We start from the raw sequence: 143,519 nt of genomic DNA, 5'->3' as shown, positions 1-143,519 counted from the left end.
GTGTTACTCCAGGGACATCTGCAGGTTCGTTTTTATTTTAGCCATTAACTAAATGGAGGAAAAGTATAAAGTAAGTTTGTGTACATATTCAACTTTCTGTTATTCAAGAAATGACCCGTTACCTTTTTAACTTCTGATTATCAAGGGAAAGAGAAACAATGGTTTTGTTTTCATATCAACATTACAGTAATTTGTTGTCCTATGAGAATGTAGTGGAAATAGCGGTGGGTAGTCGCCGAGACGCGAAGCTATGCGCTATTCGCTGAGCCTGAGGAGAATAATTGTTTTAGTATATACTTGGCGGGGACTGAACAAGACACATGTTGCTGTCGCGCTGTTTGCTTGGTCGCGCGAAACGAGGTATCGCTTCTAAGAGTTGGTTTTCGTATCTTTTTGAAGATTTTGCTCGCTCTGAACATTGAGGGAACCAATCCATTCTGTTTTTCCACACAATACCACGAAATACACAACCTCCAATGGAAACAATATACGAATTTTGGCCAACATTATTATGTAGACTAATTTAGTCCCGTTTGAGACGTCGTTTTCACGAATTTGGTCGTAGAAATTATTTCTTTCGCTTTGGATCCTCAACAGACGATAAGGTATAATCACTAAAATACTCCTTTTGGTTGTGGTACATTATACAGGCCTAAACTAGGGGTAACTTGTCGTTTTCCTTCGTATAAAGTGACGATGTGCTGCTTTTGTTTGTCGCAAATACAATCTTAGCAAACTTTGGATTTGTCGCGCGCGTTGCAAAATCCTTTCGGCGGGGAATTGTCAAAACACAGGGAGTTTGGAGCCGGTTTTCAGTAAAGGAAATAAATCTAATAATTTTATTTTAAAAAAGGCCGGTTTAATGTGGGGGTCGATAATTTCGCGTGCTAAAAGCAAGTTTTTTTTATGGTAATTATTCATTATTCCGAGGTACCGAACCAATCAGAGTGCGCGTTCTTATGGAGTTCCCGCCAAGTATATACTAATTGTAATTATCTTATTTTTGTGTGTGCCTTTTTCTACCTAAGAATACGTTATAACTAGAATATGAAACAAAGAACAGTGGGAGTTGGGTAGAGTAGAATATAAATGGAAAGAAACCATTAATACCATAAAAGCCTCGCCATCCTATTTCAAATAAGGCCCCCCTCTCTCTCTATCATCCCTTGCCTCTGGTTTCTCAAAGAAGCATAACAAGGTATGACATAACAATTTTTCAAGTAGTTCTTTGGGCCTATTCGCACTTGGCAAAAGTTTGTTTGTTTTGGCAAAAAATGGCTTCGAATATGTGCGAATGCGTTTGTCCGACCAGGGCAATTTTTGTCGTAGCCGAACAATCTTCGAAGGCGCCGCTGGCCTGCTGTGGGGCTCGCCAGGACTAGGCCAAATGTCAAATCTGAAAGGTTTTTCAATTAACACCCAAGGAAAGCATTGTAATCAAACGTCAAACTCTGCAACTCGGCTTTTTCGCGTGAGAAATCCGAGTCTAATTTTGAGTGACGTTTGGGTCGCGTTCGGCTTTTTCTTTGACCTCTAGTCCGAATGTGATTTACAAGCCAATCGATCGGCCAGGACAAAATTTGGCTAGCTGTTAGCCGGCCAGACAAACTTTGTCCTCCTAGTGTGATGAGGCCCTTAGTTGGTCCACATGTAAAAAGGGACCACATGCCACTGTATCAATAATATCTGATACTTTTGAAAGAACCAAAAATGCATAGAATCGAAAATGGTGAGGAGAGCCTTCCACTTTTCGAGACAAAAATAATGATGGTCATGCAAATATCGTTGTTTTTAACAGGTGGGGTACCAGACTTTATGGATGCTGTGCAACAACCAGTCAGGCCAAAAATAGAGGAGGAATTGAAAGGAAAGTCAGTGTAGATGACCTGAATGAGGCTCACATGGAGGTTTCGAACTTGAGAAATAGAAATTGTTGAGTGCCCAGGCCTTGATAAAACAGAAAATCATGATGGAGATTAAAAAGCAGAATGAAATGTATTTATAACATGCATAAAGATGTGGAGTAGTAACCCCTTTGTTTACGTAGTCCGGCTCATCATATCGGTTGGGCCCTGAATCTGCACATGTGTGCGATCTACGCAGCCTACGGCACATGAAAACCCGGCAATTTTGAATGGCCCTTGCTTCACCTGATTTTTCTTGTCTACTTACGTGGGAAACGTGCATTGATAACATCGTGAATTCTTGATGTCAAAGCGAGCGTTACTCTACGAACAACTCGGCTAACGGTTGACTTGTCGAACTTCCGGGGCACTGACACTTGCATTGTGGCAGACAACGGGTGGTTTCCGTCCGTGTTTGGCGAAATGTGACGCCTACACTAAATAGACAATGAACTCGATCGCCACTCGGCCAAAACGATATCTTTGACGGAGTCTGGCATCAGTGTATTCATTAAGAGGATCGACCTCCCTTCTCAAGCGCCTTGCTCCCCTCCCTACGTGGAAATTGTCCACATTTTGGTTAAGTAAAAACAGATGACGGGACGCCATTTTTTTATCTTCATATTTATTCGGTGGATAAGAAAATCCTCTTTTTATTATCTGAGACTGTTTCTTCCCTTACATTTCCGAGTAGAGAAGGCTAACCTATTTTTCTTTCGTAAATTAAAAAATATCGAGTTGGCGAGACGGCAAACTATATCTTAAAGCGTTTTTGGCTAAGTTCGTTTGTTCCCCTTGGGTTATTTTTCTCACGAGTGAAACGTTAGAGGAAAATACCCCTGGGTTTCCGAGGATGATATAATTCTCTGCTTTCGTGGTTTCTGTTTGATTGTGGGTAGCATTGCATTACAAACAGTATTTTGTGGCAAGCTGTCTCAGAATAAACTTGTTGTATTTGATTTTCCCGCCAAAAGAGAAAACGACGATTCCGATGCATAACGCGGCCAAGAAAAAGGTATGTTTTTCATAGCTCTGTGGGATAATCAAATTTCAATTAAATTCCATTTTTTTTTCAGAATTTGGGACCTTATCTATGCGTCATTTTGCTTTATTGCTATAAGTAAAAGTTCATAAACTGTTTGAAATGGTTGATAATAATGATAATAATAATAATAATAATGATAATGATAATGATAATGATAATGATAATGATAATGATAATGATAATGATAATGATAATGATAATAATAATAATAATAATTGATTTTTATAGCGCCACTTCTACTATAAATCCATTGGCGCTTTATAATATAAAAATTAAGGTAACAATATTTTATATAAAGTATTTAAAACTTAGTAACTTAGACTAAACTAACTAACTAATTAGCAAACTAACTAACTAACTAACTAACTAACTAACTAACTAACTAACTAACTACTAATTAGCTAGCCTAGACTAACTAACTAACTCATAGCATCTCAAAATACACTTGATATAAGAAATATAGTAAAAACAGCGAACAATTGAAAATATATTAATATATAATGCTAGAAATGATAGGTTCTTTAAAACATGTTAAAAAGCATTTCTGAAAAAGATGGGTTTTAACCATTGTCTTGAATTCATTTAAACTGTCGCAATTTCTTATGTTCAGAGGTAAGGAATTCCAGAGCCTAGGCGCAGTGTGTGAGAATGATTTATAGCCATAAGTTTTAAGATTGCACCTAGGCTCTACCAGTAAGGCTTTTTTCTCAGAGCGCAGACTTCTTCGTGGAAAATAAGGTGTAAGCAATTCATTTAAATAGGAAGGAGCTAGGCCATTTAAAGATTTGAAAGTTTAAAGAAGCATTTTGAAATTTATTCTTTCGGGATAGGCAGCCAATGGAGCTCCTGTAAGATAGGGGTTATATGGTCAAATTTACGTACACCAGTGAGAATGCGTGCTGCAGAGTTTTGGACAGATTGGAGTTTACGGACAGATTGGAGTTTACGGACATGTTCTTAATTCAGGCCTGAAAGAAGCGAGTTACAATAGTCCAGCCTAGACGTGACAAATGCATGGAGAAGTATCTCGCAGTGTTTAAATGAGATGTGTTTTCTTATTTTTGCAATATTGCTTAGATGAAAAAAAAAGCTGATTTGCATATGTTCTTTTGTCCATTGACATTTCGCTGTCAAACCATGTTCCAATGTTTTTTTGCGGAATCAGAAATCTCAACATAATCAGACCCATCATTGATGTAACTCAGATTAGGTTTTGGGCGATGACGAGCATGAAGTACGAGAAGTTCCATCTTATCACCATTAAGAAAAAACTTATTGGCTGTCATCCATCTATTTATGTCATCGATACATGATTCAACTAAGTGTCGCGACAGAGCAGGTTCTTTATCAGATAGAGGATTGAACGACATGTAGATTTGCGTGTCGTCAGGATAAAAATGGAAGTTTAGTCCATGTTTCCTGATTATGTCTGCAAGAGGTACAGTGTACATCGAATATAGCAATGGACCTAAAACTGATCCCTGAGGTTCACCACAGACAAGCTTCTTGCTTTCTGATCTTTTATTTCCGATTTTCACGAACTGAGATCTGTCAGACAGATATGACCTCAACCAGGAGAGCGCCAAACCTTTAATTTTAAAGCGATTTTTAAGTCTTTCAATCAGCAAATCATGATCCACTGTATCGAATGCTGCTGATAAGTCCAGCAATACAAGAATGACACTTTGCCTATCATCAATGGCTCTCGGAATGTCATTTTGTATGCGCGTAAGGGCTGTCTCAGTACTATGCCCTTTTCTGTAGGCCGGCTGATAGATCTCATGCAAACCCCGCAATCAAGATGTTGGTTTAGTCTAATGGCAACAACTTTTTCCATTGCCTTCGACACAAATGGAAGGTTGGAGATGGGTCAAAAATGATTTTGTACCTCATGGTCCAAATTGTCCTTCTCAAGAATGGGATCAAGTACAGCTTCCTTTAAAGATAGTGGTACAACCGCCTTAGAAAAAGAAAGGTTGATTATATTTGTAATAAGAGGAAGAATATCTCCTTGGCAATCCCTTAAAATGGAACCAGGCAGGGGATCTAAGCTGCACGACTTGGGTATCATATTGCTTACCAAGGAAAAAAGTTCATGCACTGCAGTTGGAGAAAACTCACGAAGTTCAGGGATAGCATAGTTGCTTTGTGTTTGTTCAAAATTTAGAATTTGTTCATTGTTATAGGTTACTGTTGTTGGAAAACCTTCCCTTATTACTTGTACCTTGTTCGTGAAAAAAATTATGAATGTGTCTGCCAATACCCTTTTACAGGTATGAGATGGAAGTTTTTTGGCAGTATTGAGACTTAGCAATTTTTGAATTGTTGAAAATTGTTAATAGATGCTGGCAAGACTAAAATGAATGGGTTTAAGGGTATTGGGACATTTCTCGTTACTTGGTGATTCGGTTGTAAGGCGCGCAAGCGATCATCCGGGAACTTCACACTTTCAGGCGGGAAAATCAATTCATAGATCCGACGCGCGCCCGAATATCCAATCAGAAAGCAGCAAATAGAAGCCAGTGAAGTGCAACCCAAATGTCCCACAAAAGTCCCACAAATTGTACAACATGTCGGATGAGGAGTGCGAATCCTGAACTCGGGTTTATCTATAATATTGACGTTTATAGGGGTTTTCCTGCGACCTACATGATATAAATTTATTTGTTGTCCAAGCTTGGTGAAAATCTTGTAGAGAAGCATAGAAATAGATAACTACAAGTTTGGTTGTTGAATGGAAACGACACGAATCTAGCTCGAAATAAGTACGAAAACTTGGAAATGATAAGATAAAAGCGGTGCTCTCTTTGGTAGGTACTATGCGTTTATGTGCTTTCAAAGCTATTTTTGCCAACTTGCAGTGATTTAAGTGCGGGGAAAAGTAGAAGAGAATGCCGAATTCGCTCTTTACGCCTGACTTTTATGGGCAAACGTCAAGATTTACAGCAATAATACAAACGAGAGTCTCATTCTTATATTTAATTGAAGTTAACTACGATAATATCGAACACACGTTTAATAGTAGGACTTACACTGTTCTTGTATATATGTGGTTTGTTTGCTTTTTGTTTTTCGTTTCTTCGCAGAAATTTTACGTGTTTTTCTGCAATTTTAGTCCCAACTCTACACTAAAAGTGGCCGGTCAAAGAAAACAGGACTATCACTTTCTACGCTGACCGGAAGTTGCTTATTTTGCTTGTCCAGATTCGCAGAAAAATATCTGAAACCAATCTTTTTGCCGTCGATTGCCGACTTTTTGTGGGACATTTGTGGGACCACATGGCTGTTATTGCATCATCTCTTTCCTAATTGGCTATTTGTGCGCGCATGATTGACATGTCAGATCTATGAATTGGCGGGAAAACAATTTACTCGTGCGCGACATTTTTATCTCCTAAAACAAACGCCCGAAACTGGCGAGAAAAACGTAATAAACAACAAATAACGTATAATAAAAAAGCATAATTTTTCAACAAGGGCACTTTCTTAGCGACTCGAAGTGCCGATTTGAGCAAGAAAAGAGTTGTTTCAACACTGTTAAAAAGCGATTTTTTGGTATCAAAATTCTATCACATCATTCGCATCCGTAGATAATTCTACTTCCTGTTTGCGTTTCTAACTCTATGATCTTTGCGAAGAACAGACGCTCCGCGATTTTTTTAGGCAGAGAATATTCACCTAGTTGCCCTCTAATATAGATTTAGGCACTGCCTAAAAGCGGAGCCAGCATTGAACACCTTCTGTGTTGACTGATTGAGGTATTTTTTGGGGATCTAGGATCCTGCTCCTTACTCTGATTTATTTATTGTACCAACCAAATGGATCCAGACCTTATTCAATAATTTAAATTATACAGTACATCAAAGTTAACAAACACAATTCCTGGTGTGAATATGGCTGTCAAAGTTGTCAAGAGTCTAATGGTAAATTCTTATGTCCCATCATAGAAGTTTATATTTTTTTTAATCAAAACAATACTCCGAAAAGCTTTGCCCTTGTGCAGAATAGGTCATGGATGTAACAGCATTCCACAGATTTGAAATAATATATTTAGACTGTTTAGATGCCATACTGTAATTTTTATGTATTGATTTAGTGGCGATTCTCTCCTTCATTGGACCGAAAATATATCTCCTTTCATGCATTACATATTGGTGCACCCACCATTACCATATAATGGCCTTGTTGTTGGTGGCCTAATCCAAAATGAATGCAATGAAGAAAAAACAGATTGATTTTGGAAGCAAATCCTAAAAAAAAAAACATCTAAGGCATCACTGACAGTGCTAAAATGCTAACTTCTAATTTCAAACCAAACCCTTTCAGTGATCTATGTTAAGGGTAGAGAGGAAGGAAAGAATATCAATTGACTAAAAAATAGTCGATGGGGGAGGAGATATAAAGGGAATTGACTCAATTTGAAAGGTTTGTTGAAAAAAAATATAACAGTAATGAAAATAATTTGATTGAGCATTTCTTGACATTTCTCCTTATCTTAACCCTTTCATCACCACAGGCCTCTAAAGAGGCCATGTCTATTCTATCCAAGCTATGTGAACAGAATTCTATTATTGAAAAAGAACAAGGTTGTTGCTAGTGTTATACAATTTAAATATCTTGCCCTAAAAAACCCTTCCCTTAATAAAAGTTTCATTAATGTACATTTGTAAAGCTACATTATGACAAGCTTTGTCCTTGCGAAGAACAAGTAATGGATGAAACAGGATTTCAAAGATAGAATATAGTGTCAGACACAATTTTAATAAGATGCAATACTGAAGTTTTAATGTACCATTTTAAGTGGTGATTTTCCATCCCCATGGGAATCAATATCTACAAATATACATCCAGTAATGCATTATATTTTGGTGTTTTTTTAGAAACCCTGGATCCAACCATTCCAATAAAATAAATCTAAACCTTTAAAATAAATGTAATGAAAAAGGAAAGGAAATCCTAAAAAGAAGATATAAGTGAAAGTACTAAATGAAAATTTCTAATTTAAAAATCAAATCTGTTTATTAATTTATTTTTGGTGTAGAGGGGAAATAGCAAAGAGCATCAATTGCATAAAAATAGTCAACAGGGAGAAGGAAAGGAAGAAATATGACTCTTCTTTAAATGTTTGAAAAGAAAATATAATAACAATAATGTGATAATTTTATTCAGTACTTTCCTAAAATATCCCCTTTCCCATTATCTTTAGGTTGAGAGAAAACTGTTTTCGTTACAGATTTATTATTTAAAAAGCGAAATTATGTTTTTAGTTTTATATAATATAAGTATCTTGTTCTAAAAAAACCTATTGAGTGTGTACTGCTGAATCACATAGTCTAGTCATTTAAGCCCCCTCCCTTATGGTCCTGGGGAAGTCAGGGGTTAATGTGGGGTTTTAGATTACTTTTTAACCAGAATATATCAAGAGGGGTGGCGGTATTGACTGTTTTTGACTCTTAACTTGGAAACAGGCTTTTATAAAAGTCTAATCCCCCACCCTTTCCTTGGACCATGTGTGTGGGGGTATCAAATGACTAGTGAATAAGAACTCCCTACTGTCTTTCAGACATGTCTTTCAAGACATGGTTTTAAATTCTCATGTCTTCCAGTCTTTAGCATTCATCTTGGCCCTCAGGTAGTCCCTGGTTCATAAAAGAGTAACATTTCTTTCAAAACAATCTTTTCATCAAGACATTTATAATCTGAATAATTTCCACAAATATTTGAAAAAATAATAATAAACACATGAGATGTAAGATGCAGACAATAACAATACATATTGGCAACAGGGGTTGAATTTTGTTTTGTTTTTATCATCGGTGAGGAAAATTTCTCTTGTAAGTTGAAAAAGTTGCTGTATCTTCTAAGGATATGTATCTTCTTAGGACTAAGAGCACAGGATATAAAGACAAGAACGGTCTTCTTTACCAGTATATGACAAATGCAACACGATATTGGTTAGCCTTTATGAAATATTTCAACAGAATCAACAATAAAAATAGAACAAAGAATGTCAAAACAAAAGGTGTTATGCTCATTCTCAAAGCAAACAAAAAGGACAACAAAAATCCCAATAACTGTCATATCCTCAATAGACAAAAGAAATCGTCGTCTGAAACTCACCTTGCATTTTGTCGCTTTCTTGTGGTTTTGTTCGCTTTTTAATGTGGACTATTACTTACTTAAATTTACTAGCAAAAACCAGACATATCCTTACATAAATTTTGGCGTGAATGAATGTTAGTAGATCTCCTCTAGTTGACTTTATCCTTAAGTCACAAAATTTGAGGCAAAAAGAAATAATCAACGCATGACAAGAACTTTTCCCTTGCTTGTGCTTGAAGACTTGCGGCTAAATGCAGGAATCGATCCAGTTTCTGATTGGTCAAGAGAACAATAGTCTTCCGACGGTATGCCGATACCCACCGAGCGGTCATCGGACAAACATCGTTAAAGTTGTTGTTTGTTTGATGATACTTTACTCTTCTATTTTGCGTTTTGTGGCACGAGCAAAGATGTTAGACATTTGAAAATACCTTTTTTTACCATCCTCGAAGGATCTTTTGTCCATTGTCTCTTCACTTTGAGGTTGGAAAAAAGAAGCTGAGTATCAAGACTTTTGTGCACACGAGGTGAGTTCGATAATTAACAGATTTAAGGTATCACAATATTTGAACACGTTGCTTATATCATATAAGTTAATAGGATTGTTAGCTGTTATAAAAGATCAGTTCCCAACCTGCATAGTAGAGAACCTATGAGTGTAAGTGGCGAATAGCTCCATTTCATCGATCAAGATCGATTTCTGTATTACTGAAAAAGATCCATTCCTTTTTATCGCCCCCCAAAATTGAGTAAGGTTGTATTTTATATGTTTCTATCTTAACTTTAAGTAGTATTTTGATAGTTATATTTCTTTTTTCAAAATGATAAGGTTTCAACGGTAAAACAGTAAGGTCAATTTTTTTGGATACCGGATCGATTTCTGCAGGGAAGATCCACAGACCACAGCACTAAACACTAATATCGTACTACTCATGTATTTGTATCCATTCAAGACATGCAAACCTCTCAGCTTTGGCCAGGCATTTAATTTCAAGCAAAAACTTGTTAAAATAATGTCTCAATTATATGGCAGTCTTCATTTTAATTACCCATTGTCCCCTACACCAGTCTGTACAGGACGTAGCATCAGCCTACAGTAGGATAATTGGTATTGAAGATATGTATCCATCAAGGTGATAGCAACTACTCTTCAACCAAATAGTAGCTTGGGTTTTTAGACAATTTCAGTGCGAACAAGGATTAATAGCAGAATTGTCACCCCGTAACAATTCTCAAATCAAACAACCAAACACTTAGAAATATTATAAACAGGATTATACAGAACAATATTCAAATAAAACTTGTAAATTCATGCTCGATGAAGTTCAACCTAATTTCCTTCAATTTTATGAGGTTGCCATTGCCTATGCATGCTGGGACCCTAGTAATAAAGTATTGGATAGACTGCTATACAAGTTCCTGCTTTTTCGATGCAGACTCTAGGCAGTCCTTGCTGCCTTGATAGTGATGACATTCTCATTGGCGTTTCCCCTACCAAACACTGTTGTTTTCGCCTTCGCAAGATCTATGCAAATAAAGCTCAAATATGTGATTTTATTTTTGTCGATGGGAGGCAAGTGGGAAGAGCTTGATTACACAAAACGTATATTTTTACAATATGTAGTTGAATTGCCAGCGACTGTTTTCTGCAATGTAAATCAGAGAAAAAAACGCACATAATTTTTGCTATTACCTATTTCGAAACTGCCAGTCGGCAGGTCTGCTGATTTAACATCACTCTGTTTATCTTCAGGAAAAACCTAAGCAAAACGTAATATAAATTGAAATATACTTTGCAAAAAATTGGAATAGTGTCGAATAGCATAGTGTGAATTATATCTTACTTACAGATGTCTCTTTTTCATAGAGAAGTATGTACGCCCTACTGGCTCGCACTTGGGCAAGGCGGACCAGCTGGACCTGTAACACACAAAGCGGATTGAAGAAATACTAATACTGCAAAAAGTGAGATTAAGTGCCATATTTAGATACTAGTTTAGATACTAGTTCGGTTTTCCTTCCAACTTAGCTATACGAAGCCATCCATGTACATTGTCAAAATGTCATGTTGGGTACAATTTTTGCTTATAAGTGAGAGTGGCATGTTGTAATTATTCCTCTTAAATTGAAGCTATTGTGAGATTTTTTATTCTTTCAGAATAATATTTTCAACTAAATACCCATATATATTATACATACAATTGCATCGTCTAGTCTGAACCACTGTCTATCTTTCAAACAGTAGGTGACATAGTGGCCATTCATACAAGTCTACCGCTGTGGACAGGCACTGCCTTCAGAGCATACAAGCTCTTCTATAAAATAAACAAACTTTAGGACTCTTGTCAAGTTACAAATATTCCGAAAATCTGAGACAACTTCGGAAAGGAGGGAGAGGGGGTTAAGGGAAGGGCAAAAGAAAATTGAAAAAATGAACCATGTCTTTTTGTGTGTAGATATTGTGCCAAGATGTTAGAATAAAAGCTGCAAATATATTATGTGGTGTGAAGTTCTGTCTATATGGATAGTGGATGAGTGGGGAGGGGACACCTATCCAAGATTTACTTTTTTTATTTAATTAAGTCATTTGTATAAGAGGGTTTCTAATTAGAGACCACCCCAAATTTCCTTTTTTGCCGCTCCATTACCAGATTACCTGGACAAGCTAGATACCCATCTTAACTAAACAAAATAGGAAAATCTAATTTTTAGGTCTCAGGTTTGACGACGCCTTGACTGTGGTAGTACATATTTTTTTTTTCTGAAATTTTATTATTTTAAGTAGTGTAACTTATAGTTTTGTTGGTAAGAGGATTCTGAAAGAAAGAGAAGATGTGTTGCACGCCTTGAAACAGTTAGAAAACTATTAATAGTTTTCAGCCACCCATCCACGTGACACTTGGATCACGGTCCAGTGTGTTGAGCAAACCAACAACGACAACCGTAACTTTAATTTAGGTGAGTCCTGAAACATGTATCTCCAAATTGTGACACAATTTAGGCAGCAACTACAGGCAGAACATCTCAAGTTTTCGGTTTAAACTTTGTTTTTTATTCTTGTGACATATGGTTTTCGTATAGCGTTACATGTTCAGAGGTCAATATTTTGTAATATGTCGAACTTTTTACACAGAAAACTTAAAACAAAATCTCCCATAGAACCAAACTCTTCGCAAAATCACACATCTCTCAAGAAATTGCGCCTAAATACAAAATGTAGAGCTATATATACGTGTGACATCAATGGTACCCGTTAACTAAGAATGAGTGAATCGCGCTATTACTATAAGCTTATACTATGGTGATTGTCTTACCTTTGCACATTTGGTGTCTTGCTGTTATATCATTTATAAAACATTTCGAAGAAAACAGGAACTGGACAACACTGTTAATGTAACAAGTGTTGCCTAGATTTTTCAATCCCCGTATCATTCTATCCGATTTCTTTGGTTTATACTGAAGAGAGGTTTTTTGACAGTAAATTTGAAAGTGGCGCGAATCTCAAGAACAACAATACTATCTCCACTCCCCTCACTTACGAAAAGTCCTGCTACCCCTCCCCCGTGAAAAGCAAACACGCAGACACTAATCTACGTAATAACACTTTTAATACCAGAAATCAAATACAACTGCTTAAATAACTGACAATGGAGCGTAGAATAGTTGAAAATCGAGAAGTATAAGTAAATCATTTACCTTTTACCACAACGATTCAGAGTTCAAAGTCACTTAATAAGCTTAGTGCAAAATATCGCCTCTTTTGTAGTAGAAATTTCTCTATTTCCTTCCTCACATCAAGCTATCAATTCTGGTGATCGAATGCTAAAGAAAATAGAGGATTTGCGGTCTAAAAAGTGAATAAAAAGACCAAACACAGACAACACTTGTGCCGCGTTTTCAATAAGACTGCAGAACTGCATATCGGCTTCGGTCTCACTTCGGTCCGCGCGAAAGAATGCCATTGTTCTCTCGACCAATCAGGAATTGGATCGATTCCTGCATTTAGCCGCAAGTGTGCTTGAAGTTTAGCCGCCATTACGGGGCCGAGTGAGGCCTGGGAGTCGCGCGGCTGACTGACTGGCTGGCTGGCTGGCGAGTGACACCACAGGGTACCCGCGCAATGACCACAAAACCAAGTCGCATAGTTATACCATATTTCTATACCTATGGAGCTCCGCGCTGGCTCCGCTATAAATCTACGTATCGATTTCCCGATATATTGAAAATTAAAGAAATTATACAAATAAGAGGGGGAAAATAAAAATTGTGTGAAAATTTTATTATTTGGAAGAATCGAAACGCATACGTAACTTTGTAGGCACACTCCCGAATAATGTTATATAGCTACATTTATTATTGCAGATGCTTCAACAGCTAAGATTATAGAATTTGTCTGTTGTGACGTCATGTGATGACGTCATCGCCTGATTACGTCATCAAAATTTAAAGATTCATACACAATGATACCATGCCTAAATTCATTCCATTTCACAAATGTTTGGGGAATTTATAAAGTCTTGAAGTTTGCCTAGCAACGGCCCACAGAGAAATGTCCCAACACCCTTAAAGTATGCGTATGCGAATACTATGAGGGTAAATGGCGTTCATGAATGAGATTAAATGGGGTCATTGTAAATGGGGATAGATGAAATTAAATGAGGATGGATGGGGATAAATGAGGAGGGATAAGGGTGAATGAGGATAGCTGGGGATGAATGTGGATGAACGAGGGTAAATGGCGATGAATGAGGATGTATAGGGTGAATGAGGATTGTTGGGAATGAATGAGGATAGATGAGGGTTAGTGGGGATGGGTTTTTAGGTGAACGAGTATTTTTAAGTGAATGGGATGACTTGGGTAAATGTAGATGGTAAGGATTCGGTGGGGATGAGTGAATGTGAATGAGGAGTGAGGATGGATGAGGGTGAATGAGGATTGATTAGGGTGTATGAGGATGGATGAGGGTGAGGAAGGATGAATGAGGATGGATTAGGGTGGATGGGGGTGAATGGGGATTGACGAGGGTGAATGAGGATGGATGAGGGTGGATGAAGATGGATGAGGGTGGATTGGGGTAAATGAGGGTGGATTAGGATGGATGAGAATGGATTAATATTGATAAATGTGAAGAAGGTTGGATTAGGGTGGATGAGGATGGATTAGGGTGACTGAGGATGGATTAAGGTTAATGAGGATGGATTAGGATGGGTGAGGGTGGATTAGGGTTGATGGGGATGGATTAGGATGGATAAGGGCGAAAAAGGTTAGATTAGGGTGAATGATGATGGATTAGGGTGGATTAGGATGGATAAGGGTGGATGCGGGCGAATGAGGATGGATGAGGGTGAAAGAGGATGGATTAGGGTGCATGAGGGTGAATGGAGATGGATTAGGGTGGATGAGGATGGATGAGAATGAATGAGGATGGATGTGGGTGGACGTGGGTGGATTAGGGTGGATGAGGATGGATAAGAATGGATAAGGGTGAAGAAGGTTGGATTAGGGTGGGTGAGGATGGATTAGGGTGAATGAGGATTGACTAGGGTGGAAGAGGGTGAATGAGGATGGATGAGGATGAATGAGGATGGATGAGGGCGGATGAGGATGGATTAGGATGGATGAGGGTGAATGAGAATGGATTAGGGTGAATGAGGATGAATGAGGATGGATTAAGGTGGATGAGGATGGAAGAGGATGAATGAGGATGGATAAGGGTGGATGAGGGTGGATAAAGATAGATGAGGGTGGATGCGGGCGAATGAGGATAAATTAGGGTGCATGAGGGTGAATGGAGATGGGTTAGGATGGATGAGAATGAATGAGGGTGGATGAGGATGGATTAGAATAGATAAGGGTAAGAAGGTTGGATTAGGGTGGATGAGGATGGATTAGGGTGCATGAGGGTGAATGAGGGTGAAAAAAAGATTGATGAGGGTGAATGCGGTTGGATGAGGGTAAGTGGGGGGTGGGTTTTTGGTTGAATGAGTATTTTTAAGTGAATATGGATGACTTGGGTAAATGTAGATGGTGTAGATTCGTTGGGGATGAGTGAGGGTGAATGAGGAGTGAGGGTGAATGAGGAGTGAGGATGAATGAGGATGAATATGGATGGATGAGGGTGAGTGAGGATTTATTAGGGTGTATGAGGATGAATGAGGGTGGATGAGGGTAAATGAGGATGGCTGGGGATGAATGTGGATGAACGAGGGTAAATGGCGATGAATGAGGATGTATAGGGTGAATGAGGGTTGTTGGGAATGAATGAGGATATATGAGGGTTAGTGTGGATGGGTTTTTGGGTGAACGAGTATTTTTAAGTGAATGGGATGACTTGGGTAAATGTAGATGGTAAGGATTCGGTAGGGATGAGTGAATGTGAATGAGGAGTGAGGATGGATGAGGGTGAATGAGGATTGATTAGGGTGTATGAGGATGGATGAGGGTGAGGAAGGATGAATGAGGATGGATTAGGGTGGATGGGGGTGAATGGGGATTGATGAGGGTGGATGAGGGTGGATTGGGGTAAATGAGGGTGGATTAGGATGGATGAGGATGGATTAATATTGATAAATGTGAAGAAGGTTGGATTAGGGTGGACGATGATGGATTAGGGTGACTGAGGATGGATTAGGGTTAATGAGGATGGATTAGGATGGGTGAGGGTGGATGCGGGCGAATGAAGATGGATGAGGGTGAAAGAGGATGGATTAGGGTGCATGAGGGTGAATGGAGATGGATTAGGGTGGATGAGGATGGATGAGAATGAATGAGGATGGATGTGGGTGGACGTGGGTGGATTAGGGTGGATGAGGATGGATAAGAATGAATAAGGGTGAAGAAGGTTGGATTAGGGTGGGGTGAGGATGGATTAGGGTGAATGAGGATTGACTAGGGTGGATGAGGGTGAATGAGGATGGATGAGGATGAATGAGGATGGATGAGGGCGGATGAGGATGGATGAGGGCGGATGAGGATGGATGAGGATGGATTAGGATGGATGAGGGTGAATGAGGATGGATTAGGGTGAATGAGGATGAATGAGGGTGGATTAGGGTGGATGAGGATGGAAGAGGATGGATAAGGGTGGATAAAGATAGATGAGGGTGGATGCGGGCGAATGAGGATAAATTAGGGTGCATGAGGGTGAATGGAGATGGGTTAGGATGGATGAGAATGAATGAGGGTGGATGAGGATGGATTAGGATAGATAAGGGTAAGAAGGTTGGATTAGGGTGGATAAGGATGGATTAGGGTGAATGAGGATGGATTAGGGTGGTTGAGGAAGAATGAAAATGGATGAGGGTGAAAAAGGATTGATGAGGGTGTAAGAGGATGGATTAGGGTGCATGAGGGTGAATGAGGATGGATGAGGGTGAAAAAAAATTGATGAGGGTGAATGCGGTTGGATGAGGGTAAGTGGGGGCGGGTTTTTGGTTGAATGAGTATTTTTAAGTGAATAAGGATGACTTGGGTAAATGTAGATGGTGTAGATTCGTTGGGGATGAGTGAGGGTGAATGAGGAGTGAGGATGAATGAGGATGAATATGGATGGATGAGGGTGAGTGAGGATTTATTAGGGTGTATGAGGATGGATGAGGGTGAAGATAGATGGATGAGGGTGGATTAGGATGAATGAGGATGGATTAGGGTGGATGAGGCTGGATTAGAGTGGATAAGGATGGATTAGGGTGAATGAGTATGGATTGTAGGGTGAATGAGGGTGGATTAGGATGAATGAGAGTGAATGAGGATGGATGAGGGTGGATGAGGATGGATGAGGGTGAATGAGGATGGATAAGGGTGAATGAATTTGGATGAGGGTGAATGAGGTTGGATGAGGATGGATTAGGATGGATAAGAGTGAATGAGGATGGTTGAGGGTGGATGAGGATGGATGAGGGTGAATGAGGATGGATAAGGGTGAATGAATTTGGATGAGGGTGAATGAGGATGGATGAGGGTGAATGAGGATGGATGAGGGTGAATGGAGGATGGATAAGGGTGAATGAGGATGGATGAGGGTGAATGAGGATGGGTGAGGGTGGATGAGGATGGATAAGGGTGAATGAGGATGGATGAGGATGGATAAGGGTGAATGAAGTTGGATGAGGGTGAATGAGGATGGATGAGGATGAATGAGGGTGAATGAGGATGGATGAGGATGAATGAGGGTGAATGAGGATGGATGAGGGTGAATGAGGATGTATAAGGGTGAACGAAGTTGGATGAGGATGGATTAGGATGGATGAGGGTGAATGAGGGTGGATGAGGATGGATAAGGGTGAATGAAGTTGGATGAGGATGGATTAGGATGGATGAGGGTGGATTAGGGTGAATGAGGATGGGTGAGGTTAAGTGGGAATTGACAAGAATACATGGAAATAGATGAAATTAAATGGGGATGAGTTAGGGTGAATATGGAAGGATGAGGGCCAGTTACCAAATATTTGCATTTTATTAAAAGCGCTTTTTTAATAAACATACGTTTTTTTTCTCAAAAACAGTCCTTTTTGTAACAATGATCTGGCTTGAAAATAAGCATTAAATTCAATCTCGATATTCATTCAATTTAATTCCGTTTAATACTCTCAATTTCATCTTGATGTGTATTCAATAAGTGAAAACATTATATGTTCATTCCTACCCAAGCCCTAAGTACCTGACACACACCAAAGGACCAGGATAATAGATAGGACCATAGATAGATGGGTTGGATTTTCTGTGGTCGATTCAATGTGGCGATTGTGCATGCTCTCACATTTGATCATCTGAATACTGCTTGTGTGAACAATCAGGACATTGGGTAGGAAGGGCTCGTTCATAGAGAAACCGAAAACTTTTTGCAGGAGATTTTAGGTTATGTTATCGTTATTAATTACGGCTTGTTTGTGGTGATATAATTTATTTCTACTATCTGGCACTTAGTGTTAAGGGTTATTTACAAATTTGCGAATGCTTTAAGTTAAATAGAAACGTCAATGCTCAAATTACTTTTTTTATAGTTTTATAGTGTCTAATTAGTTTAGGGATGAAAGTTGATGCGGGTGGTGGTGAAAAAAAATCGGACAGAAAAAAGCCAGTAAAAATGCTTGCATCCGAACCAGAGGCAAGAAATACAAGCCAACGAGTGCAGCTGCATAGGAGAAAGTGGTAATAATATCTCCTTGAGTTTATTCTATTTTACAAAAATGATTCTATTTATCAGTTTTTAGTGTTTTTCGAAGCTCATCTTTCTCGATTTCAGCATTCAAATCTTTAGACGCGATTATATCACCCAATAACGGCTTGAGTCTCGCTTGATCGTGAACGACGAAAGGCGGAAACGACATGGATTTCGAATGATGTCGTATCCCGACGTCGTTTCTTGTGGCCTTTCGACTTGGATTCATTATACCAAGCTTTGGTGCAGAAGGAAGAGAAAGATCGTAAGTCGATTGTCTGTGAGCGACTGGCGCTAGTTTGACGTTGAACTTTGGCGATACTGATTTTCGCTGCGCGTCGCTTATTACTCGCTGACTAAAGCTCTTCACATATTCCATGCAAATGGTTTTCTGTAGAGAATCGTTCATATCATCAAACGACACATTCCCCACATTGCTAATTGGTATCCGAATCATTCTCATGGTTTCTTCCTCTGGATCTCTTGATGGGTTATTTTTAACAGATTCGGGAATTTTTGCATTCTTACACATTTTTTCTCCCTTGATTTCAAAATCTTCGTCGATACGAACTACAACACTGTTCTTTGGCCTCCAGACCTTTTTCTTTTTCTTGCCATCTTCCATTCGTGACATTACTAACTTCTTAGCAAAGTCCCCCTGGATGTTTTTAGAAACCAAAGGAGGCAATAAATCAATATTTTTACTTTGTTCCTCCAAGTTCTTACCGGTACAAGTGAAGTCCAGGTGATTTGCCTCAGGAGTCTGTTGACAATTCTCCAGGACGACTCCTTGGTCACGACAATGAGTCCCTTGCGCCATCACTGGTTTCCTTATTTGTCAAATAAATTTATCCCAATAGCAGTCCAAGTCAGATGGACAAGATGACCTAAATTGTCACCGGGCTACTTTTGAGAACCATTCAATCCGATGTTGCTAAGCAGTACATATAACTTGAATACAACTTCATATCATACCCAGAGTTTGTAATCTCAAGTGTATATATCTCCTTGTTGTGTCGCTTTTTGTACAAATTTGTACAAAGTTTTGTGTATTTTTTGTGCAGGGTTTGCAGCAGATCTCAGCCACTACTAAACTAATAATAAGTTGTAATTATCGTTTAGAAGAGCGCTAAAATCCTATCATTATTGAGTCAAATGTGATTGGTGTTTCGGCTCACTGAACAGGTGCTTCCATTCATTGTTATCGTCATCTCAAAACTCTCTTTCCCTAACAAGGGACTCTCATCATCGAAACAAATAGTCAGAACATGCTGTCTTTCATCTCATTCTCCGGTTATATCCGAGTTGATTTTAGAAGCCAATCCACTTCATCTTGTTTGCTCTTTATATCTGTCGTGAATAGGGCATCTCAAGTTCCAAGATGCTATGAATAAGCATAGAAAACACTGGCGTTTTGATGGTCTCTGAGCACAGAAAATGCCCCTGCTAAGTCGATTATTATTGCAATGGATATTTTTTCATGCTGGCCAGTCTGAAAAAAACAAGATTAATTATTGATAGACCCCTGTAGCGGAGCTAATTCTCTCGCAGGAGTTGGTCATGAGTCATAGCACTCATATTCTAACATTGTGGTCTGATTTGTTATAACTCTCCCCTATCATGGCATGGCAAAACATTCCGTGGTGGAAAGGGGGGGAGGATTTGATGCTATGTAGACGAAATGCTATGCATCATCCGTTGCGCATCTAGTTTGCGCATAGGGTTTTAGTTTCCCGTGGACCACGCATAGTAGGGAATTTAAGCAATACACGACGTCGACGGCCGAAGAAAAATGGTCCAAAAATGCATTCATTCCTATCAAACGTATTCGCCAAGAACCTTATTTGTAATGCAGTCGATTGACAAAAGGTTGTCGTCAACCGGCTTCGCGACTACGCGACAAGCCCGCATGTAAGCATGGGTAAAAAACACTGAAGCGCCTGGCTGCATATATTAGCGAACACTATGAGTCTGCCACATACGTCCCCGTGTACTCACGGGAACGTCTATTTTTTTGCGCGTTTTGCTCTTGCAACTCTTGGCCAACACGATGGATTTGCAAATATTAACATTATTTTTGTCCTGGTAAGAAACCAAGAAAGAACGACACTAAACACTTTTATAATATAAAGATTTACAAACGATGGATAGAAGGACAAACGGTGGGATTGAAAGAAGAAGGTAAGAAAGACTCGTAAAAGAAACATTTTGTCAGAGCTATAAAAATTCCTTATTGTATTGACATTTTTTAGCGAAAAAAATCTTACTCTTCTAAAAATTAAGTAACTTAATCATCAGATGAAGGGATGATGAAGGGATGCTTTATTAAGTATACCTCTCCACTAATTTAGCTGGGTTTAGCCCATAAAAAAGGATAGGAAATCCTCAGGGGCGGATCCAGAAGTTTAAAAAAGGGGGGGCGGACTTATTGTTCTTTCGTATATTTTCTTATATTTCTTGTTATTTTTAAGGCAAATGTCTGAAAAAAGAGGGCCGCCCCCCCCCTAGATCCGCCGCTGGTGGGGTACGTCCCCAAATAACGTCTCCCTTGATAATCACATGTGTCTTTTTTTGTTTATTTTTTTTTTATTAGCTTCGCCACAAAGGCAGGGTAACAGCATGGCCATTTACTGTGGATCAAAGTAATTATCTTTTCCCGTAACAAGAGGACGATTTCACATCTAGAGATAATAAGTAGCAATTCGGGTTTGTTTAATGTTTTAGTTTTAAGGAAACGATATTTTGTTTCTTTTTAAACTTTCTTTAATTTGAACTCGCCAACTGCTAAATAACACCTTAGTAATAAGCTGAATTTGTTGGGTGTTGTGCTGTTTGAATTAACTTACATATATTATTATATAAGATTTGTTTCCTCATTCACCATCTATCATGAGAGGGCTCCATGATAAATTGAAGATAAAAACAGAAGTGATTAATTCATTCAATGAAACCCTACTCAAAACTAGAATTTTATTTTATTCGAATTATTTTCTTTGACTCTAGAAAAAGGTTCATACTGGGTACTGTGGTCCTCTTTTTTGAAAACTTATAAGAGTGATTATTGGATAGGATGACCCCCTAAGTAATAGCAGAATTGAAAGAGCCTCTGAACACCCTTGAAGGGATATAGAAATTGGTAAAATTTTGTTTAAAAGATTGGAGAATCATCCTTATCTACATTTATAGAAGTCCTCCATCCCCCTTCGGGGTTTTGCCGTAAATGCTGTTTTTCAAAATTTTTCAGGTGAATCTCACTTACAAGAAAAACTCCATAAGCAAGCTACCAGCTTAGAGGAATAATGCTATGGCAGGATATATATAAATGCATTTGCATTATGCAGCTCAGTGAAAATTAACACAACCTGATTAACAAAAAACTAGTTTGTTTTTATTAACCCATTGACTCCTGGCTATTTTTTAGCTGAATTTACAAAACAGACTGAAAACAAATAACTCCCCCTATTTTGAGTCTCTACAGTCGTCAAAGTCAAATAGCGCTACGGGGATTTAGTTTGTCCATGGTTCTCTAAAAGTAGGGTATGGACCATCCAGACAAGTGCACATTTAAAAGACTATCAGCACAAAAAGCACAGAAGAGAGGCCAATATTTGCAATTTCTACTTAAAACGCTTAAACATTCACCTGGCAAATCCAATAAAATACATAGTGAAATCTTCTTATATGCTTATATATAGAATGTATAGTGTTTCAATGTATAGAGTTTTAAAATCTGAAGAGATTTAAAAATATATATTTTTTTGCTGTATTTTTTTCAATTTTCCTGAAAACATCGTCCCTTTACACCCACTGGAAGCCTTTCCTCATAAACAACAACATCAACAACAAAAATATATACAACCTATTTTAAAATATGTTTTGCAATCAAAAAAATGGGAATGGTCAAATTTCGACTGAATGTTGGAAAATGTGAATAACAAGATTACTTGCCATCCTTATTCGTGCAAATAATTATACCCATAAGCAGTGATTGGTCTTGCTGCCATTCGCTATTTGCATTGACAAAGATTATTGAAATAAGTGTTTGGGTCCAATTGAATGCATGCTGGCTCCGCTTTTAGGCGGTGATTAATTCTATATATTACTTATACTATACGATACATCACATACACTAGCTAGAACTTCCCAAAGTCGTTAAAGAAATAAAAGAAACTTTGCTTTAGGTACAAGCAAGCTTCTTCAAGGATTGGATCACGCCTAAGAAATAAGGACGATATCCCGTTGGAGGCGATCTTGTTATGAATCTCCTATAACAGTTTGAACATCTCGAAATAACAAGATTATCGTTATATTTGCGTCTTCCCTCGCGATGATTGTCACAGAGGCGCGTAGGGGTTTCCTGGAAAAACGCGACCCGACGATCCTGGGGGTTTGCTGGAAAAACACGACCCGAAGATCCTGAGGGTTTTCTGCCAAAAAAAAACGACCCGACGATTCTTAGGGGTTTTCTGGAAAAACACGACGCGAGGATCCTCAGGGTTTCCCGAAAAGGCACGACCCGAGGATCCTGAGGGTTTCCTGGAAAAACACGACCCGACGATCCTGAGGGTTTCCTGGAAGAACACGACGCGAGGATCCTGAGGGTTTCCTGGAAATACACGACGCGAGGATCCTGAGGGTTTCCTGGAAAAACACGACGCGAGGATCCTGAGGGTTTCCTGGAAAAACACGACGCGTGGATCCTGAGGGTTTCCTAGAAAAACACGACGCGAGGATCCTGAGGGTTTCCTGGAAAAACACGATGCGAGGATCCTGAGGGTTTCCTGGAAAAACACGACGCGAGGATCCTGAGGGTTTCCTGGAAAAAACACGACGCGAGGATCCTGAGGGTTTCCTAGGAAACAACCAAGGATCCTGAGGGTTTTTGAAAATGAATATTCTGAACAATTTCTCCTTAACCTAAATAAGCATTGTCTACCCAGCTACGAAAAGTTGTTTCAAACTGACAACCAAACCAATATTCCTTATTAATCAGAAAATAATGCCGTTCTGAGCTTGTAACTTTAGCAAAAAGTGCGCAATTTAAACACATTCGCCGGACGAAACTACAGTAGAACCTCGATATAACTATATGGCAAGAGATCGAAAAAGTACATGTTATCGGCTATCCTGGTTCCTTTTTAAAATATAAAATGTTTTATACATGTTTTAGCATAAAGGGCGCATTTCAAGTTAAAGCTGCACATATCCGCCGGACTACTTAGCATAAAAAAAACCCTCAAATTAGTTATAACAATAACATAAATCCCCATGACGATTCCGAATCGTTAAACCCTATGTTTACGCTAATGCTTTACTCCATATGCTAATGTGTCCTAAAACAGGCTTTACATTAGCACAACGTGCTCGCTCGCGCTTATCGGGCTTCTTCTATCACAGCATCACAACTAAATACTAAAACGGCAAAGTGGGAAACGAAGTGATCTTTTAGTAAAACATGGAAGAGTCCAGAGGAAGGGATTTCGAGGAAGGATCGGATTTCTCGCCTCGAATCGCTACTCGTGCAACGCCGAGTAATCTCCCTATAGTAGATAATGAGGGCAATATTGAGATGCAAAATCTAGGGCCTGAAGTCGAAGTCGTAGACGAAAGAGAGAAATGGGGGAACAAGATCGACTTTCTCCTGTCGTGTATTGGGTTTGCAGTGGGACTCGGGAATGTGTGGAGGTTTCCTTATCTTGCCTATACTAATGGAGGAGGTAAGACTGCTCTGTTTTGCGTTTTGCTGTTGTTGTCAGTAGACCGACGCGGGATGCAATACAACGTATACCTCTGACAAATCTTGCCTGCTTGCCCCAATTTTTGTTTTGTTTCTTGGGCATATCTTTTGCAACGGTAATTATTTGTAGCAATGTTAGAGTGGGCGATGACCCTTTCTTGACCTATAAATGTGTTTTCGTTTCTTGTACTTATATTTTGTAACGTTAATTGCAAAAGTAGCATTAGTAAGGTCGCCGAACATCAGAAATCAGTGAAAAATTTCCCCATGTTTTGGCTTTACCTACTCAAAGTTTGATAAACCGATGCATGTACCGTGCGTACTTTGTATACGCAGATTTTTAAAAGCCTATAATAGACCTTGACATCATGTTTATCTACCTCATTTTCCCCTTTAGGGAATTTGGTAAAAGTTAACAGATAGAGCTTTAAATGAGTGGGTAATAGAGAATGACGGATATCAATGAAATAATTGTATTGCTACTTTGCTATTTTCTAGCCAAATTTCATTTATTACGGAGAATTGGATTTTAAATAACTACTATGCAATTGCTGAATTACGTAGTATTAGGGACTTGAGAGGTCGCATTTATTTGAAAATTTTGACCCAAACTGACAGAACGTTTACTACAGTACATTCTCCTTGATGCTTCTTTATTTCAAGGCTTTTAAACAACGATTCAATCTTCATATATGCCAGGTCACTTCAAAAACGTCGATATTCATATCGCACAAAGTCCATGTTTGTTTTGCACTTGATTTGGTACTTAGCATAATAAACGAATTGTCAAGAGTCGGGATTCTTAAAAGATTATAACATAACCGGACAACTGTCGTGTACTCGAGTTCAATTAAACGCAAACATGAGAGAGTTTGGGCAGATTTTTTACCTTATTTCATTTATCCAAGGGTAATTTTTTTACGAGAAGATCGGAAGTAGAATAAAACCTACACAACGACACGAGTTTTTAACGCGATTCGTTATATTTCTAGCTACGTGCAAATAAAGACTTGTTTGTTCTTTTGTTTGTTCAGCCGTGTTCCTGATCCCCTATTTCATCATGTTGGCTGTGAATGGAATACCGCTGTTCTACATGGAGCTCGCTGTAGGGCAGTACCTAAGCCTCGGTACCGTGGGGGCATGGACAGCCTTGTGCCCCATGTCACGTGGTAAGTAACCATAGCAACTGATTCAATATCTCGGACAGCCTTGTGTCCCATGTTACATGGTAAGTAACCATAGTGACGTAGCAAGTGCCTTGATGTCTTGGACATCCTAGTGTCTTTCGTCACGGGGTAAGTAACAGTAGCAACTACCTTGCATCTGAAGGAATAAAAGCGATATCCTCCAAAACGATTCATTAATCGATATCCAATATCTCCTATACAAGAAGAAACGCCATTACCAAAATAATCATTTTCACACGATTCCCGTTTTTTTTTTAATATAGCAGTCTGTAAGACACCTTGCTGACCGGGGAGAAACGTATTGCGGGCGCGTGGCGCGAAAACCAAACTTGTCAGCGCGCGCGCGCAGTCTGCATCTTCATTCACGAAAATGAGCGCTTCTCCTGGTGAAAGGACAAGCTCTGCCGGGTAAGAAAGCGATGCCAGTTGACATCGAGACAGAGAAAGCGACTCAACAACGCTTACGCAAACTATTATAGACTAGGTTCTTAAACGCGAATTTTTAATGTATTTGACTGTAAAGGTTATATCTACATTTTAAAGTGCCCCTAGCATCAAATTCCAGTAACTTGTTTTTAATATTTACTTATCCTGAGATGAAGAATAGGTAAAGAGTTTTCATATGATATCAGAAAAAAATCTCGAAATTTGACCACTGTCAAAGATACAAGCGTTTAAAAACAGCTCTTCCTTTTCACAAGTTGACCCCATAAAACGAGCCCGCGCGCAGTGAGAACAGCGGGTTCTTGCATCAAGCAAAAATGTGCAAGAAATTTTCTAAATAAACACTTTTTAGGGGATGTTAGCAATTAAAAATTATTCGAACAACCCTTGTAGTGAAAGAAAAGGAAAACGAAAAAGAAAATAAAGAGAACGAAAAACAAAAAAAAATTGTAAAACATGCGGGTAAGACTCGAACTGCGGATCGAGATATTCGAATACAGTTCCGCTACCCGTTGGGCCATCGAGGCAAACGGGAAACTTCCATGAAAAAAATAAGGTATTTATCTCGTACAATTGATTCGAGGCCTTATAACGATTCAATCCAATTAGAACCGCGTCCCTGTTTTGTTACCCAAAAACTTACAAAAACTAATGTTTTTCGTAAGCAGATTTTTCCTTAGAAATAAGGGGAACTGCCGTAATTAAAAAACACACACAATTTTACACCTATCTCGGAAACATTTTATTTATAATTATACAGATGATCATATTGAATAAGAAAAATAATGATATTACTTTGGTAACAGGGTAAAACAAGGCCCTAAAATAATAGAAAATGCGCCCTTCAGGATTCCTGAACCAACGAGGAACGCCTGGCGCTTTCGAAAAGTGGTCACTTTTCGCTCGAAAGTGCGATATTATTTACATTTGAAAGCCGGCAAAACCCCACGAAAACCCGTCGTATGGCAATAAAATTTGGTATGGTTTGTTTTTAAGTCCTAAACTACTGATATATTGGTATGAACCCGGAAATTAAGAGTTTGTTGCTACGGGCACTTTAAGCCAGCTACCAAGAGGAAAAGCACTTTATTTCCACGTCCAATAAAGTTGCAAGGTAAAGACGCCGCATGTTGTCAAAGTCGTTTTTCTCAACTCGCGCAATACTCCTTATATGGCGACCCTTTCGCAGACAGGTATATTCAGAGGGCTGTAAATCGGGTATTTGGGACAAAATTATTTTTTTGGTAATAGCGATTCTTCGAAATATTAGATATCAATGAATGAACCGTTTTGGAGAATATCTCTTTTATTCCTTCAGATGCACTTTAACTCCAAAGAACGACTGAACGAAGCTCCCACGCTTCGCTCTGTCATTGTCGCCCTGTAGTGAAGCTTGGAGCCCCTGGTACACCCAGGTAGTCGCCCTGTAGCGCAGCTTGGATCACCTGGTACACCCAGGTAGTCGCCCTGTAGCGCAGCTTGGATCACCTGGTACACCCAGGTAGTCGCCTTGTAGCGCAGTTTGGATCACCTGGTACACCCAGGTAGTCGCCCTGTAGTGCAGCTTGGATCACCTGGTACACCCAGGTAGTCGCCCTGTAGCGCAGCTTGGATCACCTGGTACACCCAGGTAGTCGCCCTGTAGCGCAGCTTGGATCCCCTGGTACACCCAGGTAGTCGCCCTGTAGCGAAGCTTGGATCACCTGGTACACCAAGGTAGTCGCCCTGTAGCGCAGCTTGGATCACCTGGTACACCCAGGTAGTCGCCCTGTAGCGCAGCTTGGATCACCTGGTACACCCAGGTAGTCGCCCTGTAGCGCAGCTTGGATCCCCTGGTACACCCAGGTAGTCGCCCTGTAGCGAAGCTTGGATCACCTGGTACACCCAGGTAGTCGCCCTGTAGCGCAGCTTGGGTCACCTGGTACACCCAGGTAGTCGCCCTGTAGTGAAGCTTGGATCACCTGGTACACCCAGGTAGTCGCCCTGTAGCGCAGCTTGGATCACCTGGTACACCCAGGTAGTCGCCCTGTAGCGCAGCTTGGAGCCCCTGGTACACCCAGGTAGTCGCCCTGTAGTGAAGCTTGGAGCCCCTGGTACACCCAGGTAGTCGCCCTCTAGCGAAGCTTGGATCACCTGGTACACCCAGGTAGTCGCCCTGTAGCGCAGCTTGGATCACCTGGTACACCCAGGTAGTCGCCCTGTAGCGCAGCTTGGATCACCTGGTACACCCAGGTAGTCGCCCTGTAGCGCAGCTTGGATCACCTGGTACACCCAGGTAGTCGCCCTGTAGTGAAGCTTGGAGCCCCTGGTACACCCAGGTAGTCGCCCTGTAGCGCAGCTTGGATCCCCTGGTACACCCAGGTAGTCGCCCTGTAGTGAAGCTTGGAGCCCCTGTTACACCCAGGTAGTCGCCCTGTAGCGCAGCTTGGATCACCTGGTACACCCAGGTAGTCGCCCTGTAGTGAAGCTTGGATCACCTGGTACACCCAGGTAGTCGCCCTGTAGCGCAGCTTGGATCACCTGGTACACCCAGGTAGTCGCCCTGTAGTGAAGCTTGGATCACCTGGTACACCCAGGTAGTCGCCCTGTAGCGCAGCTTGGATCACCTGGTACACCCAGGTAGTCGCCCTGTAGCGCAGCTTGGATCACCTGGCACACCCAGGTAGTCGCCCTGTAGCGCAGCTTGGAGCCCCTGGTACACCCAGGTAGTCGCCCTGTAGTGAAGCTTGGATCACCTGGTATACCCAGGTAGTCGCCCTGTAGTGAAGCTTGGATCACCTGGTATACCCAGGTAGTCGCCCTGTAGTGAAGCTTGGATCACCTGGTACACCCAGGTAGTCGCCCTGTAGCGCAGCTTGGATCACCTGGTACACCCAGGTAGTCGCCCTGTAGCGCAGCTTGGATCACCTGGTACACCCAGGTAGTCGCCCTGTAGTGAAGCTTGGATCACCTGGTACACCCAGGTAGTCGCACTGTAGCGCAGCTTGGAGCCCCTGCTACACCCAGGTAGTCGCCCTGTAGTGAAACTTGGATCACCTGGTACACCCAGGAAGTCGCCCTGTAGCGCAGCTTGGATCACCTGGTACACCCAGGTAGTCGCCCTGTAGCGCAGCTTGGATCACCTGGTACACCCAGGTAGTTGCCCTTTAGCGCAGCTTGGATCACCTGGCACACCCAGGTAGTCGCCCTGTAGCGCAGCTTGGAGCCCCTGGTACACCCAGGTAGTCGCCCTGTAGTGAAGCTTGGAGCCCCTGGTACACCCAGGTAGTCGCCCTGTAGTGCAGCTTGGAGCCCCTGGTACACCCAGGTAGTCGCCCTGTAGCGCAGCTTGGATCACCTGGTACACCCAGGTAGTTGCCCTGTAGTGAAGCTTGGATCACCTGGTATACCCAGGTAGTCGCCCTGTAGTGAAGCTTGGAGCCCCTGTTACACCCAGGTAGTCTGAAGACTATTTTTTCCCCTGAAATCTTATGTTGCAATTACTTGTGTCCTACAGGAATTGGTTTTGCAATGATCATGATCTCGTTTCTGGTGGGCATCTACTATAACATCATCATCGCCTGGGTTGTGCTCTTCCTGTTTCAATCATTCCGCGCTGACGTCCCTTGGAAGACGTGTGACAACCAATGGAATACGCGGTTTTGCAAGTAAGTAGATTATGATCTTATAAAAGCCTACATAAACTTTTAATTAAAATAGACTGAAAACAAATAACATTAGACAAGATTTTTACAGGTGCCTTAAGATCGAGGGATCTGGGGAGATGACCTAAATCAAGGAAGCTTATTACCATTACCCTTTCTTTCCTTCTTATCTCAAGATAAGCAACAACTAGCTGAGAAAGTAGACTTTTTGTGCTAGAAGGGTTTTCAATTGACAACCCTGGATCTACGTCACCACAAGGCGCCCAAAAGTGGCGGCCATGATTTCTTTACTAAAATCAACGTATTTTCAGAACAAAGCGATTTGGCGCGAACAACACCATAAACTGCACAGCCCTAGGTCTTAGTGACGGATGTTCACCTGACTGGAAGTCACCGTCAGAAGAGTTTTTCAAGTGAGTCGTGGTATTTCTACCAGTCTGTGTGTTTAGTATTTACAATGCGCGTCGTTTGTTTGGTGAAGTCTGTACAGTGTGCGCCGTCTGTTTGGTGAAGTCTGTACAGTGTGCGCCGTCTGTTTGGTGAAGTCTGTACAGTGCACGCTATCTGTCTGGTGAAGTCTGTACAGTGCACGCTATCTGTGTGGTGAAGTCTGTACAATGCGCGCTGTCGGTCTGGTGAAGTCTGTACAGTGTGTGCTGTCTGTCTGGTGATGTCTGTACAATGCGCGCTGTCGGTCTGGTGAAGTTTGTACAATGCACGCTGTCTGTCTGGTGAAGTCTTTACAGTGTACACTTTCTGTCTGGTGTAGTCTGCACAATGCGCGCTGTCGGTCTGGTGAAGTCTGTACAGTGGCGGCTGTCTGTCTGGTGAAGTCTGTACAGTGCGCGCTGTCTGTCTGGTGATGTCTGTACAATGCGCGCTGTCTGTCTGGTGATGTCTGTACAGTGCGCACTGACTGCCTGCTAAAGGCTGCAAGTATCTTTTTAGTCTGTCTTTTAGTCTGTCCTAGATTTCACTTTCTTACGTTCTCCTCAGCAACAAGATCCTCAGGATCAGCGACAGTATCACGGAGCTCGGCTCAGTGGGCTGGGAGGTGGCCTTGTGTCTACTGCTCGCCTGGATTATGGTTTACCTGTGTCTTGTCAAGGGAGTCAAATCATCCGGCAAGGTGCGTGCTTCACCAGAAGTAGAAGAAAAACAGTAAATAGCGCCGTATAGATAGCATAGTAGATAGAACATAATTTAAACGGCTTGTTTAATTATCACTGATACGACCGAGACCAGTACTTTAGGTTGGGATATAATGTATGTAACAGCTTTTACTAGTTTTACGGTACGGAATGTACAACAGGGCATGGAGGTGTTGTTAGTAATCCTTTGTCCCCTCTTTTGTCACTGCCAGAGGGTTTTTGTATCTCCTTACCAACCATCCAATCCATGTGCCTTGGTACGAATACCCCTTCCCCACCCCACCCATCACCCCCTCTCCTTGCCACACATGTGCCTTGGTACGAATACCCCATGCTTCCCCACCCTTCTCCACCCATCACCCCCTCTCCTTGCCACACATGTGCCATGGTACGAATACCCCACGCTTCCCCACCCTTCTCCACCCATTACCACCTCTCCTTACCACACATGTGCCATGGTACGAATACCCCACGCTTCCCCACCCTTCTCCACCCATTACCAACTCTCCTTGCCACACATGTGCCATGGTACGAATACCCCACGCTTCCCCACCCTTCTCCACCCATTACCACCTCTCCTTGCCACACATGTGCCATGGTAAGAATATACCCACACTTCCCCACCCTTCTCCACCCATTACCAACTCTCCTTGCCACACATGTGCCATGGTACGAATATACCCACCCTTCCCCACCCATTAACAGTTCTCCTTGCCACGCATGAGCCATGATACAAATACCCCAACCCTTCCCCATCCCACCCCACCCCACCTATTACTCCCTCTTATTTCCACACGTGCCTTGGTACGAAAATATGATGCTTACCAATACATTCTTGTTGCAGGTTGTGTATTTCACCGCCATCTTTCCCTACGTCGTGCTCGTCATCCTGTTTTTCAGGGGGGTCACGCTTGATGGTGCGGGGGATGGGGTGTTGTTCTACATCAACCCATCGTTTGAGAAACTAGGTAACCCGGAGGTAAGTTTGTTTAGATACCACTTCCTCAAATCCGCAATTCAAAAGACCTCTAAATGTTGATTTTTTCGTCATCTCGTCTCTTGTGATGAAGGATTTGAAAGGATACACAGATCTTATAATCTATGGTTGTGGATTGCGTTATGTCATCACCTTTTGTCTTGTAGGCCTGGGTGAGATCTAGTAGATATTATACTCTATGTTTATTATGGATTGCGTTATGTCATCCCCGCTCTTGTCTTGTAAGTCTGGGTGAGGTCTAGTAGATGTTATACTCTATGTTTATTATGGATTCTGTTATGTCATCCACGCTCTTGTCTTGTAGGTCTGGGTTTGGTTTAGTAGATCTTATACTCTATGTTTATTATGGATTGTGTTATGTCATCCACGCTCTTGTCTTGTAGGTCTGGGTGAGGTTTAGTAGATCTTATACTCTATGTTTATTATGGATTGTGTTATGTTATCCCCGCTCTTGTTTTGTAGGTCTGGGTGAGGTTTAGTAGATCTTATACTCTATGTTTACTATGGAATGTGTTATGTTATCCCCGCTCTTGTCTTGTAGGTCTGGGTGAGGTTTAGTAGATCTCATACTCTATGTTTACTATGGAATGTGTTATGTTATCCCCGCTCTTGTCTTGTAGGTCTGGGTGAGGTTTAGTAGATCTCATACTCTATGTTTACTATGGAATGTGTTATGTTATCCCCGCTCTTGTCTTGTAGGTCTGGGTGAGGGCGGCCACTCAGATCTTCTACTCACTTGGTGTCGGCTTTGGATCACTCATCACGTTTGGAAGCTACAACTCATTTCACAACAACTGTGAAAGGTACGTCTATCCAAGTTATGTAAATGAAGAATGCAGCCTTGGAAGCAGTTTTGTTGGGTTGCGAAAACTTTAAGCACTTTGAATGCAGCTCGTGTGATTATTTTGTTACTGCCGAAAAAAAACATGCACTTTTTAGTAGTGAACTGAATCCACTTCCATAACTGTGAAATCCAATCGTACAATTAAAACGGCTCAATTATATCTAAACGTGAAGTCTATAGATAATGATATTTTTTTAATGATGGAGATATTCCGTAGTATCCCGCGTGAATGCATTTAACACCTTGTATTATATTTTCTATAGCAACTGAAGAGCCCTGTTTTAATTGCTTTGAATGGATTGATTGGATTTAACAGTGACTCAATAGGGCGGGGGTATTTCGCTGCGAAATGCACATCTCTATCACATCTTTTTTGTTGGAGGGGGGGGGGGGGCACTCATGATTCGTCACACCGTCACACCTAATTCATAACCGTCATTTGACATGCCTAGTAAGGAAGTACAAGTGTGCACGTCTGTCCTCATTCTGCTCCTCATTTTATTGTGACCAGAGGGTGCTTGATGGTATTGTTTTGTAGGGATGCGATCATCGTGTGTCTTATCAACTGTGGGACGAGTTTCTTTGCGGGTTTTGTTATCTTCAGTGTTATGGGATTTATGGCGTTTAACCTAGGGACTACAGTTGACAACGTCGCTGACAGTGGTGAGTAATCAGACACTTATAAATCTACAGTTATATAACTAATAGCACTTATAAACCTACAGTTAAAACCCTGTTAACTCAAATACTCAAGAGAGACTTCCTGTGAGAAGAGAAACACTTCTTGCGTTGGCGTTGAGCTCAAATTATCAGATTAGGTTTGACCTTAAAACAACTTGAACTTCACAACTACAACTTACCTTTTACCCTCCTGGACAATAAAAAGTAAAATAGCGGGGAGCTCGAGTTACCTGAGTTCGAGTTATCGGTGTTTCACTACTAAAAACTGCGCGAGAGACGAAAAATAAAAAGGAATGATGCCACATTGTGGACACTCCCCAAACTCGAACACTCAAGGGAAGTGAAAAACAGTTCTAGTAATGGAGGTTTCACTGTCACATTTAAGGGAAGTACGAGTTATTTGAGTTCTAGTTTTAGGGATTCCCCTGTCTTACTCTAGATCGCCTGATTTTCCCAGGTCCAGGTCTAGCATTCGTCGCGTACCCTGAGGCCATCTCTCAGATGCCCGTGTCGACGTTCTGGGCCATCTTGTTTTTCTTCATGTTACTTACGCTAGGACTTGACAGTCAGGTAAATCTCGTCATATCTCAAATTTGAGCAAAAACAGGTTTATTTAAAGAATAAAAGACTTTTTGTTTAAGTTCTGATTTTTGATAAAAAGTCTAGTGCAATGCAATCAAATGAAAGTAACCATGGATTTTAATTAGTTTCCGCCAAATGCAGAAAAAAATGCATCGTAGGTCGTAAAATAAACGAGAAATGTTCAATAATGCAAGAGGCGAATCCATTTTCCACGTCAATAATGAACAGTTTTTTTTGTGAGCTTCATTTCAAAACAGCACAGCTAGAGTGCGATGACATCAGGTACAGTCTAACGTAGCTGTAATTCTTTCTCTCAGTTCGCCATGGTGCAGTGTGTGTTAACAGTCTAACGTAGCTGTAATTCTTTCTCTCAGTTCGCCATGGTGCAGTGTGTGTTGAAAGTCTAACGTAGCTGTAATTCTCCCTTCAGTTCGCCATGGTGGAGTTTGTGTTAACAGTATAACGTAGCTGTAATTCTTTCCGTCAGTTCGCCATGGTGGAGTGTGTGTTCACAGTCTAATGTAGCTGTAATTCTTCCCCTCAGTTCGCCGTGGTGGAGTGTGTGTTCACAGTCTAACGTAGCTGTAATTCTCCCTTCAGTTCGACATGGTGGAGTGTGTGTTGACAGTCTAACGTAGCTGTAATTCTTCCCCTCAGTTCGCCATGGTGGAGTGTGTGTTCACAGTCTAACGTAGCTGTAATTCTCCCTTCAGTTCGACATGGTGGAGTGTGTGTTCACAGTCTAACGTAGCTGTAATTCTTCCCCTCAGTTCGCCATGGTGGAGTGTGTGTTCACAGTCTAACGTAGCTGTAATTCTCCCTTCAGTTCGCCATGGTGGAGTGTGTGTTCACAGTCTAACGTAGCTGTAATTCTTCCCCTCAGTTCGCCATGGTGGAGTGTGTGGTGACAGTCTAACGTAGCTGTAATTCTTCCCCTCAGTTCGACATGGTGGAGTGTGTGTTCACAGTCTAACGTAGCTGTAATTCTTCCCCTCAGTTCGCCATGGTGGAGTGTGTGTTGACAGTCTAACATAGCTGTAATTCTTCCCCTCAGTTCGCCATGGTGGAGTGTGTGTTCACAGTCTAACATAGCTGTAATTCTCCCTTCAGTTCGCCATGGTGGAGTGTGTGTTGACAGTCTAACGTAGCTGTAATTCTCCCCCTCAGTTCGCCATGGTGTAGTGTGTGTTCACAGTCTAACGTAGCTGTAATTCTCCCTTCAGTTCGACATGGTGGAGTGTGTGTTTACAGTCTAACGTAGCTGTAATTCTTCCCCTTAGTTCGCCATGGTGGAGTGTGTGTTCACAGTCTAACGTAGCTGTAATTCTTCCCCTCAGTTTGCCATGGTGGAGTGTGTGTTAACAGTCTAACGTAGCTGTAATTCTCCCCCTCAGTTCGCCATGGTGGAGTGTGTGTTGACAGTCTAACATAGCTGTAATTCTTCCCCTCAGTTCGCCATGGTGGAGTGTGTGTTCACAGTCTAACATAGCTGTAATTCTTCCCCTCAGTTCGCCATGGTGGAGTGTGTGTTGACAGTCTAACATAGCTGTAATTCTTCCCCTCAGTTTGCCATGGTGGAGTGTGTGTTAACAGTCTAACGTAGCTGTAATTCTTCCCCTCAGTTCGCCATGGTGGAGTGTGTGTTGACAGTCTAACATAGCTGTAATTCTTCCCCTCAGTTCGCCATGGTGGAGTGTGTGTTCACAGTCTAACATAGCTGTAATTCTTCCCCTCAGTTCGCCATGGTGGAGTGTGTGTTCACAGTCTAACGTAGCTGTAATTCTCCCTTCAGTTCGCCATGGTGGAGTGTGTGGTGACAGTCTAACGTAGCTGTAATTCTCCCCCTCAGTTCGCCATGGTGTAGTGTGTGTTCACAGTCTAACGTAGCTGTAATTCTCCCTTCAGTTCGACATGGTGGAGTGTGTGTTTACAGTCTAACGTAGCTGTAATTCTTCCCCTTAGTTCGCCATGGTGGAGTGTGTGTTCACAGTCTAACGTAGCTGTAATTCTTCCCCTCAGTTTGCCATGGTGGAGTGTGTGTTAACAGTCTAACGTAGCTGTAATTCTCCCCCTCAGTTCGCCATGGTGTAGTGTGTGTTGACAGTCTAACGTAGCTGTAATTCTTCCCCTTAGTTCGCCATGGTGGAGTGTGTGTTCACAGTCTAACGTAGCTGTAATTCTTCCCTTCAGTTCGCCATGGTGGAGTGTGTGTTCACAGTCTAACGTAGCTGTAATTCTCCCTTCAGTTCGCCATGGTGTAGTGTGTGTTGACAGTCTAACGTAGCTGTAATTCTTCCCCTCAGTTCGCCATGGTGGAGTGTGTGTTCACAGTCTAACGTAGCTGTAATTCTCCCTTCAGTTCGCCATGGTGGAGTGTGTGTTGACAGTCTAACGTAGCTGTAATTCTCCCTTCAGTTTGCCATGGTGTAGTGTGTGATGACAGTCTAACGTAGCTGTAATTCTTCCCCTCAGTTCGCCATGGTGGAGTGTGTGTTCACAGTCTAACGTAGCTGTAATTCTTCCCCTCAGTTCGCCATGGTGGAGTGTGTGTTCACAGTCTAACGTAGCTGTAATTCTTCCCCTCAGTTCGCCATGGTGGAGTGTGTGTTCACAGTCTAACGTAGCTGTAATTCTTCCCCTCAGTTCGCCATGGTGTAGCGTGTGGTGACAGTCTAACGTAGCTGTAATTCTTCCCCTCAGTTCGCCATGGTGGAGTGTGTGTTCACAGTCTAACGTAGCTGTAATTCTTCCCCTCAGTTCGCCATGGTGGAGTGTGTGTTCACAGTCTAACGTAGCTGTAATTCTCCCTTCAGTTCGCCATGGTGGAGTGTGTGTTCACAGTCTAACGTAGCTGTAATTCTTCCCCTCAGTTCGCCATGGTGGAGTGTGTGTTCACAGTCTAACGTAGCTGTAATTCTTCCCCTCAGTTCGCCATGGTGGAGTGTGTGTTCACAGTCTAACGTAGCTGTAATTCTCCCTTCAGTTCGCCATGGTGGAGTGTGTGTTCACAGTCTAACGTAGCTGTAATTCTTCCCTTCAGTTCGCCATGGTGGAGTGTGTGTTCACAGTCTAACGTAGCTGTAATTCTCCCTTCAGTTCGCCATGGTGTAGTGTGTGTTGACAGTCTAACGTAGCTGCAATTCTTCCCCTCAGTTCGCCATGGTGGAGTGTGTGTTCACAGTCTAACGTAGCTGTAATTCTCCCTTCAGTTCGCCATGGTGGAGTGTGTGTTGACAGTCTAACGTAGCTGTAATTCTCCCTTCAGTTCGCCATGGTGTAGTGTGTGATGACAGTCTAACGTAGCTGTAATTCTTCCCCTCAGTTCGCCATGGTGGAGTGTGTGTTAACAGTCTAACGTAGCTGTAATTCTTCCCCTCAGTTCGCCATGGTGGAGTGTGTGTTCACAGTCTAACGTAGCTGTAATTCTTCCCCTCAGTTCGCCATGGTGGAGTGTGTGTTCACAGTCTAACGTAGCTGTAATTCTTCCCCTCAGTTCGCCATGGTGTAGCGTGTGGTGACAGTCTAACGTAGCTGTAATTCTTCCCCTCAGTTCGCCATGGTGGAGTGTGTGTTCACAGTCTAACGTAGCTGTAATTCTTCCCCTCAGTTCGCCATGGTGGAGTGTGTGTTCACAGTCTAACGTAGCTGTAATTCTCCCTTCAGTTCGCCATGGTGGAGTGTGTGTTCACAGTCTAACGTAGCTGTAATTCTTCCACTCAGTTCGCCATGGTGGAGTGTGTGTTCACAGTCTAACGTAGCTGTAATTCTTCCCCTCAGTTCGCCATGGTGGAGTGTGTGTTCACAGTCTAACGTAGCTGTAATTCTCCCTTCAGTTCGACATGGTGGAGTGTGTGTTCACAGTCTAACGTAGCTGTAATTCTTCCCATCAGTTCGCTATGGTGGAGTGTGTGTTCACAGTCTAACGTAGCTGTAATTCTTCCCCTCAGTTCGCCATGGTGGAGTGTGTGTTCACAGTCTAACGTAGCTGTAATTCTCCCTTCAGTTCGCCATGGTGGAGTGTGTGTTCACAGTCTAACGTAGCTGTAATTCTTCCCCTCAGTTCGCCATGGTGTAGTGTGTGTTCACAGTCTAACGTAGCTGTAATTCTCCCCCTCAGTTCGCCATGGTGGAGTGTGTGTTCACAGTCTAACGTAGCTGTAATTCTTCCCCTCAGTTCGCCATGGTGGAGTGTGTGGTGATAGTCTAACGTAGCTGTAATGCTCCCCCTCAGTTCGCCATGGTGTAGCGTGTGTTCACAGTCTAACGTAGCTGTAATTCTTCCCCTCAGTTCGCCATGGTGGAGTGTGTGTTCACAGTCTAACGTAGCTGTAATTCTTCCCCTCAGTTCGCCATGGTGGAGTGTGTGGTGACAGTCTAACGTAGCTGTAATTCTTCCCCTCAGTTCGCCATGGTGGAGTGTGTGGTGACAGTCTAACGTAGCTGTAATTCTTCCCCTCAGTTCGCCATGGTGGAGTGTGTGTTCACAGTCTAACGTAGCTGTAATTCTTCCCCTCAGTTCTCCATGGTGGAGTGTGTGATGACAGTCTAACGTAGCTGTAATTCTCCCTTCAGTTCGCCATGGTGGAGTGTGTGTTGACAGTCTAACGTAGCTGTAATTCTCCCTTCAGTTCGACATGGTGGAGTGTGTGTTCACAGTCTAACGTAGCTGTAATTCTTCCCCTTAGTTCGCCATGGTGGAGTGTGTGTTCACAGTCTAACGTAGCTGTAATTCTTCCCCTCAGTTTGCCATGGTGGAGTGTGTGTTAACAGTCTAACGTAGCTGTAATTCTCCCCCTCAGTTCGCCATGGTGTAGTGTGTGTTGACAGTCTAACGTAGCTGTAATTCTCCCCCTCAGTTCGCCATGGTGTAGTGTGTGTTCACAGTCTAACGTAGCTGTAATTCTTCCCCTTAGTTCGCCATGGTGGAGTGTGTGTTCACAGTCTAACGTAGCTGTAATTCTTCCCTTCAGTTCGCCATGGTGGAGTGTGTGTTCACAGTCTAACGTAGCTGTAATTCTCCCTTCAGTTCGCCATGGTGTAGTGTGTGTTGACAGTCTAACGTAGCTGTAATTCTTCCCCTCAGTTCGCCATGGTGGAGTGTGTGTTCACAGTCTAACGTAGCTGTAATTCTCCCTTCAGTTCGCCATGGTGGAGTGTGTGTTGACAGTCTAACGTAGCTGTAATTCTCCCTTCAGTTCGCCATGGTGGAGTGTGTGATGACAGTCTAACGTAGCTGTAATTCTTCCCCTCAGTTCGCCATGGTGGAGTGTGTGTTCACAGTCTAACGTAGCTGTAATTCTTCCCCTCAGTTCGCCATGGTGGAGTGTGTGTTCACAGTCTAACGTAGCTGTAATTCTTCCCCTCAGTTCGCCATGGTGGAGTGTGTGTTGACAGTCTAACGTAGCTGTAATTCTCCCCTCAGTTCGCCATGGTGGAGTGTGTGTTGACAGTCTAACGTAGCTGTAATTCTCCCCCTCAGTTCGCCATGGTGGAGTGTGTATTGACAGTCTAACGTAGCTGTAATTCTTTCCCTCAGTTCGCCATGGTGGAGTGTGTGTTCACAGTCTAACGTAGCTGTAATTCTTCCCCTCAGTTCGCCATGGTGGAGTGTGTGTTGACAGTCTAACGTAGCTGTAATTCTCCCCTCAGTTCGCCATGGTGGAGTGTGTGTTAACAGTCTAACGTAGCTGTAATTCTTCCCCTCAGTTCGCCATGGTGGAGTGTGTGTTCAAAGTCTAACGTAGCTGTAATTCTCCCCTCAGTTCGCCATGGTGGAGTGTGTGTTCACAGTCTAACGTAGCTGTAATTCTCCCCTCAGTTCGCCATGGTGGAGTGTGTGTTGACAGTCTAACGTAACTGTAATTCTCCCTTCAGTTCGCCATGGTGGAGTGTGTGGTGACAGTCTAACGTAGCTGTAATTCTTCCCTCAGTTCGCCATGGTGGAGTGTGTGTTGACAGTCTAACGTAGCTGTAATTCTCCCCTTCAGTTCGCCATGGTGGAGTGTGTGTTAACAGTCTAACGTAGCTGTAATTCTCCCCTCAGTTCGCCATGGTGGAGTGTGTGTTGACAGTCTAACGTAGCTGTAATTCTCCCCCTCAGTTCGCCATGGTGGAGTGTGTATTGACAGTCTAACGTAGCTGTAATTCTTTCCCTCAGTTCGCCATGGTGGAGTGTGTGTTCACAGTCTAACGTAGCTGTAATTCTTCCCCTCAGTTCGCCATGGTGGAGTGTGTGTTGACAGTCTAACGTAGCTGTAATTCTCCCCTCAGTTCGCCATGGTGGAGTGTGTGTTAACAGTCTAACGTAGCTGTAATTCTTCCCCTCAGTTCGCCATGGTGGAGTGTGTGTTCACAGTCTAACGTAGCTGTAATTCTCCCCTCAGTTCGCCATGGTGGAGTGTGTGTTCACAGTCTAACGTAGCTGTAATTCTCCCCTCAGTTCGCCATGGTGGAGTGTGTGTTGACAGTCTAACGTAACTGTAATTCTCCCTTCAGTTCGCCATGGTGGAGTGTGTGGTGACAGTCTAACGTAGCTGTAATTCTCCCTTCAGTTCGCCATGGTGTAGTGTGTGTTGACAGTCTAACGTAGCTGTAATTCTCCCCTTCAGTTCGCCATGGTGTAGTGTGTGTTCACAGTCTAACGTAGCTGTAATTCTCCCCTCAGTTCGCCATGGTGGAGTGTGTGTTGACAGTCTAACGTAGCTGTAATTCTCCCCTCAGTTCGCCATGGTGGAGTGTGTGTTAACAGTCTAACGTAGCTGTAATTCTTCCCCTCAGTTCGCCATGGTGGAGTGTGTGTTCACAGTCTAACGTAGCTGTAATTCTCCCCTCAGTTCGCCATGGTGGAGTGTGTGTTCACAGTCTAACGTAGCTGTAATTCTCCCCTCAGTTCGCCATGGTGGAGTGTGTGTTCACAGTCTAACGTAGCTGTAATTCTCCCTTCAGTTCGCCATGGTGGAGTGTGTGTTGACAGTCTAACGTAGCTGTAATTCTCCCTTCAGTTCGCCATGGTGTAGTGTGTGATGACAGTCTAACGTAGCTGTAATTCTTCCCCTCAGTTCGCCATGGTGGAGTGTGTGTTAACAGTCTAACGTAGCTGTAATTCTTCTCCTCAGTTCGCCATGGTGGAGTGTGTGTTCACAGTCTAACGTAGCTGTAATTCTTCCCCTCAGTTCGCCATGGTGGAGTGTGTGTTCACAGTCTAACGTAGCTGTAATTCTTCCCCTCAGTTCGCCATGGTGTAGCGTGTGGTGACAGTCTAACGTAGCTGTAATTCTTCCCCTCAGTTCGCCATGGTGGAGTGTGTGTTCACAGTCTAACGTAGCTGTAATTCTTCCCCTCAGTTCGCCATGGTGGAGTGTGTGGTGACAGTCTAACGTAGCTGTAATTCTTCCCTCAGTTCGCCATGGTGGAGTGTGTGTTGACAGTCTAACGTAGCTGTAATTCTCCCCTTCAGTTCGCCATGGTGGAGTGTGTGTTAACAGTCTAACGTAGCTGTAATTCTCCCCTCAGTTCGCCATGGTGGAGTGTGTGTTGACAGTCTAACGTAGCTGTAATTCTCCCCCTCAGTTCGCCATGGTGGAGTGTGTATTGACAGTCTAACGTAGCTGTAATTCTTCCCCTCAGTTCGCCATGGTGGAGTGTGTGTTCACAGTCTAACGTAGCTGTAATTCTTCCCCTCAGTTCGCCATGGTGGAGTGTGTGTTGACAGTCTAACGTAGCTGTAATTCTCCCCTCAGTTCGCCATGGTGGAGTGTGTGTTAACAGTCTAACGTAGCTGTAATTCTTCCCCTCAGTTCGCCATGGTGGAGTGTGTGTTCACAGTCTAACGTAGCTGTAATTCTCCCCTCAGTTCGCCATGGTGGAGTGTGTGTTCACAGTCTAACGTAGCTGTAATTCTCCCCTCAGTTCGCCATGGTGGAGTGTGTGTTGACAGTCTAACGTAACTGTAATTCTCCCTTCAGTTCGCCATGGTGGAGTGTGTGGTGACAGTCTAACGTAGCTGTAATTCTCCCTTCAGTTCGCCATGGTGTAGTGTGTGTTGACAGTCTAACGTAGCTGTAATTCTCCCCTTCAGTTCGCCATGGTGTAGTGTGTGTTCACAGTCTAACGTAGCTGTAATTCTCCCCTCAGTTCGCCATGGTGGAGTGTGTGTTGACAGTCTAACGTAGCTGTAATTCTCCCCTCAGTTCGCCATGGTGGAGTGTGTGTTAACAGTCTAACGTAGCTGTAATTCTTCCCCTCAGTTCGCCATGGTGGAGTGTGTGTTCACAGTCTAACGTAGCTGTAATTCTCCCCTCAGTTCGCCATGGTGGAGTGTGTGTTCACAGTCTAACGTAGCTGTAATTCTCCCCTCAGTTCGCCATGGTGGAGTGTGTGTTCACAGTCTAACGTAGCTGTAATTCTCCCTTCAGTTCGCCATGGTGGAGTGTGTGTTGACAGTCTAACGTAGCTGTAATTCTCCCTTCAGTTCGCCATGGTGTAGTGTGTGATGACAGTCTAACGTAGCTGTAATTCTTCCCCTCAGTTCGCCATGGTGGAGTGTGTGTTAACAGTCTAACGTAGCTGTAATTCTTCCCCTCAGTTCGCCATGGTGGAGTGTGTGTTCACAGTCTAACGTAGCTGTAATTCTTCCCCTCAGTTCGCCATGGTGGAGTGTGTGTTCACAGTCTAACGTAGCTGTAATTCTTCCCCTCAGTTCGCCATGGTGTAGCGTGTGGTGACAGTCTAACGTAGCTGTAATTCTTCCCCTCAGTTCGCCATGGTGGAGTGTGTGTTCACAGTCTAACGTAGCTGTAATTCTTCCCCTCAGTTCGCCATGGTGGAGTGTGTGTTCACAGTCTAACGTAGCTGTAATTCTCCCTTCAGTTCGCCATGGTGGAGTGTGTGTTCACAGTCTAACGTAGCTGTAATTCTTCCCCTCAGTTCGCCATGGTGGAGTGTGTGTTCACAGTCTAACGTAGCTGTAATTCTTCCCCTCAGTTCGCCATGGTGGAGTGTGTGTTCACAGTCTAACGTAGCTGTAATTCTCCCTTCAGTTCGACATGGTGGAGTGTGTGTTCACAGTCTAACGTAGCTGTAATTCTTCCCCTCAGTTCGCTATGGTGGAGTGTGTGTTCACAGTCTAACGTAGCTGTAATTCTTCCCCTCAGTTCGCCATGGTGGAGTGTGTGTTCACAGTCTAACGTAGCTGTAATTCTCCCTTCAGTTCGCCATGGTGGAGTGTGTGTTCACAGTCTAACGTAGCTGTAATTCTTCCCCTCAGTTCGCCATGGTGTAGTGTGTGTTCACAGTCTAACGTAGCTGTAATTCTCCCCCTCAGTTCGCCATGGTGGAGTGTGTGTTCACAGTCTAACGTAGCTGTAATTCTTCCCCTCAGTTCGCCATGGTGGAGTGTGTGGTGATAGTCTAACGTAGCTGTAATGCTCCCCCTCAGTTCGCCATGGTGTAGCGTGTGTTCACAGTCTAACGTAGCTGTAATTCTTCCCCTCAGTTCGCCATGGTGGAGTGTGTGTTCACAGTCTAACGTAGCTGTAATTCTTCCCCTCAGTTCGCCATGGTGGAGTGTGTGGTGACAGTCTAACGTAGCTGTAATTCTTCCCCTAAGTTCGCCATGGTGGAGTGTGTGGTGACAGTCTAACGTAGCTGTAATTCTTCCCCTCAGTTCGCCATGGTGGAGTGTGTGTTCACAGTCTAACGTAGCTGTAATTCTTCCCCTCAGTTCTCCATGGTGGAGTGTGTGATGACAGTCTAACGTAGCTGTAATTCTCCCTTCAGTTCGCCATGGTGGAGTGTGTGTTGACAGTCTAACGTAGCTGTAATTCTCCCTTCAGTTCGACATGGTGGAGTGTGTGTTCACAGTCTAACGTAGCTGTAATTCTTCCCCTTAGTTCGCCATGGTGGAGTGTGTGTTCACAGTCTAACGTAGCTGTAATTCTTCCCCTCAGTTTGCCATGGTGGAGTGTGTGTTAACAGTCTAACGTAGCTGTAATTCTCCCCCTCAGTTCGCCATGGTGTAGTGTGTGTTGACAGTCTAACGTAGCTGTAATTCTCCCCCTCAGTTCGCCATGGTGTAGTGTGTGTTCACAGTCTAACGTAGCTGTAATTCTTCCCCTTAGTTCGCCATGGTGGAGTGTGTGTTCACAGTCTAACGTAGCTGTAATTCTTCCCTTCAGTTCGCCATGGTGGAGTGTGTGTTCACAGTCTAACGTAGCTGTAATTCTCCCTTCAGTTCGCCATGGTGTAGTGTGTGTTGACAGTCTAACGTAGCTGTAATTCTTCCCCTCAGTTCGCCATGGTGGAGTGTGTGTTCACAGTCTAACGTAGCTGTAATTCTCCCTTCAGTTCGCCATGGTGGAGTGTGTGTTGACAGTCTAACGTAGCTGTAATTCTCCCTTCAGTTCGCCATGGTGGAGTGTGTGATGACAGTCTAACGTAGCTGTAATTCTTCCCCTCAGTTCGCCATGGTGGAGTGTGTGTTCACAGTCTAACGTAGCTGTAATTCTTCCCCTCAGTTCGCCATGGTGGAGTGTGTGTTCACAGTCTAACGTAGCTGTAATTCTTCCCCTCAGTTCGCCATGGTGGAGTGTGTGTTGACAGTCTAACGTAGCTGTAATTCTCCCCTCAGTTCGCCATGGTGGAGTGTGTGTTGACAGTCTAACGTAGCTGTAATTCTCCCCCTCAGTTCGCCATGGTGGAGTGTGTATTGACAGTCTAACGTAGCTGTAATTCTTTCCCTCAGTTCGCCATGGTGGAGTGTGTGTTCACAGTCTAACGTAGCTGTAATTCTTCCCCTCAGTTCGCCATGGTGGAGTGTGTGTTGACAGTCTAACGTAGCTGTAATTCTCCCCTCAGTTCGCCATGGTGGAGTGTGTGTTAACAGTCTAACGTAGCTGTAATTCTTCCCCTCAGTTCGCCATGGTGGAGTGTGTGTTCAAAGTCTAACGTAGCTGTAATTCTCCCCTCAGTTCGCCATGGTGGAGTGTGTGTTCACAGTCTAACGTAGCTGTAATTCTCCCCTCAGTTCGCCATGGTGGAGTGTGTGTTGACAGTCTAACGTAACTGTAATTCTCCCTTCAGTTCGCCATGGTGGAGTGTGTGGTGACAGTCTAACGTAGCTGTAATTCTTCCCTCAGTTCGCCATGGTGGAGTGTGTGTTGACAGTCTAACGTAGCTGTAATTCTCCCCTTCAGTTCGCCATGGTGGAGTGTGTGTTAACAGTCTAACGTAGCTGTAATTCTCCCCTCAGTTCGCCATGGTGGAGTGTGTGTTGACAGTCTAACGTAGCTGTAATTCTCCCCCTCAGTTCGCCATGGTGGAGTGTGTATTGACAGTCTAACGTAGCTGTAATTCTTTCCCTCAGTTCGCCATGGTGGAGTGTGTGTTCACAGTCTAACGTAGCTGTAATTCTTCCCCTCAGTTCGCCATGGTGGAGTGTGTGTTGACAGTCTAACGTAGCTGTAATTCTCCCCTCAGTTCGCCATGGTGGAGTGTGTGTTAACAGTCTAACGTAGCTGTAATTCTTCCCCTCAGTTCGCCATGGTGGAGTGTGTGTTCACAGTCTAACGTAGCTGTAATTCTCCCCTCAGTTCGCCATGGTGGAGTGTGTGTTCACAGTCTAACGTAGCTGTAATTCTCCCCTCAGTTCGCCATGGTGGAGTGTGTGTTGACAGTCTAACGTAACTGTAATTCTCCCTTCAGTTCGCCATGGTGGAGTGTGTGGTGACAGTCTAACGTAGCTGTAATTCTCCCTTCAGTTCGCCATGGTGTAGTGTGTGTTGACAGTCTAACGTAGCTGTAATTCTCCCCTTCAGTTCGCCATGGTGTAGTGTGTGTTCACAGTCTAACGTAGCTGTAATTCTCCCCTCAGTTCGCCATGGTGGAGTGTGTGTTGACAGTCTAACGTAGCTGTAATTCTCCCCTCAGTTCGCCATGGTGGAGTGTGTGTTAACAGTCTAACGTAGCTGTAATTCTTCCCCTCAGTTCGCCATGGTGGAGTGTGTGTTCACAGTCTAACGTAGCTGTAATTCTCCCCTCAGTTCGCCATGGTGGAGTGTGTGTTCACAGTCTAACGTAGCTGTAATTCTCCCCTCAGTTCGCCATGGTGGAGTGTGTGTTGACAGTCTAACGTAGCTGTAATTCTCCCTTCAGTTCGCCATGGTGGAGTGTGTGGTGACAGTCTAACGTAGCTGTAATTCTCCCTTCAGTTCGCCATGGTGTAGTGTGTGTTGACAGTCTAACGTAGCTGTAATTCTCCCCTTCAGTTCGCCATGGTGTAGTGTGTGTTCACAGTCTAACGTAGCTGTAATTCTCCCCTCAGTTCGCCATGGTGGAGTGTGTGTTGACAGTCTAACGTAGCTGTAATTCTCCCCCTCAGTTCGCCATGGTGGAGTGTGTGGTGACAGTCTAACGTAGCTGTAATTCTCCCCCTCAGTTCGCCATGGTGGAGTGTGTGGTGACAGTCTAACGTAGCTGTAATTCTCCCCCTCAGTTCGCCATGGTGGAGTGTGTGTTCACAGTCTAACGTAGCTGTAATTCTCCCCTCAGTTCGCCATGGTGCAGTGTGTGTTGAAAGTCTAACGTAGCTGTAATTCTTCCTCTCAGTTCGCCATGGTGCAGTGTGTGTTAACAGTCTAACGTAGCTGTAATTCTCCCCTCAGTTCGCCATGGTGGAGTGTGTGTTGACAGTCTAACGTAGCTGTAATTCTCCCCCTCAGTTCGCCATGGTGGAGTGTGTGGTGACAGTCTAACGTAGCTGTAATTCTCCCCTCAGTTCGCCATGGTGGAGTGTGTGTTGACAGTCTAACGTAGCTGTAATTCTCCTCTCAGTTCGCCATAGTGGAGTGTGTGTTCACAGTCTAACGTAGCTGTAATTCTCCCCCTCAGTTCGCCATGGTGGAGTGTGTGTTGACAGTCTAACGTAGCTGTAATTCTCCCCTCAGTTCGCCATGGTGAAGTGTGTGTTAACAGTCTAACGTAGCTGTAATTCTCCTCTCAGTTCGCCATGGTGGAGTGTGTGTTGACAGTCTTACGTAGCTGTAATTCTTCCCCTCAGTTCGCCATGGTGGAGTGTGTGTTGACAGTCTAACGTAGCTGTAATTCTCCCTTCAGTTCACCATGGTGGAGTGTGTATTGACAGTCTAACGTAGCTGTAATTCTCCTCTCAGTTCGCCATGGTGGAGTGTGTGTTCACAGTCTAACGTAGCTGTAATTCTCCTCTCAGTTCGCCATGGTGGAGTGTGTGTTGACAGTCTAACGTAGCTGTAATTCTTCCCCTCAGTTCGCCATGGTGGAGTGTGTGTTCACAGTCTAACATAGCTGTAATTCTCCCCTCAGTTCGCCATGGTGGAGTGTGTGTTGACAGTCTAACGTAGCTGTAATTCTCCCTTCAGTTTGCCATGGTGAAGTGTGTGTTCACAGTCTAACATAGCTGTAATTCTCCCTTCAGTTCGCCATGGTGGAGTGTGTGTTGACAGTCTAACGTAGCTGTAATTCTCCCCTCAGTTCGCCATGGTGGAGTGTGTGTTGACAGTCTAACGTAGCTGTAATTCTCCCCTCAGTTCGCCATGGTGGAGTGTGTGTTGACAGTCTAACGTAGCTGTAATTCTTCCCTTCAGTTCGCCATGGTGTAGTGTGTATTGACAGTCTAACGTAGCTGTAATTCTTCCTCTCAGTTCGCCATGGTGGAGTGTGTGTTAACAGTCTAACGTAGCTGTAATTCTTCCCCTCAGTTCGCCATGGTGCAGTGTGTGTTGAAAGTCTAACGTAGCTGTAATTCTTCCTCTCAGTTCGCCATAGTGGAGTGTGTGATGACAGTCTAACGTAGCTGTAATTCTCCCTTCAGTTCGCCATGGTGGAGTGTGTGTTCACAGTCTAACGTAGCTGTAATTCTCCCCTCAGTTCGCCATGGTGGAGTGTGTGTTGACAGTCTAACGTAGCTGCAATTCTCCCCTCAGTTCGACATGGTGGAGTGTGTGTTCACAGTCTAACGTAGCTGCAATTCTCCCCTCAGTTCGCCATGGTGGAGTGTGTGTTGACAGTCTAACGTAGCTGTAATTCTCCCCTCAGTTCTCCATGGTGTAGTGTGTGTTGACAGTCTAACGTAGCTGTAATTCTCCCCCTCAGTTCGCCATGGTGTAGTGTGTATTGACAGTTTAACGTAGCTGTAATTCTCCCCTCAGTTCGCCATGGTGTAGTGTGTGTTGACAGTCTAACGTAGCTGTAATTCTCCCCTCAGTTCGCCATGGTGGAGTGTGTGTTGACAGTCTAACGTAGCTGTAATTCTCCCCTCAGTTCGCCATGGTGGAGTGTGTGTTCACAGTCTAACGTAGCTGTAATTCTTCTCCTCAGTTCGCCATAATGGAGTGTGTGTTCACAGTCTAACGTAGCTGTAATTCTTTCCCTCAGTTCGCCATGGTGGAGTGTGTGTTGACAGTCTAACGTAGCTGTAATTCTCCCCCTCAGTTCGCCATGGTGGAGTGTGTGTTCACAGTCTAACGTAGCTGTAATTCTCCCCCTCAGTTCGCCATGGTGGAGTGTGTGTTGACAGTCTAACGTAGCTGTAATTCTTTCTCTCAGTTCGCCATGGTGGAGTGTGTATTGACAGTCTAACGTAGCTGTAATTCTCCCCCTCAGTTCGCCATGGTGGAGTGTGTGTTGACAGTCTAACGTAGCTGTAATTCTCCCCCTCAGTTCGCCATGGTGGAGTGTGTGTTCACAGTCTAACGTAGCTGTAATTCTCCCCTCAGTTCGCCATGGTGGAGTGTGTGTTCACAGTCTAACGTAGCTGTAATTCTCCCCTCAGTTCGCCATGGTGGAGTGTGTGTTGACAGTCTAACGTAGCTGTAATTCTCCCCCTCAGTTCGCCATGGTGGAGTGTGTGTTCACAGTCTAACGTAGCTGTAATTCTTCTCCTCAGTTCGCCATGGTGGAGTGTGTGTTCACAGTCTAACGTAGCTGTAATTCTTTCCCTCAGTTCGCCATGGTGGAGTGTGTGTTGACAGTCTAACGTAGCTGTAATTCTCCCCTCAGTTCGCCATGGTGGAGTGTGTATTGACAGTCTAACGTAGCTGTAATTCTCCCCTCAGTTCGCCATGGTGGAGTGTGTGTTGACAGTCTAACGTAGCTGTAATTCTTCTCCTCAGTTCGCCATGGTGGAGTGTGTGTTCACAGTCTAACGTAGCTGTAATTCTTTCCCTCAGTTCGCCATGGTGTAGTGTGTGTTGACAGTCTAACGTAGCTGTAATTCTTCTCCTCAGTTCGCCATGGTGGAGTGTGTGTTCACAGTCTAACGTAGCTGTAATTCTTTCCCTCAGTTCGCCATGGTGTAGTGTGTGTTGACAGTCTAACGTAGCTGTAATTCTCCCCCTCAGTTCGCCATGGTGGAGTGTGTGTTGACAGTCTAACGTAGCTGTAATTCTCCCCCTCAGTTCGCCATGGTGGAGTGTGTGTTCACAGTCTAACGTAGCTGTAATTCTCCCCTCAGTTCGCCATGGTGGAGTGTGTGTTCACAGTCTAACGTAGCTGTAATTCTCCCCTCAGTTCGCCATGGTGGAGTGTGTGTTGACAGTCTAACGTAGCTGTAATTCTCCCCCTCAGTTCGCCATGGTGGAGTGTGTGTTCACAGTCTAACGTAGCTGTAATTCTTCTCCTCAGTTCGCCATGGTGGAGTGTGTGTTCACAGTCTAACGTAGCTGTAATTCTTTCCCTCAGTTCGCCATGGTGGAGTGTGTGTTGACAGTCTAACGTAGCTGTAATTCTCCCCTCAGTTCGCCATGGTGGAGTGTGTATTGACAGTCTAACGTAGCTGTAATTCTCCCCTCAGTTCGCCATGGTGGAGTGTGTGTTGACAGTCTAACGTAGCTGTAATTCTTCTCCTCAGTTCGCCATGGTGGAGTGTGTGTTCACAGTCTAACGTAGCTGTAATTCTTTCCCTCAGTTCGCCATGGTGTAGTGTGTGTTGACAGTCTAACGTAGCTGTAATTCTTCTCCTCAGTTCGCCATGGTGGAGTGTGTGTTCACAGTCTAACGTAGCTGTAATTCTTTCCCTCAGTTCGCCATGGTGTAGTGTGTGTTGACAGTCTAACGTAGCTGTAATTCTCCCCTCAGTTCGCCATGGTGGAGTGTGTGTTGACAGTCTAACGTAGCTGTAATTCTTCTCCTCAGTTCGCCATGGTGGAGTGTGTGTTCACAGTCTAACGTAGCTGTAATTCTTTCCCTCAGTTCGCCATGGTGGAGTGTGTGTTGACAGTCTAACGTAGCTGTAATTCTTCTCCTCAGTTCGCCATGGTGGAGTGTGTGTTCACAGTCTAACGTAGCTGTAATTCTCTCCTCAGTTCGCCATGGTGGAGTGTGTGTTGACAGTTTAACGTAGCTGTAATTCTCCCCTCAGTTCGCCATGGTGTAGTGTGTGTTGACAGTCTAACGTAGCTGTAATTCTTCTCCTCAGTTCGCCATGGTGGAGTGTGTGTTCACAGTCTAACGTAGCTGTAATTCTTTCCCTCAGTTCGCCATGGTGTAGTGTGTGTTGACAGTCTAACGTAGCTGTAATTCTTCGCCTCAGTTCGCCATGGTGGAGTGTGTGTTCACAGTCTAACGTAGCTGTAATTCTTTCCCTCAGTTCGCCATGGTGGAGTGTGTGTTGACAGTCTAACGTAGCTGTAATTCTCCCCCTCAGTTCGCCATAGTGTAGTGGGTGTTGACAGTCTAACGTAGCTGTAATTCTTCTCCTCAGTTCGCCATGGTGGAGTGTGTGTTCACAGTCTAACGTAGCTGTAATTCTCCCCTCAGTTCGCCATGGTGGAGTGTGTATTGACAGTCTAACGTAGCTGTAATTCTCCCCTCAGTTCGCCATGGTGGAGTGTGTGTTGACAGTCTAACGTAGCTGTAATTCTTTCCCTCAGTTCGCCATGGTGGAGTGTGTGTTCACAGTCTAACGTAGCTGTAATTCTCCCCTCAGTTCGCCATAGTGTAGTGTGTGTTCACAGTCTAACGTAGCTGTAATTCTCCCTTCAGTTCGCCATGGTGGAGTGTGTGTTGACAGTCTAACGTAGCTGTAATTCTCCCCTCAGTTCGCCATGGTGGAGTGTGTGTTGACAGTCTAACGTAGCTGTAATTCTCCCCTCAGTTCGCCATGGTGGAGTGTGTGTTCACAGTCTAACGTAGCTGTAATTCTCCCCTCAGTTCGCCATAGTGTAGTGTGTGTTCACAGTCTAACGTAGCTGTAATTCTCCCTTCAGTTCGCCATGGTGGAGTGTGTGTTCACAGTCTAACGTAGCTGTAATTCTCCCCTCAGTTCGCCATGGTGGAGTGTGTGTTCACAGTCTAACGTAGCTGTAATTCTCCCCTCAGTTCGCCATGGTGGAGTGTGTGTTGACAGTCTAACGTAACTGTAATTCTCCCTTCAGTTCGCCATGGTGGAGTGTGTGGTGACAGTCTAACGTAGCTGTAATTCTCCCTTCAGTTCGCCATGGTGGAGTGTGTGTTGACAGTCTAACGTAGCTGTAATCCTCCCCCTCAGTTCGCCATGGTGGAGTGTGTGTTGACAGTCTAACGTAGCTGTAATTCTCCCCTCAGTTCGCCATGGTGGAGTGTGTATTGACAGTCTAACGTAGCTGTAATTCTCCCTTCAGTTCGCCATGGTGGAGTGTGTGTTGACAGTCTAACGTAGCTGTAGTTCTTCTCCTCAGTTCGCCATGGTGGAGTGTGTGTTGATAGTCTAACGTAGCTGTAATTCTCCCCCTCAGTTCGCCATGGTGGAGTGTGTGTTCACAGTCTAACGTAGCTGTAATTCTCCCCCTCAGTTCGCCATGGTGGAGTGTGTGTTGATAGTCTAACGTAACTGTAATTCTCCCCTCAGTTCGCCATGGTGGAGTGTGTGTTGACAGTCTAACGTAACTGTAATTCTCCCCTCAGTTCGCCATGGTGGAGTGTGTGTTGACAGTCTAACGTAGCTGTAATTCTTCCCCTCAGTTCGCCATGGTGGAGTGTGTGTTGACAGTCTAACGTAGCTGTAATTCTCCCCCTCAGTTCGCCATGGTGAAGTGTGTGTTCACAGTCTAACGTAGCTGTAATTCGCCCCCTCAGTTCGCCATGGTGGAGTGTGTGTTGATAGTCTAACGTAGCTGTAATTCTTCCCCTCAGTTCGCCATGGTGTGGTGTGTGTTCACAGTCTAACGTAGCTGTAATTCTCCCCCTCAGTTCGCCATGGTGGAGTGTGTGTTGACAGTCTAACGTAGCTGTAATTCTTCCCCTCAGTTCGCCATGGTGGAGTGTGTGTTGACAGTCTAACGTAGCTGTAATTCTCCCCTCAGTTCGCCATGGTGGAGTGTGTATTGACAGTCTAACGTAGCTGTAATTCTCCCCTCAGTTCGCCATGGTGGAGTGTGTGGTGACAGTCTAACGTAGCTGTAATTCTCCCCTCAGTTCGCCATAGTGGAGTGTGTGTTGACAGTCTAACGTAGCTGTAATTCTTCCCCTCAGTTCGCCATGGTGGAGTGTGTGTTAACAGTATAACGTAGCTGTAATTCTCCCTTCAGTTCGCCATGGTGGAGTGTGTATTGACAGTCTAACGTAGCTGTAATTCTCCCCTCAGTTCGCCATGGTGGAGTGTGTATTGACAGTATAACGTAGCTGTAATTCTTCTCCTCAGTTCGCCATGGTGGAGTGTGTATTGACAGTCTAACGTAGCTGTAATTCTCCCTTCAGTTCGCCATGGTGGAGTGTGTATTGACAGTATAACGTAGCTATAATTCTCCCCTCAGTTCGCCATGGTGGAGTGTGTGTTGACAGTCTAACGTAGCTGTAATTCTCCCCTCAGTTCGCCATGGTGGAGTGTGTATTGACAGTCTAACGTAGCTGTAATTCTTCCCCTCAGTTCGCCATGGTGGAGTGTGTATTGACAGTCTAACGTAGCTGTAATTCTCCCTTCAGTTCGCCATGGTGGAGTGTGTATTGACAGTCTAACGTAGCTGTAATTCTCCCCTCAGTTCGCCATGGTGGAGTGTGTATTGACAGTATAACGTAGCTGTAATTCTTCTCCTCAGTTCGCCATGGTGGAGTGTGTATTGACAGTCTAACGTAGCTGTAATTCTCCCTTCAGTTCGCCATGGTGGAGTGTGTATTGACAGTCTAACGTAGCTGTAATTCTTCTCCTCAGTTCGCCATGGTGAAGTGTGTGTTGACAGTATAACGTAGCTGTAATTCTCCCCTCAGTTCGCCATGGTGGAGTGTGTATTGACAGTATAACGTAGCTGTAATTCTTCTCCTCAGTTCGCCATGGTGAAGTGTGTGTTGACAGTATAACGTAGCTGTAATTCTCCCTTCAGTTCGCCATGGTGGAGTGTGTATTGACAGTATAACGTAGCTGTAATTCTCCCCTCAGTTCGCCATGGTGGAGTGTGTGTTGACAGTCTAACGTAGCTGTAATTCTCCCCTCAGTTCGCCATGGTGGAGTGTGTATTGACAGTCTAACGTAGCTGTAATTCTTCCCCTCAGTTCGCCATGGTGGAGTGTGTGTTGACAGTCTAACGTAGCTGTAATTCTTCTCCTCAGTTCGCCATGGTGGAGTGTGTATTGACAGTCTAACGTAGCTGTAATTCTCCCTTCAGTTCGCCATGGTGGAGTGTGTATTGACAGTCTAACGTAGCTGTAATTCTCCACTCAGTTCGCCATGGTGGAGTGTGTATTGACAGTATAACGTAGCTGTAATTCTTCTCCTCAGTTCGCCATGGTGGAGTGTGTATTGACAGTCTAACGTAGCTGTAATTCTCCCTTCAGTTCGCCATGGTGGAGTGTGTATTGACAGTCTAACGTAGCTGTAATTCTTCTCCTCAGTTCGCCATGGTGGAGTGTGTATTGACAGTCTAACGTAGCTGTAATTCTCCCTTCAGTTCGCCATGGTGGAGTGTGTGTTGACAGTCTAACGTAGCTGTAATTCTCCCCTCACTTCGCCATGGTGGAGTGTGTATTGACAGTATAACGTAGCTGTAATTCTTCTCCTCAGTTCGCCATGGTGAAGTGTGTGTTGACAGTATAACGTAGCTGTAATTCTTCTCCTCAGTTCGCCATGGTGGAGTGTGTATTGACAGTCTAACGTAGCTGTAATTCTCCCTTCAGTTCGCCATGGTGCAGTGTGTGTTGAAAGTCTAACGTAGCTGTAATTCTTCCCCTCAGTTCGCCATGGTGGAGTGTGTATTGACAGTCTAACGTAGCTGTAATTCTCCCCTCAGTTCGCCATGGTGGAGTGTGTGTTGACAGTCTAACGTAGCTGTAATTCTCCCCCTCAGTTCGCCATGGTGAAGTGTGTGTTGACAGTATAACGTAGCTGTAATTCTTCTCCTCAGTTCGCCATGGTGGAGTGTGTATTGACAGTCTAACGTAGCTGTAATTCTCCCTTCAGTTCGCCATGGTGGAGTGTGTATTGACAGTCTAACGTAGCTGTAATTCTTCCCCTCAGTTCGCCATGGTGGAATGTGTGGTGACAGTCTAACGTAGCTGTAATTCTCCCCCTCAGTTCGCCATGGTGGAGTGTGTATTGACAGTCTAACGTAGCTGTAATTCTCCCTTCAGTTCGCCATGGTGGAGTGTGTGTTGACAGTCTAACGTAGCTGTAATTCTTCCTCTCAGTTCGCCATGGTGGAGTGTGTGTTGACAGTCTAACGTAGCTGTAATTCTCCCTTCAGTTCGCCATGGTGGAGTGTGTGTTGAGAGTCTAACGTAGCTGTAATTCTCCCCCTCAGTTCGCCATGGTGGAGTGTGTGTTAACAGTCTAACGTAGCTGTAATTCTCCCTTCAGTTCGCCATGGTGGTGTGTGTGTTGAGAGTCTAACGTAGCTGTAATTCTTCCCCTCAGTTCGCCATGGTGGAGTGTGTGTTGAGAGTCTAACGTAGCTGTAATTCTCCCCCTCAGTTCGCCATGGTGGAGTGTGTGGTGACAGTCTAACGTAGCTGTAATTCTTCCCCTCAGTTCGCCATGGTGGAGTGTGTGTTGAGAGTCTAATGTAGCTGTAATTCTCCCCCTCAGTTCGCCATGGTGGAGTGTGTGTTAACAGTCTAACGTAGCTGTAATTCTTCTCCTCAGTTCGCCATGGTGGAGTGTGTGTTGAGAGTCTAATGTAGCTGTAATTCTCCCCCTCAGTTCGCCATGGTGGAGTGTGTGTTAACAGTCTAACGTTGCTGTAATTCTTCCCCTCAGTTCGCCATGGTGGAGTGTGTGGTGACAGTCTAACGTAGCTGTAATTCTTCTCCTCAGTTCGCCATGGTGGAGTGTGTGGTAACAGGACTGTCGGATGAGTACCCCAAGTATCTTCGCAAGTACAAATTGGTCTTTCTCATCCTGCTCTGCGTCTTTGAGTTGCTACTGGCGATACCCATGTGTGCCGAGGTAAGATCTCAGGTTATTACGTTGGCTGGTTACGTCGGGTTGGGTGGTTACGTTGAGTGGTTGGTTGGGTGGCTGACGCCGCCTCCATCACCTGAGCATCGAACTTGTTTAACTTGTTTTGGGGCGGCATGTACGTGTCTAGCTTGTTTTACTTGTTTTGGTATGGCTTGTACGTGTCTAACTTGTTTGACTTGTTTCGGAACGGCATGCGTGCGTCTAACTTGTTTGACTTGTTTTACGGCGGTATGTACGTGTCTGACTTGTTTGACTTGTTTTACGGCGGTATGTACGTGTCTGACTTGTTTTACGGCGGTATGTACGCATCTGACTTGTTTGACTTGTTTTAGGGCGGAATGTACGTGTCTAACTTGTTTGACTTGTTTTAGGGCGGTATGTATGTGTTTAACTTATTTGACTACCAAGCTGGAGGAATTTCCCTACTCTTCGTGGGATTCTGTGAAGCCCTGGTAATAGGTTGGGGAGTAGGTGAGTTTCTATCCAACATTTAGCCAATCTAAAGACTGTCTCTTTTGCCCGCTATCCCACACTTAGCCAATCTAATGACTGTCTCTTTTGCCCGCTATCCCACATTTAGCCAACCTAAAGACTGTCTCATTTGCCCGCTATCCCACATTTGGCCCACCTAAAGTCTCTCTTTTCTTGTGTTTTCTGGCAAGCTATCTGAATGGCAAAGTTGTACATCTTCCCACTTTTTTATTACTTCATCAATAGACAGAGCACCCATCGTCTCTTACCTTGAATTATATTTTGCGCCCCAATTCCCATGTATTTACGAGTTTTATTCTGTTCTCGATAGGCACCGAGAGGCTAAGTAGAATGATCGAAACGATGACGGGCAAGCGACCCAGTTTCTTTTTTCTTCTTTGCTGGAAATTCATCTCACCTATTTTCACCATGGTAAATAAAGTATTAGTAACCACCTTCACCATTGTACTCCTGGTATTGGTAACTACCTTCGCCATGGTACTCCTGGTATTGGTAACTACCTTCGCCATGGTACTCCTGGTATTAGTAACTACCTTCACCATGGTACTCCTGGTATTAGTAACTACCTTCACCATGGTACTCCTGGTATTAGTAACTACCTTCACTATGGTACTCCTGGTATTAGTAGCTACCTTCACCATGGTACTCCTGGTATTTGTAACCATCTTCACCATGGTACTCCTGGTATTAGTAACTACCTTCACCATGGTACTCCTGGTATTAGTAACCATCTTCACCATGGTACTGCTGGTATTAGTAACTACCTTCACCATGGTACTCCTGGTATTAGTAACCATCTTCACCATGGTAAATCCTGGTATTAGTAACCATCTTCACCATGGTAAATAAAGTATTAGTAACCATCTTCACTATGGTAAATGAAGTATTAGTAACCATCTTCACCATGGTGAATGAAGTATTAGTAACCATCTTCACCATGGTACTCCTGGTATTAGTAACTTCCTTCACCATGGTACTCCTGGTATTAGTAACCATCTTCACCATGGTACTCCTGGTATTAGTAACCATCTTCACCATGGTACTCCTGGTATTAGTAATCATCTTCACCATGGTACTCCTGGTATTAGTAACCATCTTCACCATGATGGTACTCCTGGTATTAGTAACCATCTTTACCATGGTACTCCTGGTATTAGTAACCATCTTCACCATGGTACTCCTGGTATTAGTAACCGTCTTCTCCATGGTACTCCTGGTATTAGTAACTACCTTCACCATGGTACTCCTGGTATTAGTAACTACCTTCACCATGGTACTCCTGGTATTAGTAACCATCTTCACCATGGTACTCCTGGTATTAGTAACCACCTTCACCATGGTACTCCTGGTATTAGTAACTACCTTCACCATGGTACTCCTGGTACTAGTAACCATCTTCACCATGGTACTCCTGGTATTAGTAACCATCTTCACCATGGTACTCCTGATATTAGTAACCATCTTCACCATGGTACTCCTGGTATTAGTTACCATCTTCACCATGGTACTCCTGGTATTAGTAACCGTCTTCTCCATGGTACTCCTGGTATTAGTAACTACCTTCACCATGGTACTCCTGGTATTAGTAACTACCTTCTCCATGGTACTCCTGGTATTAGTAACCATCTTCACCATGGTACTCCTGGTATTAGTAACCACCTTCACCATGGTACTCCTGGTATTAGTAACTACCTTCACCATGGTAGTCCTGGTACTAGTAACCATCTTCACCATGGTACTCCTGGTATTAGTAACTACCTTCACCATGGTGAATGAAGTATTAGTGCCATGATACATGAAATATTAGTACCCTTCTTTAGCATTTTGAATAAAATAAAAAGAAATCATCACCATCATCATTATTATTGTTATTATTATTGCTATTACTTACGAAAAATACTATTACTTTAATTATTTCTGTTATCACCAACATCTTTGTTACTATTGAACATTTTATACACTCAACTCTGATCAGCTAAGAGCGCTGGCTTAATTTTAAGAACCAAGCAATCTGAGGGTAATTTTCAGCTGATAGTCAGATGAATATTAATGCTACGAGCAAGTGCATCATGTATTCTCGTCCTTCGATCCCCCCTAACTTTAACTTGTCTCGACATTGATTATTGTGGATGTTACACAAACCTCATAAATTCACAAACCTCAGAATTCTTATTATCACACGGTATCATTGTCACACAAACCTCATGCAATAATTCTTATTATCACACGGTATCATTGTCACACAAACCTCATGCAATAATTCTTATTATCACACGGTATCATTGTCACACAAACCTCATGCAATAATTCTTATTATCACACGGTATCATTGTCACACAAACCTCATGCAATAATTCTTATTATCACACGGTATCATTGTCACACAAACCTCATGCAATACTTACCTACTTGTTACAGGCTATCATTGTCGCTCAGCTTGCTCTATGGAGTGGTATCAGTTATAACAAGAAACCTTACCCTGACTGGGCCGAGGCAATTGGCTGGCTAATGGCGCTTTCGTCCATGCTTTTAATTCCTCTATTCGCCATCATCGAGACTTGTAAAGCCAAAGGATACACCTGGCGTGATGTAAGTATTCCTGTATTTGCCATCATCGAGACTTGTAAGGCCGAGGGATTCAAGGGGGGGTGGTCCAAAAAGAGGTGGAATACTTATCTGGGGGGACCGGTTGGGGGTTGGTTACTAGAGGGGAGAGGGGTACCTGGGTTTGCTATACCGCTAAGAATAAATACAGTTTAAACAATCAGACATCTAATGCCTGGTTAAGTTGTTAAATGTTAAAATAAAATATCCGCTCACAAAAGTGGAAGAGGCAAGCACCATTTGCCCCTTCCCCTTCGCTGCCTTTAGCATATTCTTTCTTGATCACTCCCTCACATCCTTGAAGGCCGTTCTTTATTAAATGTCATATCCCAAATGCAAATAAATAAACACGAAACGACTGACTTAGATCATTGGGAAGTATCTTATTGTCTCTGTCTATCAGGGTGTTTCTGTTTATGTTGTTGATGATGTTGTTCAAGGCTTCTATGTCTATGTGTCACCTTAAACGTACAATATCACTTATTGTAGAAAATCCGTAGCGCCCTCAGCCCCGACATTGAAGTATTCCGAGAAGTAGAAGCCAGAGAGAAAGTGACAAAACTCAGCAAACCCATAGTCTAAAGTACCCTGAAGAGTGAACCACAGACTGAAGCATGTGCTAGTGAAACTCGATTTCATGAATTTTATGTACATAAACTTTTTGTACATATGTATTTCTCATGTTTTACCTGAATGGAAAATTGATGCAAAAGAATTTGTTCATTTTATAGCTTTTTAAAGTTATTTTATTTGCCGTATTAAAAAAAAATACGCAAACGGTCTTATAGAAACAACGTTGAACGTTTAAAATGTAAATACTTTTACCGTTTAAATAAATAAAGTTTGCTCGATATATCTTTTTGTTGGTCAATTGTGTGCAGTGGACGCAAAGCTGCGTTTCAAATGTAGTCGTTCTTCTATTAATAAACCACCCTCTGTCAAGCTACAACTTTCCCATGTCCCGCTACCACAGCTACAATTTCACGTTCCCAAATGTATAATCCCTCTTCCCCTGTCCGCCAACTGTGTACGTATTCTGAGTACAAGTATCTGACGAATCGCTGGAGAAACGAACGATCCAAGCTGGCAGCTGCCCTCGAGAATCCATGTGTCGTAGCCCGCAGTGGCTCATGGGTGACATACAAAGGCCGAATCCTGGTCTTTTTAAACCATTTGAATATGTCGGCTGACACATAAACAATAATGCTGCCTGGGATTTTCATTTATTTGATACCCATGAAGCAGGATTACGACAAATGGATTCTCCGAGTGAACCCTTCTTTTAAATATAGCTACACAGATGAAAAATTGGGTTTGTGATAGGAGGAAAAATGGGGTCTGTGATAAAAGGAAAAATGGGGTCTGTGATAAGAGGAAAAATGGGGTCTGTGATAAGAGGAAAAATGGGGTCTGTGATAGAAGGAAAAAAGGGGGTCTGTGATAGAAGGAAAAAATGGGGTCTGCGATAGAAGGAAAAATGGGGTCTATGATAGAAGGAAAAATGGGGTCTATGATAGAAGGAAAATGGGGTCTGTGATAGAAGGAAAAATGGGGTCTATGATAGGAGGAAAAATGGGGTCTGTGATAGAAGGAAAAATGGGGTCTGTGATAGGAGGAAAAATGGGGTCTTTGATAGTAGGAAAAATGGGGTCTGTGATAGAAGGAAAAATGGAGTCTGTGATAGAAGGAAAAATGGGGTCTGTGATAGGAGGAAAAATGGGGTCTGTGATAGTAGGAAAAATGGGGTCTGTGATAGAAGGAAAAATGGAGTCTGTGATAGGAGGAAAAATGGGGTCTGTGATAGAAGGAAAAATGGAGTCTGTGATAGAAGGAAAAATGGGGTCTGTGATAGGAGGAAAAATGGGGTCTGTGATAGGAGGAAAAATGGGGTCTGTGATAGAAGGAAAAATGGAGTCTGTAATAGGAGGAAAAATGGGGTCTGTGATAGGAGGAAAAATGTGGTCTGTGATAGGAGGAAAAATGTGGTCTGTGATAGAAGGAAAAATGGGGTCTGTGATAGGAGGAAAAATGGCGTCTGTGATAGGAGGAAAAATGGGGTCTGTGATAGAAGGAAAAATGGGGTCTGTGATAGGAGGAAAAATGGGGTCTGTGATAGGAGGAAAAATGGGGTCTGTGATAGAAGGAAAAATGGGGTCTGTGATAGGAGGAAAAATGGGGTCTGTGATAGAAGGAAAAACGGGCTCTGTGATAGAAGGAAAAATGGGTTCTATGATAGAAGGAAAAATGGGGTCTGTGATAGGAGGAAAAATGGGGTCTGTGATAGAAGGAAAAATGGGGTCTGTGATAGAAGGAAAAATGGGTTCTATGATAGAAGGAAAAATGGGGTCTGTGATAGAAGGAAAAATGGGGTCTGTGATAGAAGGAAAAATGGGGTCTGTGATAGAATGAAAATGGGGTCTGTGATAGAAGGAAAAATGGGGTCTATGATAGAAGGAAAAATGGGGTCTGTGATAGGAGGAAAAATGGGGTCTGTGATAGTAGGAAAAATGGGGTCTGTGATAGAAGGAAAAATGGAGTCTGTGATAGAAGGAAAAATGGGGTCTGTGATAGGAGGAAAAATGGGGTCTGTGATAGTAGGAAAAATGGGGTCTGTGATAGAAGGAAAAATGGAGTCTGTGATAGGAGGAAAAATGGGGTCTGTGATAGTAGGAAAAATGGGGTCTGTGATAGAAGGAAAAATGGAGTCTGTGATAGGAGGAAAAATGGGGTCTGTGATAGGAGGGAAAAAGGGGTCTGTGATAGGAGGAAAAATGTGGTCTGTGATAGGAGGAAAAATGGGGTCTGTGATAGGAGGAAAAATGGCGTCTGTGATAGGAAGAAAAATGGGGTCTGTGATAGGAGGAAAAATGGGGTCTGTGATAGAAGGAAAAATGGGGTCTGTGATAGGAGGAAGAATGGGGTCTGTGATAGAAGGAAAAATGGGGTCTGTGATAGAAGGAAAAATGGGTTCTATGATAGAAGGAAAAATGGGGTCTGTGATAGAAGGAAAAATGGGGTCTGTGATAGAAGGAAAATGGGGTCTGTGATAGAAGGAAAAATGGGGTCTATGATAGAAGGAAAAATGGGTTCTGTGATAGGAGGAAAAATGGGGTCTGTCATAGAAGGAAAAATGGGGTCTGTGATAGAAGGAAAAATGGGGTCTGTGATAGAAGGAAAAATGGGGTCTGTGATAGTAGGAAAAATGGGGTCTGTGATAGGAGGAAAAATAGGGTCTGTGATAGAAGGAAAAATGGAGTTTGTGATAGGAGGAAAAATGGGGTCTGTGATAGGAGGAAAAATGGGGTCTGTGATAGGAGGAAAAATGGCGTCTGTGATAGGAGGAAAAATGGGGTCTGTGATAGAAGAAAAAATGGGGTCTGTGATAGGAGGAAAAATGGGGTCTGTGATAGAAGGAAAAATGGGGTCTGTGATAGAAGGAAAAATGGGTTCTATGATAGAAGGAAAAATGGGGTCTGTGATAGAAGGAAAAATGGGGTCTGTGATAGAAGGAAAAATGGGGTCTGTGATAGGAGGAAAAATGGGGTCTGTGATAGGAGGAAAAATGTGGTCTGTGATAAGAGGAAAAATGGGCCTGTGATAGAAGGAAAAATGGGGTCTATGATCGGAGGAAAAATGGGGTCTATCATAGGAGAAAAAATGGGGTCTATCATAGAAGAAAAAATGGGGTCTGTGATAGAAGGAAAAATGGGGTCTATGATAGGAGGAAAAATGGGGTCTGTGATAGGAGATAAAATGGGGTCTATCATAGGAGAAAAAATGGGGTATATTATAGGAGGAAGAATAGGGTTTATAAAAGGAGGAAGGGCTAGGATCCTGGTTATTGCCTCCTCAATGCGCCGGTACATTTGCGTTGCACAGTTTGCTAGATAGCGGTGTTGTGGCCGTAATCCCAAACCTAGTCGTAAAGCTTTACGCTGCCATTAATATTTCAGCTTATATATCTAAAAAAGCCCGTGAGGAATCCAAAAACAAAAGAAAACAGATGGCGCTGTTCGTCGGCAAAATAGATTTTAATCTGCCTCGTACCCAGGCGCTTACTCTCCCGTTGACCCTTCCCTTGGTCCTTTGCGCCATCGCTAAGCCTTCCCATGGCTCATTGCGCTCATTGGTCTCCAATTGCTCAACAGAAATTATTACCCCTAACAGTTAAGGATGTTTGGAATTTAGGTTGTTATGCGACCTTGGTTTGCAACGCTCACGCGCGGTCTCGCAATTTAGGCGGGAAAAATCGCTTCCGGTTTGAAAATGGCGGGCTTTTCAAGGCGCGCGCGCGCGTTTGTTTACAAACTTTTCGCCGCCGGTCAAAGATTTTTCATTTTTCACCTTTTTGCAACAAGATTTTCGCTCAAATCAAAACTTCCACTCAAACAATCAATACAACCAGCGCCTGTAAACCTTTCTCCAGTATATCATCCAACATTGTTAGCGCGGTAAAACATCATTTTCCGTCTAATTGCGAGTCCCAAAACAAAACATGGCAGCGTGGAAAGCGCCGTGCACTAGATTTGTGGCTAAGAGCCGCGCCTTAAAATAGTCTTGGCCCTAGCAACCTAACTTTCGAACCTGTAGTGTGGTCGAAACAATTTCTCTTTAGCACTCTAAGCACTTTGAAAAACACATTTTCAGTTTTCCTGAATTGTGATCGTAACACCTGTTTTCAAATGAATGCGGAATCCCGGATTTAAAATGTTCTTTCATTCGACAGTCATCCAACAAGGCTAGTACTTCGTGGATGTCATAAGCATTCTCATATTATAGACGATCTCATAATCGAGTTCCTAAAATGAGTATCATACGATAGTTTTCCTTGTCCACTTTCTTTCGAGCTTTCTTCTTTTGCATTTAAGGGATCTCAGTAATTATATCGGGGGCTCATTTTTCTTTCGTATCTTAGAATACCTTTTTTTTCAATAGCTATATCTCTCTTTTGATCGAATTCCAATCGCAAAATGGCACACGACCGCACACGACCGCACTCGATCGCACATGCACGATCGCAGTGTAAGTTTTCATGTGCTATTGTGTGCGATCGAGTGCGAACATAAGCCAACCAGCCTTTTGACTAAAAGCCATTTGGTGCCTTTTCTGTATGCCGTAAGGAAAACATTCTTTTTCGCTATTTTGGTTGTCAGAAGAGGCTGACATGTAAACTTCGGTAAACAGTGTTGTAGACGTGACGCAACTATATTCTTGGTAACAGCTTCAAACCTCTTTATGATGGATTAGGGGGGGGGGGGTAGTGGTCTACAAACACATCCTTGAATAAGCCGACGCTAGACAATTTGCATATTTTAAATTAAGTCTGACAAATTCTTTTATAGACTAAACAAATTTTACGGCAGAATCAACAAACCGTAGAAAAGAAAAAAAATCAAAAGCACAGCGCCTTACAATAATACGAAGAACAAGATTCTGCTGATAAACATCGAGTGCAAAAGTAGATAAAACGGTGAACAGGTTCCCAGAATACTAGTTACGGGGTAAGGTTGACTTGTCTTATATTTCCTCGTTATTCCATGCAGGGAGAAGGGATTAACTAAGTAAGGCATTTTTTGTTTTAACCTCTAAGCTTATTACTTTCCTTCCTTAGTATATTATCTCTGCTAGGCTGCAAAGTTATCGAACCTAGCGCTTTTTTCGATTGAGGACATGAAAACGATCTTATTATTAAAGTGGGAGGTTGACTTCAATTGTTTTCATAAAGGAACCCACGGTTTTGCAAACGTTTAAGAAAAATTCCCAATAGTAGCTATACGCTATATACACGTATTTCAAAAGAAACAAGAGAGGACGAGATGTTTTATTTCAGTGTTATTAGATCAACTTCACAGGACGAAATCAAAAGAATAATTTGGAAGAAACTTCTGAGTTAATCTTTTTGTTTACGACGTCGTTAAGATTTTATCCACTTACAATACTGGGAGAATCTTTTGAGGGCGCGTGACCTTTTGCGGCCGAGGAATGGAAGCGCTCTATCCTCGAGCATGGAAAAATACTCAATTTCAGATACAAGAAAATAAATTTTCATTTCATACACCGCAAATAATTTTTCGGTCTCTTTAATAAGCCAAAAAAAAGAAAAATAATGAAATACACCATAAGCGTACCATAAACGCACATTTTTGGAGGAGGGCTTAAATCGAAAAACAAGCAAGAGATGTCCCTGCTTGAGTTGCGCTTGTGTTGCACTTGTGTTTGACCGGTTCTCACTTGTGTTGCGCTTTGTGTTTAATCGGTTCTCACTTGTGTTGCGCTTTGTGTTTAATCGGTTCTCACTTGTGTTGCGCTTTGTGTTTTATCGGTTCTCACTTGTGTTGCGCTTTGTGTTTGACCGGTTCTCACTTGTGTTGCGCTTTGTGTTTAATCGGTTCTCACTTGTGTTGCGCTTTGTGTTTTATCGGTTCTCACTTGTGTTGCGCTTTGTGTTTGACCGGTTCTCACTTGTGTTGCGCTTTGTGTTTTATCGGTTCTCACTTGTGTTGCGCTTTGTGTTTGACCGGTTCTCACTTGTGTTGCGCTTTGTGTTTTATCGGTTCTCACTTGTGTTGCGCTTTGTGTTTTATCGGTTCTCACTTGTGTTGCGCTTTGTGTTTTATCCATTCTCACTTGTATTGAGCTTGCGTTTTATCGGTTCTCACTTGTATTGCGCTTGCGCTTTATCGGTTCTCACTTGTGTTGCGCTTGTGTTTGACCGACTCTCACTTGTCTTGCACTTGTGTTTGACCGACTCTCACTTGTCTTGCACTTGTGTTTGACTGATTCTCACTTGTGTTGCGCTTGTGTTTGACCGGTTCTCACTTGTGTTGCGCTTGTGTTTGACCGACTCTCACTTGTCTTGCACTTGTGTTTGACCGATTCTCACTTGTCTTGCACTTGTGTTTGACCGATTCTCACTTGTGTTGCACTTGTGTTTGACTGATTCTCACTTGTGTTGCGCTTGTGTTTGACTGATTCTCACTTGTGTTGCGCTTGTGTTTGACCGATTCTCACTTGTGTTGCGCTTGTGTTTGACCGATTCTCACTTGTCTTGCACTTGTGTTTGACCGATTCTCACTTGTCTTGCACTTGTGTTTGACCGATTCTCACTTGTGTTGCACTTGTGTTTGACTGATTCTCACTTGTGTTGCGCTTGTATTTGACTAATTCTCACTTGTGTTGCGCTTGTGTTTGACTGATTCTCACTTGTGTTGCGCTTGTGTTTGACTGATTCTCACTCGTGTAGTGCCTTGTGTTTGACCGATTATCACTTGTGTGTTGCTCTTGACCCATTCTCACTTGTGTTGTGCTCTGGTTCAACCGGTATTGTGTTGCCCTTGGCTTTCGTTCGACCTTTTCTCACTGGTGTTGTGCTTTTTGTATGTTTGCTTCGAAATTGCCATCCACGATTGAAGTGTGAAGCTTCATTGACGATATTTGATAAAAACAGGGTCGTAATTACTGGGGGGGGGGGGGGGGGGGGGGTGAAAAGGAACAATACAGGGACATTAAAAAAACTTGGCGACACTGACTCCCCTTCTTGTCATTTACTTGATATTTCAGGAAAAACTGGCGAGGGGTGGAGGGAGGGTGTCCACGGCCCCTAAAACCGTTACGGCTCAGTTACTTGAATTATCCGATGGAAAAGAATGCTTTCTATGAATCGCAAAATGGGCTTGATATCATAATAATTATTAATTTATTTTTGCTTTTATACATACAGCATTGTATGGCGTGCGGTGTGCAACAGGGAGAGGGGCACACAATCAGCGATGCATTTGACGAACACCGAGAACATCATGCTTATAGCTGGGTCTGGATTAGAGAAAAACCGTTTTATAAAGAGAAATATCAGTAATGCAGGAAGACCAAAAGTGTTTCGTCCACCGAAACAGGACGTGCTGGACTTTGACAGATTACTTGGACGGAAACGCACGAGCAGAAAATTTATACCATTGGGAGGAAAATCTAAGCACTTAGGAAAAAGTCAAGATGACTTGAAGACGTTAAATATTCTTCCAAAATTACAAACATTAGATCTAACAGACGAAGCTGGTGACGTAAACGAGAGAATAGTCAACAATTATGTGAAAACTTGCAGAGGACAAACCGACTCTTGCGGAAAGTTCATTAAAAACATGACACAGGGAAAGGAATACACAACGAGTATTCTGGACGGCCACAAAATGACATTACGCCAGTTGAGGGAGATCTGGAACGAGGTGCCTTCATTTCTTAGTGTCCGTGCAGCGGAACTCAAGTCTAAGTACGGAATACTCACTGAGGGGGGGAGGGAGGGGGAAGACATTGATGAAGTTTCTATAGAGATTGTCAAGAAATGTAACGATCCAGGGGTGGTACTCCCCGTTATCAGGGGAGGGGAGGGTGATGGGCTGTGGACAGTTAGGGAGTGAAGATAGGGTCCAATGTCAGTACATCCCTATTCACTCCCCTCCCCCCCCCCCCCCCCCCCCCCCCGTGATGACCAGCTTAAGCCTAGTTTTCACTAGTGACGCCAGCACAGGCCCCAGGGTTTGTTTCCAGTGAATAAGAGAATGAGCTTTCTCTATAAACTTCTCCTCAAATCTGGTCGCAAACTTTGTTTGAGGTTTGAGGTCGGAATGTGATTGGTTTCTCTTCGCACAACCAAGTGCAAGTGCAAGGAAAAAAAGCAATTTTGATATCTTGCGTTTGCGTCAGTACAGAACCGTGGATGTCAGAGGCTACTCGTTTCCAGGCTCCAAAAAATACGCCAACCCCGCCCGCCCTCCCGTCGGTATTCTTCCATTGAGCTTTCGGGTCCTTGCAGGTTCTAGGCGACGACACAAGCATCTCTTGTGGCCAGGAAGCATTAGTAAGGCATTCTTCAAGAATTTATTGCCCTTGATGCCCTATGCGCTTTTTGTAAGAAAACCATAAAAATTTGTGCTGTTTAAACATTCGAAACATCATTGAAATCGGTGTGCTGGTTTTCAATGTCGTGGCTGCTTTTTAATAAACGTCCGTCTGCAAAATTGCGGTCCACCACATGCCTTGCCTTGAAGGATGTTCTCCCATAAATGGTGAGGGGAAGGAGGGATGGTTCCCGCCATCTTGCTCTCTGGGTTTTTTAATTCAAACGCGTGAAATAAGAAAAGGTCAAGGCTTTTCCAAACACATTGAGGTGGCGTATAATCATGCTTAGGGCAAGAGGCCTTGATATTGCTGAAAACTGTCAATAAGTTAATGCTCTGTGGACAAGATTATTCGTCTATACTCACTGACGAGGGACGGGAACGACCCCCCGAGGCACAAACCAAAGCAAAAACACAGGTAAAGCATAAACAGTCCTTTCTCTCTCGAAAGTATTCGGCTATTTCAGCAATATCAAGGCCTCTTGCCTTGAACCCAGAGAGCAAGATGGCGGTCGTAAGCTAGAAGACGGCCATATGTCACCATAGAAAAGTTAGCAAAAACGAGTTTGGAGCTTGCATTTTTTTTGCGAGAGCGCGCGTGTTACTGGAAAGCGCTGTAAAAAAAATATAGGACAGGAACTACCAAGCGAAAAATACAAGACCTTGAATGGTTAGGGTTAAAAGGGCGTAAGGTTTTCTTGTTAAACCACCCTTCAGCAGCGCCGTTTTACCCATTCAGGACCCTCACATTACGCTCAGATTAGGTAGCTTTAGCGAGTTTTCTCAGTAAGCGCGGAGAGTGCGTTGCAAAGCAAGGTACATTTTAGCAACAATGTTTTTTCCTGCCATATGCTATGCCAATTTTCCTAAACGATAAGCCCCGTCTACTGAGAGAACTCGCTAAAGCTACCGTAATCTGAGCTACTCGCCCAGGGCGCGCAAACAGTCCCCAACGCGCCAGCAGAAACGTGCCCAACTAGCAGTACAGGGATATCGTGGTTTAGAATTTATTTCTTCAAACTCTGTTCCTCCTGCCGTTGCATATCAAAGGTTTCGAATTTCGTCTTCTACGAATTACCGAAGTAAGTGGTAATATGACGGAAGTGAATAACTAGGTTATCTTTTTCGCGCTAGCCAATCATATTGCTGGGACGTATATTAGGGAAATTCCAGCAACGACCCCGAGTCGCCTTCATAGCGCAAGCTCATTCATTACAAAATCTCCTATGATAAATTATATCCCTAAATGTTCATAGGATAAGCTGTAAGCCTACAGACGATAGAGAAAGGTACGTCGTAATGCGATTTGCTGGTGGACTGTTAACTTAATGGCCACATTTAAAATCATTTGAAATACGCGTCAAATTATGCTTTCTAACGATCAGCATGTGCTGACTCACCAACACGGCGTTTTTGAGAGAGGAAGGCTCTACGTACCGAGACCTTTCCAAATGTTTTTCTGTAGAATTTGTATAAGTATATCATTTTCTATATCTGAAAGCTAACGGGAAAGTTGGCAGTAGGTTTATTTCGCGGATGTGTTATCCGGTATTCGGATAACCCGATTAGATGAAAACTCTTAATCCGTTACCTGACTTTCAAGAAGAAAAGTAAAGACGCTGTTTTTATACGGGGCAACTAAGCATTCTCAAATGCATTGCGATAATGTGGTTATCGTCATTGCGAATACCATACATCTACCAGAAGGTTTCTTTAGATCAACTAACTGGTCGAAAATAGCGTCACATAGCATCATGATGGGGGTGGGATGCCCCCTTGAAACTTAACAAAATAAAACCCCGGGGATAAATCAAAACTTGAATACATATATTTTTTTAGCAGGTCTAATTTTCAGTTGAGACTGGGCCGTTCTTTTCGATCATTTTAAGGCTGATACCCAATGAACTGTTATCAAAACTAACACTAATAATATCTAATATTTCAGGTAATTTTGGACACAATTTGATTGTGTTTTTTTTTAAACAAATCACACATACGTGGCGTATGTTTGTAAAGTCGCGTTCCTTAGTTATCTGGCAAACAAACGGGTAAACATGCTAAGGGAATACAATAATAAAGTATTTGCACTGGATTAATTATTTCTAGAGGAACAAGCAAGTGATTGTCAGTCAGGCTTTGCTCGTTACGTTTTGTCAAGAACACAAATCCTTGTGTAACTAAGTCCTTGTAAGCTTGTGGTATTGTCTCGCTACAAAAGGTTGAGCCTATTAGGTATCGAATCGAAAAAATCAGTATCATAGATCAAGGTGAGATCCAAAAAGCACAATTTCACCGGGAGCCTTACGCATACAGTTTCTAAACTTTTGGAGAAAACAAAGCCTAGGGAAGGTAAGAATTACAGTTCTGAATAAGTAAGAACGAGGAAACGATACAAACATTTCAATAATAATCCAGTATTGTGTAGATCACGGTGTTTATCTGTTTTCAAGGAATCAAACAGTTTCTACGCACATAATCAATAGTTTTTTAAGCCACATTATTAGCACCCATAAGAACGTACAGCCGTAAAGAAAAACGGTTTTCAATCACTGCACATGTCTGAATAAGGTGGAATAGGGAAGGGAATCGGTGCCCTCAGCCAAAGAGTACTTTCTGGCGGGTGTAGCTATACCTCCACTACAACTTTGTACAAGTTTTATTCAAGCTAGCTTCTGGACGTGATAGTATAACAGTGGAGATCTTCGTACAACTTTGTACAAGTTTTATTCAAGCTAGCTTCTGGACGTGATAGTATAACAGTGGAGATCTTCGTACAACTTTGTACAAGTTTTATTCAAGCTAGCTTCTGGACGTGATAGTATAACAGTGGAGATCTTCGTACAACTTTGTACAAGTTTTATTCAAGCTAGCTTCTGGACGTGATAGTATAACAGTGGAGATCTTCGTACAACTTTATACAATACAAGCTAGCCACTTTAATATTCTTTATACTGTAATAAACTACTCCCCTATACAATAGTATAAGGTAGCTTACGCTAATACTGGGGAGGGCACCGTCAGTTTACAGCCGGCGGAGATGCGGAGGCACCTTTAGTTGGAGGTGATAGTATAACAGTGGAGATCATCGGGAGAAATCCTGACTGGCTTGTCTGGCTTTACCCGTTTGTCTGGTCAAGAACACAATTCCTGGTATATTTAAAGTCCTTTCATGCTTGAGCTACCTCAGGTTTGGAAAACCGACATAGGGCCCCCTACCCCACCCCCCTCTTCCAAAAAAATAGCTGTGTACTGGCCTTGTATCTTACTTAATTATATTTTTATTCCATTTATTTTCAGAATCACTCATCTTCTGTTGGTATCAGTGTAATTATCAGAGATAATTACTTCGTCTGACAAGTGAATCTAAAGGCCATCTAACAATACACAATTTAGTACACCACATCTTCACAAAAAGGAACAAGCACAGGATAATACACACTGAATCGAAAGACGTGCAGAAACAAGGATATAAAAAAGTGAATTTTGAAATATACGCTTAAGTGCCCGCGATACAAGATGCCAGTGGTTGAACTGTGGGAGCGCGTGTCATTCATCTTCGTGTTTGTGATAGCGGGGATCATCTGCGCAACCGTAGGCGCCTTAGTGATGTGCGTTCTGCTGCCTCGTGAGAGAGTGCGGAGGTGCTTGGGCCGGTGCTTCTACGGTGAATGGCAGATGGAGGCCTGGTATCTAAGAAAGCTTAGCGAGAGGCGGAAAATTGAGCCCGGGGAGCTACCTCAGCGGAATCGATATTTTCAAGGAGAATTAGAGCTATAAAAACGTGTAGATATATAGAACGCTATCTTGGATGTTCACCTAATGTTATGGCCAAATTCGTTGTTGCGCGATCTCCCAGAATCCAAAATTCCTTTCTTCGTTTGGGAATAACGCGTAGTGAATCAAACCAAACAATCAAAACCAGACAAACCGCCCCCAACAAATCTGACTACGCGCTATTCCCAAACGAGAAATGTATTTTGGATTTATCGAGGTCGCGCAACAACGAACTTGGCTGTAAATTGCCGGTTGCAGTGTTCTTTTCCGAATTGGAAAATAGTTTATTAAGATAGTTATATTGTTATTTTGGTTGTTTAGTGGCTCACGCCATCGTCTGCTTATCCTGACCGCTTATGGAGTTTCCAGTGGGCTAAACTAAGGTCGGAATATTTGATTATTTAAATGAACGAGTTCGACGAAAGAGGGGATATAAAAACTATTTGAGGATTCTTCTCTCCTGTAAAGGCGAGTGGTCGAGTAAGTCGAAAACCACGGGGAAACCATGCGGCCTCCTTAAACAGTTACAGTCCGTACATCCGACATGCGTCACAATGTTTTTTGTTTTTGTTTTTAATATTCAATGCATTTTTTTCGAAATCTAACTTTCCCTGTACAATTTGATACTTTAAAAATATAATTGAGCCGTTTTAGTTGTAGAATGGATAGAAATTCAACGTGATTCAATTCATTTCATTTTTCATAGGGTGTCATCGCGTCACACAGGTCGGATCGACGGGCTTTAAATGAATGTCATGTGGCTTCAAGTTTTTACTAAATCATGATTTCGCGGGAGTCTATGACTTTTTTCTCGTAATATTGGAATCCTTGTCTTTTCTGTAGCAAGTCTGGAATATTTTGCGCCGTCTGGCTGTTTAACTCACATACGTAGAAACGCTTACTGTAGTTGAATGAAAAGCAATGCGCGCGCAGAAGGCAGTACACAAAGCATTGTGTCTTGTCCGTGACGTCACTGAACTTCTTGATCACGTGACCTAACAGGGCCGTGTCGCGTGGCGCATGTGGGGTGTAGACTATGGGCCGCTCGTCTGAAAAATGATAATCAAGAAAAATATAAAATACATGTCCTTTTTTAAAATATACTCGACATGGCAAATAATCTATTCACTCGACCCAGGGCGCCGAGGCTGGCGGAGGGGAAGGGAGCGGCAGAGAAGGGGATGGGGGTGGGGGGGAGGGAGCTGGAAGATGGCTTTCTCTTCTCCCCCCCCCCCCCCCCGCAGCCTCGTTGCCGTGTCTTGTTACACTGACCTTGACATGCTAGTTATGATTGTATCACGGGCTGTAGGATAGTTTGACTCCGAAATAATTTGACTCCGAAATGAAGGCTAATGCCTTGTTAGTGTCAAATGAAGCACGTATCCCTACTTCAACTGGATGTATTTGCCTTGGTTTCGCTCCTACAGTGAACTCGTCCCTACGCGCTTGCGACTTTTCAAACGACGCGCTGTGTAACCGCAGCAGCCACCTGGTAAATGAGTAACTCGACCCCCAGCGTCGCGTTTTTCTCGCTGTAGGAGAAGTTACGTTCTTTATTCAACAATAGCAAGACATTAAACCTCATTTTGTAGTCAAATTATCCCATAGCCCGTGATTATATGTGTCTTTTTAGACCTATTTTCAAATCTATGCGAAATCCCGGGTTTCCAGTTCTGTAATTCGACATAATTTTTCGACAAGGCTAGTACTTCGTGGGTGTCATAACCAATATCAAATTTAAAACGATTTTCAATCGAGTTCATAACATCGAACAAGTACTTGCCTTGTCGAATGATTATGTCGAATGGCAGAATTAAAAACCCGGGATTCCGCATAGATTTGAAAATAGGTGTAAGGGGGTCGCCTCTGGTGGATGGGATGTTTGAAAGGAGACAAATCAAAACATACTCAATATATAAGCCCAGTATATAGTATACTATTGCGCTCCATAACGCAAGGACAAAGAAGCTGATTGATAGAAGACAATCTGAACTCAAGTCTTTTTATTCACTATAGCCCACCTGAGATATCCCGCACACTGCACATGTTTGTCTTCGTTTCCATGGTGACGTTAGCCTTGTCAAATCTGTACACGTAATGGCCGTGACATCGGCGGATATGAGCCTGCAATTTTGTATAACAGCGGTTGCCATTTTTACTAAGACAGAGAGTCCGCTCGACCACTCCGTCTGAGATCCCCGGATGTTGGCCGTCCATCCAAATAGAATGCTGGGCCAGACAGCGACCTCCCAGTGGAGAAATCTGTCAAGAGTGTTTGTATACATGAGCGGAGTAAAAAAACTCGCGTTTCCCTGTCATAAAGTTTTGTCATGATTTAAAATATTTTATCTTAAAATACGCACCTTATTAGGCACCAGCCAAATAAAAATCTGGAAACAGGACCCGTTGATTTATCAGTACAAAAGGGACTGTTTAACGTTAAAATGCCGTATGGACTAAAAGTGGTAAATCTTTTATGATAAAATATATTTCTATTAATATTTACATTTTTTACATTTGTTCCAAGAGATAGTCTGGAAACATCAAGATAAAAAGGTTAAACATGTTGAAATTCGCCTGGTGAAGAGTAGTCCCTCTGCAGAGCCAGCACTCGGCTTTTAGGAAGAACTCGCTCCGGCTTTTAGCCGCAAAACAAACGATAAGCATCCAATCTGGCACATACGAATCAGCCAGAGCTATCTTGTCAGAAAGGGCTTATTTCTATTGAGTCTATTTTCTTCTCGTTTTCTGGCGTGACGGCCACAGTCATTTCTGTGCTTGTTTTGGAGCGCAAGTCGCTTATTATTGATGGGCGTAGACGTATACGGTTTGATGCTTGCCCGCTACACTTACTTTCAGCGGATGCCCCTTGAAGTCCATGAGCGCATACCACCGGGTGACGTCATAGGTGGAGTCAGCAACACCCTCTGCTGCGTTGGGGCTGTACAGCGGTAAATCGCCTCGCGTATCTTGTTTCAAAGTCCCGTATGTCGTACACATTGTGTATTCGTCTAAAACGGAATGCTGGGTAAATTATTAGATAGAAAAATATGTCGATTGGAGAGTTACTCCCACTTTCTGATGTAAAATAAAAAATCGGAGTTATTGCTCTAAACCAAAAAAAAGACAACATCATATTAAAAAATACTTTAAATCATCTCAAAATATATATAAGGCTTACCATTCAAAGCCACTGCTAATTGTAACTGCAAAATAGAAGATAAATGATAATTAGTGCGGAACTCCGCGTGACGATGTCCACAGGACTTACCGTGAAAAAATCTACGTTTATTATATTATAACAAATACCACATATCAATAATTATTTGCCTCAGATGATGAACCATTAAAAAAGAAGAAAAAATGAAAAAAAAGGAAGAGTGAGCCTCGTGCCACTAACCTGAGAAATTACAGTCAATATCAGAAGAAACGGTATCATTTTGAAATCCTTCGTGGCACACTTTTTAGAGTGTTTGCAATAAATCTACTTCATCAAAACAAACCACTCATACCACAGTCATCTTATTATCAATTGGCGCCGGGCCTCAGGCAAAACAATACAAGCCAATGCTCTGAACAAATCTGACGTCAGAAGGTGGTTTTGGTAGGCTAAAACAAACAATTTTTGGCAACAATTTCAACGAGAAAAGTCCTGCTAGAGAACTAAAGACATTTGCATTATCAAAATTATATATATATATATATATATTTGACATTTCAATTTCAATTTGTAAAAGCATATTATTTGATAAGAAAAACTATCGGTTTCTCATAGAAGTTTCTAGCATTTGAATCTCGTATTATTCTTCCAATATATTTGGATTTTGGGTTCCTGGATAAAACATCTGTGATAGGTGATGTTTTTAAAAAAAGAAGTTTTTTTCTGGTTTCCTTTCGTCTATGGCAGAACGTCCAGTTAACCGTGGCCCACTGAAAATCTTGGTGCATTGGGTACACAGGGTACTCTAAAAAGTGCATTCTGTAGCATTAGATATTGATCTATATTTTCCCAAGTTCTATTGCAATCCCCGCATCCCCGTGGAAAAAGCCAAGTTTAGATCTTTGTGGCTACCATTTTATTCGCTTTAGATATTTATTTATTAAGAAATTTACTGATAGCAAATTATATGTAACTTTATGTTTGGGACAGGTTTAACAAATCCGAGTTCCGAAATGTAGCATTTCATAAAAAAAGCAAACTTCCCAAATCACAATCTCGACACGGCCATGATACAATACGTGGATTGTTTTCAGACAAGGAGAGTTACAGTACTCAAAGACTATACAAATAAAATATTTGGGTTCACTACAATTAAGCCAGTGCAAAACAAACTTTGATCATTAAAAATTGATGAATGAAAGTACTCCTGCCGTCTGTACGATAAAATGGTAATTTTAAATAGCCTTACGACGAGGAGACAGCGACGTGGCGAAAATAAGAAATTTACGGTAAATTAAAAGCAAGTTTCAAGAATGTTAAAACTTTTACACTTGGATTGTTATTTCTCAAGGCTATAACCTTTCTATGTCGTTAACATTTGTTGACCGCTATAACAAGCATTCTATTCTTGGGTTATTCTTTCACCTCGTTATTTCTGAATACGGTTTCCCTAATTATCGCATTTGCAATTCAGTTTAATCATTTCTTTCTGCTTGAGCTATGAGGCTCGATAATGAGAGGAGAATGTATAGTTTTAACACCCACAAAAAAGGAAGCAAAACAATTAAAATACCCTCCGGATAAATTTGAGTCAACTGGTCAACGTTCAGTATCGCAAAACAGCAACTGAGGATAGACATCAAGGTAAGAAAGCAAAGGTAAGCTCACTGTCAAAATCGGATCCATTCATATCTGATGGTATTACATACTTCGAGTTGGTGGCAGACTTCAAAGGGCTGATCTTTCAGGATGAAAGAAGCACCCTGTCTCGTGACAACACCTTTTATGCGTAATGCATAATAAGTTAGGTCACGCACGGTCACACAAGCTGGGTCACGCAAGCTAGATCACGCACGGTCACGCAGGAATGAGTCACGCACGCGTTACTGGTTACTTGATGTAAACCTCTACAAGTGCGTCGTCTGCAGCCACATTCATTCACTGTACGTGAACACAACATGGTGGATGCCTATCTCCCGACTCTTTTACGTGCATAAGGGCACCTGCTCCTGCGAACAACGACAAATACGTCAACGTAAAAAAAACGTTATTAATGCTCTTGTTAGACCCCCAGGCCCGTTATGTTAGGTTGGGTTTTTTTGAGGTTTGACAAGTGGACACGACATGTTTAAAGGAAGTTATCTTAATGATAGTAGAAAGCGACAAAAAAGTGTGCTGTTTGTTTAAATGTGATTTTTGTTTGGGTGTGATGTTTATTTGTGACTATTATCAATTTGTTTGCGAGTTATCTTATGAAATTTGCAATTCCCCCTCCCCCACGCTGCCATGATTTTTAAGAACAGGCATTCTGTCACAAACACCCCTCCCCCTCCCCCACGCAACCCGCAACCGGCAGCAGTGAAAATGCCACTTTAATTTTTAAACAAAAACAATGAACTATTAAGGGTCTGACTGATGCTCTTTAAGAAAGTCCAAGCAGTAACATTGAGAATGTCCATGCCTCCCCTGGCACTAAATGAATCTGAGCATTATAGAAGCTTAAAGGCACTGTTCTGCTGTAAGGACAGAAAGCTGCTCTACATTTGAAACGCTGGATACACAATAAGCATCTATTTATTGAAGATATACCATAATACATCCAACAAAACATCCCTACATCACAGACCACCCAAATACATAATGCTAATCGTACCAAAAAAGATTTTTTCTCCTTTGTACATAATTTGAAATGGGAAGAACATCAAAAATTGTCATTTTGGTAATTGTTGCTCGAAATTAAAAAAAGTTGCTTCGTTGCCGACTCAGTACCAACGTACTCCGTCAACATTGCAATCCTCTTCGTCATATGAACAACAAATCGCGGTCGCCATTGGTCACCCCTTATGCACTGAGTGGATAGTACTGCTAGGGGGGGGGGAGAGGCTGGTCTATCCCACAAAAAGCGGTACCGTAAGGCAAAAAAGCCCGGATTTCTGATGTTATTGAGGAGACTGGAAAAGACAATGCCGCCGAGGTGATCCTATCATTCAACTCTCAATAAGAAAAGTAAATCACAGGACACGGAAATCATGAATAACAAAAGTGGAAAAGTTTGTAGGTTCGCAACATATGCAATGTTGCGATCACACTAGAATTTCCATTTTGAAGTGCTACGTACGTGGAATATATCCCTGTTTTAAATGCGTAATAGAAAACCCTAAAAGCATGTCCACCTACGCAAAGCCGATACGAACTGATCTTCATGCTTCGCATGTTTTTCTTGACCTCTGTCTTTGGCAGTGAATGCCTCTGTCATCTTTGTCTGATTTTAATCTGTTTTAAAATTAGTAACATCAGCCATTGCACATTAGGATCACGCGATTAGCCAGTCGTTTTATATAAATATAGAGCATTGTTAAACTTACTTGAAGGAAAAAACTCTCATGAATTCAATTAAGCACTAAACTTTTAGTGCGCGTGTAACTTAATGTTTCTGACAAGTCAACAATTACATAAATAGTGTTTTCTATTGGCATTTCCGGGGCCTTTGTATTTCGTGTCTTGCTCAAATCAAAAAAGGAACTCATGTCACCTACTTGTATGGTTTTCGAGAGTGCATTGGTAACTTATCGAATAGCTCGTAGATTATTCGCCGGAATGAATTTGTGGAGAGTCCCCTTATTTTACTAGGCCTAGAATAGAAATTATTACTTAGCTAGGTTTTGGATTGCGAAATATAAAAGAACGATTGTAAACAAAACAAGGAATTTGTAAACACATGGAGTCAAGCGTTAATCAACCATTCTAAAACTTTTTTTCAAAGAACAATCGAAGATTAAACCAAAAATGCATATTTCGGATTGATGCTTTTCTGCGTTTTTTAAATATTTGGTTATGCTTTTTTTTTCAAAAAAATATAGTATTTTTATTCAAATTCCAATCGGTGAAACTTTTTATACTAAAGTGTGACAGCCTGCTAACCAATCATAATTCGGCATTGTCTTAATATGATTGGAATGACGTGTAACTTAAATTATGTAAAGTTGAGAGAATAAAGCTGTCACTAAGTAAAGAGAATCTGTACTACAATCACTCTTCAAAAAGCAACCTTTTTTCTCACGTAGTGTTTGAAGGTTTTATTTCTATCAAATTAGCATTTAAAAGTTGAACATTAACGCTTGGGAATAGAAGGCGCTAGATTTTAGGATTTTTGATCGAATAGGTCGAAGGCTGTGAGTGTTTCCGTATATGGTCATAGAGACAACGAATTTCGAATTCCTAGTAGGTCAGGGATCACGGTGGCGATATGTATGACCCCCCTCTAGCGGTTAATGGCACAGTGCTGTAGTGACGCGCCTCGCATAGTTTGTCTCATTCCTCGCATTCTTTGTTCACCTCCTTCGTCCAAAAGCGCAAATCAACTAAAGCATTCTAAAGACCCAGACGCATTTCGCCTCTTAAGATAACAACATTACGTAGGAGCTCATAGTTTAGATACCCCGGCGGCTGGAATTAAGGTAAGAATGCTATTTGAGTTTCAAAATCTTCGCACGATTTTCCCCGCGAAAAGGTTTCATACAAGCTGTATGAATCGTTTGAATTTTTCTCATTTTTTACCACAACCCCTTCCGGATTTTACAGCACAGAGCTACGAGCAAGCTCGAATCCAGTCAAACTTTTTGGCTGATCTATCGACGATAGAATACCGAGGTTATTTCAGTGGAATTGTAGAAACAGCCGCCAAAATTTCGTCCCCGGAGCAAGACGAACTCGAAATGGCGAATTCGCCCGACGATGACAGTAAGGCGAAGAGCCCGACTGATATGGCAAACGATGCTGAGGGCGTTTGGAGCCCAGATATAGAACAATCCTTCCAGGAAGCTTTAGCCATATATCCTCCCTGTGGGAGAAGGAAAATTATTCTCTCCGATGAAGGGAAAATGTATGGTAAGTTGAAACTATTTTGGGATTCTTGCCGCGTTGGTCCACCAGGGCTTCACTGTAGCTGCGGGCTAAGAAACTCCATCGTAGGCTGTATCGATCTCCAAACTATTCAGTTGAAATATTTCTTTGATACTATAACATTATTTAATGTAATTCTCTTCCTGAAATTCTGAGTCTTGGCTTCGTTCAAAAGAACAGTTGACGGTTTCAGTTGAGATCACGGTTGAGAGTAACTCTAAACTTGCCCGCGTTTTTAGTAGAAACCTGTTGATAGTCCTCGATAAAGATTCGAATTCCCACGCGCTTGTTGTGAGGCGATTTCCCGATTAAAGCTTCGGATTCGCGGATTCCAACGAGAGATCAAACGCTCTATTAGACGTGTGTATGTTTCGCCGGTGTAGCGTGTTTATGTTCCTCGTGCCAAATGGTAATAATGCTAGCGTTGTTCAAATCGTCCGAAGTATGTCTGCTATACCCAAATATTCAAACGTTCACCACAATCACAAAAAAAACGCGGATAGCTTATCTTCAACCTTTTTCGTAGCAAACAAAGCCTTCGATTAAATTAACACTCGATTCTCCCGTTTTTTTTCCCGCGGCACTAGACTGGCTTTCTTCGGACTTGCATTATTTGCAAGTCTTGGCAGATTTTTGCTTTGAATTCTATAAATTCACCACATGTTTATCACAAAACAATTGAATAGTCATTCCCAATATTTATAAACTTTAATTAAACTGCTAAACCGAAGTGTATCCCCGAAGAAGTACTTTTAAATTGAATTATAACCTTTTATAATCGTTCACCAATCTGAGTTAGATTTACCATTTGCCACATGGGCAAACTCTATTTTGCATGTTCAACAACAGCGAGTTATAAATAAGCGAATCTTAGGAATTAACTAACAGAAAATCTCATTAAATAGATCCATAGAAACTGTAAATTTATGAGGGTTAGCGTTTTTAAATGAGATATTTTCTCGAAATTGACTTTTGTCTCGATTTCAAAGGAACTAGGGCTTTATCTCGAGTGATATTATATATTCCCAACAATGACTTTTGTAAGAATAATTTACATAATATAGGTTTTTCACATCCCGTGGTTATAGTCTCCTCTTTTAGGCCTGTTGCCTGGATACTTCACGTTTTGACGAGTTCAAAGGCAAACAAGAATTAGCAAATAGCGAAATTTCCAATTTCTTTGTCATTGGATCACACTGTCGGGACAAAAGAGAATAATTATGCTATTGGTAAAACCAAGGCCTTGACAGCAATTAATGCACGTTTTCTGTCTCCTGGTAGTCTTTATTGTTTAAGGATTTCTTTAAACCCACTTCTAATTCGCGATTTATCATTTAAAGGCTATTTTAACGATGTTTAATGTGGATCCTGTCCATTTCATGACAAATAGCAACAACTCTCCTGTTTATTTATTCACTAAACACAAAGCTCTGGAGTGTTAAAAACTCACCACATAGAACACAGCCAGCAGTGATTCAGAAAAAGATGAAAGCCACTAAACTGACAAAGGCAATTTGATTTTTTACCTTTTCTCATGGAAATACCAAAGACAATTAAGTACTAAGACTTTCTGAATATTTCTTTTTGAAATGCTAATTAGAGAAAAGCCAATTCAGTGTCCATTGTGGAAGCCATTCAAGTGCTTGAAAAAACTTCCTTCTTTCTTTTTATTTTGTTTATTACTTTTTCTTGAATTTAATACATTGGATCTAATAAACAGATTGCTTCCCTCTTTTTATAGATTATGTAGAATTGCAATATTGTGTTTTAGCCATGACAAATTTCTTTTGGGTTATCACTTGGTAACTAACTTTCTTTCAATGGTGGCATCTGTACAAAGAAACCTGAAAACAAAGTGTAAAACAGCTTAGTCTCCTAGCAAAGGCCAGGACATAAAATTGTTGTGATTACTTTTTTGGCATTAATACAAATTTGTAATATTTTCTTTTTTGGAAATAACCATATAAGATATTTGTCACACTACAGCAATTCAAGAAGTCTGGTCTATTTTTTCATGCTATCTTTAGATTAGTGTCCCATTATTTTATTTTTGTGTTTCATGCATTTTTTTGTGAGAGATCAATCCCAGGGCATCCATTTAGAAAAAAAAACTGTTCACATGTAAGGTCATTTTTGTTTAAATTTTCCTATTTTTTTTTTTATTTTGTTGAGAACAGATTCTTGTTTGTTGAAACAACATTCAGGCTATTTCAAAAAGCAAAAAACTGTTTGAGTACTGAAAACAGTTGCATTCTCATCCTAGAATTAGGTGAAGAAGCCACCAAAGAATTCATAACTTGAAAACAGTCTTTATTTTTTTATACAGTGAAAGTGAAAACAAGTATGGTAATGAATCTTCCTTCCATTCCAATTAAATAATTTAAAAAAATGTGGTGTATAAGAGACCATAACACAGAAAATGGTAATTTATTTCTACAACACAAGCAATAAAAATGCTATTTTAAAAAAATAATCAGAGCAGCCCATGCCATCTTGAATGGCAAATTTTCTAGTTTGTATGCAAGTACTTGCGGACTTGCACTTTGTAGTACACGCTGGTAAGTGAAAATTTAAAAACTTTGCCTTACAATCCTGGTTATCCTGAGTTTTCATTTCTTTTAGGGATGGAAAATGTTGAGAACCAAATTTTGCAAAGTTGGCCATGTTTCACTATAGCCATGGCCCAAAAGCTTATTGATCCCTTATCTAACAAGCGATCAAAAAGCGTGATTACAGGCAATTGTTGTAGAATATTACAGTCAAGTGAAGTGTTGTAGAATATTATGGGCAAGATTACGGGCAAGTGTTGTAGAATGTGAACAATTGAGCAAGAGAGTATCAGTGTATGGAAAGTTAAGTATGGCCTTAGGCCAATCACAGCAACCATTGGTCCATCACACCACCAAATCACATAAAGCATCTATTTCCTTTAGCTAATTCAAGCAAGAAACTGAAGTACTTTCATTGAACTGTCATTAATAAACTATCAGACTCCAATTAAGGGGGGGGGCTATTGTGATTTTTTTTTGGTATTTAGACCATCATATCTTCAAATGTTTTCAATAACACATCTGATTGACCCTAGCTAAAAATGTTGTGTCTTTTTCCTAGGTCGCAATGAACTTATAGCTAGGTATATCAAACTGCGGACAGGCAAAACAAGAACTAGAAAACAGGTTTGTACCCTCCCATGTGCTGCTCATTATTTTAATGAATATCATATAAAGTGCAGGGTTCCTACAGATCCTTAAAATTAATGTCATGAAATTAAGAAATATCCTTTTCTAGGCCTTTAAAGTATGAATGAGGGAATTTTTTTAATGACGGGTTGTTGATTTTGTTCCACAAGTCCTGAAATTTTAAAAGCCTGAAATCGTAGGAATCCTTTTGGGATACATCAACAAAGCAGTTCTCAGTATACTGTACAATTTTCTAGATATGTCAGTCTCAATCTATTACAATATCATTACTAACTTTCAACCTTCACTCTTGAAATTCTAATAACTGTCAATTAAGTATAAAAATAAATTATACTTTGCTTTGAAAGTCTAAGGTGCTTAAGATAAACAAACAAGAAAATTAGAATTATCAGGTAGCTAGTATAATTGTCCTTATTACAGATTTCTAACATAATCTCTGTATACAACTATCTCAAAAATCTCTGGTCTGGCAATTGGCAAATCCCTTTTGTTGCTCCATCGGGCAAAATTTCTGTGTGTAATTCTAAACATTCTTGGAACCTATTTAGTGAACTTAACATGCTTCTTATTACTTGAAGCAGTTGTATCAAACAAATACCTTTGGCACAAACTCTGAATGTGTTGCTTGCCTGATAATTTCTCCTAACAGTCTGTCTGGGCGTCTCTAGCTCAGTGTGGAATATAATGAACCTGCTAATGAACTTGCTAACAAGTGGCAGGCCCGTGTCACCAATTGTTGCCTGTTCCACCATCTCAGGTTTCAAGTCACTTGCAAGTTCTAGCCAGGAAAAAGGCGCGGGAAATACAAGGCAAAATCAAGGTTTGTCATCCCCTTAATTAAATTTAAATTATGTTATACTCAGGTGTCAAGCCATATTCAAGTGTTAGCAAGGAAAACGGCCAAGGATATCCAGGGAAAATTTAAGGTTTGTTCCGTGTCTCTGGCACCCAGCACTTGTGGTAAACTAGAAGCACCTATTTAAATAAAAATACCTGTTTTCGTGGTGTCGTCAGTGTGTGTGGAATGTCATAGTTTTGTACTTGTTAAGTAACAAACTAAATATGAAATGCACCAACTTCATAAAGTAATACATTTGATTGAATTTAGTTTGAATGAGATTTTGTTGAGATTTACCATATAATTGGGACACAGTATACATTAAAACTACAACTTATTAATACTACCAACAAAAAAAAATTGTAGTCTTAATGATAATAATACCTATAAAGATATTTTGTAAGTTTCTATGCAATACAGAATTTTGGCTTTTAAGACCCAAAATAGGCCTTCTTTACTATGCTAACTCTTCCGTGTTGTCTCTTGTGTCTCTGTAAAAATGAGGAGTAAGGAGGTCTCTGCCCTCTTGACAAGTTTCCTGTCATAAATAACCTCTTCACATAGCAAAAGGTAACATTTTGGCCAGGTGTTACAAGAAACTGGAAAGTTCTTAAGTCCATTTCAGACATAATTCTTGGATGTTTTTTTCTTTGAAAATAAACTGTTCTATTTTCAAATTATCTAAACAATAATAAAGGTGGTTGATTAACATTTTTTAATGTCTCTCAAGAAAATTTTTTGTTAACATATAGCTGCTAAATTATAAGTGTGATCATGATTTCATAATGATGCTAATGAGCAATTTCTAGGTGAAATAAGCCATCAATTCACCAAGTTATTGAATACGTTTTCTTAATGTAATTGATTGTGTGTTACAATATGTTGGCCTTTGTTGAGTTGACACGATCTTGTGTGAGGACACTTAAGCTGGGGAAAATGTCCAGAATATCCTAGGTATGAGAGAGTGCAAAAGAATACAAACAAATGCAACAGAAGTAGTGTTTCAAAACCAGTTTGGTTTAATCAGAAAGAGAAAAGATAAAACTTATTGTGTTTTTCTCTTCCTCTCTCTACTTTTAAACAAGAGGTTACTCATGAATCCTATTGTTATTTGGACAAAGCACCTTTTTATAAATGTTAACCATATTTGTTTGTTGAAACAGCACTACACACCATACAAAAATGTGTTGTGTGTCAAACACTGAATAAATGTCAAATTTGTAACCCCTATGGGGGAATACCTTTCCAGCTCACAAATTGTATTTGTTGTAACCACCCTAAGGCGTAGTTTCAGTTCCATTTTATAGTTATTCTGGAATGTTCAGTACATGAATATAATAGTATTTTCCCTTGCACAAGATGAGGATAGAGATGCTAAAAGATAAGTTGTCTGTAACTCAACACATCTTCCCTCAGGATCAGGCCGCTCGGGACAAAGCACTCCAGACTATGGCCTCCATGTCCTCGGCACAAATCGTCTCTGCATCTGTGCTTCACAACAAGTCTATGGGCACTGCCTCAATGTCCGCTGGGTATGCTGCAGCCAATGAGAGCCCTTCATATCAGGTGGGTGCATTATTATTAAACAGAGAATGGTTCTTATAGGAGTTGCTGCTTATGTGTTGTGTGTTTTGCTTTAAACACATTGGTGCATCGAAAATTAGTTTATGGAAAATGAAATAAATTCATAGAATTAATTAGTACCAGCTTTTGAATAGCAAAAGGTTAACAGATACTGGGCCAACATTTTCTTCAATTTTTCTTCATTTAGTAGTCTGGTATAAATGTTTAGTGAACCTTTCCATAAAAACACTTCATCCGGTTTGAATGATTCACCCATTTTTTCTCATTCATTTTGTATTTCTGTAGTACTGGCAGCCAGGGTCAAATCAGCAGGCCGTCGGGTACAACTCTGCTAACCAGTCACCCTACGGCAGCCCTATTCAAGGTGGCATGCCAGGAAATGTGGTCTCTACTGCTACCTCCTCTAGTTCAGCTGGTGCTGTTGTCAACTCTCAAGATGAGATGGTAAATTTATTTATTAAATTTATCAATTTCAATTTATTCAAGGAGTTTTTCCTGTAAGGAAATGTACAGAAAGTTACAGTAAAAATAAATGGTAATATAAAAATTATATAAAAAATAATAATAAAATAAAAATTATTTTATGCTATTTAGCAGTTAAAGTCATTGTCATCACTGACACATATTGCTATTATATAGAATTTGGATTTATTGATGTTTATCATCACTAATACAATCACAATTATATAGAATTTGGATTTATCAGTGTCCTTGCTTGTACACTTGTAATCACTGTGCTCACCCAACGTACAGTACAAGCAAAACATGTTTAATTCTAATACAAATGCACCTTAACTGTATGCCATTTTCTGGCCCATCTATAATTCATGTTTGCTAAGGTAAATATTATTGGGTTGCCAACAGAGGACTTCTGCATTCAGTGGGTCCCCCGCCCTTGCCGCCAGCCCTCCAACTGGGGCCACGCCCTGGACAACATCCAGACAGGTTGGTCAACTGGTAAGATGATGGTGAAATATATACACAGATCCCCCCCCCCTCCCCCCAAAAAAACACTTTGAAAGGAAATTTCCTCTACAATAGAGGTCCCTGTACCTTAGTACCTTATGTGTTGAGTACGATTGATGTACTTAGGGTTTTAACACCATAAAATAAAGCAAACACTCTTTTGCCATTTCAGACCTGACTTGATCTGACTGAAGTTTGCTTTTTGTTTTGGATATTCAAAACTCTCATCATTTAAAAAAAAAAAGCAACTTTCTCTGTATTATTGATCTTTAAAGAAATAGAATAGAGCTATACATATTGTATAAAGCTGGAAATTCACCATAATTCTAGCAGTTTTAACTCACTACTGAGATGACTATTTCATTTGTATAGGGTTTCGTAGCCTAAATAACAACACTTGACCCAAGTCGGATCTATAGTATCAAAATGCTGATATCTGGTTCACTCACCATGTTCTATTGTTTTTATCAGCCTCTTCGACTGGTTGAATTCTCAGCATTTTTAGAACAACAACGCCTGGACCCTGATACAGTGAGTGCTAATCTGTGATAAATCCTGAGTTGTATTTATGCATTTTCCATGACTAATGTTTGCATGGTACTTCCCCAGTACCACAAGCATCTCTTTGTTCACTTAGGACACAACACAAACTTCTCAGATCCATTGCTGGAGGTGAGTCCAATGTCTGGTAATTTACTGTGTCCTGCCATATCCAAGAGTTACAGTAACTTTAATGTTGTTTTTAACTTTTGTAGTATTTCAATAGTAGTACATCATATTCACTTTTTATTTCCCTTTCTTTAGGCAGTGGATATTCGACAGATTTATGATAAGTTTCCAGAGAAGAAAGGAGGTTTGAAGGACATGTATGACAAAGGTCCACAGGCTGTTTTCTTTTTGGTCAAGTTTTGGGTAAGGAATCAGCCATTATAATAAAAATAACACATCTTAGTCAGAATGTCACGCTAACATGGGTCGGGGGCAAATAATATAAGTGACTATAACAGGTGGAGGGGAGGGGCTGGCCCAATGTGGAGTATGGTGTATATAGATAATAGAGAGCTTAAGCAAGTCAACACGAACGGCATCAAAAACGGCGCGCACGCTCACGAATTGCTGAAAAACGGCGTTGACGTCCGCGACAGGAAATCTAGAACGGCATTTTCCCTATTTTTACGTTCTACGCGCGCGGTCACGGACGTCAACACCGTTTTCCCAACAATTCGTCAGAGCGCGCGCCGTTTTTGATGCCGTTCGTGTTGACTTGCTTAAGCTCTCTATTACTTGCATTTGCCTTTGTCCTTGGGACTTGCTACACTAGTGCTGATGTATTTGTGTCTGTTTTCCTGCAGGCTGACCTCAATACCAATATTCACGATGAAACAGGAGCATTTTATGGCGTCTCCAGCACGTAAGTCCCAGGAGTTATTTATCAGAGATCTGCCGGGTTACTTCAACCTGATTAAGTAACAATCTCCTGTTACCTGTCTAATAGATCTTTTTGTCTTTTGCTGTTGATGTTTCCGCCATTTCCTTTGTGTATGCACCTGCTTTCAGCAGCATTATACAGTGTTCATGTCTCAGTATTCATGTCTCAGTATTCATGCTCAGTATTCATGTCTCAGTATTCATGTCTCAGTATTTATAATATTTATTATCTTTCAGGTATGAGTCGAGTGAGAATATGACTATTACCTGCTCAACGAAAGTCTGCTCATTTGGAAAACAAGTAGTGGAAAAAGTAGAGGTAAATACATTTAAATTATTATTATTATTATGTAGAGCAGTGATCTGAATAGGTAGTGGTTATTGCATTTGTTCAAAACACTGAATTTGTTCAGGTGCTGAATTTCATTGAGACTTATTGTATTATTTGGGTGCATCTTCTGTGGATTCTGCCTACATTATAAAGTGACCTGTCCTTAATTTTCATTATTTGTTACAGTTTATAGTGACATAACCTTAATTTACAGACAGAATATGGCCATTTTGAGAATGGTCGATTTGTGTATCGTATTCACCGGTCTCCGATGTGCGAGTATATGATCAACTTCATCCACAAGCTGAAGCAACTCCCAGAGAAATACATGATGAACAGTGTACTAGAGAACTTCACAATCCTGCAGGTGAGTGCAGTTATCCATAGGGAACTCTCTCTTGTAGATGATACCACCCTAAGGGATAATAAAATGTGTATAGTCCTGTGTATAGTGTGTATTATTAAAGTAAAACATCAATATAAAGGATCAACTTCAACGAGACACCAGCCACCTGAATCACACCCCTTGGGCCACACCCTGGTAACCCCTGCCCTTCGGGTCACACCCCTTGGGTTCACACTTGTAACCCCTGCCCCTTGGGTCACATCCCTTGAGTCACACCCTGGTAACCCCTGCCCCTTGGGTCACACCCCTCGGGTCACACCCTGGTAACCCCTGCCCCTTGGGTCACACCCTTGTATACCTTTTACCCTTGGGTCACACCCATTAGACCCACACCCCTCGGGTCACACCCCTTGGGTTACACCCTGGTAACCCCTGCCCCTTGGGTCACATCCCTTGGGTCACACCCTTGTATACCTTTTACCCTTGGGTCACACCCATTGGATCCACACCCCTCGGGTCACACCCCTTGGGTCCACACCCTTGTATACCTTTTACCCTTGGGTCACACCCCTCGGGTCACACCCCTTGGGTCCACACCCTTGTATACCTTTTACCCTTGGGTCACACCCATTGGATCCACACCCCTTGGGTCCACACCCTTGTATACCTTTTACCCTTGGGTCACACCCATTGGATCCACACCCCTTGGGTCCACACCCTTGTATACCTTTTACCCTTAGGTCACACCCATTGGATCCACACCCCTCGGGTCACACCCCTTGGGTCCACACCCTTGTATACCTTTTACCCTTGGGTCACACCCATTGGATCCACACCCCTTGGGTCCACACCCTTGTATACCTTTTACCCTTGGGTCACACCCCTCGGGTCACACCCCTCGGGTCACACCCTGGTAACCCTTTTTCCCTTGAGTCGCACCCCTCGGGTCACACCCTGGTAACCCTTGCCCCTAGGGTCACATCCCTTGGGTCACACCATTGTAACCCTTGCCTGTTGGGTCACACCCTAATAACCCCTGCCCCTTGAGTCCCTTTCCTGGTAACCCACTGAATGTGGTTATCCTGACATCCCACCCTCTTTGTTCCAGGTGGTTAGCAACCGTGAGACCCAGGAGACACTCTTGTGCCTGGCGTACGTGTTTGAGGTGTCAACCAGCGAGCATGGGGCCCAGCACCATATATACCGCTTGGTTAAGGACTGAAAAACTGTCTAGATGTTTTACCGCAGTGGTTGACATGCATAGGATTAGCTTTAGTAATATGCGTATAAGAACATGTCTGCCAACATTTCACTGTCTGCTTAGGGTAACACGTTGGTGGGTGGTCACAGTGGCGATAAGTGTGTGTAAACCAAACCCTCACTAATCTTACAATTGGCCGTCTGTGTGAACAGTGTTTGCACGTAGTTCTAGTGCATCGTTATACATGATGGCCGATTATTCACGCATGTCATGTGATACACCTACCACCAAACAAGGATCCATGTATGGCACAGTTTTAGTGTGCTGTGCATGTGTATAGCCTTTAACCAAACATAGTTTGGTTTATTTTATAAATATATATATATATATATAGCTATATTACAAAATATTTTCGGTCTGTGTCATTTAGAAATGAACTATTCATATGCTTGCTCTATTGGTATTATAGCTATTTTTAGGAAATCTAACTTTGTATAATCTTTTAAAACACAATTCTTGTACATTCATACTGTTTGTCATTTGAACCACTCTTAACAATTTAAACTCGAGACCTGAACATTATGAAATAACTAAGACACTCTCCCATCTTTTAAGCTGTGCAAAGAATTCTGAGTTATCATAGTAGATAACTGCTCTGTCTGTATTATATTTGTTTTGCAAAGCCTTATTGGGTTTAAAATCTTCAGTTTTTACATATTGGTCTAAGAGATGGGACAAAATAATTAATAATCCCATTCAGATATTCCATCTACATTCACTATTTCTGCACTTCTTGGTACTTCTGTACAAATTCATGTAAAAAGTACTTTCTAGTTTGTCTACTAGGCTAGCTTTGCAAAATGCAGTTTACATAACGGTTGTATTTTTAATCTTTGTAACTAAATGTGATATTTTGTATGGATCGGTAATTATGGTTATAGAAATTTATATATTATCTGCATGAATTTCAATGATTTGGTAAATGATCTAATTCTCATTTGTAGTCGATCGTAAAGGTTAAAAAATGACAAAAACAGCAAATTCCATCGTTTCGTAGGAACACTAGACGTATGCTGCAACATGCGTGAAATTTCGTTGAGCTTAATGTATGGGCTTCCTGTGTATTCTAGGCGATAGCATGGTCTCTGGGGAGGGGGTGGGGTGGGTAATGGCACATTGTATTGGGAGGGCAATAAAAAATAAAATCCATTTATGAAAACAGATTGTAGTTTTGGTATTTTCTTATATCCAATAAAAAGGCAAATAATTATTTTCTTTCGTGGATTGTTACTGCGCGGATTTTAATCGCATTGTAGTCTTGGGTTTTGCAGTAAGACGGTGTGATTAAAGTCCATTTCATTGGGGAGGATCGCTCATTTTATTTCGGCGTAAAATACCAGCTTCTTAATCGATTGAGGACAAAACTTGCGCTCATATGGATACAGAAGTTGAATGGATAGTAGGTAGACCTGTAATGTGAAAATGTCAATGCGAGCTAAATAAAGATTCACACCATTCAATTTGAGCTTTTTGTCGAAAGATTATGGTTTTCGAGGTCGATGGGGGACGCTCAATTTGATTGCTTGATTTAGCCTCGTCCCCAGGCTACGCTGTCAGCGCCATGATGCTTTGCGCTCAGACAGGGCTTTGGAAAATGAGGAATCCGCACGTCTTGTCTCTCATCTTGCTACACATGCTACTTATGGCAGACGCTTCATGCTGACTTCTCTGACTTCTGGGTGGGCAGCAAGAGCCAGTGACATCAAAGCCATGCAGAGCGTGACAAGCCCGCCGCTGAGAAGCCTAGGAACGATGCTAGGTTTGATTGACTAAGGGGCGGTCCACACTAACGCGGATTCGTTTGAATCCGTATGCTTTTTGATACGTTAAGGCCTTCCCCAATACGAATCAAAATGAATCCGTATACTTTGGTCCGTAGTGTGGACGGTCGAATCCGTATCAACATGAAAACGATGGCGTCATATCGCAGGCGCGCGCTGCTTTGAGCATGCGCATATCATAAAAATGACGTCGGACGGCTGGATCCAGTTGAACACGCTGTGAAAACGATAGTGTGGACGCGAATCAGTGATGCGTTTTCGGCGAAACGAACCCGGATATTTTTGAATCCATATTGTCGAAGACCCGATGTTCGCTAAATCCCAAATGATGGTTTTGGATTCTGGGAGGTCGCGGAACAGCGATTTCGGCAAATTAGCAAATTATTTTACTAGTTCTTGTAAATGAACTGGTACAATTTTAGTGGTGAAATATTGATAGTTTTACATTATAAAAAGGGATATAATTTTATAATTTCTATATATGTTTTAAAAAGAAATTTCCTAAATCATTCAATAGTTTCACCACGGCGCTAGAGTACTAGTACTATTTACCAGAATTAGATATTGCGCATGAAAGAATAATCTGACATCGCATACTAAATAAGAATAAGATAAGACTGCCATTTAAATGTTAGGGATAGAATATGACAATGCGCAAACTAAGTATAGCATGAAGGTAGATGTCCGAGCCAGAAAGTTTAACGAAGTTTTTTTTAAATCCCGTATTTTGTTTTTGCGTATTCTTTAATTAAAGTGAGGACCATAGAATCATACTATTGTTGTTACTTGATTATGAACTGCACTGTAGCGTGACATTTGCACTTGTAACCCCGTTGGCATGGCGACGCCGAGCCTAGAGTAACTAAAACTACGGCGCGAAGTAATATCTCAAATGCGCGATAAAAACACCTAAAGTTTATCCCTTGCAGCTCGGGAATTTACAAATGGCTTTGGCTACAGGAAGACTGACTGCTCCCCAAGGTCGCCTGCCGGCTTTGCCGGTTATTGAGCATCCAGGGTCGCGAATGTCGGATAGAGGAGATTTGTCTGTCCTTGGAAGCTCTAGAGCGTCGTCAAACGGGTATAATGAAGGCCCTTTGCCTCCGCTAAGGACAGAGAGAAAACAGAGAAACCGAGATAAAGGCAAGAACCATTCTCGAGGACAGACGTGGCCCGTCGGTGAGTGTTAAATTCTGATTCATTTTACCACGTTTTTGCAATGTTCGGTCGACTTGTTAAAGACGTAAACAATAACTTTTTCGCGCTTATCCCGGTACGGTTTCTTAAAATGCTCTTCGAGATTCGATAAAGTTTCCTAACTTGTTGTCTAATTTATAATGTAATTGAGTTCTAAATTTATATTGGGTGTTCATCGATTGGTATTTGGTAACTTTTTGATGTTATATTCATCAAACGGTGTAAAAGACATCGTCATTTCCAGCGTGAATAATTTAGGGTAATTATCCTCCATTTTGTATTTATCAGCCAATGAATCTAAGCTCCGTAATGAGTACATTTTGTCCAGATATTCACTAAAATCGCAAAAAGGGGTCGCTTGTTTACAGGTTCCGAAGTATAATGGAAAGCTATATTCCTTGTTATGTTTCTAACGCTGCTACAATAGGCCTAAATTTTGTTCTTTTTTTGTCAAAAAAAGTAAAAATTCCTTGCCAGTGTTAAAAAGCTTTTAAGGAACAAAAAAATCTTCATAGTATATTTTTACTGTTTCTTCAATGATTGCCACCACCTTTATCTACATGGCAATTCCACCATACCGCCACAATTGTTACCCGCCCCCCCATTCACAAGAATTTGCTTGATGAAAGGATGTTGGTGCATACACTAATGAGAGTGAATCAAATTTTTTGACTGATAGTCAAGGGCATGTATTGATTGCAATTTATAAAAAACCATCAACAACAACAGAAATACAAATACAAGCAGTACATACACACAGTACATCAATATATAACAGTACAAGTGACATAGGCTTTGTTATAAAAAAATAATAATCAGCCGTCTTCCCAGGATTGGCCGAGGGGGGGGGGGGGGGGTGGGGTGTGCAGTCATAGGTATCATATGGAAAAATCATAGTATTTCAATATTCCTCAACAAGAAATACCCCACTTTTTGGCCGCCAAGAGGGGTGTGTGCGCACCCTGTAAACCCCCTGTGTACGCCCCTGGTTATTTATAGAGTTATATATCAAATTATAGCACTATCAGACTGAGTACAGTTATATTGTTGAATTGTTAATTTATGCCGGGGGGGGGGGGTCCCCGTAAATGGTAAAATAGTCACATATGCTCATGGTATCCCATAGGGTGTAAACTTGCCCAAGTGCTATCCTCTAGTGTATTTTGAGCTGTTTGCCGACAAGAAATAAATTGATATGCTAACAGATTATCATGCATTGGAATAGGTACAACAAAGTACAACTAAGTCTAGAAGACCCTGCAAATTTCTTTTTTAGGGTTGTAATTTCTGTGACTTTAACCATTCAGCTATCCCTTAGGGGTAAAATCTATTTTCTCGATGAGCATATATGACTTTTTTAGGGGGGAAGCCTCTCCCAACCCCTGGTTTTAGGGGTTTTAATGAAGGAGATGGTACATTCCATTTTGTTCTTTGAATAGAACAAAGTAGGTTTACAATTGGCCTTGTGGAAATCGAGATAGAAAAAGATGGGTCACACCCTTTTGTCTCGTTGGATTCGTTGTTTCTCTCTTTTCCTCTCTGCCTTGGTGGGGTTAATTGATTACTTCCTAATTGATATTCAAGTGTTCAGTAATTGGTGTAAATATCTGTATATATGTATCTTCAATATTAAGCCATATACCTACTCATTCCGTATCCAGGGAACATCTGCAAAGAACTCTTGTGAGTATGCAGCAAATCATACCCGAGCTCGAAACATACTACAAAATTAATGAAATACTCCCTCCAGAACACACTACAAAATCAATGAAATACTCCTTCCAGAACACACTACAAAACTAATGAAATACTACCTCCAGAACACACTACAAAATTAATGAAATACTCCCTCCAGAACACACTACACAATTAATGAAATACTCCCTCCAGAACATACTACAAAATTAATGAAATACTCCCTCCAGAACACACTACAAAATTAATGAAATACTCCCTCCAGAACACACTACAAAATTAATGAAATTCTCCCTTTAGAACACACTAACTGGAGAGTTGTGCAATGCACTGTGATCCCATCGTACGTTATATGCTAACAACGATGTTCAATGTTCGCTGCGTTTATCTCGGGTCAATCCAGTTACAATCCGTAATCAGACGTGCTCTCTCGGGTTGCACTCGTGAACTTCCGTGTTCGCTGCGTTTATCTCGGGTCAATCCCGTTACATTTCGTAATCAGACGTGCTCCTCTCGGGTTTCACTCGTGAAATTCCGTGTTCGCTGTACCTCTATATCGAGACAGACCCTAATCTGCCCTAGTGCTACAAATTGCGTATCTAATTATTATAAACATACCGGCTACTGTTGTCAAATAGACTTTTGAATGCTATTTAGGATTTATGACATGTAAACTATAAACGAGTAAGGTTCTTTCAATAGTTCTCTTACTTTCGACTGATGCACCTCTCCGGTAAATTGAATTGAAAAATTTCACGTATTGAATACCTTTGAAACAGGTAATGTTACGATCCAGTTATTATATTCAACGTACAGCCGTAGTCTCAGTGAGAAAAGTTGTCGATGGGTTCTCTTCTCCAAACAGGCTGTCGTCCTCCTTCCCGGATGTACTCGCCACTCGTGATTGGTTAACAAACCAAAGACTCTGTACGTCAATCGCGTAGTTGTCATCATCATCGTCGTCATCATCCTCGCCAGGATACATGTACTTCGCAGCAATGTCCGCTGACAGCGCCAACTTCCAACCTTGTCGTTGTAACTCTTGCATAATGTAACACATCATATTTGAAGCAGAGAAGCTGTCGGTAGTTTTCCCAGACCATGGTTTCCCATTGAGTTTGAACTCCAAGAAGGCTGCCGGCGTTCTGTAGCGTCTCTCTCTTTTGATGCGCGTCGGCCAGTGGGTCTGAATAAGCTCTCTGACTGTAGCGAAAATCTCCGAGGTTGCGTTAACCAGGCGTAACTTGTTAGCGCCCACCGGGCAAAGGCACATAGAACTTACATTCATTGGCTTACACTTCTGGAAGACTAACATGTCTTTGTTCATGCTATGTTTGGAGAAGGCGGCGCCAGTAATGATCTTCCAGCTGCTCGATTGCAATTCTTCAATCAGTCGACATATAACAAGTCTGGACATAGCACTCTGCTTGCGTTTCCTAGACCACCAAGGCGATCCAGCTAGGGTAAACCCATAACATGCAACGTACTCCTTCTCATCTTTGATCCCTCCGCGCCACATCCACGTCTCTTGTAGTACCTTGCGCACAATTGTTATCGCCTCAGATTGTGCGTCGATTATCAAGACACCACTCTTTCCGTACAGGCAAATCCCCATAAAGGTATTCTCATCCTTCGACTCCTTTACCTTAGGTCTGAACAAGAAACTGTCTGCCTTACAGCGCAGGTTCAATCGGCAGTAGAGCTCCAGGTTATATTTCCTGTGAAAGAGCCCAAACAGCTGTGTCATCAGGAGTCTTGCAGGCATTGAGAGTATCTTCCCATGCCAGGGTTTGCCTTTCAGTTGCAACTCAAGCGTGTTTTCCTCCTCCTTGCTCTCTTTTATTCCTTTATCCCAATATTTGAGGATCAGTTCTTTTATCCGAGCATAAAACGGACTCGGAATATTAACAAATAAGATCGTGTCAACACTGCTAAGCGAGACACAAGGGTAGTCCAACTCGCTATGTTGGCCACTCCCTCGGATAAAAAACCACTGGGAGAAGACAAACCGCCTCGAGAGGTCGGCTACCCCTGCAAGAAGCCATCCATTTTTATCTAAACTTTGGATGATCTTAGACAAGACACGGATCTCCCTGGCAGGGCAATAGAACCCTTGCTTGTTATACCCAAAAGGAAATTCCTGTAGGGTCCACGAGTGGCCGTGCTTTTGTGGTGTCTCATCTTTGATTCCTTGTTCCCATGATTCTGTGATGGCTTCCTGGATGATTATTTGCTCGTCTTTCCCGCCATTAATCAGATGGATTGTTGCGGGCTTTACCGCAGTGACGCACAGGTAGTTCGGTGGGGATTGAAGTTCGTCGCTTTCTTTGCCTTGCCGGGAGTCTGAAGTTCCCATTGTCTTGCTATTTCTGTTGATAAACAAAATAATAAAAACAAATTGTATAGAGGGTGACAATATCCACAGGTAATTTACACATGGCTTTCCTACAGTTGTAAACATTAATAGAGAACAAAATTAAAGAAACAAGCCTGAAACATCAAAGGAATTTTATCAAAGGTATACAGTATGATGATATCAACATTATTTTTTCAACAAATTGTTCAAATTTTTTTTCAAAATTTTCAAAATATTGAGATCACGACAATTTTCTAGGGATCAGGGATCATTTACATTCTCCAAACATGTACGGGATCACAAGATTTATATGGGATCAGGGATCACCATTTCACCCAATTTTGGGATCACGCGCCATTTTCTTTAACCCTGGGATTGGGTCACTTAAAAAAAAACTCGTTACTACCCTGTTTTACTGTAAACGTGACTCAACCTTTGCAAATTGGTAATATTATAATCAGTCGGATTTTCTCAAGTTCCTGACATAGTTGTTCAGAAAAAATAACTGATGATTGTAACTAAACCGTTTTACAACTCAAATGCTAGAACACAAGCGTATAAAATTTAAATCTATCAGTCACGTTAAAATTGTCATTTTCGTTTGCTGTGTTTATAGTTTCAATTACACACATTTGCAACTTTATTAATATCGTGCTAAGGTACTACGGTTTCTTGACGGAAGCTCGTTTTTTTTTTCTGTTTTTTACTTAAGGAAACGTTCTTATGTGTACATATGTCATTTCGATGAATGAAAATAAAGTCGTGAGCTGCCATGTCATATCCCGTTAAAATAAGTTGTTTCCTTCCCCGAAAATCTAGTTCAAGTAAGCTTTGTGAAAACAGCTTTGACATTGCATTGCTGAGCTCAGCAGTACTATAATACCATGTTGTGCAATACTCGTGTTATAATAGACAACAGTACTTGTCTTTTGTGTTTTTTTTTTGGTCAACAGGGCAGCAATGCTTTGCGATTCTGCAATTGATTGACATTTCTCCGGCAAAATAAATGCCAATTTCACTTGCCAACTTCAGAATTTCAGATTAGAATAAAATTGATTTAATTTAAATTGTATGCACGCAGACCTTTGATACTCTCGTTCGATTTATTATTAAAAACTTTCCATAAAAATAGTGTGATATTAAATATCGTGAAAAAAGTGAACATTTCTAGACTTTGAAATTTCATATTATGTCTGTGATGTTGGCGTTTAAAAACAAACACATTTGAAGAAATGACATTAAGAAATGATGTTTCTTCTTGACAATTTGAACCCACACAGTGCACGATATTAGTATTCTATCCGACTCAGGAGATGATTAAATTGCATATTGTTCTGTGTTGGGCTGTTATTTTGTCATCTCGAAACAGCACCTCTCGGCTTGACTTTGATAGCAAAGATCCAATTACCTTTCCAAGGTTTAATAAGCCGACATATAACATCATTTTCAAAAACTTTATATTACTACCCCCAACCAATGGCGCAGACATATAAAAGCTCTGCGTTTTTGCCATTTTTTTAAATACCGAATGTTCAATATCCACTTTAATTGAATTTAGGCTTTTCCCTTTTGCGTATTATTATATTGCACATTTTAATTTCCTATAAAATTTGTCAAATTGTCAATATGCCGTTCGCATTACATGAATGTTAATCTGCTGTGCAAGTTTTCGAGGCGAGGAAGAAGACACAAATAGAATCATTCCAGCAACCTTACCGAAAATGAAAATGAAAGAGTATAGTGGTAGTATCAAGGTGTTGAGCAGCCTGTTAACAAAATAACTACAAAATCCACAGAAGTGCGTGTCTCACACCATGTATTAAAACCGTGACAACAAGGATGCGCCTACACTCTATAACAACGGCCGTTATTTTTCAAAGACTACCATTTATCTATTTTTGTTCTTAATTTTCATTGTCAACCAAGCCCCCAAAGAAAATGATATAAATTTGTTTGATTCTTACGTGCGCGCGCGTGTGGGAATCTTTTCAAACTCTGTCTTTAATAATTCATTTTATATTATTGAAACCTTTTGCTCTATCTAAATAAATTGCTTGTAAGCATACTTCAGCCCTCTTTTGTACGCATTCGCACTCTAAACAAGCTAAGTGACACTTTAAAAACAAACTTTTTAGATTCATTTTTGGTGACGGCTCTATAATATCTAGAATCGCAAATAAAATAAAATAAAAACAAATGCATGCTTTTGTTTCACATTTTTTTTACTTAAATTTTCTGTTTTAATTTTAAGGACTTTTTGTCTTAATTAATGGAATAACCTTGGTTTCATTTTACCAAAGACTGTCAAAGATTAGTATAGATTATTTTACATTGCGCTATGTGTATGTGATAACATATATCCTTTGTACGGCATTGTTTGACATTGGCTTGCATTTTTTCTAATGCATTTTTCTGCAATAATACCAGAAACATAAGCTCAATATCATCTTATATTAAAGTGCGAGGATGATATGGCTTTTCACCTCTAAAAATTCCTCAAAAAACTTTTTCCGGTACAAAATTGATGTCTTTAATAAAGTGTGTTTTCCGTATTTATCCACCGATGTTGCGTCGAGGTAGTGAAGTTGGTCGTTTCAAGTAATCTTGCTTTTTCTTTTAATACTCTATTCAAATACGCCAGAAACTCGCTCTTACTTAAAGCCTATTGTTCAGCTGTCAGTCTCGACTGTTGGGATGATTTTGAGATATTGATTCTTTGCCCGCCATTCTCAAAGACTAAACGAGGCGGTTCATTTTAGTAGATTGCATGATACCGTTCCCCTTCAAGCGAAGGTAACGAGTCCTATTGTTCGTACATCCACAGCGGCTTCCACAGCGGCAATGGATTATAGCCATCCTTACAGTCCTTAGTTCCATATATTGTCACTTTTATATTAAAAGTCCTTGCCACCTGTCTACATGATAAAGCTATCTTAACTCGACTTTTGCTATTTCTATATTTCACGTTAGCAGATTTCAAGATTTCTAATGCAGCCATTTTGGTTGAGTGATATTTTATCACCAATTTGATTGTATTTTCCCATGCAATCTTAAAAGGATCGAAAATTTATTCTTTTCTTTTGCAAATAGTGTCATGACTAAAGCTTCAAATTAAAAGAAATCTACAAATTTTTAGCTCAGCATTTGATCCAAAGACCCCGGAGGTATAAATAGACATACTAGCTCAGGAGTATTGATCGCTTGCTTACCCTCAAAGTTTCCCAGGAATCGAAGTTTAATGGCTTATGTTCGCAGCTACATACATCTTTCCTGTCTTCCCATCAAATGATAATTCTTCCGATTTGAGGGTCTTTTAGTGGCAGCAAGTATGCGTAGTCATATTCTATTGTTCCGTCTCTGATGTCACTTCGAATCGAGAAAATTATTTTTTAATACAATTTATGGCTTGACGTCATACCTTCGCATCTGTTTGCAATGGGAAGCGAAAAAGAATCTTTTTAGATGCAAATATGGATCTGCTCTCCCGGGTTGTGCATATCTATACCTTTATTTTAAAAGGGTTGTTATAATAAAATCTGCGCACTTGTATAAAGTGCATCGTGTGGCTTTTTCTGGGGCTCTCGGGCAAACTCATTAAGCTGAAATGTTATTCAAAGTTGGAATTAGAGCGAGCCTTGCGTGGTTTATAGGCCCAAAGCAGAGAGGTGGAGAGGGAAGCTTTTACCGTGTCTATGTGGTGAATTTACTCGACAAAGTCATTTGCATTTGTTTTTTGGGTTTCTTTTATACTACGAACCCAGAACAGTCACCAGTAATAAAAACAACAAACAACAACAAAACCTTTGTGGCAAATTTGGTTAGGAAAAAATATATTCTAAATGTATTCTAGAGTATAATAAAAACTGACATTTCCACATTTTACTGGGAGAAATCCGTATTTGAGAAGATCTGAATGATTTTGTCAATTTATTTGATTGATATATCATTATTTAACTTGATTACTTGATATATTTGTCAAATATGATTGTAAAAATTAAAAGAGTTTTATGAATTCTGTAATGTTGACACATTTGGAAACTTACAAAAATTGAAATGAATGATTTCAAAACTAAGTCATTAGCGCGAAATGATTGTTACTATGACAACAATTGTTAGTTGCCTGTCTTTCTTTTTGAGGTCAAGAGAAGAACCTGGGTCGAACAGATGGTGGGAGCTCTACCCAGTCCCTGACTCGCCGCACGGTTGAAGAGGTTAGTATAATCCCAAGCTAACAAACTGCCGTTTTTATGCGACAATGACGTCAATCCAACCAATAAGATCGTAACAGATGGCAACAGGAAGTTGAGTATTGTAAACTTCTAATACACTGCAGCATTTAGTTTTTGGGATCCCGCAGGCTAAAACACGAGGTTCTGCTATAAAAGGGTAAACTCCTCCCTCACACGGGCTTGATTTGCAATTATAACAAGAACGCTGCCACGCTAGGATTCCCACATTATAAGTCTCCTGTAAAATTGCTTATCTCTGATCCTCAGTCGGTTGGAATAAAACTATTTTTGCACAGGTAACAAGACAGTTGTGTTAAGAGTTGATAAATTAGTGATTCGCTGTCCACTTCATTTTTGGTGTAAATAAAATATAAAATTTGAATTTAGCGCTCGGAGCAACTGTCTTGACATGTTGACTTATTGACGGCTGAATGATAACTGATTGTTTTTGAGCTGACCCTTTTATAGCGAAACCTCGTGTTTAAGTATTTGCCGTTTCAAATCGTATTATGTAAACGTTGTGTGATGTGCCCTGGTTGTATTTTTTTATCTCTTTGACAGCTGGAAGAATTAATCAAGGATAAGTTAACTACGGGATTTTTTGGTGTACGTCAAGCTTTCCGAGCGAACGACCCACGTGGCCGCGGAAGTGTCTCACGGTAAGATGCCAATGAGTGATCCAGAAGCGAGCGGCTACCATAGCGGCACATGAAATAGAGACAAACGGCCAGATGTTTTTGTCTTAGTATTTTACACCTTTGTTTTCAAAGAAAAATATTTTTGCCTCGTATAAGCCAATGACCTATTCTAATTCAGACACAGGTAAACTCCAAGTTCAGAGTGAGTTTTGATGTATTCATAATGAGTTTTCATAATGATGTTTCTCGTACTTCTTTTGTATCAGTTAACATATGGAGTTGTGCACGTCGAAATGTTTATCGGGGAAAATGTCTAAGTCGAATAAATATACATTCTTATCTGTTGTTTAAGCTTTCTACGTTGTTTGATGGAAGTTACAGGTCATTTTCTTTGCTTTTTGGGGAGTTGCTGAGCTTAGGGTACCTGTGATTCAGACATGCTGAGAGTAACTGCCCCGTTAACCAATATCGCTAATAAATAAATAAAAATATAAAAACGAGCCTGAATGAGCTTGGGATGGAAAAAGAAAAAGCAAGATGTTTACCTTGTTCAGAAAAACAAATAATCCAACTATAGATTACGTTCTCCTGATACTTTTGTTAAGGTATTCACCGTAAGGGTAATTAAAAGAGATTGATGATTGTGTTTCCGTTGTTATTTTGTTCTACAGGGAAGCCTTTACGACGATTTTGTATCACCTTTGTGGTTATGTCAGTCCGTCTTTAGTCAGCAGTCTTCTACAAAGGTACGAATACGAATCGCAACTTTTACACTGTGATGCTGTGATGTGATGCTACTGTCAATGTACTGTGAATCTACTGTCAATATGCTGTGAATTTATTGTTAATTTGCTGTAAATCTACTGTAAATGTGTAGCAAATCCGCTGTAAATGAACACTGCCATTCTCCTTTAAATGAACTGTAAATGTACTCTCAATATGATGTGAATCTTTTGTAAATATGCTGTGAATCTATTGTTAATTTGCTGTAAATCTACTGTAAATGTGTAGCAAATCCGCTGTAAATGAACACTGCAATCCTCCTTCAAATGGACTGTAAATGTTCTCTGAATATGCTTCGAATTAAAAGTCAATGTGCTGTGTATCTATTGTAAACTGTAAAATATGCTGCATAGCTACAGTCAATATGATGTAAATCTCCTGTAAATTGTATTAGCTATTGTATTAGCATCTATTGTGAGAAATGTAAATGCCAAATAAATGTAAAATGTACTCTAAATACACCGTGATGTTACAAGATAGCATTTTCAAAAAGCAGGATTTGGTACTTTCGAATAATAACCGAATAATGAGAACTGGCTGACATCATTTGCGCAAAATATCTAATAGAAAATGTTCAATCGAATATAGTAATGAGAAGAGGAACGAAATAACTATTTACCTGAATCATTCATGCATTCATGATTTAATCCAATATTTGTTGTACAGGATTGGCGTAGAGTCGCCGTCTTCTATATCATTTGACGATTTCATCTCCCATTTCAGAGACAACGAGGTAAATTGTACGACTGCATTAATTTGTTTCATGTCATGCGAGAAGTGGTGGGGGATGGGTGGGTAAAAATATGTCGCTGGTATGTACGAAGGAATCAACTACAGAAATACTCAATGAATAGCTTTTTTGTAATTTTCATGTTCAGGTTGTACAAAAAGAATGGCTAGACCCAGTCCTTCGTCCCGTAAGACAGGGTGCTCACCTTCCGGCTAATCAACTAAGAGACAACCAACGAGAACGCTCCAATGTTGAGCAGCACGAGAAAAGAAAACAAGGCCTCAGAAAGACTCCCCCTGTATTTTACACCGCGCTGCAAGTATTCCCATTACTGAAGAGGAAGGCCCAGGGGGGGTTAGGCGCGTTCGCGAGGTTCCTTCCTGACTCGTGTTTTGATGTTGACGGAATAGTACTGAAGCCCCAACTTAGACAGGTGAGTACACTGGTAAACACGACCAGTACATGTACTCATAAAGACATTAGTTTTTCACCTCGATAACTCAATTACGGTTGCTCACTCTGAACCTTCCCCCGCCAGGCGTATTTTAGTAGATTTCTTTATTCTTTATTGAAAAATGAGAACAGTAGAAACCTGTAAATTGTACGGCTTTGAGATTTCCCAATTAGAATATCGGCAGTAATCCCTAATCAGTAAGTCACAAGCACACATCGACTTTTTGCGAAAATTATGTGGCAGACAAACCCGACCGTGGACAAATTCTACATACCCCTCTATCCGACCGCGGACAAATTCTACACACCTCTCTACCCAACCCTGAACAAATTCTACACACCTCTCTATCCGACCGTGTACAAATCTACATACCTCTCTATCCGACCGTGTACAGATCTACATACCTCTCTATCCGACCGTGTACTGACTTACATACCTCTCTATCCGACCGTGTACAAATCTACACACCTCTCTATCCGACCGTGTACAAATCTACATACCTCTCTATCCGACCGTGTACAAATCTACATACCTCTCTATTCGACCGTGTACAAATCTACATACCTCTCTGTCCGACCGTGTACAAATCTACACACCTCTCTATCCGACCGTGTACAAATCTACATACCTCTCTATCCTACCGTGTACAAATTCTACACACCTTTCTATCCGACCGTAGACAAATCTACATACCTCTCTATCCTACCGTGGACAAATTCTACACACCTTTCTATCCGACCGTAGACAAATCTACACATCTTTCTATCCGACCGTGGACAAATTCTACACACCTTTCTATCCGACCGTGTACAAATTCTACACACCTTTCTATCCGACTGTAGAAAAATCTACACACCTCTCTATCCGACCGTGTACAAATCTACACACCTCTCTATCCGACCGTGTACAAATCTACATACCTCTCTATCCGACCGTGTACAAACCTACACACCTCTCTATCCGACCGTTTACAAATCTACATACCTCTCTGTCCGACCGTGTACAAATTCTACACACCTTTCTATCCGACCGTAGACAAATCTACATACCTCTCTATCCTACCGTGGACAAATTCTACACACCTTTCTATCCGACCGTAGACAAATCTACACATCTTTCTATCCGACCGTGGACAAATTCTAAACACCTTTCTATCCGACCGTGTACAAATTCTACACACCTTTCTATCCGACCGTGGACAAATTCTAAACACCTTTCTATCCGACCGCGGACAAATTCAACACACCTCTCTACCCGACCGTGAACAAATTCTACACACCTCTCTATCCGACCGTGTTTAAATCTACATACCTCTCTATCCGACCGTGGACAAATTCTACACACCTTTCTATCCGACCGTAGACAAATCTACACATCTTTCTATCCGACCGTGGACAAATTCTACACACCTTTCTATCCGACCGTGTACAAATTCTACACACCTTTCTATCCGACTGTAGAAAAATCTACACACCTCTCTATCCGACCGTGTACAAATCTACACACCTCTCTATCCGACCGTGTACAAATCTACATACCTCTCTATCCGACCGTGTACAAACCTACACACCTCTCTATCCGACCGTTTACAAATCTACATACCTCTCTGTCCGACCGTGTACAAATTCTACACACCTTTCTATCCGACCGTAGACAAATCTACATACCTCTCTATCCTACCGTGGACAAATTCTACACACCTTTCTATCCGACCGTAGACAAATCTACACATCTTTCTATCCGACCGTGGACAAATTCTAAACACCTTTCTATCCGACCGTGTACAAATTCTACACACCTTTCTATCCGACCGTGGACAAATTCTAAACACCTTTCTATCCGACCGCGGACAAATTCAACACACCTCTCTACCCGACCGTGAACAAATTCTACACACCTCTCTATCCGACCGTGTTTAAATCTACATACCTCTCTATCCGACCGTGGACAAATTCTACACACCTTTCTATCCGACCGTGGACAAATTCTACACACCTCTCTACCCGACCGTGGACAAATTCTACATACCCCTCTATCCGACCGCCGACAAATTCTACACATCTCTCTACCCGACTGTGAACAAATTCTACACACCTCTCTATCCGACCGTGTACAAATCTACATACCTCTCTATCCGACCGTGGACAATTTCTACACACCTCTCTACCCGACCGTGGACAAATTCTACACACCTCTCTATCCGACCTTGTACAAATCTACGTACATCTCTATCCGACCGTGTACAAATCTACATACCTCACTATTCGACCGTGTGCAAATCTACATACCTCTCTATCCGACCGTGTACAGATCTACATACCTCTCTATCCGACTGTGTACAAATCTACACACCTCTCTATCCGACCGTGTACAAATCTACATACCTCTCTATCCGACCGTGTACAAATCTACATACCTCTCTATCCGACCCTGTACAGATCTACACACCTCTCTATCCGACCGTGTACAAATCTACATACCTCTCTATCCGACCGTGTACAAATCTACACACCACTCTATCCGACCGTGTACAAATCTACATACCACTCTATCCGACCGTGTACAAATCTACATACCTCTCTGTCCGACCGTGTACAAATTTACATACTTCTCTATCCGACCGTGTACAAATCTACACACCTCTCTATCCGACCGTGTACAAATCTACATACCTCTTTGTCCGACCGTGTACAAATTCTACACACCTTTCTATCCGACCGTGGACAAATCTACATACCTCTCTATCCGACCGTGGACAAAATCTACACACCCTTCTATCCGACCGTGGACAAATCTACATACCTCTCTATCCAACCGTGGACAAAATCTACACACCTTTCTATCCGACCGTAGACAAATCTACATACTTCTCTAATACGTATATACAGACGTATACACGCCTGCGCGTTCTGCGCATCAATACTATACCGACAACAACTAAATAACAGTAGAAATGAGCAAATGATTTTTATTATGGTAATGCAATAATTTAATTTACCAAGGGTGGAAAAAAAGTGCATTAGGCAATAATTGATGTGTGGTCGGTACGCTTTTAAAATATAAGATGAAAGAGAAGATTAGATGAAATGTTTCCTATTAAAAACAATAGCGATTTACTGTACTATGACATTGTTTGCACTTGTTGTAATAAAAATGTTAATGAATATTTCGTCCGTATTGATTACGAGTTCTCGTACCTTTTATATTTTGTTTGTGCTATTTTTATTCATTAAGGAAAATATATTTTTTATTCCTGGTTGTCGATTAGGGTAAGTAATGTGAAGAAAATGCAATTGTGTGCACTCGATTATTTAGAAATCGTTAATGTATTTCCTTTTAGTTCAAATGATTTTACTTTCGCTGAAATGACAGTACGTCGGCGTAAATGTTTGGGAGTTTGGCTTTAATGACTGCGTATTTCTCGGTAATGAAAAGCAAAAGGTGGATTTTGCTGGCAGCAATCTTGGGAATGAAGCCTAGTCCCTAACGTTTTAGAATATCACAGGTATCCCGCGCGCTCGCCCCAGGCTCCTTTAGACTATTAAGAAAAACGACAGCCATTGATTGATATGATCTCGGTGCGCTGCATCGAGTCTTGAACAATCACGAGCTAGTGCACATCGTTCATTTTTCTGTTTGTGTTCTTAGTAAAGATAGTGTTGTCTTATCTTAAAGGCTCTTTTTCTCATGGATATTCACATGTATGACGACGAATTCGACAAAGTTTGGGACAGGTACGTTTCTTATGATTAACCTTAAACTTCTCCCAACTATATATATACTGTTTATAGTGTATATAGTCACCTCCATAACACCGATCGAATAAATAAGAAAGAAGACACGGAACAAACCGAAAAAAGCTAACTATTGGAATAAAAGACATTTCAACCTTTTGGTCTTTGATCTTAAAAAAAAAAAAAGAGAGAAATAACTGGTTCCTCCCCCACCTAGCTTTCTATACCATTTATTGTTTTGGAATGACCATCCATATATAGGTACCCTGGGTACCAGAGCCTCCAGATTTTCTCGTCTAGTGACGCTGAGCCAAAATGCCGCTTGTCGCATATAGCAAGCACGTCGACAAGAAGGCACAGTTCGACTTTTGTGCCATTCCGCCCAGTACTTCAAAGTCCGATTCAACGGACGACATTGTGACTAGCTTGTGTTTTTTTCCTATTTTGCCTGTTTTGAATGTAGAAAAGCATTTTTTTTTTCGATTTTCAACATTCAATTCTCCGAGTTGGCTCTTAACCCACCCTCCCACTTCCTAATTGTTCTCTTTACAAGATCCCTTAATGAAATAATAGCCTGGAAAATAAACTACAACATAAAAAAAAACAAGGACTACTTTTGTTGTTTTTGAGTAATAACTACATTTTGAATCTCATTTACAATTACTACAATTACTACTGGTGCTTACTGCTAATACGTCACCAACCTTTTCTTTGTTCAGGATTGATCGGAGTGGACTGGGGACTGTGGACAGCCGGACGTTTTTCCTTACTCTAGGACTAGGAGGAAACGAGGGAAAAGGTTAAACACACTTAAAAAAATTTAATCACTTTGACTGAATTAAGCAGTGGCCCTTGACAGTCGAATTGAATACTTATTCTAGTTGTTGTATGTATTTCTTCTTAGATCAAACTAATGCGGCGCATACATTTGGCGGCGGCGTCAGTTTTTGCGCACTCACATTCGACTTCTATTTATTTTACTTTTATTTATTTTTATTGCTCAAGAATAAGATCTTAACTTAATAATAAAGACATACTACTTCTTATGGTTACTGCAACTCATAAAGCCGCTTTTTTGGATTAGAAAAACAACACCAAAAATCACCAATCAAAGAACAAGTCTTAGAGGACAAACCAGATTCTGTACAACCGGCCCCCTGTGCAAAACAAGATTCTCCTAAAACAGTCATGCCGGTAACCGTTGACGAATGTCAAGAGGAGAAAGAAGATATCATGGCTGTCCTTTCAAACAAGGTATGTTGCCTTTTCACTTAGTGAAACTAAAGGCTCTTACGGTGATTTTCAATATTTTGCGATTTCTCGTCTACAGTATGCAACCGCTAAACATCTTTCTGGCTTCCGTCATTCAAACTTATCGAAACAAATTTGTTGCATTTTGATTGGTCATCGCCTTGTGGGGGCGTGGTTTACAGTGCTGGGCATTGAATCCGATTGATTTTGAGAGACTGAAACCAAAATGCGGACATGACATGGGAAATTAGCCGGGAAAAAGCAAAGCATCTGACTTCAAGAGGCTTTAAATGACACGTACAGCTTTGAATTAAACCTTGAATTTATTCATGAGACTGCTACAGGCTAGTTTCCATGTGGGAAGTTTCCATATAATTGTGTGCGATTGTGTGCAATCATACCGAAACTATTTCGACCGTAATGCGGTCGGTAGTGATCGTACGTTGAATTGGTCATATGGAAACTAGTAAACCGACAACGATATATTTCTCATTTTCAGTTCAAAGAAGGTTACAATGGTATAGTAGAGATGTTCTCGAGGTACGACCCGGAGAACACCGGAAAGGTTAGTAATGTTACAGAAATTAATAAAACTTGACAGTAGCAACATTTTTAAATCTTACAGTAACCACTGGATCAGCCGTGATAACCTGATGTTCAATGAACTTCCCAGTTAGCATAGTACACCGGTCCGAAGGCAGTCCAGGCCAGACAAATATAGGGTAGAGCTATAACTTTGCCAAGGCTTTCCTCTGTATCATTTAAACAACTTTACTAAGGTAGTATGGAGGGGAGGCCGTGACTTAGTTGCCAATTCGTCGCCAAGTACCGGATGGAGCTTAAGATACTCGAACTACTAAAGTGCCTCTTGCAGGCTCGGGCCAAGATCTTGGCCCACTCCAAGGCCATGCTCGACTAATACTATAAAAATGCGCCAGAGCAAGAGTGAAGAAACTATTAACGTTAAACTTTACTGGGGAGTCACCGTTGATAGCAAATGAGCATATATTAGCCCTACACGCCCTGGCGGCTGCTTTCAGTGTGTTTTATACTGCATTCACACCAGCACCGAAACCAGTTTAAAACTGTTTTTTATTAAACTGGTTTTAATCTCAATCTCCCAAGAATGGACAGAACCAAGAACAAAACTAGACTGTGCTGTACATGTGATTATTTAACTAGTAAGAATTCAACACAATTTAAAACTTGGCAAGTCATCAGGCAAAGAAAAACCATGTTTAAGTAAACATGGTTTTGGTGTGAATCCATCATTAGATGTATTTTCGATCTGATTTCAATTTGTTTTTAGGTCAGCAAACATGAGTTTCGTCAAGTGCTCGCGAGCTATCGCTTGACCTTGGGTCCCATTGAAGTGGAACACTTTTTGTCGAGGTAAATTTTGCTGGTGGTGGTGTCAAGGCATTACCAGGGATGACGAACGGCGGGGGGGGTGGGGGTGGGGGGAGGGTACTGCTACTGAATATCTGCGGTTAAAATGTATCACCAGTAGCAGTACATTATTATACGCAAAGCGAAGCAGGTATACTACTGAGGCAGCATGCGTCTCCCCATCGACTACCAAATAATCGCGAAATCATAGACTATTTGCATACAATATTTGTGCCTGTGAGCCAACTGAAAATCCCGGTTTTGCGCCTGCGTGCCACTGATAAAAGTAGTAAAAGCAGTTAGTGTGACCCCTTATTCAATTCCTAACCCACTCTCTGTTTAGGTTTGGCTGCCGCCATGACGAGATGGTCCCTTATCGCAAGATCCTCGACATGTGTCAGGATCGAACTGATAAAGGCTTACTGCAAAAGATTATGGAAGACCCAAAACACAGGTACCGTACGTAATGGATCATGGAAGACCCAAAACACAGGTACCGTACGTAATGGATCATAGAGGACCCAAAACACAGGTACCGTACGTAATGGATCATGGAAGACCCAAAACACAGGGACCGTACGTAATGGATCATGGAAGACCCAAAACACAGGTACCGTACGTAATGGATCATGGAAGACCCAAAACACAGGGACCGTACGTAATGGATCATGGAAGACCCAAAACACAGGTACCGTACGTAATGGATCATGGAAGACCCAAAACACAGGTACCGTACGTAATGGATCATGGAAGACCCAAAACACAGGTACCGTACGTAATGGATCATGGAAGACCCAAAACACAGGTACCGTACGTAATGGATCATAGAAGACCCAAAACACAGGGACCGTGCGTAATGGATCATAGAGGACCCAAAACACAGGTACCGTACGTAATGGATCATGGAAGACCCAAAACACAGGTACCGTACGTAATGGATCATGGAAGACCCAAAACACAGGGACCGTGCGTAATGGATCATGGAAGACCCAAAACACAGGTACCGTACGTAATGGATCATGGAAGACCCAAAACACAGGGACCGTGCGTAATGGATCATGGAAGACCCAAAACACAGGGACCGTACGTAATGGATCATGGAAGACCCAAAACACAGGGACCGTGCGTAATGGATCATGGAAGACCCAAAACACAGGTACCGTACGTAATGGATCATGGAAGACCCAAAACACAGGTACCGTACGTAATGGATCATGGAAGACCCAAAACACAGGGACCGTACGTAATGGATCATGGAAGACCCAAAACACAGGTACCGTACGTAATGGATCATGGAAGACCCAAAACACAGGTACCGTACGTAATGGATCATGGAAGACCCAAAACACAGGTACCGTACGTAATGGATCATGGAAGACCCAAAACACAGGTACCGTACGTAATGGATCATGGAAGACCCAAAACACAGGTACCGTACGTAATGGATCATGGAAGACCCAAAACACAGGTACCGTACGTAATGGATCATGGAAGACCCAAAACACAGGTACCGTACGTAATGGATCATTGAAGACCCAAAACACAGGTACCGTACGTAATGGATCATAGAAGACCCAAAACACAGGGACCGTGCGTAATGGATCATGGAAGACCCAAAACACAGGTACCGTACGTAATGGATCATGGAAGACCCAAAACACAGGTACCGTACGTAATGGATCATGGAAGACCCAAAACACAGGTACCGTACGTAATGGATCATGGAAGACCCAAAACACAGGTACCGTACGTAATGGATCATAGAAGACCCAAGACACAGGTACCGTACGTCAAAACACAGGGACCGTGCGTAATGTATATCCACCTTGCCTCAGCAACCCCTCCTTTATGTATTGATAATAAGGGACTTGCGCTAAAAGATACTGCAGATACTGTTACTGCAGTTTCAATTTTCTTCGAACTCCCGCCGACAACTTCCGCTTCCGCTTCAAAATTGCCTCCTGGTTTCCGTCATTCAAAATCTTCGCCAATCGAAAAGCACCAATTATGATTCCGTTATTTTATAATGATGGTTGCCCGAAAGCAGTTAACATGGAAATTGTACGAGAGTTCGCGGAGTATCGAAAATGGCTGTATTTATTCGAGTATATGAATCTTCACATCTTCCCACTCTTCAGGTTCAACAAAAGCCGAGACTCTCAGATCGGTACTACTACAGCCGTGGACGCGGAGGCGAGGCTACTTGACCTACTCCACTCGGACTTTCTCTCCTTGCTCGGAGCATTCAAGTGAGTTTTTACACGGACATGTGTCGATTCTACTCACGTTCTGCAATAGAAAATACATTTTAAATTTCACAAAAATGATCTGTCGCATTTCATAATACTACAATTTTCAATTCGCTCGCTAAAGAATTCCGTCGAGCGTGCAGCATTTGCACAGTACGTTTCGCTACTGAACGTATTTTTGATGCACGTGCTTTTCTATCTTATACTCCTACTGTTTATTGTGAACCCCTGCAAGGAGCACCCTGTCTCTTCCTGGTAATCAGGGCAGTGGGCGTGGCGCAGTGGGCGTGGCGCGGTGGGCAGACCGTCTCTTTCTAGTGCTTGTGCCTCTCACCACAGGTTTCCCGGTCGCTCTGTAGCGCCTGTGCCTCTCACCACAGGTTTGCCTTTCGCTCTGTAGTGCCTGTGCCTCTCACCGCAGGTTTCCCGGTCGCTCTGTAGTGCCTGTGCCTCTCACCACAGGTTTGCCTTTCGCTCTGTAGTGCCTGTGCCTCTCACCGCAGGTTTCCCGGTCGCTCTGTAGTGCTTGTGCCTCTCACCGAAGGTTTCCCGGTCGCTCTGTAGTGCCTGTGCCTCTCACCACAGGTTTCCCGGTTGCTCTGTAGCGCTTGTGCCTCTCACCGCTGCGTTCCGGGTTCCATTCCCGGTTCCGCGAGTTGAGTTTGTTGGCTTTGCCTTTGCTCCGGGTTTTTTCCCCGATTTTCCGGTTCTCGTCCAACAATTTTGATCTAAGCTGTGATCCTTGGTCAGCATGAATCGTATGCCGGCTGCCGAGGCGCCTTCTATGCCTTTGACTCAACCACAGTGCATCTGCGCTCTCTTAATCCAGCATCCATATGCAATAAGGGTGATTAGCTTTTCAAATTAATTAATTAATTTATTCTATTTATCCTCGCAGATCTCTTGACCGGGAGAACATGGGTGTTGTGAAAAAATACCAGTTTAAGGAGTTGCTCGAAGCGAGGTTCGGCATACGACTCAACAAAGAGCAGCTTGCCGCGATACGCCTGCGGATAGGGGATGATCCAGCCAGCGGTTTAGTGCCGTACCCGCGCTTTCTGGAGGAATTCAATCATATCAGGTCTGTCATACAAAAATGCACTATATCGTCAAAATTACCTTTTAAATGACTTTTGATAATTCTTGAGCAAGAGAGCTCGTTTACGTAAACAATTAACATTCGAAACAAAACAAATGGAACATTCAAAAAGACTGAAAAAAACGAACAAAAAATAAAATAATATAGCTATTCTGAGGGAATCCTTCATTAATCTGAAATCCACATCAGGGCCTTACTTATGTTGCTTAAACAATCAAATTTTGTTCTGAGAAAACAAGAGGGATTTACTGAGGGGTGCATGAAGTATCTCTGATGACGTCACTCCGCCAAAAAAGCCAGCTCAGTGTCGCTACTATACTACTATAAACATTAACCTGATTGATAACCTGATAAAGATACAAAGTAAAGGTCTTTCAAATGGTTAACTTGTTATTGTAACATTTATATATTTATTTTACTTTTACAATGGTTGCATTTCAGGAGATTCTCGCCAGACAGAGCCGTGGAGGCGCGGGCAGCAACGGCGAACTCACAGAGACCCTCAACCTGCCCTAGCCACCCTCCCTCAGTGCGAGGTGGTCTCTCCCCTAGGGGGGTGGAGAGGAGTGCAACTCAACTAGACGTCAAGAAAGAACCGGAGTCGCGTGACGCTGATCAGGTATTTTGTTCAATGTGAATATCCTGATCTACTATGTGAAGCTGCCAGCTACAACATAATGAATGAACGTTACAGCAAATCATCATTCCTGCTACTTCTTTTTCTAAACAAGCTGGGATTTCTAACGCAGTGGTACAGTTGTTGTCGAGAAACTCTTCACAAGATCATGCGGTGTACAAAGAGCAAAACATTTCTTTGTCCAGTAACCTGTTTTTCCTTAAACATATATAATTTCATAAACGACTGCGGGACTGCCGGGAATTCAAATCCATTTCTTTCCTGGGAATAGCACGTAGTCAATCATACCACCGTGACAATCAATTACCTTGCTGTTTACAATCAAATGGTTTATGACGCGACAATAAAAACCGCTTGGACAATCTACTGACTACGCGCTTTGCCAAAACTACAAGGATTTTGGATTCGCCGAGGTCGCGCAACAATGAATAAGACACTTGCTGGGACTTCTCTTCCAAAACTTGATATCCTTAGCCCCTTTGCCCTTGTTTACAAAGTCTTACATTACCAGCCAGTCTCCAAAATGGCCTCCCAGGCGCGTATACAGAGCGTCCCATGGCCACCAAAAAGTGATTCGTTTCTTATTGAAGGATCGCCAGATTTTACCTTTTTTCTATATGTTACCTATGACTGGGCATCCAGTCATCAAATCCTGAGAACGCGCCTTCTTGCATACTGTAAACGTATTTCTATCATCTTATCATTTCAAAGCCCCTCTGAATTTGATAGAACCCAACGTGGAATATTTGTTTATTAATTGCAATAATTTTGTATATGTGCTGACTTTAAATATAATTTGTACGCAATTTGTATAGCGCATAAATTTTCACTTAAATTTGCAATTATAATCAGATCACTGCAACGCATGCAGTCACAGATTAGAAGCCTCCATTAAAATTGCTTATTTCTGAGCCTCAGTCGGCTGAAATAAAACCATTTTTGCATAGGTAACAAGACAGTTGTGTTGAGGGATTGATAGATTGGTGAATTGCTGTCCACTCGCGTTTTTGGTGCAAAATTTTAAATTTTACACATCTGCATAAATATTCTCGCGCTGTGATAAAAGTTGTTGTATTTTAGAGCGCACACAGCTTTGTATAGCTATAAATAGAAACATTTTTGGTGGACAAGTCGAGGAAAAAAATTTAATTTGGTCTAGAATATGAAATTTGAATTAAGCGCTCAGAGCAATTGTCCTGACATATTGACTCATTCACGGCTGATTGATAAGTGATTGTTTTCCCGGGGGTGGGAGGAGCTTTCCCTTTCAAAGCGAAACCTCGTGTTTAAGCTCTTTCACAATCTCAATACGTAAGACTTCTTTTTGGTTGCTCTCTTGCGTGAGGCGCGCAGTGATTTCTCTATTTGTTTTGGCGGAGTTTGCCTTTCAGAAAGTCACGTAATTCCTTAGTGTAAGTGTCTTCTTGCAGCTTCCTTTTAAAATCAGAATCTAGTATCACAATGGTGTTGCGACGAGTCGGTATTTGGCGATGTTTTTTTCGTTGTAAGCCTCATCAGAACTCTGTAGTTCTTTCTCGCGGCTTGATTGAGGGCAAATGCCGCTGTTATATAAACCCCTTGAAGGCAATTCAGCGTAACGAAACCATACACCAGTGGGGACCAGACGAACTTAGCGGCGATTCCTGAGAACCACGTTAAACCTATGAGGGTGGCGATGCGGACGTAGATGCCGAAGTTTGACTTCACGTGTTAGCGATCCCCAAAGATTTTTCTGCTTTGCTTTTCCGTTACCCTGATAGCTTTGACAGTAAAGATGAAAAGCGTAAAGTTGAATAGAATCATTAATGCAACAGGAAGTCCAAATATGCATAAATTAGCATTCTTATTGGCTATCCAGCAAGCCTGGTCAGAGCCGTATCCAATAGCAACAGCCCCTGATTGGTCAAGGGCTACACACACTGTGACGTAGACCATCACTGGAAGCCAACCGAGTGCCATGTTGTTTAAAATTTGACGGGTTCTTTTGTTTTTGCTGTTGCTTGGCAACCTAGGCCGGGTGGTATTCGAGAAAGCCTTCCATGTGTCATATGCGATGATTGACGTCCATAGAAAGGAGACCAGGAAAAGATAGTGAAGAAAACATGCCGTGATCGTGCAGAAAACTGGGCCGAGGGTAAACGCACCGCTGACTTGCCATAACAGCTGAGCCATTAACAGGGAGGCGGCAAGGTTCATCATGTTGATCCCCGGGATAGTACGCAACTCTTTGAAAAGCCTGTATGTAAGGAGCAAGAAAGACATGCTTATGACCGACAAAGACATGCAAACAGCCGTCAGATACCTCAACGCTACGTCATCGATTTTGGTATTCTCCTTTGTGTAAGAACGTGAGAGATTTTTGCAAACCCACAATGAGTCATTATCGTAAAAGTACAACCGATAGATCCGTTTCGTCGAGTTTAAATACAATGACCCATTGGGTACTCTAACACTTTCGTCTTTGTCCACCTCGACGTATGTTCCATTACAGTTTTCTGTAGTCATACTAGCATCATGACAAACATAGATTTCTCCTTCTCCGGCCTTGGTGTGGTTACTGTTGTAGTCTGGTTGCGCCTGGCTTATTAACATAAACCGCTGAGCTAGAACTCGAAAGCACCGTGTATTCATGTGTCTTGTACACTTTCAAATCATTGCAGGATAGAATCTTCTTGGTAGCTTTGAGAACGGGAAATATGTTGCTGTCCATGGTTATATTAAATACAGCCTGAAAATCCAAAACCCGGTTAAGCGGAGTACAGTTCCTTGGTAGAACTTCGTTCGGAATTTTGAGCTTGAACAAAATGGAGATCTCTTTTCTTTTTAGTATGTATGTCGGCGAGTGAATCAGAGTAATGAACGTTGAATTGATACAGAAAGCATCACTTAAAGCCTTTTTAAATCCCTCTTTTGAGAGATCCCAGGTATTTACATTGCTGGGAGACAGAAGAAATAGCAAGACTTCGTATTGATTGAATTCTGAGCGAACTGGCGGGCCACCTCTGTACGTTGTTCTACACGTTTCCTTTTGATCAGGGCATAAAATCGTCGTAAAATGTTCCCCACTGCTTTGTAAGCCGAGGACAACCGAAAATGGGGTAACGCCGGGTGCATTCTTTACGATGAGTGGAAAGCGCGGGCCACACTTTGCCATTACATGATCAGAGCTGCAATTCAGGCAGTGGGCATTCCTGAGGTTTACTTGTCCGTTGTAGACTATACCAGGAGTCCCTGCTTGGCATTGCTTTTTGTCTGAAGCAGTTGCCTTTTGACTACAAGTGGAAGATACGTCTAGACAGTACCTCCGAGGGCTTCCAGTGATTGAATGTCATGTCGTCATAGCAATATCTGAGAAGGAACGCGACTCGCTCCTCGCTGGTAAGGTGCTGTGAGGGGAATGTTTTACAATCAAGAAGAACGCCATATGACCAAAGCAAATTATTAGGGATTCCATTACATTCGGCGCAGAATTTATTGCGAAAGACACGGCCGTCGGCGGAATAAACTGGCAAAGAGTCCAAGAACGTTTTACTGGTAAGTTTGGTATTTGGGTCTGCTAATTCCTTGCAATGAAATGATGCTCCTTGTGACCCGAGACATTTCGTTATCATCCAAGTGCCAAGCGTCGTCTTCTTCACAGGTCTCTTCCCATTCATCCAGTGAACACAACTCCACTGATTGATAGAAGTGTTTAGATAATTTGATTCATCCGTCGAGAAATCTTTTTTAAAGCAGAATTCTTTAAAATCCAAACAGCAGTCTTGGAAATACAGGCATTGTTGGTCGCAATAACATACAAGCTCTTCTCTTGGTCGCAATAACATACAAGCTCTTCTCTTCCTATAATGAGTCCCGAGTCATCGTCCACGACACGATAGTTTCTCTGAACAATTTAAATCGGCTTTGATCAATTCCCGTCTTAGTCTTCGTCTTTCCCCGTCGGCTTCCTCTTTCCCGCCTCGGCTCCTTCTTTCGTTTCCTTGACTTTGTTGTTTGTTTAAGCTTTCTGGAAATATCCCTAATACTTATTTGCTTCGTTTTTGCTTATCTAAAAACAGCATTTTTTGTTTTGTTTTAAAATCGTTCGTTCTCCCTAGAAACAGGCGATTGGCATATTTGATAGAACCCCTTGTTTTTTCATATGTTCCATCGTTCAAAAACACAATGAATTCTTTCTTGCATTTCTGCTTGACTTTAGTTTTAAATGAATTTAGATCTTCTTTCCAGTCCCTTTCTGTCTCTGGCTTGAATGTGATTCTTATTTTGTGGTTACCTAATTGTATTGCAAACCTTTTGTTTGTATCGTGTTGTGTTGATTGATCTGAAAACGTACCTAATGACCCCCTGTGATAACTCATTCGTCTTTGAACACAAAATAAAGAATGCCAGAGAAATAAGAAATACCATTCTTTCCAAATATCCCATTCTGGCTTGTCTTGCCTAGATGCCCTATTGTCTGTGATTCAAAATTCCGTTCTGCTAAATATACGGATTGTCACCAATTTAAGTATTCCCTTGATTGATTACTTTTTAATTGTGAACCAAGGCTTTTCTCTGGTGCATATGAATAAACCAATACGTACGGACTGGGCTAACTAGCAACCAGTCTAGGTGACAACTATGACTATGATAGACTTGCTTGAGTAACCTTATAGCAGAAAAAAAATGCAAGCCATAAAAACAACAACAAAATAGTGAAGACCAAATAGTGGATTTTTCCTAATTATAACTGATATCGTTGGATACGATTTTTATGTAAGGCTGTCATAATAAGAAACGTTAAAAAAATACGCTGAAAAAAATGCATTTCTTTGTTGGGCCTTTTTAATGAGGCCTTCTCATATAAATCAAAACTTTTATTATGTTTTTGAAAGAAATAAGATTAAAAAATAACGAACAAAATCAGATATAGCGACTTCTTTAAGCATTGCATAGAATAGCATGATACATAAGGCCCAACAATCACTAACTGCACTAAGGTCAGTCTAAGGAAACATAAGGTTTGTAATATACTCAGACGGTAAAATGTTATGTCATTCATAACAATACTTGCCCATTCGGTCCATAGGCCAGTATAGCATTAAAAATTTATTTTATGATATTATAACATAAATTGGGAGAGTACTCACTTGACTTACCCAAGAAAACCAAAACAAGCGAGTCACTTTCCAGTAAGAATAGCGCACTTTTTACAGTGACCGCGGGACAGAGATGATCTCACTGTGTAGATAACATTTTGCTAATGAGAAGCTCACAGCGTATTATATGAGTTTTCCGACAATATCTATTTCAAAAATAGTTAAAGAAAACATCTGCTTGTAACTTAATGGCTTGGATGTCATTTTACGTAAATTCCAAGACTCTTAAAAGGATAGCTTTTAGCATTGGAAACAAATGAGAATTGTAATTTGCAAATCAATTATCGTTTGACCTTTTGCTAAACAGTATATATGGTGAGGGAAGGAGATTGAATTAGTATTGTAAAAGCTTTCTAAGGTTTCAAGATGGACTGTTATATGATTATTCGTTCCAAACAGATGCGGTATAACGACTTTCAAATGGCTGACGCCACACAAGTAAAAAATGAGTAATCCCATAAAATCTTTGAAATGACCTATAGAACATATATTTATACTATATACTATATCTTACGCCCGTGTTTTAGGGCAAACAATGCCAAGTAATTAAATTAAGATCACTTCATATTTCTGAATTTTGTTGCATTCAATACTAGTTTGTTTTTAATTGTGAGATTAAATTTATTTTCCCTAGGCGTGAAGATCGTTAATTTTCAATTAGAATAATTTCTTTGACGTTTCCGAATTCCCATTAGCAGAATGGTTTTATTTTACTATTTCCTGGTCTTTAAATTGTAATAACCAATGTACAGAAATGGAACAACAGAAACAACCAACTTTATTGCTAAAAGACTATTCCTATTCTTGTAGTTTAGACATATATATATATTTGTTTATGTTACCATGTTAGTTGTTTTTGATAGAAGTGTATCAGGAGAGAGATACATCAAGTGCTTAAAATAGCCAAAATCTATAGATCAAAATTTATTCCATTTTTTCATACTTCTCTTTTTCTGGTATTGTAACTAATGATGTTATTTTCACAAAGGCACGAAGTGTGCCGGGGCCAGGATCGTCGGCTTTCTCTACCCATCGGCCTCTGTTTACAAGAGGGTTATCGTTCACCTGTGAACCGCCTTTGGATTCAAATTAAAAGAACATTCACCTTCCCAATTTCTTCCCACAACTCTTTGCGGCGCGCGCGTGAAACCGACGATAAATACAGTAAATAATTATTTGAGCAACACAACAATTTTCCTTATTCATTTCTGACGTTATAAGGTTCACCACAAACTGGTACTCGACTCTGCCAAATTTTTGTCTTCAATTAGACGTCTTCATGGCAGACTTCTTCGACTTGAGTAGCAGCTTTTGGTGGACGATATCCATTATTCTGGTTGAGGCCTGTTTAGTCGGCGAGATGCCTGAACAAAAGTCCATGCTAGCTAGCCTTAGCCTATTTGCAGGGGGCTTTGGAGGCTAGAAAAATATAACACCGGATAGTATAATTTTCTTGTTCTTTTTCTTTTTTTTCGTATTTTAACAACCTGTAAGATGCGATATTGTAAAATAACGGAGTATGGCCGCCATTTTGTTTTATTTTGGCCGCGCGCGAGCTGGGGAGGAGGAAGGGGAGAGCAGGGCGCGCGGCCAGAACAAAACAAGGTGGCGGCAACGACTCCGCGCCTAGCAAAAAACACCGGGTAATCCGCGTCGCTAGAAACTTTTTATTTTATTCTAGCCTCTATCGCATAAACTTTTCCAATCACAGACCGCATAGAGCCCTCCATTTATAGACAAAAAACATGCTTTAACATGTTTTTTATGCAATTTTTTCCAGCTTATGGCTCAATTGGGTACTCTACTGACAGAGAAATTCGACTTTATTAACAAGGCAAGTAAGCTTTCCATTTTTTCTAACCATTTAAAATAATTGCATACTTAAGAAGTGAATCTCACGCTTATATCTAACTTTCCATTAACCTTTATGTATGGTATACATCAATAAAAGCCCTGGGAAACAAATGGGTTTTGATAACCTCGTCAATCAATGGCAAAATCCATTGTGTCAATTTGTAATAGGACATCGGTGACGGGTGTTCTAAAAATGATTTAGATTTCATTTAAACGTCAAGTTAACCATAAAAGTGCTGGATTGGACAGTGTTTTTATCTCGTTTTTAAATATTTCTTTGCTTATTTTTCTCTCGAAATTCCTCAGACAAAAGGGAGGGGGGGCGATTGACGGGTAAAGAATGGATGTCAACAACTAATACTTTTTATTGAATCGTAGACGTTTATTGGTATTGACAAGGCCTCAAGGAATTGTGGGAATCTGACACGGGAAACGTTTAGGAAACTATTCGAAAGGTAAGAAATAGATGTATCTACAGATGCATTTACTGGTCAGACTTATAAGCCTTTTTTATTTTTGTTGGGTCTTTTTTATTATGGTTGTTTGTTTAATAGCCAACGCAAATGTTAATGCCCATTCCACTGATTACTGTTAACTTCCTATACCTTTATCTTTCCAAACTATTCAATCTATAACTAAAAGGAAATGACATTTTTTTACTATTTGAGAAACCCATTGTAAAACTAAATCTCGAACACGCCTTGCAAAGAGGGGCTGCTTGGCTATGAAGCAATGAATTGCGCCGACTTGTCGGATCCAGGATGTATGAATGGTATAACTTTATCATTTTTTATCGATTAAGACAATTGTTTTGTCGTTGCCCCAACAATGGCTGATATAAAACTGACATGTGTTTTGTCTTTAGGCATGAGTTCAAATTGAGTGGAAGCGAGGTTGATTCACTTTGGAAGAAGCTCCCGATTGAGCGAGACGGCACGCTCAACTTCATCGAGCTTGTCAAAACGTGTTTTTCGGCAGCGGGCAGAACTCCACCTGCGCAGACCCAAGTTAAAGGTATGAGGCAGGAAAAGGGGCGGTAGCAGGGCACGAACACCACCATCCCCCCCCGCCCCGCCGCCCTTGTATTTTCAAAAAAATGTGTAGGAAATGACCAGTAGAGACGTGGTTGTGCCCCCAAATATTTGATTAATGTTTTCGTATCGTACCTTCCCCCATGTTTCGAGGCCTGCAACAACTTTGAAAGATGTGGATGATTTACCGAAAAGAGGCCTTTTCTGTGGACTTATTGTTTGATTAACAATGTATAGAGTATAGAAAGAAGAATTCGACTGAAAATGAGAGTGGTTCGCATTGGAGGCGAGCATAAGGGCGGGCCCATGCAAAAAGGATTTGTCTCTTTTTCTATAAACATCAGCTTTACATTTGTTTCTTAACTAACATCGAATAATTAAAGCGCGACAAGTAAATCCGTCAACACCTGAAATATGTATGGAAGGTTTGTTCCGACCAATCACTCGTGTGATATTCAAACAGTCAACTAGAAACATATCTCAACAAGTCTCATTCTAAGGTTTAACGTCATGAGTCGTATTCATGCACTGCACGTGATCTCTTAACGCAAGTCCTCTAATGTCTTACTAGAAACCTTTTTTTCGTTCCTAGATGGTCAGCTGTCGCATGTACTTCAGAAGTATGCGCGTGCGCAAGTAAGAAAGACTCTTGAACGATTTGTAGAAATTGATGAAGATGAGGAAGAAATGCCTGGTGAAGCCAGTGACGATGTACAATCGATTGCAAACGATGATTGTACGATGCCTTCGGAACAACCGCGAGAGCGATCCGAGAAACCGAAGTTGGAGTCGACAATGAATATAATCAAATTAGAGGTATGCTATGACGGCGGTAATCGAAACGCTGTAACTGCGTCATCCTCATGTTTAATAGGAGCGCGCTTCACGCTCGTAGCATTAATCTGTAAAAGATCGAGTATTAGAGGATCCTGGTACCTGTATACGTATTTATCAATATTTGTTCCTTTTAAAGTATTGTAAGAGTTGAAAATGCCAGAAAACACTACATCTATAGTCATCATGAATTCATTTATCTTTGCGTTAATTTCCCCACCCTCCCTTGACATGTGTTGCTCCTGATGGCCTGATATCCCCATCACTGCTTATTCCCTCTCAGCACTGGTTATTCCATCTTAGCACTAATTATTTCCTCTCAACACTTATTATTCCCTCTCAGCACTGGTTATTCCCTCTCAGCACTGGTTATTTCATCTTAACACTAATTATTCCTATCAGCACTGGTTATTCCCTCTCAGCATTGGTTATTCCATCTTAACACTGGTCATTCCCTCTCAGCACTGGTTATTCCATCTTAACACTGGTTATCACCTCTCAGCACTGGTTATTCCCTCTCAGCACTGGTTATCACCTCTCAGCACTAGTTTTTCCCTCTCAGCACTGATTATCCCCTCTCAACACTGGTTATTAGACCTCAACACTGGTTATTCCATCTCAACACTGGTTATTCCATCTCAACACTGGTTATTCCATCTCAGCACTGGTCTCTACCATCTTAACACGGGTTATTCTATCTCAGCGCTGGTTATTGCATCTTCGCTCTATTCTCAACACTATTTATCGCATATTCTCTGTATTCCCACACTGTTTATTTCACAATCGTTGTATTTCCAACACTGGTTATTTCATCTTTGCTGTATTACCGACACTGTTTATCGCGTATTTCTGTATTCCCAACACTGGTTATTGCCTTATCGGTGTATTCCCAACACTGTTTATTGCCTTATCACTTTATTCCCAACACTGGTTATTGCCTTATCACTTTATTCCCAACACTGGTTATTGCCATATCACTTTATTCCCAACACTGGTTATTGCCTTATTGCTGGATTCCCAACACTGGTTATTGCCTTATTGCTGTATTCCCAACACTGGTTATTGCCTTATCACTTTATTCCCAACACTGGTCATTGCCTTATTGCTGTATTCCCAACACTGGTTATTGCCTTATCACTTTATTCCCAACACTGGTTATTGACTTATCACTTTATTCCCAACACTGGTTATTGCCTTATTGCTGTATTCCCAACACTGGTTATTGCCTTATCACTTTATTCCCAACACTGTTTATTGCCTTATCACTTTATTCCCAACACTGGTCATTGCCTTATTGCTGTATTCCCAACACTGGTTATTGCCTTATCACTTTATTCCCAACACTGGTCATTGCCTTATTGCTGTATTCCCAACACTGGTTATTGCCTTATCACTTTATTCCCAACACTGGTTATTGACTTATCACTTTATTCCCACTACTGGTTATTGCCTTATTGCTGTAATCCCAACACTGGTTATTGCCTTATTGCTGTAATCCCAACACTGGTTATTGCCTTATTGCTGTAATCCCAACACTGGTTATTGCCTTATTGCTGTAATCCCAACACTGGTTATTGCCTTATTGCTGTAATCCCAACACTGGTTATTGCCTTATTGCTGTAATCCCAACACTGGTTATTGCCTTATTGCTGTATTCCCAACACTGGTTATTGCATCTTCACTGTCGCAAGGTTCGCACTCGTTGGAACCAAATCCGTGAAGACCTAAGGAAGACTGACCGTGAAGGCATGGGAAGCGTAGACTCTAACCAGTTCAAGGTATTGTGCGATTTTCTTTTCTCTACTCTATTCCACCCTACTCTTCCCCTCCCCCCTGGTCCATCCTCTATCCTCTCCCATGCCCACGCTTTTATCAAAAAAACAATTTCTGCAACGCGAATTCCGTTCTTCTTCTTTACCCTCGTTTTCAGTCACACGTGCACCTTTGATTTTTTCGTTTCCGAGTCGCGACTGGTTTTTGGTGACGGAAGCATTTTGTATTTGGTAGCTGTTAGACCGCTGACCAATAAGAGAGCGCCGAGAAGCACCAGGCGTCAAGAAAGAAAACAAGATATATATACACACTGCGCACTTAATCAATAACCACGCAAAGCTAAGAAACAATTCGAACTTCATTTAAATGCTGGCTTTGTGTTTTTCGGTATTTTCTCGGTGACAGTAGCTAAGAAGGCGACCCACTTTAATGTTGTTTTGGTTGTGATCGATCTAAAGCTGTGACAGATGCAGAATTGAGTCATGATTGACGTCCACCAAAACACAGTTGTGACTCGTAAAGACACAGGGTGCCCATGTGACTGATAACGAGTGTAAGTGATTGGGCTTTCAAGGGTTATGCGCGGTGGCTGAAACATTGTATAACGATTTTGTTTGATTTGTAGAGCATCTTAAGAAAGAATTGCAAGGGTTTATCAGATGCAGAGTGCGAAAATCTTGCCGTGCGATTTACAAAATACAAGGACAACAGGTTTGTCACTTAATAATCAAAACAAGTAAACACAAACAAAACAAGCAAACGCACGAACAAACAAAACAAGTAAACACAAACAAAACAAGCAAACGCACGAACAATCAAAACAAGTAAACACAAATAAAACAGCAAATGCGCTAACAAACAAAACAAGTAAACACAATCAAAACAAGCAAGCGCACACTCAAACAAAACAAGTAAACAGAAACATTTACATTGTTTTAATTCATTTTGATGGAACATAGTTTTCGTTATTCGCAGATATCATATTAAGTTTCACTTATCTAGTGATTAATTATTTTTGATAAAAAGTGATCATATCGTCAATGACCTAAAGTATTTCCATAGTTCATCTCTTTTGCACTAGAAAGGTCGCAATTTCATTGATATTTTCCTTAAAAAAATACCGCCCCAATGGATGTGAAAAGGAATATTTCCCGCCGTTGAGTATACACCATTAGGGTTGGCGAGAATTATCCCGGGGAACCACCATCCGGCTCCTCCATGCATCACTGCAATGTTTTCACCATAGTAATCGTTAGCGGAGTCTTTAGTGGTGAAGTTACTACCGATACAATAACCTAATCTGTCGCCAGCATCTCCTAGAACCATAAAAAAGATAAAAAAGAACCATAAAAAAGATATATCGATCACGAACGTTCAACAGGGGACTCTCACAGGGTTTCTCAGTGCGGAGTCACGTGAGTTTCGCGAAGTTAAAATCTATCTAGCCGGAGTTCTTGGTTTTTATATTTAGAGAAAATTTTCTTTTGTATACCTTATAGAAGACGAAGGATCTGGCTCTTAAACTCAGAAGGGAGGGGCTAGATTTTAATAAAACTTCCCCTTAGTGTCGACCAATGTCTGATGTATAATATCCTATAGCTTATTTGTTAAAAAAATTTCCCTGCAGCGAACAGCACTTGCGAATAGTGAATTTAACGCGTTCGCCGTTCTGTTGCCATAGAAACAGCAATGTAAACACATGTTACATTTTTATAAAGCTCATCCCTAGGTACATGGCATGACCAAAAAGTTTGATAATCCGATCCCTGTAGCAGAAGATACGAGTTGTGATTGACAGGCTGGTTGGGCATTCGGGAAACTGTACCGAATCTCCTTAATAATAGGCGTCTGGTGCTGACTTAGCTATTCCCACATAACCTCCGTCGAGCTTATTTATTAACTCATATGCCTATGCCCGAGGCAGTTGGTTAAAATCTCATTTTTTGCCAGGGATTCTTGTATCGCTGTTGCTAAAGCTTTGCCAGTGGGGCATGTTTATAAGTTCCTCGCATCTTCAGTTTGCTTACCCACTCTACTATGTGCTAGCATGAATTTTCTGGTTGCGCTCTGCCTAGCAAGGAGGGGGAGGGCTTTCCAAAAAAGTAGACGATAGGGTGATCGCCCTATCTTTTAGGGCATTCAATTCAATCAACTGTTATAAAATTCTTACGCTTTTGCTATCCATGAAGGGGTCTCACCGGTCTTTAAGTGATTTTAGAGCTTAGGATTAGAAATTGCTTCGACCACACCCAATGTGCTATCTTTTGGGTTAAAAATGTTGTTGAAATGTGCTTTTCTGTTTCGCCAGTTTTCTGTTTCGCCAGTTTTCTGTTCCGCCAGTTTTCTGTTTCGCCAGTTTTCAGTTTCGCCTAGTGCAGTGGCCTGGGCTTTCTGTCACGAACATTGTTTGGTTTTCGTCCAGTGAATAGCATCGCGATACATCCAATTCGGCTTAAACAATTTGCAACGATTTATCTTTTTATGTTTAACCCCTTTTTTGCCCAAAAGGGGGGGGGGCGACATGTCACCCCCGTCACCACCCCTGGATCCGCCACTGCGGGGGATACCTGTGGTAGCCATGGACGTGGATGGTATTTGGGGAAGAGAATGGCCGGGCAAAAGTTTTATACCGTTTTTAATGTGGTCATACATCAAGTCAGTCTTTCCAAAGATATCTTAAGAAATGCAAACACCAAACTCGTTTTTTATTTTTGTATTTTCCACTCACTCGACATACCTTTGTAATTTCCAATAGCCACCAATCGATAACAGTTCGGCTCGTCTTCAATTTCAAAGTCATCGTACTCGGCGTATCTCGTGTTTCCCTCGAAGTCCTCCATGTCGAATCGCAGTCGGTACCGCCTCTGTGACGTCATAGCGTGTATCTTCTCCAGCCCTAACCAGAACTCCCCCGCCTTGTTACCAAACCCCTGCTTGTACTCGACCCAGGGGCGGCTAAAATTTACCGAGCCGTCCACGCGCCTCTGGATGACGGTCCAGCCTTCTCCGCTTGTACTCTGGTGGTTCTACAAGAAAATTTGTTTTTTAGTGCTGAGAAGAATTTTATTTTTGTGTATGAAGGATGGTAGTTTATATCGGCTCATTTTAATAGTAGTGTCTGAAGGTCGGGAATACAGTATCATTCACTAGGTTAACTAAGTTCCGTTTGATTTGTACTACAAACAGGCAGTAGCGCTTTTGGAGTACAAATAGTGACGGAAAGAAAATGTTTGTTCAGTTCTAAATTTTGTGTCCTAAGTCGCAGACATTTTGAAACGTTTAAGCAGCTAATTTTAAGACTTCTACAAAATTGACACAATCTTTTGGGTTGAATAACATGCTAAAAACTCCACATAAAACATTTAAAGACCGCTGTATTACATTTCTTGCGGAACAAGCTTTGTGATAGAGGGGTACCCCTGTATAAGAGTGCTTCATTAACCTGCTTTTCCATTCGAATAAAATCGTAATTGTCGTCTTGCTCGATTAAAGCCGTCTTGTCACCACGATACGCCAGCAGTTGGCACAGGAACTTGCCGTCCGGCGACTTGCGTTTGTGGAAATTCACGGCTGAACATGACTCCTTTGCGCGAGAACACTCGGCTATGCACCCGAAGTCGTCAACAACTTGTACTGCTTTCAACACTGTTTCTAGGGAATGTTTGGATGGATGAACCGTGAACAAGCCAGATTGACTTTCAGCATAAACCTCGACAAACGAGGAAACTAAAACGAGGAAGAATGGAAAAATGATCTGTGTTTTTGTTGCGAACATTTCTGTAAGCGCACTTTGTAAGCTTACAAAAAAATGAACATATGGTTGCGGTATGGTTATATTGTGTCTTACTTTAATTGCAGGTTTTCGTTTTTTGAATGGCACTTTTGGAATATGAGTCAATTTGACCACTATTAACATAGCGAATAGTTTGCCTTCAACGACAAACCTTCAAATTTTGAAGTAGTGAAACCACACTTTTGATACCGTCCCCTAGGAGAGGTGTTGTTAACAACGAATGAATGACAAATCTAACATCTGCTTGTTTTTCCCTCAGTGTTAGCTATTTGGAGTTTATGAAGTTCTTCCTTCCAACGATGCCCGAGGGCTCAAACCCGATAGCGTCACCTCGACGATCAAACCAGGAGCCAACCGAGAGACTGGTTAGTAACTCTGCCACTGACGATCAAACCCTACTATACCACTGAAGATCAAACCCTGATCAACCCATCTTCTCCCTACTATACCACTAACAATAAACCCCTGATCAGCCCATCTTCTCCCTACAATACCACTGACGATCAAACCCTGATCAACCCATCTTCTCCCTACTATACCACTAGCAATCAACCCCTGATCAACCCATCTTCTCCCTACTATACCACTAGCAATCAACCCCCTGACCAACCCATCTTCTCCCTACTATACCACTAGCAATCAACCCCTGTTCAATCCATCATCTCCCTACTATACCACTGACGATCAAACACTGTAAAGGGGGTGGTGAGATAATATCAAGCATACAGAATGTTTTGTCATGGATCTTTTTTATTCTCAAAAGCAATTGCATTACTCTAGTCCTCAGAGGGTCATACCCCTAAACTGCCCAAGGATTCACATTAAAATATTGAAATGAAGCTGACTCCGCCTTTAGGCAGTGCTTAAATCTATATTTGGAAGAATTATGATACCCATATGATACTCTTTTCGGTCATAGAACTGCAATTTGCCATGACCCATTCGCCGTTTGCAGTGGCGCTTTTTTAAATAGCATTCTGTGGTGGTTAAAAAAATGTGTTTTACCGCGTCAAAACATTGTCTTTGTGTGTTGTTTAGAAAAATGTGTTTTACCGTGTCAAAACATTGTTGTTCATTATATTGTACAAAACAGTGTATTGGTTATACAATAAGAATTTTGAAACCGGATGTACGCAGGCTACGTCAAAACACTGCTTTAGTCGAATGCAACGGAGGGGTGCATGGGTTAACTGTTGAATACTGCATCTGACTTGCTTTATTTTCTGTAGGTTGAGAGACGAACACCATCACAAGTAGCCATAGCCGTTGTCATGGATAAGATCAGAAATAAGGTAAAAACCGACAGACGGGTTACAAACGATAGACGGGTTACAAACGATAGACGGGTGAAAATCGACAGACGGGTAATTATCAACACAAGGGTAATAACCGACAGACGGGAAAAGCTTAGACCGCGCAAACATGTGGGAAATAAATCAACACATGGTTAAAATTTATTTTGCTTCGATGAAGCGATAAACGTAGCGAAATTACTATGTTATCAAAGAAGCTAAAAACATGCCATTTCAACCGTGTTGATCTATTTCTCTGATTCCACCACGCCTTCGTAAGGGAAGGGTAACCACCTAGTTATTCTAAAAATTAACTGCAGTTTTCTAGTCTCACGATGTGACCTGCGGGTCTACTGATGAGATTTTAAATTTCGCCCTGGCCTTTTCCTTGCAGATGATTTGCGATTGGAAAAGCCTCCGTCGCGCTATGAAGAAGACGGATATGACCGGAGATGGGATGGTATCCGCCGCTGATTTCCGCGCGACCATGAAGAGCTTCGAGTTCCCACTTGACGAGGAAGACTTCTACCAAATCTACTCGGCGTTCGACCTCCATATGGACGGCAGGATCTCTTACGTGGAGTTCATGAAACAGGCCTTGAAATAACCCCACAGCCGTTCTCGATTGTCTTATGGTTTCGGGCTCCCTGTGTACGGCCATGTGACATCCAGTTCTTTCACAATTCCCTTGCGGTCGAACCGATGAAACCGCAGGAAATCCAAATAAGGCAAGCCAGGCCATCGGTTATCTGGAGGGAGGGGTAGGGAGTTTCTTTGTCATATAAATAACATTTTGAACGATGACATGCAAGTAATATGTAAATAGTTAGTGTATCCAAACAGATTTAGTTTATAACCGTATCGTTTGTAAAGTAATTTATAATGGCATATTAAACTTGGACTTTAAATAATTCTATTTTTTAGACAGACAGACGGACAGATTAATTTATTGGTACCGTGTTCGATAAAGGGTAAAGGTGAAGTGGTGTTTTTTTTGCAGTCCGTCATATGAAGGTCTACGGAATTCGTGTGTCTCAGGACTTGATGTCTGTGTTTGTCAAGTGAAGGTCTACGAAATTCGTGTGTCTCAGGATTTGATGTCTGTGTTTGTCAAGTGAAGGTCTACGAAATTCGTGTGTCTCAGGACTTGATGTCTGTGTTTGTCAAGTGAAGGTCTACGAAATTCGTGTGTCTCAGGACTTGAGTCTGTGTTTGTCAAGTAAAGTTCTACGAAATTCGTGTGTCCCAGGACTTGATGTCTGTGTTTGTCAAGTGAAGGTCTACGAAATTCGTGTGTCCCAGGACTTGATGTCTGTGTTTGTCATATGAAGGTCTACGAAATTCGTGTGTCCCAGGACTTGATGTCTGTGTTTGTCAAGTGAAGGTCTACGGAATTCGCGTATCTCAGTTCTAAAAAGCTATCCATTTTACTGAGAGGGGGCGTAAGACTGCACGGTTAACGGTTATTGACGGTTTTGCGTTTTTCTGTGCGGTATTGCGGTTTTTTCGCAACCCCCTTACGTACCCCTCTTTACTGGGTTAGGTGTGTGGGTGGGTGGGGGGGTGTTTGTTCTGCGAGCTGGAACGAAATACCAGAAATTGTTCAGCTAAATGGGTAAACAAGGCGAATCTCAAGCCAAGCATCGGGGGGTGTAACCGTGATTTCCTTCCTGTATGATTAAAACTACAAAATAAAAAACTATTTGCGGAAGTTTAGAACCATTAAAGGACATTGGGATTTTGCCTGTAGTTCTTACATAGAGGATAACTTCAGAATTCAAAGGTTTGTCCTCTCTGAGCATCCTGATGCATCCTCATCCGCACAACGTCGCGTTATATAGGGGAAAAAGTCCATTCTGTTACTTTATCGTGGAGCTACAAACAAATAAATAATACGACACAATAACAGTCGTGAAACTGTAAACTTAACCTAAAACGGTAAACTTAACTTAAAATTTATACGCAGGAAGAAAGCAGGGTATTTTGCAGCCGCCCCCTGGTTATAGTCCTTATTGATTTAAACTATGTTCAAGTGCCGTTTTTGCACATGACTGTATATCAAAACAGAGAAATAGTGATATGATCTGAGATCTATACCACCCATCCCTTTTTGTACACCACCCATCCCTTCGTGTATACCACCCATCCCTTCTTGTATATCACCCATCCCTTCTTGTATACCACCCATCCTTTCTTGTATACCACCCATCCCTTCTTGTATACCACCCATCCCTTCTTGTATACCACACATCCCTTCTTGTATACCACCCATCCCTTCTTGTACACCACCCATCCCTTCGTGTATACCACCCACCCCTTCTTGTATACCACACATCCCTTCTTGTATACCACACATCCCTTCTTGTATACCACCCATCCCTTCTTGTATACCATCCATCCCTTTTTGTACACAACCCTTCTTGTAAACCATCCATCCCTTCTTGTATACCACCCATCCCTTCTTGTACACCACCCATCCCTTCTCGTTTACCACCCATCCCTTCTTGTACACCACCCATCCCTTCGTGTATACCACCCACCCCTTCTTGTATACCACACATCCCTTCTTGTATGCCATCCATCCCTTCTTGTACAAAACCCTTCTTGTATACCACACATCCCTTCTTGTATACCACACATCCCTTCTTGTATACCATCCATCCCTTTTTGTACACCACCCTTCTTGTATACCATCCATCCCTTCTTGTATACCACCCATCCCTTCTTGTACACCACCCATCCCTTCTCGTATACCACCCATCACTTCTTATATACCACCCATCCCTTCTTGTATACCACCCATACCTTCTTGTATACCACCCTTCTTGTATACCACCCATCCCTTCTTGTACACCACCCATCCCTTCGTGTATACCACCAATCCCTTCTTGTATATCACCCATCCCTTCTTGTATACCACACATCCCTTCTTGTATACCACCCATCCCTTCTTGTATACCATCCATCCCTTCTTGTACACCACCCATCCCTTCTTGTATACCACACATCCCTTCGTGTATACCACCCACCCCTTCTTGTATACCACACATCCCTTCTTGTATGCCATCCATCCCTTCTTGTACAAAACCCTTCTTGTATACCACACATCCCTTCTTGTATACCATCCATCCCTTTTTGTACACCACCCTTCTTGTATACCATCCATCCCTTCTTGTATACCACCCATCCCTTCTTGTACACCACCCATCCCTTCTCGTATACCACCCATCCCTTCTTGTATACCACCCATCCCTTCTTGTATACCACCCATACCTTCTTGTATACCACCCTTCTTGTATACCACCCATCCCTTCTTGTATACCCACCCCTCCCTTCTTGTATACCACCCATCCCTTCTTGTATACCACCCATCCCTTCTTGTATACCACCCATCCCTTCTTGTATACCACCCTTATTGTATACCACCCTTCCCTTCTTGTATACCTACCCCTCCCTTCTTGTATACCACCCATCCCTTCTCGTATACCACTCATCCCTTCTTGTATACCACCCATCCCTTCTTGTATACCACCCATCCCTTCTTGTATACCACACATCCCTTCTTGTATACCACCCATCCCTTCTTGTATACCACACATCCCTTCTTGTATACCACCCATCCCTTCTTGTACACCAGCCATCCCTTCATGTATACCACCCACCCCTTCTTGTATACCACACATCCCTTCTTGTATACCACACATCCCTTCTTGTATACCACCCATCCCTTCTTGTATACCATCCATCCCTTTTTGTACACCACCCTTCTTGTATACCATCCATCACTTCTTCTATACCACCCATCCCTTCTTGTACACCACCCATCCCTTCTCGTATACCACCCATCCCTTCTTGTACACCATCCATCCCTTCTTGTATACCACCCATCCCTTCTCGTATACCACCCATCCCTTCTTGTACACCACCCATCCCTTCTCGTATACCACCCATCCCTTCTTGTATACCATCCATCCCTTTTTGTACACCACCCTTCTTGTATACCATCCATCCCTTCTTCTATACCACCCATCCCTTCTTGTACACCACCCATTCCTTCTTGTATAGTACACCACCCTTCTTGTATACCACCCATCCCTTCTCGTATACCACCCATACCTTCTTGTACACCACCCATACCTTCTTGTATACCACACATCCCTTCTTGTATACCACACATCCCTTCTTGTATACCACCCATCCCTTCTTGTATACCACCCATCCCTTCTTGTATACCACCCATCCCTTCTTGTATACCACCCATCCCTTCGTGTATACCACCCACCCCTTCTTGTATACCACACATCCCTTCTTGTATACCATCCATCCCTTCTTGTATACCATCCATCCCTTCTTGTACACCACCCATCCCTTCTTGTATACCACACATCCCTTCGTGTATACCACCCACCCCTTCTTGTATACCACACATCCCTTCTTGTATGCCATCCATCCCTTCTTGTACAAAACCCTTCTTGTATACCACACATCCCTTCTTGTATACCACACATCCCTTCTTGTATACCATCCATCCATTTTTGTACACCACCCTTCTTGTATACCATCCATCCCTTCTTGTATACCACCCATCCCTTCTTGTACACCACCCATCCCTTCTCGTATACCACCCATCCCTTCTTGTATACCAACCATCCCTTCTTGTATACCACCCATCCCTTCTTGTATACCACCCATCCCTTCTTGTATACCACCCATCCCTTCTTGTATACCACCCATCCCTTCGTGTATACCACCCACCCCTTCTTGTATACCACACATCCCTTCTTGTATGCCATCCATCCCTTCTTGTACAAAACCCTTCTTGTATACCACACATCCCTTCTTGTATACCACACATCCCTTCTTGTATACCATCCATCCATTTTTGTACACCACCCTTCTTGTATACCACCCATACCTTCTTGTATACCACCCATCCCTTCTTGTACACCACCCATCCCTTCTCGTATACCACCCATCCCTTCTTGTATACCACCCATCCCTTCTTGTATACCATCCATCCCTTCTTGTATACCACCCATCCCTTCTTGTATACCACCCATACCTTCTTGTATACCACCCATCCCTTCTTGTACACCACCCATCCCTTCTCGTATACCACCCATCCCTTCTTGTATACCACCCATCCCTTCTTGTATACCATCCATCCCTTCTTGTATACCACCCATCCCTTCTTGTATACCACCCATCCCTTCTTGTATACCATCCATCCCTTCTTGTACACCACCCATCCCTTCTTGTATACCACCCATCCCTTCTTGTATGCCATCCATCCCTTCTTGTACAAAACCCTTCTTGTATACCACACATCCCTTCTTGTATACCACACATCCCTTCTTGTATACCATCCATCCCTTTTTGTACACCACCCTTCTTGTATACCATCCATCCCTTCTTGTATACCACCCATCCCTTCTTGTACACCACCCATCCCTTCTCGTATACCACCCATCCCTTCTTGTATACCACCCACCCCTTCTTGTATACCACCCATACCTTCTTGTACACCACCCATCCCTTCTCGTATACCACCCATCCCTTCTTGTATACCACCCATCCCTTCTTGTATACCACCCATACCTTCTTGTATACCACCCATCCCTTCTTGTTTACCACCCATACCTTCTTGTACACCACCCATCCCTTCTTGTATATCACCCATCCCTTCTTGTATATCACCCATCCCTTCTTGTATACCACCCATCCCTTCTTGTATACACCCATCCCTTCTTGTATACCATCCATCCCTTCTTGTACACCACCCATCAATTCTTGTATACCACACATCCCTTCGTGTATACCACCCACCCCTTCTTGTATACCACACATCCCTTCTTGTATGCCATCCATCCCTTCTTGTACAAAACCCTTCTTGTATACCACACATCCCTTCTTGTATACCATCCATCCCTTTTTGTACACCACCCTTCTTGTATACCATCCATCCCTTCTTGTATACCACCCATCCCTTCTTGTACACCACCCATCCCTTCTCGTATACCACCCATCCCTTCTTGTATACCACCCATCCCTTCTTGTATACCACCCATACCTTCTTGTATACCACCCTTCTTGTATACCACCCATCCCTTCTTGTATACCCACCCCTCCCTTCTTGTATACCACCCATCCCTTCTTGTATACCACCCATCCCTTCTTGTATACCACCCATCCCTTCTTGTATACCACACTTATTGTATACCACCCATCCCTTCTTGTATACCACCCATCCCTTCTTGTATACCATCCATCCCTTCTTGTACACCACCCATCCCTTCTTGTATACCACACATCCCTTCGTGTATACCACCCACCCCTTCTTGTATACCACACATCCCTTCTTGTATGCCATCCATCCCTTCTTGTACAAAACCCTTCTTGTATACCACACATCCCTTCTTGTATACCACACATCCCTTCTTGTATACCATCCATCCCTTTTTGTACACCACCCTTATTGTATACCATCCATCCCTTCTTGTATACCACCCATCCCTTCTTGTACACCACCCATCCCTTCTCGTATACCACCCATCCCTTCTTGTATACCACCCACCCCTTCTTGTATACCACACATCCCTTCTTGTATGCCATCCATCCCTTCTTGTACAAAACCCTTCTTGTATACCACACATCCCTTCTTGTATACCAATCATCCCTTCTTGTATACAATCCATCCCTTTTTGTACACCACCCTTCTTGTATACCATCCATCCCTTCTTGTATACCACCCATCCTTTCTTGTACACCACCCATCCCTTCTTGTATACCACCCATCCCTTCTTGTATACCACCCATCCCTTCTTGTATACCACCCATCCCTTCTTGTATACCACCCATCCCTTCTTGTATACCACCCATCCCTTCTTGTTTACCACCCTTCTTGTATACCACCCTTCCCTTCTTGTATACCCACCCCTCCCTTCTTGTATACCACCCATCCCTTCTTGTATACCACCCATCCCATGTTGTATACACCCTTCTTGTATACCACCCTTCCCTTCTTGTATACCCACCCCTCCCTTCTTGTATACCACCCATCCCTTCTCGTATACCACCCATCCCTTCTTGTATACCACACATCCCTTCTTGTATGCCATCCATCCCTTCTTGTACAAAACCCTTCTTGTATACCACACATCCCTTCTTGTATACCACACATCCCTTCTTGTATACCATCCATCCCTTTTTGTACACCACCCATCCCTTCTTGTATACCACCCATCCCTTCTTGTATACCACACATTCCTTCGTGTATACCACCCACCCCTTCTTGTATACCACACATCCCTTCTTGTATGCCATCCATCCCTTCTTGTACAAAACCCTTCTTGTATACCACACATCCCTTCTTGTATACCAATCATCCCTTCTTGTATACAATCCATCCCTTTTTGTACACCACCCTTCTTGTATACCATCCATCCCTTCTTGTATACCACCCATCCTTTCTTGTACACCACCCATCCCTTCTTGTATACCACCCATCCCTTCTTGTATACCACCCATCCCTTCTTGTATACCACCCATCCCTTCTTGTATACCACCCATCCCTTCTTGTATACCACCCATCCCTTCTTGTTTACCACCCTTCTTGTATACCACCCTTCCCTTCTTGTATACCCACCCCTCCCTTTTTGTATACCACCCATCCCTTCTCGTATACCACCCATCCCTTCTTGTATACCACCCATCCCTTCTTGTATACCACACATCCCTTCTTGTATACCACCCATACCTTCTTGTACACCACCCATCCCTTCTTGTATACCACCCATCCATTCGTGTAAACCACCCATCCCTTCTTGTATATCACCCATCCCTTCTTGTATACCACCAATCCCTTCTTGTATACCACCCATCCCTTCTTGTATACCATCCATCCCTTCTTGTACACCACCCATCCCTTCTTGTATACCACACATCCCTTCTTGTATACCACCCATCCCTTCTTGTATACCACACATCCCTTCTTGTATACCACCCATACCTTCTTGTACACCACCCATCCCTTCTTGTATACCACCCATCCATTCGTGTAAACCACCCATCCCTTCTTGTATATCACCCATCCCTTCTTGTATACCACCAATCCCTTCTTGTATACCACCCATCCCTTCTTGTATACCATCCATCCCTTCTTGTACACCACCCATCCCTTCTTGTATACCACACATCCCTTCTTGTATACCACACATCCCTTCTTGTATACCACCCATCCCTTCTTGTATATCACCCATCCCTTCTATACCACCCATCCCTTCTTGTATACCACCCATCCCTTCTTGTATACCATCCATCCCTTCTTGTACACCACCCATCCCTTCTTGTATACCACACATCCCTGCGTGTATACCACCCAACCCTTCTTGTATACCACACATCCCTTCTTGTATGCCATCCATCCCTTCTTGTACAAAACCCTTCTTGTATACCACACATCCCTTCTTGTATACCACACATCCCTTCTTGTATACCATCCATCCCTTTTTGTACACCACCCATACCTTCTTGTATACCACCCTTCCCTTCTTGTATACCCACCCCTCCCTTCTTGTATACCACCCATCCCTTCTTGTATACCACCCATCCCATCTTGTATACCACCCTTCTTGTATACCACCCTTCCCTTCTTGTATACCCACCCCTCTCTTCTTGTATACCACCCATCCCTTCTCGTATACCACCCATCCCTTCTTGTATACCACCCATCCCTTCTTGTATACCACACATCCCTTCTTGTATACCACCCATACCTTCTTGTACACCACCCATCCCTTCTTGTATACCACCCATACCCTCTTGTATACCCACCCATCCCTTCGTGTATACCACCCATCCCTTCTTGTATACCACCCATCCCTTCTTGTACACCATACCTTCTTGTATAGCACCCATACCTTCTTGTATACCACCCATCCCTTCTTGTATACCACCCATCCCTTCTTGTATACCACCCATCCCTTCTTGTATACCACACTTCCCTTCTTGTATACCCACCCCTCCCTTCTTGTATACCACCCATCCCTTCTTGTATACCACCCATCCCTTCTTGTATACCACCCATCCCTTCTTGTTTACCTCCCTTCTTGTATACCACCCTTCCCTTCTTGTATACCACCCATCCCTTCTCGTATACCACCCATCCCTTCTTGTATACCACCCATCCCTTCTTGTAAACCACACATCCCTTCTTGTATACCACCCATCCCTTCTTGTAAACCACACATCCCTTCTTGTATACCACCCTTCCCTTCTTGTACACCACCCATCTCTTCTTGTTTACCACCCATCCCTTCGTGTAAACCACCCATCCCTTCTTGTATACCACACATCCCTTCTTGTATACCACCCATCCCTTCTTGTATACCACCCCTCCCTTCTTGTATACCACCCATCCCTTCTTGTATACCACCCATCCCATCTTGTATACCACCCTTCTTGTATACCACCCTTCCCTTCTTGTATACCCACCCCTCCCTTCTTGTATACCCACCCCTCCATTCGTGTACACCACCCATCCCTTCTTGTATACCACCCATCCCTTCTTGTATACCACACATCCCTTCTTGTATACCACCCATACCTTCTTGTACACCACCCATCCCTTCTTGTATACCACCCATACCCTCTTGTATACCCACCCATCCCTTCGTGTATACCACCCATCCCTTCTTGTATACCACCCATCCCTTCTTGTACACCATACCTTCTTGTATAGCACCCATACCTTCTTGTATACCACCCATCCCTTCTTGTATACCACCAATCCCTTCTTGTATACCACCCATCCCTTCTTGTATACCACCCTTCCCTTCTTGTATACCCACCCCTCCCTTCTTGTATACCACCCATCCCTTCTTGTATACCACCCATCCCTTCTTGTATACCACCCATCCCTTCTTGTTTACCTCCCTTCTTGTATACCACCCATCCCTTCTTGTAAACCACACATCCCTTCTTGTATACCACCCTTCCCTTCTTGTACACCACCCATCTCTTCTTGTTTACCACCCATCCCTTCGTGTAAACCACCCATCCCTTCTTGTATAGTACACCACCCTTCTTGTATACCATCCATCCCTTCTTGTATACCACCCATCCCTTCTTGTATACCACCCATCCCTTCTTGTATAACACCCATCCCTTCTTGTATACCACCCATCCCTTCTTGTATACCATCCATCCCTTCTTGTACACCACCCATCCCTTCTTGTATACCACACATTTCTTCGTGTATACCACCCACCCCTTCTTGTATACCACACATCCCTTCTTGTATGCCATCCATCCCTTCTTGTACAAAACCCTTCTTGTATACCACACATTCCTTCTTGTATACCACACATCCCTTCTTGTATACCATCCATCCCTTTTTGTACACCACCCTTCTTGTATACCATCCATCCCTTCTTGTATACCACCCATCCTTTCTTGTACACCACCCATCCCTTCTCGTATACCACCCATCCCTTCTTGTATAGCACCCATCCCTTCTTGTATACCACCCATCCCTTCTTGTATACCACCCATCCCTTCTTGTATACCACCCATCCCTTCTTGTTTACCACCCTTCTTGTATACCACCCTTCCCTTCTTGTATACCCACCCCTCCCTTCTTGTATACCACCCATCCCTTCTCGTATACCACCCATCCCTTCTTCTATACCAGCCATCCCTTCTTGTATACCACCCATCCCTTCTTGTATACCATCCATCCCTTCTTGTATACCACCCATCCCTTCTTGTATACCACCCATCCCTTCTTGTATACCACCCATACCTTCTTGTATACCACCCTTCCCTTCTTGTATACCCACCCCTCCCTTCTTGTATACCACCCATCCCTTCTTGTATACCACCCATCCCATCTTGTATACCACCCTTCTTGTATACCACCCTTCCCGTCTTGTATACCCACCCCTCCCTTCTTGTATACCATCCATCCCTTCTTGTATACCACCCATCCCTTCTTGTATACCACCCATCCCTTCTTGTATACCACACATCCCTTCTTGTATACCACCCATCCCTTCTTGTATACCACCCATACCTTCTTGTACACCACCCATCCCTTCTTGTACACCACACATCCCTTCTTGTATACCACCCATCTCTTCTTGTATACCACCCATCCCTTCTTGTATACCACCCATACCTTCTTGTACACCACCCATCCCTTCTTGTATACCACCCATCCATTCGTGTAAACCAACCATCCCTTCTTGTATATCACCCATCCCTTCTTGTATACCACCCATCCCTTCTTGTATACCACCCATCCCTTCTTGTTTACCACCCTTCTTGTATACCACCCTTCCCTTCTTGTATACCCACCCCTCCCTTCTTGTATACCACCCATCCCTTCTCGTATACCATCCATCCCTTCTTGTACACCACCCATCCCTTCTTGTATACCACACATCCCTTCGTGTATACCACCCACCCCTTCTTGTATACCACACATCCCTTCTTGTATGCCATCCATCCCTTCTTGTACAAAACCCTTCTTGTATACCACTCATCCCTTCTTGTATACCACACATCCCTTTTTGTATACCATCCATCCCTTTTTTGTACACCACCCTTCTTGTATACCATCCATCCCTTCTTGTATACCAACCATCCCTTCTTGTATACCACCCATCCCTTCTTGTTAACACCCATCCCTTCTTGTACACCACCCATCTTTTCGTGTATACCACCCATCCCTTCTTGTATATCACCCATCCCTTCTTGTATACCACCCATCCCTTCTTGTATACCACCCATCCCTTCTTGTATACCATCCATCCCTTCTTGTACACCACCCATCCCTTCTTGTACACCACCCATCCCTTCTCGTATACCACCCATCCCTTCTTGTATACCACCCATCCCTTCTTGTATAACACCCATCCCTTCTTGTACACCACCCATCTCTTCGTGTATACCACCCATCCCTTCTTGTATATCACCCATCCCTTCTTGTATACCACCCATCCCTTCTTGTATACCACCCATCCCTTCTTGTATACCATCCATCCCTTCTTGTACACCACCCATCCCTTCCTGTATACCACACATCCCTTCGTGTATACCACCCACCCCTTCTTGTATACCACAAATCCCTTCTTGTATGCCATCCATCCCTTCTTGTACAAAACCCTTCTTGTATACCACACATCCCTTCTTGTATACCATCCATCCCTTTTTGTACACCACCCTTCTTGTATACCATCCATCCCTTCTTGTATACCACCCATCCCTTCTTGTACACCACCCATCCCTTCTCGTATACCACCCATCCCTACTTGTATACCACCCATCCCTTCTTGTATACCACCCATACCTTCTTGTATACCACCCTTCCCTTCTTGTATACCCACCCCTCCCTTCTTGTATACCACCCATCCCTTCTTGTATACCACCCATCCCATCTTGTATACACCCTTCTTGTATACCACCCTTCCCTTCTTGTATACCCACCCCTCCCTTCTTGTATACCACCCATCCCTTCTCGTATACCACCCATCCCTTCTTGTATACCACACATCCCTTCTTGTATGCCATCCATCCCTTCTTGTACAAAACCCTTCTTGTATACCACACATCCCTTCTTGTATACCACACATCCCTTCTTGTATACCACACATCCCTTCTTGTATACCATCCATCCCTTTTTGTACACCACCCATCCCTTCTTGTATACCACCCATCCCTTCTTGTATACCACACATTCCTTCGTGTATACCACCCACCCCTTCTTGTATACCACACATCCCTTCTTGTATGCCATCCATCCCTTCTTGTACAAAACCCTTCTTGTATACCACACATCCCTTCTTGTATACCACACATCCCTTCTTGTATATCATCCATCCCTTTTTGTACACCACCCTTCTTGTATACTATCCATCCCTTCTTGTATACCACCCATCCTTTCTTGTACACCACCCATCCCTTCTCGTATACCACCCATCCCTTTTTGTATACCACCCATCCCTTCTTGTATACCACCCATCCTTTCTTGTATACCACCCATCCCTTCTTGTATACCACCCATCCCTTCTTGTTTACCACCCTTCTTGTATACCACCCTTCCCTTCTTGTATACCCACCCCTCCCTTCTTGTATACCACCCATCCCTTCTCGTATACCACACATCCCTTCTTGTATACCACCCATCCCTTCTTGTATACCACACATCCCTTCTTGTATACCACCCATACCTTCTTGTACACCACCCATCCCTTCTTGTATACCACACATCCCTTCTTGTATACCACACATCCCTTCTTGTATACCACCCATCCCTTCTTGTATACCACACATCCCTTCTTGTATACCACACATCCCTTCTTGTATACCACCCATCCCTTCTTGTATACCACACATCCCTTCTTGTATACCACCCATCCCTTCTTGTATACCACACATCCCTTCTTGTACACCACCCATACCTTCTTGTACACCACCCATCCCTTCTTGTATACCACCCATCCATTCGTGTAAACCACCCATCCCTTCTTGTATATCACCCATCCCTTCTTGTATACCACCCATCCCTTCTTGTATACCACCCATCCCTTCTTGTATACCATCCATCCCTTCTTGTACACCACCCATCCCTTCTTGTATACCACACATCCCTTCGTGTATACCACCCACCCCTTCTTGTATACCACACATCCCTTCTTGTATGCCATCCATCCCTTCTTGTACAAAACCCTTCTTGTATACCACCCATCCCTTCTTGTATACCACACATCCCTTCTTGTATACCACCCATCCCTTCTTGTATATCACCCATCCCTTCTTCTATACCACCCATCCCTTCTTGTATACCACCCATCCCTTCTTGTATACCATCCATCCCTTCTTGTACACCACCCATCCCTTCTTGTATACCACACACCCCTTCGTGTATACCACCCACCCCTTCTTGTATACCACACATCCCTTCTTGTATGCCATCCATCCCTTCTTGTACAAAACCCTTCTTGTATACCACACATCCCTTCTTGTATACCACACATCCCTTCTTGTATACCATCCATCCCTTTTTGTACACCACCCTTCTTGTATACCATCCATCCCTTCTTGTATACCACCCATCCCTTCTTGTACACCACCCATCCCTTCTCGTATACCACCCATCCCTTCTTGTATACCACCCATCCATTCTTGTATACCACCCATACCTTCTTGTATACCACCCTTCCCTTCTTGTATACCCACCCCTCCCTTCTTGTATACCACCCATCCCTTCTTGTATACCACCCATCCCATCTTGTATACCACCCTTCTTGTATACCACCCTTCCCTTCTTGTATACCCACCCCTCCCTTCTTGTATACCACCCATCCCTTCTCGTATACCACCCATCCCTTTTTGTATACCACCCATCCCTTCTTGTATACCACACATCCCTTCTTGTATACAACCCATACCTTCTTGTATACCACCCTTCCCTTCTTGTAAACCACCCATCCCTTCTTGTATACCACCCTTCCCTTCTTGTATACCACCCATCCCTTCTTGTATACCACCCATCCCTCCTTGTATACCACCCATACGTTCTTGTATACCACCCATCCCTTCTTGTATACAACCCATACCTTCTTGTATACCATCCATCCCTTCTTGTATACAACCCATACCTTCTTGTATACCATCCATCCCTTCTTGTACACCACACATCCCTTCTTGTATACCACCCATCCCTTCTTGTATACCACCCATCCCTTCTCGTATACCACCCATCCCTTCTTGTATACCACCCATACCTTCTTGTACACCACCCATCCCTTCTTGTATACCACCCATACCCTCTTGTATACCCACCCATCCCTTCGTGTATACCACCCATCTCTTCTTGTATACCACCCATCCCTTCTTGTACACCATACCTTCTTGTATAGCACCCATA

The 143,519-nt window shown here is 42.1% G+C and overlaps 8 protein-coding genes and 2 long non-coding RNA genes across 15 annotated transcripts; 7 read left to right on the top strand and 3 right to left on the bottom strand.

Annotated features, from left to right (window-relative positions):
• Positions 1 to 9,367: 9,367 nt before the first annotated feature.
• LOC116605663 lies at positions 9,368 to 11,546 on the top strand. Its single transcript, XR_004291607.2, has 3 exons — positions 9,368 to 9,578; positions 10,919 to 11,016; positions 11,294 to 11,546. It is a non-coding gene; the product is annotated as an uncharacterized LOC116605663 (long non-coding RNA).
• Positions 11,547 to 23,534: 11,988 nt separating this feature from the next.
• On the top strand, positions 23,535 to 58,825 carry LOC5508257 (sodium- and chloride-dependent GABA transporter 1). The gene is made up of 14 exons (XM_048722932.1): positions 23,535 to 23,929; positions 24,984 to 25,118; positions 29,077 to 29,227; positions 29,536 to 29,637; positions 30,221 to 30,353; positions 31,220 to 31,354; positions 32,072 to 32,175; positions 32,755 to 32,879; positions 33,355 to 33,467; positions 54,730 to 54,861; positions 55,248 to 55,347; positions 55,679 to 55,779; positions 57,787 to 57,957; positions 58,462 to 58,825. Exons 1-14 carry the CDS (start codon positions 23,668 to 23,670, stop codon positions 58,552 to 58,554), a joined length of 1,857 nt encoding a protein of 618 aa, XP_048578889.1. The 5' UTR covers positions 23,535 to 23,667; the 3' UTR covers positions 58,555 to 58,825.
• A 695-nt stretch (positions 58,826 to 59,520) lies between these two features.
• Positions 59,521 to 60,381, top strand: LOC125560729 (harpin HrpN-like). Its single transcript, XM_048723053.1, has one exon. The coding sequence runs from the start codon at positions 59,521 to 59,523 to the stop codon at positions 60,379 to 60,381; it is 861 nt and encodes a 286-aa protein (XP_048579010.1).
• Positions 60,382 to 60,383: 2 nt separating this feature from the next.
• Positions 60,384 to 61,019, top strand: LOC125560727 (antho-RFamide neuropeptides type 1-like). Its single transcript, XM_048723052.1, has one exon. The coding sequence runs from the start codon at positions 60,384 to 60,386 to the stop codon at positions 61,017 to 61,019; it is 636 nt and encodes a 211-aa protein (XP_048579009.1).
• A 2,268-nt stretch (positions 61,020 to 63,287) lies between these two features.
• LOC116615444 lies at positions 63,288 to 71,754 on the top strand. 2 transcript variants are annotated; one of them, XR_007306795.1, is made up of 3 exons: positions 63,288 to 63,473; positions 65,693 to 67,031; positions 70,161 to 71,754. It is a non-coding gene; the product is annotated as an uncharacterized LOC116615444 (long non-coding RNA). The 2 variants fall into 2 exon arrangements; XR_004294931.2 differs by lacking the exons at positions 63,288 to 63,473; positions 65,693 to 67,031 and adding an exon at positions 68,159 to 69,212.
• Positions 69,569 to 75,768, bottom strand: LOC116615443 (oncoprotein-induced transcript 3 protein). Of its 3 annotated transcripts, none has more exons than XM_048722946.1 (5): positions 75,507 to 75,768; positions 73,819 to 73,843; positions 73,491 to 73,661; positions 72,659 to 72,899; positions 69,569 to 71,686 (listed from the first exon to the last, which is right to left on the bottom strand). In XM_048722946.1, the coding sequence occupies exons 2-5, from the start codon at positions 73,819 to 73,821 to the stop codon at positions 71,412 to 71,414; spliced, it is 690 nt and encodes a 229-aa protein (XP_048578903.1). In that variant the 5' UTR covers positions 73,822 to 73,843; positions 75,507 to 75,768; the 3' UTR covers positions 69,569 to 71,411. The 3 variants fall into 3 exon arrangements, with proteins under 3 accessions (XP_048578903.1, XP_032232955.1, XP_032232954.2); XM_032377064.2 differs by having other exon boundaries at positions 73,491 to 73,648; positions 75,507 to 75,767; XM_032377063.2 differs by lacking the exon at positions 75,507 to 75,768 and adding an exon at positions 74,038 to 74,260 and having other exon boundaries at positions 73,491 to 73,648.
• Positions 75,769 to 77,863: 2,095 nt separating this feature from the next.
• LOC5508260 (transcriptional enhancer factor TEF-1) lies at positions 77,864 to 89,814 on the top strand. 3 transcript variants are annotated; one of them, XM_048722502.1, is made up of 14 exons: positions 77,864 to 78,254; positions 78,379 to 78,684; positions 81,811 to 81,875; positions 82,763 to 82,825; positions 84,154 to 84,303; positions 84,607 to 84,765; positions 85,186 to 85,266; positions 85,759 to 85,818; positions 85,897 to 85,959; positions 86,092 to 86,199; positions 86,640 to 86,698; positions 86,953 to 87,034; positions 87,261 to 87,413; positions 88,501 to 89,814. In XM_048722502.1, the coding sequence occupies exons 2-14, from the start codon at positions 78,513 to 78,515 to the stop codon at positions 88,612 to 88,614; spliced, it is 1,329 nt and encodes a 442-aa protein (XP_048578459.1). In that variant the 5' UTR covers positions 77,864 to 78,254; positions 78,379 to 78,512; the 3' UTR covers positions 88,615 to 89,814. The 3 variants fall into 3 exon arrangements, with proteins under 3 accessions (XP_048578459.1, XP_048578458.1, XP_048578457.1); XM_048722501.1 differs by lacking the exon at positions 82,763 to 82,825 and adding an exon at positions 82,657 to 82,719 and having other exon boundaries at positions 85,186 to 85,278; XM_048722500.1 differs by having other exon boundaries at positions 77,867 to 78,254; positions 85,186 to 85,278.
• A 1,452-nt stretch (positions 89,815 to 91,266) lies between these two features.
• On the top strand, positions 91,267 to 129,501 carry LOC5508264 (EF-hand calcium-binding domain-containing protein 6). The gene is made up of 24 exons (XM_048722499.1): positions 91,267 to 91,613; positions 99,820 to 99,893; positions 100,473 to 100,570; positions 101,221 to 101,295; positions 101,999 to 102,065; positions 102,211 to 102,495; positions 106,192 to 106,250; positions 106,970 to 107,049; positions 107,335 to 107,504; positions 108,001 to 108,066; positions 108,811 to 108,893; positions 109,234 to 109,344; positions 111,029 to 111,139; positions 112,038 to 112,220; positions 112,680 to 112,857; positions 119,794 to 119,847; positions 120,246 to 120,322; positions 120,733 to 120,881; positions 121,491 to 121,714; positions 123,424 to 123,510; positions 124,131 to 124,216; positions 127,558 to 127,663; positions 128,528 to 128,590; positions 128,985 to 129,501. Exons 1-24 carry the CDS (start codon positions 91,379 to 91,381, stop codon positions 129,195 to 129,197), a joined length of 2,934 nt encoding a protein of 977 aa, XP_048578456.1. The 5' UTR covers positions 91,267 to 91,378; the 3' UTR covers positions 129,198 to 129,501.
• LOC5508265 lies at positions 92,291 to 99,051 on the bottom strand. The gene is made up of 2 exons (XM_032377055.2): positions 98,892 to 99,051; positions 92,291 to 95,695 (listed from the first exon to the last, which is right to left on the bottom strand). The coding sequence occupies exon 2, from the start codon at positions 95,680 to 95,682 to the stop codon at positions 94,132 to 94,134; it is 1,551 nt and encodes a 516-aa protein (XP_032232946.2). The 5' UTR covers positions 95,683 to 95,695; positions 98,892 to 99,051; the 3' UTR covers positions 92,291 to 94,131.
• On the bottom strand, positions 113,609 to 117,349 carry LOC116615435 (adhesion G protein-coupled receptor B2-like). The gene has a single exon (XM_032377056.2). The coding sequence runs from the start codon at positions 115,504 to 115,506 to the stop codon at positions 114,586 to 114,588; it is 921 nt and encodes a 306-aa protein (XP_032232947.2). The 5' UTR covers positions 115,507 to 117,349; the 3' UTR covers positions 113,609 to 114,585.
• Positions 129,502 to 143,519: the final 14,018 nt, after the last annotated feature.

This window comes from Nematostella vectensis, chromosome 15 (assembly GCF_932526225.1).
Source record: "Nematostella vectensis chromosome 15, jaNemVect1.1, whole genome shotgun sequence".
Lineage (NCBI taxonomy): Eukaryota > Metazoa > Cnidaria > Anthozoa > Actiniaria > Edwardsiidae > Nematostella > Nematostella vectensis.
Note: the sequence above shows the minus strand (reverse complement) of the source record. Positions and strands in the feature narration are given on the sequence as shown.

What these genes read in the sequence shown, in the direction of transcription:
- LOC5508257 (XM_048722932.1), top strand. Translation starts at nt 23,668, where the DNA reads ATGGAAGAGTCCAGAGGAAGGGATTTCGAGGAAGGATCGGATTTCTCG. An exon ending in TGACAACGTCGCTGACAGTG is followed by an intron (nt 32,880 to 33,354) that starts GTGAGTAATCAG and finishes TGATTTTCCCAG; the next exon opens with GTCCAGGTCTAGCATTCGTC. An exon ending in AAGGATACACCTGGCGTGAT is followed by an intron (nt 57,958 to 58,461) that starts GTAAGTATTCCT and finishes CACTTATTGTAG; the next exon opens with AAAATCCGTAGCGCCCTCAG.
- LOC125560729 (XM_048723053.1), top strand. Translation starts at nt 59,521, where the DNA reads ATGGGGTCTATGATAGGAGGAAAAATGGGGTCTGTGATAGAAGGAAAA.
- LOC125560727 (XM_048723052.1), top strand. Translation starts at nt 60,384, where the DNA reads ATGGGGTCTGTGATAGAAGGAAAAATGGGGTCTATGATAGAAGGAAAA.
- LOC116615443 (XM_032377063.2), bottom strand. Translation starts at nt 74,076, where the DNA reads ATGATACCGTTTCTTCTGATATTGACTGTAATTTCTCAG. An exon ending in TATTGACTGTAATTTCTCAG is followed by an intron (nt 73,844 to 74,037) that starts GTTAGTGGCACG and finishes TCTATTTTGCAG; the next exon opens with TTACAATTAGCAGTGGCTTT. An exon ending in CAGTGTGCGGGATATCTCAG is followed by an intron (nt 71,687 to 72,658) that starts GTGGGCTATAGT and finishes ATCATTTTTCAG; the next exon opens with ACGAGCGGCCCATAGTCTAC.
- LOC5508260 (XM_048722501.1), top strand. Translation starts at nt 78,513, where the DNA reads ATGGCGAATTCGCCCGACGATGACAGTAAGGCGAAGAGCCCGACTGAT. An exon ending in AAATACAAGGCAAAATCAAG is followed by an intron (nt 82,720 to 84,153) that starts GTTTGTCATCCC and finishes ATCTTCCCTCAG; the next exon opens with GATCAGGCCGCTCGGGACAA. An exon ending in AAGTAGTGGAAAAAGTAGAG is followed by an intron (nt 87,035 to 87,260) that starts GTAAATACATTT and finishes CTTAATTTACAG; the next exon opens with ACAGAATATGGCCATTTTGA.
- LOC5508264 (XM_048722499.1), top strand. Translation starts at nt 91,379, where the DNA reads ATGGCTTTGGCTACAGGAAGACTGACTGCTCCCCAAGGTCGCCTGCCG. An exon ending in GGCCGCGGAAGTGTCTCACG is followed by an intron (nt 100,571 to 101,220) that starts GTAAGATGCCAA and finishes TTTGTTCTACAG; the next exon opens with GGAAGCCTTTACGACGATTT. An exon ending in TCCTTGCTCGGAGCATTCAA is followed by an intron (nt 111,140 to 112,037) that starts GTGAGTTTTTAC and finishes TTATCCTCGCAG; the next exon opens with ATCTCTTGACCGGGAGAACA.
- LOC5508265 (XM_032377055.2), bottom strand. Translation starts at nt 95,682, where the DNA reads ATGGGAACTTCAGACTCCCGGCAAGGCAAAGAAAGCGACGAACTTCAA.
- LOC116615435 (XM_032377056.2), bottom strand. Translation starts at nt 115,506, where the DNA reads ATGAATACACGGTGCTTTCGAGTTCTAGCTCAGCGGTTTATGTTAATA.